The sequence below is a fragment of the Harmonia axyridis genome, chromosome 1 (assembly GCF_914767665.1).
Source record: "Harmonia axyridis chromosome 1, icHarAxyr1.1, whole genome shotgun sequence".
Classification (NCBI taxonomy): domain Eukaryota; kingdom Metazoa; phylum Arthropoda; class Insecta; order Coleoptera; family Coccinellidae; genus Harmonia; species Harmonia axyridis.
In genome coordinates, this window is record NC_059501.1 from 70,633,084 (window position 1) to 70,770,413 (window position 137,330).

The 137,330-nt window shown below is 34.4% G+C and overlaps 5 protein-coding genes and 1 long non-coding RNA gene across 9 annotated transcripts; 3 read left to right on the plus strand and 3 right to left on the minus strand.

The window, feature by feature from the left end:
* Positions 1 to 9,856: 9,856 nt before the first annotated feature.
* LOC123671128 (phosphatidylinositol 4-kinase beta) lies at positions 9,857 to 73,125 on the minus strand. 2 transcript variants are annotated; one of them, XM_045604819.1, is made up of 12 exons: positions 72,879 to 73,125; positions 27,767 to 28,004; positions 24,657 to 24,882; positions 20,935 to 21,419; positions 18,347 to 18,752; positions 18,031 to 18,261; positions 14,879 to 15,094; positions 13,627 to 13,830; positions 13,144 to 13,325; positions 12,866 to 13,084; positions 12,554 to 12,807; positions 9,857 to 10,742 (listed from the first exon to the last, which is right to left on the minus strand). In XM_045604819.1, the coding sequence occupies exons 2-12, from the start codon at positions 27,940 to 27,942 to the stop codon at positions 10,558 to 10,560; spliced, it is 2,784 nt and encodes a 927-aa protein (XP_045460775.1). In that variant the 5' UTR covers positions 27,943 to 28,004; positions 72,879 to 73,125; the 3' UTR covers positions 9,857 to 10,557. The 2 variants fall into 2 exon arrangements, with proteins under 2 accessions (XP_045460775.1, XP_045460776.1); XM_045604820.1 differs by lacking the exon at positions 72,879 to 73,125 and adding an exon at positions 62,613 to 62,805.
* Positions 73,126 to 78,935: 5,810 nt separating this feature from the next.
* On the plus strand, positions 78,936 to 82,990 carry LOC123671130 (arrestin domain-containing protein 3-like). Its single transcript, XM_045604821.1, has 6 exons — positions 78,936 to 79,157; positions 79,211 to 79,318; positions 79,637 to 79,851; positions 80,775 to 80,960; positions 82,424 to 82,618; positions 82,672 to 82,990. Exons 1-6 carry the CDS (start codon positions 79,055 to 79,057, stop codon positions 82,837 to 82,839), a joined length of 975 nt encoding a protein of 324 aa, XP_045460777.1. The 5' UTR covers positions 78,936 to 79,054; the 3' UTR covers positions 82,840 to 82,990.
* LOC123671132 lies at positions 80,593 to 83,335 on the minus strand. The gene is made up of 3 exons (XR_006746061.1): positions 83,037 to 83,335; positions 82,410 to 82,747; positions 80,593 to 81,247 (listed from the first exon to the last, which is right to left on the minus strand). It is a non-coding gene; the product is annotated as an uncharacterized LOC123671132 (long non-coding RNA).
* Positions 83,336 to 84,041: 706 nt separating this feature from the next.
* LOC123671131 (autophagy protein 5) lies at positions 84,042 to 85,532 on the plus strand. The gene is made up of 4 exons (XM_045604822.1): positions 84,042 to 84,628; positions 84,737 to 84,861; positions 84,914 to 85,111; positions 85,296 to 85,532. Exons 1-4 carry the CDS (start codon positions 84,252 to 84,254, stop codon positions 85,403 to 85,405), a joined length of 810 nt encoding a protein of 269 aa, XP_045460778.1. The 5' UTR covers positions 84,042 to 84,251; the 3' UTR covers positions 85,406 to 85,532.
* A 10,216-nt stretch (positions 85,533 to 95,748) lies between these two features.
* On the plus strand, positions 95,749 to 109,814 carry LOC123671133 (high-affinity choline transporter 1). Of its 3 annotated transcripts, none has more exons than XM_045604825.1 (5): positions 95,749 to 95,956; positions 98,504 to 98,678; positions 100,066 to 100,758; positions 105,512 to 105,833; positions 107,723 to 109,814. In XM_045604825.1, exons 2-5 carry the CDS (start codon positions 98,513 to 98,515, stop codon positions 108,315 to 108,317), a joined length of 1,776 nt encoding a protein of 591 aa, XP_045460781.1. In that variant the 5' UTR covers positions 95,749 to 95,956; positions 98,504 to 98,512; the 3' UTR covers positions 108,318 to 109,814. The 3 variants fall into 3 exon arrangements, with proteins under 3 accessions (XP_045460781.1, XP_045460780.1, XP_045460782.1); XM_045604824.1 differs by lacking the exon at positions 95,749 to 95,956 and adding an exon at positions 96,548 to 96,831; XM_045604826.1 differs by lacking the exons at positions 95,749 to 95,956; positions 98,504 to 98,678 and adding an exon at positions 99,279 to 99,430.
* A 616-nt stretch (positions 109,815 to 110,430) lies between these two features.
* LOC123671134 (loricrin) lies at positions 110,431 to 116,567 on the minus strand. Its single transcript, XM_045604827.1, has 3 exons — positions 116,467 to 116,567; positions 114,295 to 114,358; positions 110,431 to 112,197 (listed from the first exon to the last, which is right to left on the minus strand). The coding sequence occupies exons 1-3, from the start codon at positions 116,485 to 116,487 to the stop codon at positions 110,552 to 110,554; spliced, it is 1,731 nt and encodes a 576-aa protein (XP_045460783.1). The 5' UTR covers positions 116,488 to 116,567; the 3' UTR covers positions 110,431 to 110,551.
* Between the last annotated feature and the right edge of the window lie 20,763 nt (positions 116,568 to 137,330).

Here is a 137,330-nt window from a genome sequence, read left to right on the forward strand (position 1 = left end):
TCCTGTAAAACAAACAAGTGCATAGGACAAGTCAGTGAAAAACATAATTAACCAGTTTCAAATGAGTCACAAAGATAATCATTTACACAATAATAACATTTTTTCAACATCAATGCTTTAACAATTTTCTTAAATTTATTTACATTTAGAGATTTTATATAATCTGGCACATGGTTATTCAATTTTATACATTGATGTAATGGAGATTTTTCAAATTTACTAGTTTTATGCTTAGGTATAAATAATGTTCCCTCATTTCTTGTTCTTTGATTTGAGAAAGTAATATTAAGGTGTTGTGCTGAAAAATAAGGGAATCAAAATCTAAGGGCCCCCCCTGGCCCTCCCCTGTGGGCGCCCTTGACACACTAATCGGCAGAAAGTGCATTGAAATCCCCATAAAGGAGATTTCAATGCACTTTCTGCAGACGCAAAGGTCACGGAAAATGTTAATAAAATCCGAAGAATCATTTTCACACGAGGAAAAAATTCTTTATCACACTGAGTGTAAAAAAATCGAACTGAATCTTCTACGGCATTGTCATTATTTTCGGAGTTCTTGTGACACAATTCAATTTGGAATCTATGCTAAACTCGCAAAGAATGTCAGATAAATTTTTAACAAAGTGATTACCTCATTTATGCATAACTTTGAGAATCCTGGGGGTAATTGATGCAATATTGAAATTTAGAATATTCATAAAATAGTTATCAAATGTAACGAGCTTTCATTTAAATTCATGGTAAAGAGTGCTGTGAACAAATTTTAGTTGATTTTCTGTGACAACGAGTAGCGCTCAGCTTGTGCCATATCTTTAATAGCGTATTCAACTGGCGGCACCAGTGCGAATTAATTCGAGCTAATTATGTCATTTAGCTCTACAAAAATTCGAATTAATTTGCATTATATTCTAAATACTCTATGAAAAAATCTAATAGAGAAATGTAAGTTGTAACATAGTATAAGGAAAGGACATGGGCGCCCGCAGGGGGGGGCCAGGGGGGGCCATGGCCCCCCCTGAGATTTTGGATGCCTCATTTTTCAGCACAACACCCTCAATATTACTTTCTCAATCCAAAGGGCAAGGAAAAAAGGAAAGTAATAGATTCACAACTATTTTCCGGTTTTCAATGGAATTACATACTATACATATAATCCATAATCGGCAGAGGTATTTTTTGAATTAAAAACTTTTTTAGGCGCGTTGAGCACTTCTTGGGTGAAGAAAAATCATGGAACCGAAAGCACTCCATGGGTGTCAATTTGTTTATAAATTCATCTTATACACTGCGTCCGTAACCGTTAAGTATGGAACAAAATTCATTTTCAGCTAAACAGACCATTTTAAGAAATAATCCTGAAACATGTCGATTCTTTATTTCAATTTACCGTATTTTAAAATAATAATCTAATATACAGGGTGAATTACTTTCGAGTAATGACGTCAGCGTCATTTTTTTTTAATGGAATACCCCCATTTTGACTCAATTTTCCGATTACTCTGGCTGAGCAGATTCCAAAAATGTATCACATGTTGATTCCAATTGGTACAGGGTGGACAAAAATACAATAGTTTTGTGTGTGCTCATAAAGTGACGCGTAACATTCTTTATTAGTTAAATTAACAATATTATCAAAAATACGGCAATTGGTCTGAATATAACACCCTGTAGTTTGTTACATTTTTAGATTGATAAAAATGTATAAAAATAAGAAATAATTTCTTTCATATTCTGTCTGCTAGACCAAAAGTACCAAACATGTTTGGAAACAGCTCATTTTTATTAATCTAAAAATGTAACAAACTACAGGGTGTTACATTCAAACCAATTAGCGCTAGACAATAAGTATTTTTGATAATATTGTTAATTTAACTAATAAAGAATATTATGCGTTATTTTATGAGCACACACGAAACTATTGTATTTTTGTCCACCCTGTACCACTTTTAGTGATCTTTTGAAATTCAGAGTAGACGCTGGTGATAAATATAAATACAGAAATAGAAAGAAACGGAATACTGATGTCGCCTACGACAATCATGGATGCCTTATTGTTTTTCAATTATTTTCATTTTGCCCCCCCTGAGAAAAATTTCTGCGGGCGCCCATGGGAAAGGATAGTAAGCCAGTGTAGTGCTTTTTTCGATTTTGTTGATGTTGAGCGCCATCTAGTTGTACTCATGTTTAACTCGAATTTTACTGTCAAAAATTGTCCGTAAAGTGAAGCCATCTGAAAGAATTGGTGTTATTTTGAAGAACTAAAATATTTGAAATAGTGTGGTCAGAAGATTTCTATATTTTGATATTTTTTCTGCTTTGTAATAAGCATTTACGCCAGTGGCGTGTATTTGTGATAAACAAGTACAATGCTACAAGTTATCATGAAACATGAAATCACTAATAAGGTCCAGTCGTGAAATTATATCTCTAGGTTTTTTTTTTATAGCTCATGATTCAGCGCCATCTATCATCGAGTTACTTCTCCACTTTGGGTAGTCACGAAATCCAACTACAAAAGCGACCCCTGGTGACTATTTCCTTGCCGTTGGCTTACTATCCTTTCCTTATACTATGGTTGTAATTTGGTAATAGTCTTCCAGATTCTATGTTCAAACATAAATAAATTCAATTGTCCAAAAAATAAATGAATAAATAAATAAACATTTAATAGACGATGTATTTCTCTCCCTACTATACGACGGGATTTTTAGATAAAGGTCTCCTGTCAAATTTACTGAATTTTTGATATGTTATAATCCAAGTCATTTCAACTGAAAAGTGCAAAAGGCAAAAGTTTTTGTATAGGCTAGTTTTGTTGCTAGAAGCCCCTGAAAACTCTCATTTGTTCTCCATTTTTGAACAATACAATACATTAGCCTGGATAATTTTCACTAATCACTATTCTGAGTAATCAAGATGTGAAAAGGCAATTTTAAAGCATAGAATAGGAGTTTATTGACCATAAACTACAGTATTAACCACAGTCAATGACTGTATGTGATTCATCTTTAATTTACAGGGTCGTAAATTATAGAACCAAAATTTTTTTTCGGACCCATCAAAGCAAAACTCAAAATAGAACAAGTGTCACAATCGGTAGTAATTGTCGTAATCGATTTAAGTTATTAAGTCCAAATTAGTATGAATGTCATATTCAATTTAAGGCTAGAATTAATGAAGTCACTATTTAAAATTTCAAGAATAGACACAAACCAATTTTCGAGATACATACTAAATGGTCTGTTAGTCAACATTTATAATTTTACGAATTTTTTCTCCATCAGTTTCGCTCGCAATCTGTACTGCATATAACTTCTTTCATTCATCATTTCCTTAGAAACAACATCAAGTAATCTTATGAGTTACTATTAAAAGCATTGTTCTTTGGTGTTGTTAAATTCTGTCTCTTTACAATTTTTAAATTTCAATTATTCGAAAATGGTTGCAAATAGCCTAATCGTTCTACAATAAAAAAAATCACATTCGAAAAAATATACGGAGTGTTCCTTACAAAAGAAAGCGAAAGTTATATTCGAAATGTACCGTACTGAACAATCCATCCATTTGCAGATAGATACCGTAAAAATGAGCACGTTTTATAGACATGTTTGTAATATTTCTAATTATTTTTCCTTGAAATTATGATGATGGTCGAAAAATATTTTCGAATATAACTTTCGTTTTATTTTGAAAGGAACACTCTCTATATTTTTTCGAATGTGATGTAGACTAATATTCATAAACATTTGTAGATTGTTGATCGTGATTTGTGATTTGCGACCATTTTCGGATAATTGAACTTTAAAGATTGTAAGCACTGTATAATTGACCAAATGTAACAATACCAAAGAACAATGCTTTTAATAGTAGGTATCTCATGTTAATGACTCTTCACATCTTTATTACTCAGAATAGTGAAAATTATTCAGGATAATGTTTTGTGTTGTTTAACAATGGAGAACAAATAAGAGTTTGTAGCATCAAAGCTAGCCTATAAATAAACTTTTGCATAATGAACTTTTTATTTGGAATGACTTGAAATTATAATAATATATCAAAAAGTCAGCAAATTTGACAGGAGGCCACTTTCCGTGATAAAGTGTGCGTTGTCCTTTATTATATCAAGTTTTTCATGCAACAAAGCAGCCCTCTGTTTATGATTTTAGTAGTTTTGGTTTCCATATTTTTAGTTGTTGCCTCATCCACATTAATGCTTCGCAAAAGCTTGCTTAAATTTGCTTTATAAGAACGAATTTCTGAAAGGCAGAAAATTGTAATAATGAATTTGTCCTTTAATAGAAAATCTCGAAGTGTATATGCTTTAGAGGAAGAATCATCAGTGTCTCACTGTCTTGCCAGTTTAACATATTATCCAGCGCTAATACCATGGACTCAAAACAGCTACGAAACCGAAATATAGATTCATGACGCTCTACCCACCTTATCTCACTTTAACAAGTTTAACAAGATTTAAATCAAAAATTTTCTTGAAAACATTTTGAAAATTTTGTGTTTTTTTTTAAGCTCCTGTATTGTACCTTTTTGTTCTCCCAACATAACATTTCACCCATCCATGCCAATATCTATACAGTTTACGAAATCAAAGGAATAGTCATTCAAGGTTTTTATTATAGTATTTTTTAAAACCTTTCCTGACAAAATGGGCTCTATAATCATATCACAATATCTTCGTCTGTTTTCATTCATTTATTCATGCACATGTAAAAAAATATAAAAAAGAGTCATGGTGAATTTTATAACTTTCATTAGGTACTGGGGGTAATTACCCCCCCAAGATTTCCAATTTTCGTCACAAAATTTAATTACTGCAGTTATCAAAGGACCGAACTGAATTATACGCATCTAAAATTTGTCTGTGATGTCTATAACAATTTAATGTGTTTCATTCAAATTGCAATTTATTGTAAAGACATCAGTTTTGAATTGACTTTACAGAGTGTTCCTAAATTGGAGGTACAAACGAAAAGAAAATTCTATAACATGACCCACAAACGATTTGTTTTCGTGTACAGATGTTTAAGTTCAAATATTTTCTCATAGCACCTTCCCTTCACACGATATTTAACTCAAATTTGGCATAGCTATTCCAATTTAGAGTTTCCATCATGTGATAATATGCTAATTTTGAATGCAAATCTACAGAGTGATATTTTTTCTGGAAGAGTCCCCACTTCTTTCCACCATAACTTTTTTTTTTTTGATGAACCACTGGGAGTTTGAAAAAATGTAAATATAAACTCTGATGGTCCAGTACTACACTAATCGAAAAAAAATTTTGACGACATTGTTTACCCATATATATAATGTAAGAAAAAGAGGTTTGATAACGAAGTTAGAATCAAATTACTCGAAATACCAAATCTATTGTTCTTATCTTATAGGTACTGAGTGTTCCTAAATTGGAGTTACGAAGGAAAATGAGATATTCCTTGGATAATTTTAAAAATAAAATGGCCCAGAAACATGAGTCCGCCAACGCTTTGTTTTCGAGATACAGGCAGTTTCTTGTATTCCTCTTTTTTTGTGATGCTAAAGCAGTTTATCGAATCTGAAAAAAAAAATAATTCTGCAGGAAAGAAGGCGGCACCCTTCCAGAAAAATTCACAATGTAGATTTGCATTCAAAATTAGGATAATAATAATAATAATAATAACTTCTTTATTTCCCAAATTATCACATCAACATGACAAAATTAAATTGGAATTGCCAATTCAAGTTAAATATCTTGTGAAGGGAAGCTGCTATGAGATAAGAGAAAATTGAACTTAACACCTGTATCTCAAAAATAAAGCGTTTGCGGACTCATGTTTTATAGGACTTTTTTTCTTTAAATGATCCGAAAAATTTGTCATTTTCATTTGTACCTCCAATTTAGGAATACCCTATAGATACAGTCAATTCAAAACTCATGTCTTCACGAATAAATTGCAATTTGAATGAAACACAATGAATTGTACGACACAGGCTGAAGGACCTTAGGTCGATGGCCATTTGTTTGTTTATGAACAATAAGGGACTGTTACTATTACTACTACTTGTACGACACAGCCTAGACAATTTTTCGATGCGAATTACTCAGTTCAGTTCCTTGATAACTACATATTGAAATTTTGTGACGAGAATGTTACAAAAAACCGAAAACAACAGATAAGTATATACCGATGACGAATGCAAAAATCACAGATGGCAAATAATGGGCGATGCAGAAAAAGCAGATAGATAAAGGAAAATAATGAACCTCGGACAAAGACGAGATCGTAGTGCAATAAAAGTACTCATCTTGAAAGCGATAATAAACTCATAAACCGTAAAGGGGTCTGATTTTGACTGATGTGTCGATTTAAAAGGAAAGTTAAATGATTATTATTGGTTCATTTTATGGAAAAATTTTCGTTCTTTGTCTTTGCTAGATTTGGGGGCAAAAAAATGTAATTATCGAGTTGATACAGTTACAGGCAATAAAATGATAACTTAATATTGGGTGTTAAAAATTAATTAGGCGAAGAGCAATCCGAGCAGTCCTAGGTGAAAACCGAACGTGTCTATTGTCGTAAAAATATACAGTTTTTTTCAGGTTTTTGATACTCATAATACCCCAGTAACAACCCCCTTTACCCCAATGCGCTCTTGATCTACACACAATGTGTTGGCAGTATTGCCAGTAGCATTAAATAACGAATATATAGGTACTTCAAATTATTGTAAATACGGACCTGTTTATCTCTGAATAATGCATCGAACACTTGAAATGAAAATGTTAGGATTGCCGCTGTTTCTTCTGGTAAAGGTGATTTTTTCAACACTATAATTTTAAAAATATAATGTATAGGGTGTTTTACTAGATGTAACATCAAAAATATAATTTTCTCAATACGGGCCTGTGCTACTGAATATCATCTAGAAGTGAATATATTTGTCATTGTCCTGGACATTATTAATCCTTGAAATTTTCATGAAAATAATCTATGAAAGCATTCATGAGCTATACCAATATATTCTCTAAATTGCCCTATTGTAGATTCACACTGAAAACATGAAACACCCTGTATTCACAGATATATAATCGATTATCTATCTGTATTGATTTTAATTAAGTAATATATTGTTATATTCCTTCCCTTGGGGTTGGATTCTCCTTTCGAGATCTTACCAAGCGGTTAGTTACTTTTGATTTTTTTATATTTTTGATGTTGATTTGTGCTTTTATTTTTCTCAACATTTCCTTTACTGAAGATGAACCTTTCAAGGTTCCAGTGGCAACCCAGAGGGGGGACTTATTCCAACACCCCCAGGAGGAATATCCGTCATAGGTCACAACATTATATATAACAAATAACAGGAAAATTGATGCAGGCGAAGTTTTTTGCGTTTCGACAGGTGAAAATCAATCCCAAGAGGTATCTGTAAATTCAAAGGACATCGAAAACGAATAACCAATTTTTTTTCTTTAAACACCCCCCCCCCCCCCCAAGGCTTATGTCTGGGTACAGTGGCGTACCCAAGGGGGGATGGGGATAAGGGGGGTATATCTCCCCCAGGAGGAATATCCATTATATGTAACAACCTTATATATGACAATTTTATTATAAGTAAGAAAATTTTTTCAGAAGAAGGAAAATTTGAATTTTTTTTTCTTTATGCCCCCCCAAGGCTTATGTCTGGGTACGCCACTGCAGGGTTCGAAACATGTCTAAGATTTTTTTCAATAAAATATTTCATCATTTGAGGAGAAGACTTAGAAACCTTGGTCCCCCCTTTTTGAGTTTGTTAAGTTTATTTGATTTCAAGAAGTAGAATCATATGTCTCCAAATCAAGGCATACTCACACAATACGAAAAAAAATTAATGCAATAGAATTATTACAAAACACGCTATAGATCCCTGACGATTTGAAATGGAAAAAAGGTAGGTATGTATTTGGAAAAAAGATTTAGAATGACATCTTTCGAATGAGAAAATAAAAAAGTATGTTCATGGGAAAAAAAATTGACAGCGCCGCGACGACTAGCGTCTTCTTGACTTCTGCAAAACCCTGCAATCACCCTGTACTATAGGAATCAACTAAACTACTCACGAGTTACCAAGTAACCTGAATACACCCAAAGTTGAATAACACATTATGAACATACTTTCACGACAATAGGTTAATGTTTTTCTTCAAATCATATTTATAGAGTATCACAATGATTTGAAAAAGAACAAAAATATTAATTTGGATATTATTTCAGTATTTCACAGGGTTCACTGAGAAGATGCTCATTTATGTTCAGTACACAACACAAAAAAATGATCTACCACAGCTTGAGGTACCTCATTAATTGTTGGGGAAATGCATCAAATACATTATTAACAAGGCTACAAGTGTTCCAAAATAGAACTATAAAAATATTTTTCAACTATAGTATGTTAACTCCTACATCAATATTATATAAGGACACTAAGTAAGTACTCAGAAACATCCTACGAGATAAAAAGAGAAATGAAGACATCCGCAACGAGTGTGAAGTTCCAGATAAAGTTCGATGGGGCCGCAATAGAAGAAGATTTTGGAATGCCCATGTGGAAAGGATGGATGAAGAAAGAATTGCCAGAATAGTAAAGGGTGGAAATCCAGGAACACGTCGACCGCTGGGAAGACCGCTTAAAAGGTGGAAGGACTCGTGGACGTCAATCTCCCAAGAAGCATAGATAATTGGGAAATACAAGCCACCGGCTTAAAATATGAAGAAGAAGAAGAAGACACTAAACTTTTGGACATTCATAACCTAAAGAAATTGGAACAAGTTAAACTGATACATGGCATGACGAACAATTATATTAAGTCAAATTATAGATTTACACTAGTACAGGATGTACATACTAATAACACCCGAGAGAGAGGTACCATCAGAAGTGAACTCAGGTTTACAAGGAAAGCACAGGAATCCCCAATTTACCGAGAAATAGAAGCATTTAACCTTTAACCAGATACCAGAAGGAATAAAGTATATAAGAACTAAAAAAAACTTTAATATTAAGTTAAGTTGTACCTGAAAGTTTTATTTTGTTTAGTTTAACTTTGTTGTTGTTTTGAATATTTTATAGTATTTTATAATTATTTTTTTGTATATTGGTGAATAGGCCTTGTCACCAGTACTTGTACTGTATTAGAGGTCAAGAATAAAGAAGTAAATAAATAAATAAAAGTATATTCTAAAACAAGTTGCAGAATGGGCTCCTATTCCAACACGAATGCGAAATTCGAAAACGAGCGACGAAGGAGCGAGTTTTGGAACGCATGAGTGTTGGAATTGCCTTCTGCAACGAGTATTAGACGATATTTTCTCTATTTCAGTCAAGTTTTGCAAAATATTATCTAAATTCAATGAAAACTTCAGATTATACATCCTAGTGACATTTGTTTTGTATCTTGGCAGTTGGTGTGACTGTTACGAAAATTGACAGATTACGCAATTTGAATATGAATCTTATGTTTCGAATTTAGACATAATTTACAATTAGGCATTAATTTCGTGAATTATGTCTGACGAAATCGATTTAACACTACCAGAATTAAGAGAATTTACGAATAATGTAGCAAATCATTTCACTATATCCTCTAATTAAATTATATTGACAATTATTGACGTTTGCTGGAATTTGATTTGATTGGAAGTCAGCATAGACAACCACAAAACGAAAAATATATCTGAAAACGATGCTGTAATGAGTTCATTACAGCACTGTTTTTAGAACTGTAATGAACTCATTACGATACTGAAATAGAGAAATAAATTTACCTGGCAGCGCCACCTCGGATGCGCCTCTGGACATGGGTGGAATAAAAAGCCAGAAATATGGGATAAATGATTTACTTAAACATTTAATGGCAATGATACAGTTAAAATGTTAAGACAACTGATTTTTTTACATAATGAAACTGTGTAACTGGTGTTGAAAACTTTGAGCATTTAACAACATTCATAGAAAATTTTGACCTTAGTAACATACAGGCGAGTATTTTAATTAATCCTTAATTTAATAACCTCCAAAGATATATTCCATTTTTATATTAAACGAACCAGTAACAACTAATTCAGTAAAAATTATGATAAAAATAAGTCGGAACTTACTTAATTTTTATATTGATTATTTTTAAAAAGATGTTACGCCCCTGATTATAATCTCACCTTGGAATTTCAAAATTCTACTAACTATCTTACAATTTTTTGGTAATAATTTGATAAAAATTTCTTCATTAGTACCATATCTTAGATTTAAAATTGTTCTCCTAAGTACCCCTGCTAAAAACAGAGAATCACAGTCGATATTTTCTTCAATATTCCTAAATTCCTTTAAAATCCACATCATCGAAAAGTAGGAGACAGCAACATCTTCCCAAAAACCATTTCACTTAAAGAATGATTACATGGAATACTTCTTTGATTGAAAAATTCACTATAATTATAATTTATAGTCTTTGCATAGTTTATATATTAAATATTAATAATATTACATACTTTCAAATATTAATATACAGTAAAAAATTATCACACTTTATAGTATTCCGTTAGTAAAGTATTGAAAACCGTCGTAAAGTTTTGTTGATAAGGAGTGAATACTGCCCTCCACCATTTTGTTCACTTCTAATTGAAGCTGTTCTTCAGTCATGTTCATGTGGAAACGATTCTTCAGATTCTGAACAGTGGCTGCTCCAGACTTGAAGCAGGGCAACTGGGATCCTGCAACAACAAAATTTGTTGAATTATATGAAAAAGAATCATGAACAATAAGAAAAATTTTTTGAAGTAATCTGTTGTTTCTTAAGATGACAACTCAGTGGTCTAAGCATGGGACAAGCGTTACAAAAAAAATAAAAGTCCTGATGTGGAATCAGGAGTTTCGAACTCTCGTTCTTTCATGCGATCATTCACCCTTAAAGTTTAAACGTTAGATTTAAATGGCTATTATCGAATAAACTAATTTTTCTGCTACTCAAATATATTCCCGAACAAGAAATCAACATTTAAAGAGTATTCGAATTAAAACCGTTTATTCAATCGTAGTAATCTAAATGCATTATTTTAACTCCGGAGAAGATAATGTGAATATAGCTATAGAAATTATGGCATTTATGTATAGGGAAAATTACAAGAAAACTATTCAATATTTCCTCAGAGTAAAAAACATAGATAGAGGGAGCTTATGTCATTTTCAGTAAGCAAATTTTGTCCCCAACATGAAATATCACATTTGACATGAAGCGCGCGGAAATGAAAACATATCAGTGATACGATATTTCACTCAATTCGCGAGTTTTTCCACAAAAAACGCAGTTCTGTCCTATAGTGAATCAACATTTCATATCAACTCAAAATATATTGAGATGAATACCTAAATATATCAGAAATTCTGAAAACAAACTTCAAGAGCGCCAAACGACGTGAAACAACAGATGACACTAGGAGAGCAATAGTTGCCAAACCTTGGATTTTAGCAGGTAGATACAGAAAATAATAAATATTTTGCATACTATAAATTCGACAATTAGGAAAAATATCGGATTCCAAATATTCAAATTTGCATATTAAATTGAGAATCACTCAAATGAATATATTTAATTCAATATAATATACATTCATAATGATATAGTAAAATTATAGATTTGAAAATATATCATAATCCGACAACGTAATCTAACCATGTTGGGGTCATGTAAAAATCTGTGTTTATTACTCTATGAGTATTTCTAAAGAATTTCAAAAGATAAAATATATACAGGGTTATCCATTTGAAATAACAAGGTTCATTAGTATTCTGGAGAAGAGAAAGATCTGACAACAATGTAATACCACTATAATATCAGCGATATCATATGACAAGATTGTACACCAAAATCTATAAAAATCATGCTATCCTGAGATAATTTAGGCGTTCCATATTTGAAACTCGCTCTGTATAGGCGATTTTTTATGAAATGGTTTATATTGATGAATATATCAACGTGAATTTCATAGCGGTTATTAGCGGTTTTCAATATTTCAGGTAACCTGCTCCGTATATAGAGACCGCTTGACACTTGTCATTGGTCAACAAAATTTTCAGACAGATCTTTGGAGGTTATAAATAGTTAATCTCTTGTAATTTGAAAACAACTAAAATTTCTTAATTGCTCTGAAGGTTATTTGTTTCATAATTAAAACAATAAACTCTTTGAGTGTCAGATGTCATGGAAACCGTTCATAAACAATAATCTGAAAATTAAAATGACAAATGACAAGACGAGTGGGAGTGGTTACCTAACCTCACCAGATTAAAAGTACGGCTGCTCTGGTGACAAATAATTCACTGAAGTTGAGGAAAAAGTCGACGCTTTTTGAAAAATTTTATATATACAGACCGACAACTTACTAACAAAAGTAACCAAGGAGATATACGGACCATACCTAAAGTGGAATACTTTGACATAATAAAATCGATCAATCACAACAAGCAACAAAATAAAATAATTTATATAAGCTAAAAAGTCAATAATATTTTCTTTAATGTGTACCTGATCTCATAATTTCGACTAAGGGAATAATCATGTCTTGATGCTTCCTGGCAGCAATCAAACCCTGCAAAATCAGTATCCTGAAGTACTCAAACATATCGGAATCTTCACCACCCATAATCTCCACGAATTCAGGAGTAAGTTTGAAGGGAGACGTCTCAAAACCGAGATTTTTAGGGGAAGTTGATAGGATGAAGCCGAAATCGATGTGGATCAGGTGACCGTCACTCTTCAACAGAATGTTACCGTTATGCCTGTAAACAAAGTTCCAATTAATTCGTGCTTCATACCAACCAACGAGAGACAACTCACCGATCTTTCACTTGGATCAAATAGCAAATAAGGCAGTAGGCAGCACAGCTCTGGACAAAATTCTTTTGTGCGCTCAGGAAGGCTTCCGATGTCAGAGGACCGTACTCTCTGATGAAATATTCCAACAAAGACAGCTGCCCATGTTTTTTAACTTGATGGAGTGAAATGGTATTCAAGATCGGCTCAATCAGACCACTGTCGTTCGAAAGACATAAAATTCTGAAAACAACCACGACATTAGAGTTGAATTCTTTGATATTGCTTTTCATTGAACCTACTTATAAGGGTGGACCCAAAGAGGAACATGCTCCATTTCCCATATTTTCTGGAACATTTGGAGCAATTGAGATGCCATCAATTCCTGTCTTAAATCGTCTCCACATTTTACTATAACTGACAACAACCTCCACGTTGGAAGATGACCATAAGGTGAACTTTCTCGAACTCTCTGTTCTTTTTCCTGAAAAAGATTTATTTTTTAAAATACAGATAATTTCATTACAAATCCTACATTGCCAATGAATCATTAATGCATACAGGGTGCTCCTTAATTGGAGTTACAAAGGAAAATGAGATAATCTTAAGAAAAAAATGTTCATAAACATAGACTCGCATACTCCTTGTTTTCGAAATACAGGGTGTTTCTTGTAGTCCTACTTTTTTGGGTAAGTAAGTACCAAAACTTATAATAAATTCATTCATCGCAGCTTACTAACTGGATCTTTATAATAATTCGGATTTGTAAGTATTGAAATACTTACCAGCCAAGGCTCTTTCAGAACAGCTGCAGACGGATCTTCTGGATCGTGTGTGAATTGTTTATTTTGATTTTCAAAGAAAGACTCGCTCAACCTTTTTCTGATGTCGATGGCTGCTATCCACATTGGTGGTTCTCTAGAATCGCTCGAGTCTTGACTCATTTGAGAGATGGTGTCTCGATCTATCGGTTTTTTCATCTGAGTATACTGGAAAACGGAAAAGGATTAATGCATCAACTTACATTGAAAATACTTATATTTCTAGCAAATAGAAAAGTTTTTGTTGAGAAAGGTAGTAGTTTCTTTCAGTCATTTCCTGAGAGTTGAAATATCTGTGAAAGAAATGATCCTAGAATTCCTTTTGATTTATCCAAATAGCTTTGATTGTCAAATAGCTAAAAATTTAAAGAAATGTGTTGTGAATTTTGTTTGATACATTTTTACTTAAATTTTGAGGAGTGTTTGAAAATGTACATATGCTTTTAATACTAGAGGTTTGGGCAAAGTTTTCTCAAAACATAAATTAACACATACAAAAAATGTTATTTTCACAGCTTCATCACATTTCTTCAATCTTCTCCAAAGGAATAGTGTTTTTGATAATTTACCACATCGCCAGCCCAATTCAATCTATTGCCGAATCTATAACTCCCAAGGTTCTCGATTCTTTCTGCCTTCAAACTCTAAATTGACTGTTTTACCTGAATTTATTATGACATCTCAGTCTTATCCAAATTCATAGATAATTTATTTTATTTATTGCTATTGTATAAGAAGTTTTGATAGAATCGAATTGGCCAAATAGATCCACAGTACATTATTTTCACCAGCGAAAAAGGAGAGAAGAAGAACCCTAAGTCTCAATAATCATACAAGTGAACAATGTGAAGAGGTATTCAAGATGAAAATACTACATAAAGGAATGAATGTTGAAGAAATCTTACTATTGTAATTTTTGAGAGAAGGTTGTTTAATAGAGCCGATGAAATTGTGTTGACTTGTCCTATACATTGTTATATGTCTCACAGGATTAATAAATATTACTATTACTATTACTACTAACTTCTATTGTATAATCTTAATTTTTTTGGTTTTCCATTTCAATTTTGTATCACTTCCCAGATATATATCCTTTTGAGCTGATAAATATTTTTCCCTGTCGTATTTCTCTTTTTGATAGTTAGTTTCAGTTTTATTTATAGGTTGAATAATTATTTGCGCTTCAAGTTGAAAGAAAAGTATGAATAATTTTTACCTGTCGTGATATTTCATCGTCCTCCTTACTCCAATCAGGGTCATTATCATCGCAGAGCATCCCACACATGCTGAAGGCGGAAGCAGAATTGTTGTCATAGCCGCCAAGATTCTCTTCAGATTTTGTATGCCTCAAGGTTGGCATTATTTTAGGAGTTATTGGAGAACTGTATAAATCGTCTACTTCTACGACTTCCATATAAATAATATAAGGTGCCTGTAACAGTACAATTACATGAGAAAAAAGGCCATTTAGTCCTGTAAACTTAAGGGTAGAAAGGGGTTTCAGCTTGCGAATCCAATCGTTCTGAATTGTTTAAAAGTTGTTAAGGACCTAAACCAGAAATGAGAAATTGAATAAAAGTGATGTTTATTCATAGAATATACAATTTTGTACAACGACATAGGCTAGGCTTTTGGTGTTGGACAAGATTCTAGTTGTAACGACCATAAAAATATCTAATTTGCTAATATTTATACTCCAACATCGAATTAAAAGTAAACAAACAAGTAACACATGGCTTACAATAAATACTTGAAAAATACGAGTCAAAGGAACCCTTTCGACATGTTCAATACCTAAAACTGATCGAAGATGATCAAATACTTGGATGAACTTCATAATTTTACAACGTTGATTTCCGCTCTCAGCTTAACCCTACACTGCCTATTGTATCAAATCAGATACAACCAAATAAACTTCATTTAAAGTTATCTTATTTAGCAATTTCTTACATATAACGCACCGTATCATATTTGATACATCCTTATTTCAAGATTCAATACGTTTCATAATACATTTCCGCGCGCTAATACCATCTGTGGCATGTTTATGTTTCAAAATGGTAGCTGGTTGATATCATATCCAGTGTGAGGTGATTGAGATTTGTTTATCCTTCGAATTTTCGTAAAGTTGCATTATAAAAAATGTTTTTACTTGGATAAAGGTGAGATATATCAAATATAACATAATTTCATTCATTTATACCATGTGATATTATTATATTCGACATAATTTCAGTTGTATCAAATTTGATACATAGCACATATTTGAATTGAAAAAGAGTTGATGAAAGAACCTAGAGACTCTTCGCATGAATATATCTGCAATATCGATGGAGTTGACATAACATCTGTAGTATGGCTAGATAATGAGCCAGTTATTTTTCTTTCAACATTCAAAGGGAAAATGCCTCCAAAAGAAGTGAAAAGGTGGGACAGAAAATCAAAAAAGTATGTGAATATTGAGTGTCCAAACCTAGTCCCGGAATACAATGCTCATATGGGAGGCGTTGATGCCATGGACAGTTATATTGGCAGAAATAAAATTAAAATCAGATCTAAGAAATGGTATATTGGTCTTTTTTACCATTTAGTCGACATGACCTTAGTAAATACATGGTTGCTCCACAAGAGGTTTGGTAAGCAAGAGCTCAAACAGGTTGATGTTCGGCTAGAAATAGCAGAATGACTCTGTAAGTCACAAAATGGAAACAAGAAACGAGGTAGACCATCCAAGGATTCCGTCGAAAATATGCTTGTTGCGAAAAAGAAAAAGTCCACAGTGTTTTCGCATGTTCCTCCGAAGGACGTCAGGACCGATTCTATTGGCCACTGGCCTACCTATGATGATGTGGAGACAAAGATTTAAATTTCCTTCTTGCAAATCATTCTCTCATTTGAAATGTTCAAAATCTGGTGTTCATTTGTGTCTCAACAAGAATAATAATTGTTTTGTTAATTTACACAATTCTTGAAAATGTATTCTCATATGCATTATGTATCAAATTTGATAAAACTAATGTTTTTCAAAAATAAAACTTAATAAAAACTCTAGAATTTTTTTATTATTTTTTTTATACTTCCTCTCAATACTATGAATCGAAATTATATTTTTTTCAACAAAAAACAAAATTCGAGAAGTGTAGGGTAAAGAATCGCCAATGGTGATTCCAAAATAGTTTACCCTTTCACAAGCTGAATTTGAATTAGCAGGATCTTTCACACCGAGTGAATCCTCAACTGCATATTGACCAGACGTTCAAAATCTTTTTGCACAATTAGATTTTCCGATGTTTAGAGTTATCTTTGATAATGAGATTCTAAGAGAATTCAGCCTGAGTGAAAAATTTGAGATATATTTTATATTCTACTACGACAACAGCATCGTCTGCAAACAGATAGACTTTAGCTGGTGGGGCATCTGGTTTATTTCAACAAGGAAGAGCATCGGTCCTAGTGTGGAACCCTGGATAACACCATAATTGATTAGTCAACATGTACTCATTTAACACTATAATGCGACTACTTGCTTACTAAAAGCAAAGAAGCTAGTATCCTGCTCCAACTTTGTTAAGATCACTGTCTATTAAATCAGATGCTTTTACTATGCCAAAGAATGTTATAATTGCATTTGTCCCTATTTTCCTGATTCTATGAATATCCAATGTAAGCTTATATATCATCTTCACTAATCTGAATCCAAACTGGAGCTTGAAAGCAGTACATTCTTCTCCAGAAACAAAGCAAACATCACCCCATCCACTGCAAAATCTTGTAAAAAATTGATAGCATCAAAATTAGAAGAAAGTTACAAGATATTTGAAATTTTTTCAGTGCTCAATATCACAGATACAGAAGGATTTTTCTGATGTGGTCCCCTATATTATATAAAGTAGAATTGGAGGTGGATTGATATCAGGGAAATAATAACCCTTAATCAGGTGCAGAAGATGTGGTAAATAAAATTAGCATTCATCACTGTTTTTGAATAGGTCCCTTTATCATTTCCTCAAACTTGATGATACTCTCTTTTTGGGTGCCTTCTTTAAGAGCTGCAAATACATTTTTTCATATGAAAGACCCATCTTATGTTCAACAAAAAATCATTGTTCAAATTTTTCGAAAGTATTTATTTAAATTCTGTATATTCGGAAGGACTATTTTGAAAAATTCATAGCTCTGAAAATATTGGAGCTAGGACTTCGCCATAAAAAAAGAATTGCAATTCAGAACGATTGGACGTTTTGCTAGAAAGGATGTCCATCTTTACTAGACCAATAATAGAATTTCAGCTATTAAGAGTCACTCTTCAAACTATCAAATGATATGTAAAAGTTCTTATAAAATGTAATTATTAATAATAATAATAACCTTATCTTTGGAGTTCAGTACAGCCGCCACTTGGGGCGGTATCCTAACTATATGATGGGGCGTGGTGCTGTCTAAAGGTAGCCATACACGTGCCGGCAAATTAAGGTTAAGAGTAGTCAGTTCGGCTACCAGTCTTGTGGTCTTCGCCTCCTTCGTTGGTATGGAACTAAGCAGTTTGCCGATTAAGATGAGGGCTTGGAGGAATTCCAACTGGGGCGCTAACCTCGGCGCCTAAAAACAATAGATTAATTCAAGATCTTTGGCATTCATTAAAATATCAATATGGACACGTTTGCTGATTCAACAAAAAACTCACCGAACAGGTACATTCAGTCTTACGTCCTTTAAGATCATTCACTAGTCCCATGCAACTGTCGAAACATATGCAACCATTGTCGAAAGCCCTGCCTGAGCTCAAGTCTCCCAGGCATAACTTCGTCGTGGGGCCGATTCCACTTCTGGAAGAGAGTGCGGAAGCATCGCTTTGTGACCTCTGGTGAGACTTTTTTGAAGGCAGGGTTGTCGATGGAGAAGTGATTGACTTTTCCAGAGCTCCGGTCAGGGAGACGGCCATCTTGTTCTTCGGCCTCAATTCTTCCGACAGGATGAGATTCTTCAGTTTGACGCTATAAGGTTTCTTTTTCGTTGGAGGCGTCGCGTCTGAGCCATAGGCGTCTAAGAGCCACGCGCACTTGAGGGAGAAGTCTATCGATTGTCGACATCTGAAAAGGATATCATGATATGTAATCAGTAATATTAGAAGTATTTTTCAACTAGATTGTTTGGTATTGTGGAAGTCGAGAATGAAGTGATAAATATTGAAGGAGTATATCTTTGACGGTCCCTCAGCTGAGTAGACTCCTGTATCACTAATAGCTGTCATACTGCGTCAAGCAAGGATTGATAATGTTAATATCTCATATTATATCATCATGTTATTATTATAGCTTATAGCAATAATCTACAATTCAGATATCAATACTTATTCAGTATAACTATCAGAAATGTGATAAAACGATAAATTCTGACAGTCAGGCTGCAATCAAAGCATTGAGCTCACATGTCATTTATTTAAAGATTGATGGTATTGGAGTGCTGAAAGAAACTCAATGAAATTGAAAAGAATGAGAGGGTCTGTTTAGTTCCCGATCACTTGGGAATTGATGGAAATGAAGAGGCCAACACACTTTCCAGAAAATGAGCACAAACTCCTTTCATTGGCCCAGAACCTTTTTTTGTTATGGGTAAATGTGCCTTCAAGAAAGAGGAGAATGACCAAATCGAAAGAGAAACACTCTGACGGAATCTTCCTGGGTTCTGAAAACTATATGGATCTCAGCAAGAATATGTTACACCTCCTCACTAGATTCCTTACAGGGCATGAGTATGAATATAGCAGAAAACAACGAGTGCACATTCTGGGGGGAAGGAGAAATATTCTCTAGATCACCTGGTGACGGAATCCCACGCCATCGTAGCCAACGTAAAAAAATGTTTCAGACATGAGACTTTTAGAAGTGAGGAAGTCACCTCCTTGAAGCCATCCCAGATACTGGAGTCCATTAGAACTTTGAAACTAGATGGCTAGCTGTAGACTACAACAGCTAATAGCGAGAACAACTCTGATGGGAAGCACAATAGAGCATAAGGTTGGGGAGCAATAAAACCTCCTTGAATCTAGATCTAAAAGAATCTACTGAAACCATCCCTGATACTGAAGTCCATCAGAACTGTGGAACTGGAAGGCGAGCTGTAGTTGATGCAGAGGTAGAAACAGCTATGATGAGGGCACAACAAACCTTCATTCACTATTATCTTTAAAAAAACTCCTCAAAATTAACATCAAGAACAATAAAACATTTTAAATTCGGACGAATTCAAACTGTCATTTACAGAAAGCTTCCTTATATTCGTCAACCGTCAAGTATCCTAGGGTTGGCTAATCTGAGAACAAGAGATATCGCTAGAAAAAGTGGTATAATATTCTGTGTATAAAGTGAAATTGAACGAAAGTAATTGACACAGCAGACCCTGGACAAGGTCTATAGATTATACAGCTTAACTCGTAACTTTCAACTTAAATGAGGATACCGAGTGATGTCACGAATGGTTGACGCTGATTGGTTGAAAGTTAATAGGCAATCTGTCAAATCTGTAGACCTTGGCCAATGGCGATAAGGATACCGGATGACGCGTTGCCCCCACTCTTTAACCTAAGTTAAGAGACAACCTGTGTAATCCAACAAGTTGAATGAGATAAATATGGCTAAGAACAACATGAAGAACAGATGAGTTTGTACAAAGAATTTTTGTAGAGGAGAGAAGAAGCCCATTTTAGTATTTTTCCAATTTCATGCCATCGTTTTGTTTTTCTGCGAAAAACAAATCAGCTGGGTCCCACTTCAACAGAGAAGCCGTGAAGAACAGGTTACGATCTAAATGAGAAGGGAGAAGAAGAAGAGAGTCTCTCCTCACGAACGCATTCGATCAATCAGAACAAAAGGGGCCCCTAAAAAACGAAAGAGACAATAATGCAACTGGTGCAACCACTGAAAACAACTTGACCGACTAACTGTGTCATGTTCACACCCACACGACAGTCAGATACAGTCAAGATCAAGGTAGGGTTCTGATTGCCCGTGGAGCGACCAGAAGGGCATGACTATGACTGTACCGTGCCAATGAGTGGGAATAAAGTCTTTGGAACACCACGGAAGCAATCTGGCCTGTACTGTCCCTGAGCGTGATCTGATCATACCGAGGCTGTTGGTAAGAATCTACCTTTATGGAACAGGCCTTAACCTGCGCACTCAGTTAATCTAAAGTTGGTTTCAGACGGTCCAAAAAAACCAAAATCAAACAAAGCTAGTAATTCCTAGGGCAAAGCCAAAATTTCCAACTTACCGATGGACAAGGTAAGGATGGATGACTTCGGCGACATCGTGCATCTGTATGTACATGCAGACAAGCTGCGGAAGGTAGAAATCGACTCGGTCGTCCGGGAAACTGAACAGCTTATTAGCTATGTAACTCTGCACGCCCGGTTCTTTGCTCTTGAACAGGTAATGGATGGCCATCGCGACGTCGAACACCTTGCTCTCGAGCAACCGCAACAAACCGAAACTCTTGGACACTTCCGGCCTGTCGGACTGTTCCGTTTCCGACGCGCAACAACCACTAGTCCTTCCAAGCGTACCGACGTCGTTCTTCTCGTCGTCCGCGGACGAGACGGCGCTCTCCGCGTCGTCGTTGTTAGCGTCGCACTTTTTCGCGTCGTTGCTCTGCAGGCTCTCGCGACTCAGCTGGATGCTGGACTCCCTGGTGGCGGCGTCGCTGGCGCCGCTGTCCGAACCGCACAGTATGCCGGAATCGTCGGAGCCTAGACTCACCTGGAAAAAAAAATTAGTGGATTAACATTTTGGAAATTGACAAGCCACTCAATAAGTCCTGGGCCTTGGGCGCAGATGGCACCGCCACTGCCATACCTTTTTTTTTTCGTTAGTGTCAAGCTTCGAAATATGTGTGTCCAAATTTCGGAGTTAAGTCTGGATCGAGATATTGAAGGTTATGTAAAATTACATTTGTTTTTCCAGAAAATCTATAGTAGCGTCCTTTCGAACTAATTTAAAACTTCAAAGTATTCTGAGATTACTTCAACTCATCTAATTTAACTCAACTACCTTGCAAGCTGGGTTAGTTTGTAACAGAAAGATGAGTTGTGAAAATGAAAGTGGGGGAATTAATCTCAAAATACTGAACGAAAGGGCTGAGACATATAAGTTCAGCTTATTTAGATGACTTTGTTCCGATATATGGGGAATGTTGCAAGAAAAGAATTATCGACTTAGTAACAAGATCAAAGGAATAATGTATTAGGTATAAAGTCACTCAAAGATCTTTATTAATTAAGATCTCTTTATTAAATTAGCTTTCGGTCATTTACATGGCCATCTTCAGGGCAAATTAATCTGAACCTAACAATGAAAAGTTAGGCAGAACCATAATAATGAGAGTCACCTTTTAATAAAACTTCCTGGTCATACAATTAAAATCTAAAAAATAGGTAAAATCCACAATTCAATCATCTTAAAAGTACTTTAAAAAAAAAGTATAATCCACAATTCAATTATCTTAAAATTACTTTTAAGATGATTGAATTGTGGATTTTACCTATTTTTTAGATTTTAATTGTATGACCAGGAAGTTTTATTAAAAGGTGACTCCCATTGTTATAGTTCTGCCTAACTTTTCATTGGTAGGTTCAGATTAATTTGCCCTGAAGATGGCCATGTAAATGACCGAAATCTAGGCCAAATTTAATAAAAAGCTTAATAAGATCTTTGAGTGACTTTATACCTAATACGTTATCCCTTTGATGAGGGGAATGTGTAACACATAGAACATTCTTAGATGGTCGAGTCAGCGACGGAGAGAATGGAAGATACAAGACTCCAGAAAATAGCTAGGGACAAGAAACCCAACACTAGAAGAACCTTGGGTAGACCACCAAAGGGATGGTCAGAAAGCTGAACTTCTGTTTCTCAAGAAGCCATAGACTGAGGCCTAAGGGATTATAAACAGATTTTAAACTTAATAAAAGAGGAAGAAGAAGAAGAATGGTTTGAAAGATACTACTAATGCCTTATAATTCAAAATTTGCTTCATTGGTTAAAAGATGCCTCAGGCGAAGGAATTTAGCTCTAATGAAAAGAGATTCACGGCTTAGCTTGATATTCAAGCTACTTGGCTCAACAAGGAACTTGAGCTTGACTTGAAATCTTGTCAAGTAGTAGTTTTTCAAGTACTTGATCTCGAGCCAAGTAGCGTGAATATCAAGTCAAGCTGTGAATCCATACTGATGAAGAAGTGAGGCCTAGATTGAAGCCTATTTCCAAAGCAAAGACGAATTTTTCTACAAAAAAGGTATTAAACGTTAGAGGAGCGTTGGTGTACATGACATCACTCTTGTAGGTGACTATGTTGACGAATAAAGTCGAATTTTTAAGAAAAATCTGTTTTATTGGTTATGCTTGGCCGGTCCGGAAATATAGAGTTAATTTGCTACACCCAGGTTGGCCCACAAAAAGTGTGAGTTTTTCCGGGAAGCATCGAAACAGATTAATTTTTATTTGGAGGTTGAGTTCTTTTGATTTTTGAATCCCTCCAATAGGGGCGACATCCCCTTCAAGCATCATCAATGGCAATAAGGTTCGAGTGGCACATTCCTTCAAAGATTTTGCATTAATTGATGAATATGCTCTGTGGCATTTTGAAAAACACTTATTGCAGTTGATAAGTTTGCAATTATTGTTGATCCTTTGATGACGAATGTGTGCTACACAAAATGTTGATAAAATAGACCGACTTATAGAATGATGACTTGGAGCATTTTTTAATAATGATATTCCCACTTTTATTATTCACTCAAAGTCTGCATCAGTCGAAAATTATCTAGTTTCTAAAATTTCTGGATTATAAATTTCAGCATCTCACCACTAAGGATGAGTTTAGAAGCTCGTTCATTATTTCTGATGAACTTTTACATAGAATCGAACGTCAGACAGAAATGTTTCAGCATATTCATAAATAAAAATGAGAAACCTTCAAAATTATATGTCACGCGACCACCTCTGCCATTTAATATTCTCTAGGGGCTTGCCAACCCACTTAATGGGATGATCATACGCCTACAAAATTGCAATCGCAAGATTTTCATAAAAAGTGACCTCTATCGTCGTTTTCCGAAAAAAAACCTTACGGAACTGTGTTACGTTGGTCGCGCTATGTAATAATTAACAATTAAACATGGAAACACAAAAATGTAGTGGGTGTTCCAATTTCGTTGCCTAGTGAGGGGATCTCAGAATCCCTTTGACCTAGAAAAAAATGAATAGCACATTTTCGTGTAAGATTTTTGAGAGAATTGATTCGGTGGAGTCCGCAACTTCATAAGTTAAATTCCTTTCAAACTATGAGAGATAATTGGAAAATGGCGTGAAATGAAAAGTTCTGATAACTTCTTCATTACTGGTGCTATAAACATGAAACGAAGACATTCCACAGGTACTTTTTCAGTAGAATCCATTGGTGTTATCATTTGTTTTTTATTGAATGCAATTTTATGTTGTTTGAATGTAAACAAATAAAATCGCTTTCTTTTTCCCTTTTAAAAAATATATAACATTATATATAAATTTCTTATTATACTAAAAGAATTATCAAAAGTTCCAGTTTCACACGGCAAATCAAACAGTGCCTATGATAATCTATGAACCTCAGGTAATTAAAATATTCGTTTGTCATCAAGGACCTCGGATTCAACACAATTATATTTTTTTCTTTCGATCCCATTTAAGGAACAACATTTATTAATTTGAAAATGTTTAAAAAATCCAACGGTGTTGAATCCGGAGACCTTTGTGGCCACGGAATAATTAATTATCTGAAATTCTCCCCGACAGCCGAAACAAATGAAATCCACTTATTAATCAATATTGAATGACTGGTATTATATTAATTTTTATCCATTAGATAATTTAAAAAGTTTAAAAACTAACGACTTGTTGGTGTCGCGACTGCCATTTAGTGAGAATAGGGTTTTAACTCCATAGTGGCAGAATACTTACAACTTCATCTCGTTGTCTAGTGTTAGCTACGTTGCAGGAATGAACTTTGGAGGCGGCTAGAATACTATTGGACCCTTTTTCGCACTCGGGACTTGGGGTGACATCCACTTCTGGGATCCTCTGTAGGGCGGAATCTAAACTACGGTTCCGATGGTGCAGCGTCAAGTTGGTCACTGCAGGAGCCGCTGTCACCTGGGTGACGGGCGGAAGGAGGATGCCCATAGATCTAGAAACGAAGAAAAAATTGAGATGAGTACTAACTAAGCGTTATGTATTTTTTGGAGACCGCAGAAAAATATAGGGCCAATATATTTCCTCTCTTCAAATAGAACAATCTTGCTCCTTATGAAAAAAACGCTGCAACATGGTTGTCTCCATGGCCTTTCTTTTTTCAGGGGTAGATCCATAATTAATGTTTGATTTGCCGAATTTATCACTGATTTCATATCATTCAACTCAGAATATTTTAAAAATGGATTTAGAAAAATCGATGAAAAATAATTCAATAATTATCTGAAAGGATCGAATATTGTACCGTAACAATTACGGGGTTACATTGCACAGAGACCTTAAGGTCTATTCTGCCCCCTCATCAGATCTGTTCTTATCACTGCACCCTTCACAGTTTGACTAGTTAAAACAAATATGTAAATATTCTTGTGAATGCAGCTAGCGTAAATAGATCCAACTGACAATGACCTGTGTTAGTACAACCAGAGTTGGGGCTACCAGATCATGTAGTCGAAGGCCGCTTTAGGTGACAGTAAAGTAGCACGTTAGCATTAGTCGCAATCCGAGGATTCTTAACGGTGCGAAATTCAGTCATGAATATCGTTAGTGCAATATTTTGCATCTACACACCATCCATATAATAATTCCACAAACTGATTCAATACATCAATAGAAAGCTGAATATTTCAGAAATTCGTAATTCCGATAGGTACAAATGAACCTTTTTTTCAATAGTTTAATATGTTAGGTACTGGCGACGATGCAACGGTGTCAGATTGACTTGATGTTACGTCTCAGAGTAACAAACATAGATAGAGGGAGCATATGTCGTTTTCAGTAAGCAAATTTTGTCCCCAACATGAACTATTGAATTTGACATGAAGCGCGCGGAAATGAAAACATCAGTGATACGATATTTCACTCAATTCGCGAGTTTCTACACAAAGAACGCACTTCTTATGTCCCATAGTGAATGAATTTTTATATTAACTCAAAATATATTGAAATAAAATCCTAAATATATCAGAAATTCATAAAACATACTTCAAGCGCGCGAAACGACGTGAAACAACCGATGACACTAGGAGAGCAAAAGTTGCCAAACCTTGGATTTAGGCAGGTAAAGTCAGAAAAAAATAAATATTCTGCATGTTATACATCGAGAATTAGAAAAAATATCGGATTCCAAATATTAAAATTGGCATATTTAATCGGGAATCACTCAAATAAATATATTAAATTCGATATAATATACTGTTATAACGATATAGTAAAATTGTGGATTTGAAATGTTATCACAATCCGACAACGTAATCTAACCATGTTGGGGACATGTAAAAATTGCTATACTCCCTCTTTTTATGTTTATTACTCTATGGGTTGCGTATACAAATAACTCGCATACTAGGTACTCCACATATGGCGTCATACCAATGAAAAAATAAATAATCACCAATATCTATAAAATGGTTAATTATTTTTTAATCGGTACAAAAGCACTTATCGGCACTAATTAAGCACTAATCGATGGTAAAAGAATTTTTGGGTAATTTGAAAATGTTGGTATTTGTTTCAATTATCCATTTCTCAAAAATTACAATAGTGCTTAAAAAAAATTACAATTCGCTAATAGGCACTAACTATCTGAAATAGTCTCAGTGCTTCCAACATTCCAATTACTTCACGCACCTCAGAAATCTAGACAAAAAAGACCTAATTATTCTAGCTCAATAAATTACTTTTTCTTCGGCTCTTCCATGCCAACTTTAAATCAATGGTATGTGAGTTTGGTTCTTCAACAGCAGCTTGACTATCAGAATTGAATGCTTTGTTACATTTCTGAGTTCTTCTGAATGTCTTTTGAGTTCGTTTACATGAATATCTCGATTGTAAGTATTTTCGCTCGAAAAACATTTTTGATAGCTAGATTTTATCTCTAATTGCATTCTTTATGCTAATTTCGTACAGTTTCAGCGATTGGCGAGGTTTCTTGGAAACCACACGAACTTCAGAAAGGGTTAATTTTTTTGCCTCGAACGATACCGAAAATACTGTGTTGTCCAATAAGAGATTCTATTATGAATAACCCGCTATCTTGGCAGCTGTCTCTTTCGAAGCTGTCATATTTTGACATTCGACAATTAAAAACCACGTCATTTCTACGGATGGAAGGATACATGCGTCAACAACGTTTTGAAATTGTTGAAATTCACTACAAAAATGAGGAAAACTTTGCAGTCACCGTTCACAAAACTAAAGCTCTTTTAGGTTGTCGTGAAGCACCTTCTCGGCCGGCAGTAGTGACACTAGTGGAAAAATTTGAGCTGTTGGGGCAAGTTAGTGATGTGAAGAATCGAAACCTTATGCGTCGCTCAAAAATAACTGAAAATATAGCTGCTGTAGCCCGTAGTGCTGAAGAAAACCCATATTTGTCGAAAACTCGTCGATCTTGAGAATTAGGCTATGACTAATGATTTTTTATGGACGGAATTGGATGATATTGACGTAAAGGACGTTAGTTTTCAACGAGACGGCGCTACATGCGAGACGGCTCTACATGCCATACATGCAACGAAACTATCGCGATTCTGCAAGAAAAGCTCCCTGGCCGTGTTATTTCTCGAAGAGGTGATCACAATTGGCCACCGAGATCTTGTGATTTAACACCATTAGAGTTTTTTCTTTGGGGGTCACGTGAAAGATAAGGTCTATGCCAATGATCCACAATCTATTCAAGACCTTAAAGATGGGATTTGAAAAGTTATCGAGAACATACAGCCGCAAATGTGTGAATGTGTTAAAAGATTCTTTTTAAATATACATATATATTTTTTTCATATCAAAATGAAACTTTTTATAACAAAATAGTAGGTACATACCTAAAATCCAGACTGAGGTTCCTTTGATGAGTGCTGAGCCTGGTTTTTCCATTTGTTGAAACTGCTGGTTTTCCATGTACTGAAGGGACGGCATCTTTGAAGATTGTCAATCTATGACGTTTTGTATGAGCCAGGCTAATTGGCGCTGGCTCCCTGAATGGTAAATGGTCGTTCATGGTTAAAGATCTGCTTTGCAGGAAATACTATGCTTCATTTTGATGAGGTTATGTACGGTATCCTGAAATAAATAAATATTTTTTCAATTTACTGATCGTTCGAGTGGAACTTTCTATTTTTTTTCTGTAAATTAGGGAATTACGTTTACCGTGTTGATATTACAAATTGACGATGAGCAAACACTTAAAATAGAGAATGATGAGTATTTGTTTATGTTTTTACGACGTCTTTCTTATTATTAATACTGAATCATATCAGCTAATATTTGAGATTGATGTGATCGATTATGATAATAGTTGTATAGTACATTTGAATATTTTATCGCGATAATTTTTACTTTCACGGGTCATTTGATTGAAAAGCTCTGACCCGTGTCAGAAGCTTTAGTGCACTCCTTCATTGATAGTTGAATCAATTCCACTAATTGAGATGGAGAATAAAATAATCACATGAATTTTGAGGATTCCAGAATACGTGCTTACTCTATGTTTCAATTGAGAGATACCCAACTTTATTCACATGAAAACGCACACAAAACCAGACAATTTCTTAAACTTATGTTGACAACCCTTTGTCTTATCCTATATGTGCCTTATCATATTAATTTCAATCGTAATAAAAAATTTTAATCAACAAATAATTTTTTTATGAATCTTCCATTATTGACGAATTAAACTGCTTCCGTAATTCTCTTAAGAAGCTCAGCTACATTTTCAATTGGCTTCAAATAAACTGTTTCTTTCACTACTCCCCAGTAAAAAAAAAACTGAGGGATTTAAATATGGTGGACGAGTTTGCCACGAAATTGCACCAGACCACCCTTTCCATCTGCCTGGATATTCTTCATTTAGATGGCCGAGAGAACATAGTGCGCTGGGCTGCTGTCTTATTGAAACCACATTTCTATGAAAATCCTTCGTCTTCAAGTAAAATTTTTGTTATAATTTTCAGATGAATATTATGAGTTAGAGTATTACCCGATTTTCCAGCCCGACTTCCGACTTTTGGTACACCCTGTATACATATTTCATTCGTAATAAAGAATTACCGGGCAATGTCTAAAGTTTGTGTTGACCACCTTTTGCTATGTTGCCGATGTACTTATTTTCATTGTGCGTATTCATTTCATTCGTAATGAAAATTGGTTTCGGTTGTTATCGATTGAATTGAAATGTGCAATAATTATGTTTAACAGCATTTATATGTATAAAATAATGATTTCATAAGAATTTGAATGCATCATGATTCATGTCTCGTATAAAATGAAACGTTGGGAATAGAATCTCAAAATTAGTTTTTTCAGAAAGTAAAAGGACTGTTTTTATAGTCTGGCAACGGCATTTTCCTTCGAACGCTGATGCCATAGAAGAAAAGCTCTCGAAGATTAGTCGGTTATTGGATTCTGCCTCAGAGTAACAATCTTAGATAGAGCATACGTCATTTTCGGTAAGCGGATTTTGTCTCCAACATGAACATAAAGAGGGAAATGAAAACACACATCAGTGATAAGATATTTCTCTCAATTCGGGGTTTCACCAAAACGAACAAAATTTATATTTTTCATAGTGAATCAAATTTTCATATTAACTCTAAATATATTGAAGTAAATACCTAAAAATATCAGGAAACTTTCAAACTACGTGAAACATCCAATAACAGAAGGATCAGAATAATAATGCTCAGATGCCAAAACTTGGATTTCAGCAGGTAGATACAGACTTACTTCCTACTATAAATTCGACGATTAGGGATAATTCCAAATAATAAAATTTTCATACTTAATCGGATTCACTCAAATAAATATATTTCATTCAATACAGGGTGTATCAGTTTTAATCGTTGAAAATTAAATGGGATATTCTCCTCGTTGTCCTGATTCGGAAAAATGTATATTATATACCTCTATCTCGATCCCTAAGAGAGATACAGGGTGTTGAAGTTTACAAGAAAAATCATTTTTATGCAATAGCTTCCATAAAAAGCTTGAATTCAAACGAAATTTTGCAAGCCTACCCTACTTCCTAAGGGCTATTTTATAAAGATTTTCGATTTTCGGGGAACACCAGTTGCGTGAAATTCGGTCACATCTCAGGTATTTCGAAGAAAAAAGTGTACCGCTGTTTTTTTGAAGGAATTATTGAAGCAATATCGAACTGCTTGTTCAATTTGGAGTATAATATGCTTTTACAGAACAAAATTTGAAATTTCAGATCCAGAGATGATTAGTTTTTTTGAAAGACGTACTAACTCGAAATTGGCTACAAATTCATAATTAAGTCAGCCACGAATTGAATTCGGTAATATCTCGGAGAGATATTATTCTTGAAACAAAAGATTTGATTGTTTGTTTGACAGATACGTTCACTTAATTCAAAAGACATCCGAGATATTACCGAATTCAATTCGTGGCTGACTAAATTATGAATTTGTAGCCAATTTCGAAAAAGCTGATCATCTCTGAATCTGGAATTTCAAATTTTGTTCAGCAAAAGCAAATTATACTCCAAATTGAACAGGCAGTTCGATATTGCTGAATTCATTCCTTCAAAGAAACAGCAGTATACTATTTTCTTAGAGATGTGACCGAATTGCACGCCACTGGTGTTCCCCAAAATACGAAAATATCTTCATAAAATAGCCCTCAGGGAGTAGGGTAGGCATGCAAAATTTCGTTTGAATTCAAGCTTTTTCATGGAAGATATTGCATAAAAATGATTTTTTCTTGTAAACTTCAACACTCTGTATCTCTCTTAGGAATCGAGATAGAGGTTTATAATATACATTTTTCCGAATCAGGACAACGAGGAGAATATCCCATTAAATTTATAAAGATTAAACTGATACACCCTGTATTATATACATTCATAATAATAAAGTAAAACTATGTGAATTTGAAAATATATCACAATCCGACGTCGTCTTAGCATGTTGGCGACACGTAAAAATTGCGTATTATTCCTCTATGTTTATTAATCTATGTCTATGGATTCTGCGCATTTCAAAACGTAAACTGAAAATTTCAAAGGGGTTAAATTTTTTCTCCTTGAACGATTCCTAAGGTTTCATTATTCGAAATAATAAACCAGAAGCGAAGACCCAACAACCGAAAAAAAACTCCAACGAAACGATAGATCACTTACAATTTCAAACCGATCAGGGACGAAAACAATGATGGAAAATTTGATACAGGGCCAGTATCTGTCGCGGGTTTCGTATTACATTGTAAAAACACTGGCAATGCGGCGGATAAAACAAGCAAGAAATACAATCCAACTCGAATTTCGCCAGCTCGGCAACGTGAGAAATATCCAGCCCATAAGCGAATTTGAAAACGAACTATGGTTGCGACAATAACGTCGCCTTATCTAGGTATGCACGAATTCTATCGTTATCGCACGTCCTAGGAAGGAAATAAAAGCGAAAAATCGTATAATCAAGGTGTGAATCACGGTGCCCTGATGAACAACGAGTTAGGAAATCTGAAACATGCAACCAGGTTGCTGCACTTCCGAATGATTCACGATGATCGTAGCAGAGGTCGTATTAGATAATAATGGGGCTTCCGATAGAGATGATACAATTTAAAAATAAACAACAATAAACATAAATTATTCAGCGAGACACAATTTTTTTTATTTGAAAGATAACACAGGGCAAGAAAAAAAATGTTGTCCTGGGATTTTAGACCTGATTTTAACTATACTTGGGACGCTAAATCTGTACATGCAATCCATTTTTCTCTTTCAGCTCAACTTTTTTAGATACATCAACTTATCTACCAATGTGGGTTTCATTCAGTATATTATTCATTTATGAGAGTTATAAAATTATTATATATTCATTAATGTAGGAACAATGGTTTTATTGTCAGTCTGTAATTGAGTAAATTCCAGGTGAATCTAAAAATAGTGGAACCATTGCCTATCAGGTACCTGGACTAACCCTTTCAATCCCCTTATACTCGGGTAAGTAAGAGAAAAAGATCATACTTCCTCTGTTACATATAAAGTTGGGCTTAATGAAGCAATTTGCAAAGGCTCTTGATGAGACTGGATCATGTTTTGCATGCATATATAGGGGTAAAGTTGAGCACAGAAAAACTCAAAGCAGGAAAATTTGACGGCCCACAAATTAGACAATTAATTAAGGATCCTGCTTTCAAAAATTCAATGAATTAACATGAACGAGAAGCTTGGACATCATTTGTTGCAGTTGTAGAAAATTTTCTAGGCAAACATAAAGCTCAAAACCATGTTGAAATGGTTAACAAGATGCTGAATAGTTTCAAATCCTTAGGGTGCAATATGAGTTTTAAAATAAACTATTTACACAGCCACTTAGACCGTTTTCCAGAAAAGTTAGGAGACATGAGTGAGGAACAAGGTGAAAGATTTCACCAAGATATTAAAGTTATGGAGGACCGCTACCAAGGAAGATGGGACATGCACATGATGGCAGATTACTGCTGTAGTTTGAAAAGGGACTGTTTAAAAATACATTCAAGAATGTTGCGGAAAAGAAGCTTTCGAAGTGTTGAGTTGTTTACTACACTTACGGATTTCAGTTGAAATAATGTAACATATATTTTTTTAAATTTGTATATCTTGAAAATATGAGCTCCTAAGTAAAAATGAATATTTCATTTGAATTCAGACATCAAATTGATATAGAATCAGCTCGAAAAACCTCGACACCAAAACAGCTGTTCCCCTGTGTTATACTATTATATTATATTTTAATTTTCTCTCAGTATTGAGAAATGAGCACTGATTTTGATAAAAAAAATAACAATTCCAATTTCTTTCCATGATTAAATGACATAACCTACTGAACATAATAATGTTAAAGAAATAATACACAGTGTTGCCATTGAACCGTTTCAAATTGAATCATTCCTATTAGAAAATCCCACATAAGAGCAATTGCATGAAGTTCGATTTCACAAATTCCAAAGATCAAACTGGAAAAAATCATTAAAACTCTACAAAACCAAAAAAAAAAATTTTTGCCTTAAAGGTTTCAAAGTTATATGAATTTTTGAGATAACTCTGTAGCGCAATATGTTCATAATATGAAATGTTTTCAATTGAATTAAGATTATTGTGACTACAGGAGCACTCAATACATCCTAGCGTCCACTTTAATTTGCTCTTATTCTTCATTAACAACGCCTCATGCAACATTTTTTCCTTCCTCCAACACGACTCGAACTTTTCGGTACAAGGATACGTTCAATTTTTTTTTCCAGGCCATTATTCAGTATTCAATTACAGAATCCGGTTATTTCAACTAGCAGAATTGAAACTTAATGATATTACTTTGTTTTAATTGTTATCATGCCTCTGTTCTTGATGATGATAAAGTACAATATGTGATTGTACGAAATGAGCTGCAATTTTCTCAAGCATTCCTATGTGGCTTGGAAATAAAGCTATTATTGGAAGTAATTAGGCCAATCATGGAAACTGAGAAGTTTCTTCTAAAATGCAATAACACTAACGCTGTTGACAATGATCGATAAAAACGAGGAAAGCTCGAACGCAAAACCGAGAAGGGTCTTTAGAACGGACGTTCAATAATGCGCCAATTGCGCCCTTAGAGACCTCAAAACTAAAATCTCAACTTCGTCTGTTCTGTAGTCACGAAAATACAGATTTTTTTTCATATTAATTGTTCTATGGTTCTGGCAATTCGATTGAAATAAATTTTGCTCGAAGCTTGAAATTGTCATTTCACAATTTTGTATTCGAATGTAAATTCTCATCCTGATTGAATCTGCAGTTGGTGAATTATTAGTAGAACAAAATTTCGAACGGCCATATTTATGGAACAACTCGTAGAGTTTCGTCTACCCTGAAAATTTCAAATATCCAGGTCTTTCCGTTTGAGACACATCGTGTTAACGGACGACCGGCCGGATATAATAGAATTTGAGTACGGATTTGTCATCAATGAGTCATACCTTATCGTTTGAAACTATTTCGGCTCAAAATAAATTACTGACATTGTGATACAATTCTTGAGCAAATAGGTGGACGAGCGGTCAAGAACATCTTGGTTTATAGAACGCAGTTTCTTTGAGAACATTCATTAATGCAGAAGTTGATCAAGAAAGATATCTCTGATGGTCAGATGCTTATTTCACAAAGAGCCAACTGTCTTCTAATATAAATAATTGCATCATGCTAAATGGACTGTCAATTTCAAAACTCCGATCTACAATCTGATCTTACAATCCTTTACACCTATTTCGAATGAAACTTTCGCAATTCTGTGGAAGTCGAGATATGATCAGTTGTATTTAATGATCAACTATATTTTCATACGCTGTGATTAAGAAGAACTACCTGTTAAGACATCGTCCGAGAGATAAAATATTCGAAATGAATACAAATGGTCACCGAGTTGTGAATTGTTTAGTTTTATGATGAACTGTTTCCCAATTTATTAAAAAAAAATCATTATGACTTCATTTATCTTGAATTCGCGATTTTTGATCACGTTTTTATGTTTTGAAACGTCAAAATTAAATGTCAGATGTAAACAAATACACATAATGAAATTGAGGTTATATTCAGAAATCGTGTTCTCGAAATAGAAGTTTCAACCCATACAATAATTTTTCTATTTAAATTACTTGGAATTAGCTGTTATGATGTTCAAGAAAAGCTCTGAATGATGAACAGAAGAATTTTTTCATTCAAATTTCACAATCCAAAACTTTGAAAATTTCATAAATCTTAAAATAATTTTTGTCTGATTCCAAATGATGATTTGACTGATTCCAAAGGTTCATCATTGGAAATAATAAATCAATGTTCGTTGTAACCTTGATCTGTTATCTAAATATTGTGAATTTTAGTTCTCCATTTCGACCAAAATTGCTCGACGTCGACTTGAAATTGTTCAATATATCTGTATAGAAATCTGCACTCTCACCATGTCTCACTGAATGAAAATCTAATAACTCACGCGAAACATTCGCTTTTTTTTTATTACAGCTATAAACTTCCTCAGATTTTTTTTTCTGGCAAAGACGTGAATTTTGGAGAGTCATAAAAACAGGACCTTGCCAAATTATTGAAGTTTCATCGAAGGTTAACGACTGTTCTCTACAATTTTATCGACTTGTGGCCACCCGTGGCCTACAAAGTATCCCAGATATATAGGACAAAACGCAATTGTACATTTCATTCAAAAAAGTCCTCCCGAACATAAAGCGACTGGGAAATGGCTTTTTTGGGTTTCACAGATATAGGGATTAATTATTTCAAGTTTAATTTCCGCTGTTTTTTTATTTCACCTTCATCGTTTCGTCAGACCATGATTTCTTTAGAGGACTATGAATGGATACTGATTATACCATCCTGGAACTTTTATATTACACTCTGCATAAAAAGAAATGAGCGAGCGGGGGTGGTCAAATCTTTGAAAATTTCTGTAGTATTCTTTTAGGAAGTTTTTTCTAGGTTTTTATTCAAATATTCTCAAGTTAAAAACTGAAAGACTAAAATTTCCAACTCGGTTGAAGTGTAAGATGTTTGATGTGTGACAATTGTTTTGTTTGAAACTAACACTGCAAATTTCACACTTAGATTTATTATCTTCTCTTTTATTATAAAATAGGAAAAATTCACGTGCTGAACATTAATTAAATAAAAAGAGAATACGTATCGAACAAAATTTTTCCGAATTTTTAATTCCAAATATTTAGGTTTCTCTTTCATAGTATTCTAGAAATAAATGGTAAAAATTTGTACGACTTATATAGGTACATAGTAGATGACTATTACTGTCATAAAAATAATGGAAATTTATCATTTCAAGAGCCCTTTTTTGTCGCTATGTTTGAAGAATTGTCCTCTCTACTCAGGCGGATTTTGGACGTCATCTATCATTTGATTTGTTCAAGAATTCAATTTTCTCTATTTCAGTATCGTAATGAGTTCATTACAGTTCTAAAAGCAGTGCTGTAATGAACTCATTACAGCATTGTTTTCAGTTATATTTTTAGTTCTGTGGTTGTCAACACTCAACACATACTTCCAATCCTATTAAAATTGTCACACACACACGTCAAATTGTCAATATAATATAATTTGGATAAAGTGAAATGATTTGCAACTTTTTTCGAAATTTCTCTTGATTCTGGAGGTGTTAAATCGATTTCGTCAGACATATTTCTCGAATTTAATGCGTAATTATAAATTATTTCAAAATTCGAAACGTACTATTCAAATTGAAATTCCATAATCTGTCAATTTTCGTAACAGTCACACCAACTGCCAAAACACAATACAAATGTCACTAGAATGTATAATCTGAATTTTTCATTGAATTTCGACAATATTTCACAAAACTTGACTGAAATAGAGAAAATATCGTCTAATACTCGCTGCAGAAGGCAATTCCAATACTCATGCGTTCCAAAACTCGCTCCTTCGTCGCTCGTTTTCGAATTTCGCATTCGTGTTGGAATAGGAGCCCATTCTGCAACTTGTTTTAGAATATACTATTGTCACTTTATATCAGGTGTGTTTTTACGATCTTTACAATCAATGAAAATATCAAACGAATAATAATTTTTAAATGATGCACTGTAAATGAAATTTCAGGTGTCTCATCACTACTATTCTCCGAAAACAAATAGAATGTTCAAAGAAAATTCATCGAGTATTCAATGATTGGGGTTATAATGGCAACACTATTATTATTGTTTAGTACCGTAAGTACGTTTGAAGAATGTTTTGACAAAGGGGCATTCAGATCAATAAAGAAGATATTCTGTGAGGAAATCAAACCATTATGCGAAATTAAATTTTTTTCCAGCAGGTGAATGATAATAGACGCGATAATAATGATGAGATTAATGGAAGAACATGGAAAATAAATTAGGAAAAATAATACGTTCAAATTAGGCAATTAAAATTAGTAATTTTCGACAATGCAATAAGTGAAAATTCATAATTGAAAAATCATTATATACGTATATCCTTTTCCTGATATGAAGCTTGTTTCACAGGAAAAAAAAAAAAGGTAAATTTATTGCTCAAGGTTAGGTTAGACTCAAAACACGAAGAAATGTTTTCCCCATAACTTCTTTGAAGAATCATTATTTACTGCCAGAATAAGAGGGAAAAAAGGTTAAGAGAAAGGAACAAAAAATCTTTCATCTCGAATCGAAGGTAGAGGTACATTCAATCTCCTGACTTCATATATTATTTTGATATCTACCAACATGTACTAAAAGTACATTCGATCTCAAAAATTCATTTTCCCTATCACAAAAGTCCTTGGATAATTAAAAATACCGATGATACGATTCAATATCTTGATCATTTTATGTTATTGTTTGGAAAAATTTTAATCGCACAATATCTATGCAAATCTTTATTTTGACAATTGGGAACAAATGTTATTGAATAGGATCGGAACATCTAGCTAGACGAATCGATAGAAAATTTATAGACAAGTTTATGTAATGGTTTTTACGAACTTATATCTCATGGCCAGTATCTGTGGTTGATTGGTTTGTAGTTAATTTATTCCACATAAATAATAGAACAATAACAGAATTCTGTTCCCCTGTTTTCTTCTATATTTCTCTTGGAGGGGAGAACATATGGCTGGGTTGGGTTGACAAAAATAAAATCTGCACCTACGGCTGGTTTCTGAAAGGCCAATCAAAGTAAAATCTAAACTAACAGCTGTCAATTTTATGGTCGAGCGTCATTTGGGTTGCTGAAGGTAAGATTAACCTTTTATTTGAACATTCTGCCAGTTAACACAGTGGACAAATAATATTACACATGAATTGTACGTCGAGCGTCATTTTGGGTTTCTGAAATGCAGTTTGATTTTTCTTTTCAAGTTAAAAGCTCCAGATAACATAGATAAGTTAATTTCACACAGTACAACATTTCAGAAACCCAAATGGATTTGACAACGCTGTTAAGTTTTATGTTGTATTAGTTGAACAAAGATTTGATCAGTTTTTCAGAAACAATAAATGTATTTCGTATATTCAGCCTTCGTTTGTGAATCTCATATGGACCGATAATATACAGGGTATTTGGTTTGAAATGGGGATCTGCATATTTTCATTTACAAAAATTGCTGGCCCATTATGCCCGCCACTCACGAAGCGTTTCTTCCAGCGTTTGGTAGCAAGCGTCGAAGAGATTCCAGTCGGGCAGTCAAGGTCATACTCTGATTTACAGTCGTACGGCCGTGTCCCGAGCTGTCTGACTGGAATCTCTTCGACGCTTGCTACCAAACGCTGGAAGAAACGCTTCGTGAGTGGCGGGCATTACAGATATACCATTCCGCAGAGTAACTCATGAATAATATGTATATAAACAAATAAAGTCCAATAGGACTCACCATAATTTTCGGATGTTAAGTATTGCAAGTGAATATTAAAAAAAAAAGTCAAACTAGATATCTCTAAAAACATCAATATTTTAGAAGTGGAAGATTGGTATGATTTTTTTTTATGTAGAAACCGAAAAGTTATTTTCCATTGAAAATACAAAGTTAGAACCACGAAAAACTTAATAACCTGTGTCACCGAAAATATTTCTACCAAGTTGTGCTCAAGCAATAAGTTAAGTCTATGAAAAGTTCTATTTCTAAATATTCCCCAACTAGATATATGAACCACCGCGCCACTGTTGCAGGACCCTGTACAAAGACATATGAGACATCGAACCTTTCAAGAATGCATTATATTATTTTTCTCAATTTCATGAATAAGAATTTTACAAGCAAGAAGAGTTTTCATTTATTATTTAAACGATTGTGGCAATATCAAATCCACTACATTATATAACATATGAAGAAATGGAATGAAAAGTATTCATTTGAACTTCTTATGAATTCGTCTGCGAATTTCTGAGATTCCTAGGAAAAAAGATAAGAACATAATTGAAACTTATCGAAGATTCATTTGAAAATAGGTCACCGTAAATGTTTTAACCTCCAAACATATTGATAACTTCGCTGTGTTCAGGCAGATACCAACAAATTTGCACATTTACACTCTAGATAACTCTTAACTAACATAAGTTTGCGAAACGAGTTTGAAGCTTGAAAAAACGAAATGAAACTCTTATTGTTGGAGTGATTCGGTCTTCACTTGATGTAAATTGATTATAATAAAAATTAAATGACAGTTATGCTATTTCCATTTTCAACTATTTAATATGAAAATTGTTTCGCTACACCGTAGCTTCTTCAGATATTTTACGAAGTTATTCAAAAATGTATCTGAAAAAGCTATTGTGTAGGAAACTAATGTTATATTAAATAATTGAATGAGGTAATAGAATAACTGTCATTCAAAAGCTAATATTGTTTTTTTTAATAAATTTATCAGAAATCAAAATACATATATAGTATTCCTCAAGCTAATTAGTAGTTAACAAAGGTCTTCAATACACCCTATTTAGCATGACGTCTCTTCCAATAAAGAAAACTTCTGTATTCTCATCTGAGGTCAATTTACCAGGATCTTTCGAGTCTTCTATTAGATTGCTCCAGGAGTGGTTGGATAAGAAGATCTGTGTGAGATTTCCAGATGTCATAGAGTTTATCACATTAGTTAACACGCCTTAGACGTAAAGTAAATTCGGATCGTAGGGAATTTATTTTTATAACGAAAATTGCAGAAATGAAAATAGAAACCTTGGCGTTTTTTTTTAAACAATATTCATGGGGATGAGGAAGCATTCTATAAGGTACATTCCTCAGATCTAAAGATCATTTAATTTAAAATATTCACCGAGGGGAACAACTCCGAATCAACAAAGAACAAGCTCTGATCTCATTCTACCAAATTTTTCTACCCACATATCCTATGAATAACACCCATTCTCGTCGCTCAAAATCCTAATCCTTCATAACAATGAGAAGGGCATGATTCGAATAGATGTAGGTATAGAGAAACGCTGACGTGTGTGCACCGGAAATGGAGAGGGATCTTCAGAGGGGCTAGAAGTGTGACCTTCTCGTTTGAAAATCAACATATGGCACGAGTTCTATTCTTCTTTGTTCGATGCCCCTCGTATCATGTAACGTACAATTCGTTACCGACAGAACAAAGATTGTCGTCGTACTTTGGTCTACTCACTTATTGAAAAAAAATATTTTGTAGATTTAACAGTGGAGACATCACTATTTCCAACAAAAATGATATACAGGGGTGTATCTGAATAATTCCGAGAAAATGTAAGGGGTGATTCTGTGATGAAAATTAAGAAGGGTATTTGGTATAAAAATTTTTGAAAAACGTATCCCTGAAAAAATTACACCCCTCCGAAGATTAACAAAAAAATTGTTTTTCTTTATTATTTTCCGTGTTCATTGAGCTGAAGACACTAAACTTGGTAAATATTATTTGTCAATAACACTACACATTTCGGATTTTTTTAAACCCAGTTGTTTGGAAGGGGTTGAAACAGTCAACCCCTACAATTTTTTTTTACTTTTTTATGGATAAAAATTTTCCTTTAAAAAAATAGCTGAAAAGCCCAATTAATTTACTTACATTTTTATCGCTACAAGTTTTTTCGAAAACTTGAGCTTTTACGAGAAAAACATAAATGTATGGCAAACTCACGTTAAATAGCATTTTATTGAACAAGAGCCAACCAAATTATGTTTCTACTAGGCTAAAACTTTTTCAACTATGTAAATGTGAACAAACAATGAACTGTCGAATATTGACAATTCAATTATAATATTTTTGAAAATTTTTTGTAAATCGGAGGGGTTTAATTGCTCAAACTTTATACTTTTTTCAGTTTTCTTACTCGTATCTCATAGAATATCCGAAATAAATTGAAAAAGTTGATCATTCAAGAAGTTTTGAGCGCTCAAAAGCTCCCGACTTTATGTCAGTGCTCTCCTCATTTTTTCGGTCTTCTGCTTGAATTTTCTACGGTTGCCGCTCACAAATTTCGTATGAAGCTAGGAATTCTTATTCCATATATATATTTAAGCAGTCTGAACCCCCATCTTCTAAAACAATGCAGCTTTTATGATCTCTCATAAAAAATAAATATAACTGTGTTACTTTTTTTTTCTTGTATTGCAAAAGTACACCTGTAACTAGAAGGCATTTTAGATGAGAAATTTCATAAATAACTAGCTCTCAATACGGATTTATCTTCATTTCAGCAAGACATTCTGACAATTATTATTAGATTTTCAATAAATTGATTTGTTTTTAAAAATGAGGGTTTCCTTACAAAAGACAAATTTCAACTCAGATAGATCTGTTTTCACTGAAATATTATTAGGTGTACAACTTTACTTCCACCGATTTGCAATAGATGGCTGTAGCGGTAAGTGGTAGTCGAAATAAATAAATCTTAGATGTCATACACATTTGTAAACATAACGCCATCGAAATATTAGTCGATTTGTGTATGCATCATAAAGTTGTTATGGATTAAACATGTCAGGTTACGAGCCAAATTCTCGCCATTAGCGGGAGATTTGAATTTTCCGCTTTAATATGAAGAAATATGCGGATGAGGCTCATCGAATGCTCTCAAATACATATGGTGAGGCCGCTATCAGTGAAAGAACGTACCGAGAGTGGTTTCAAGAACGGTAGTTTTGACGTCGAAGATCAGCATGGTGGTAGAAGAAAGAAGGTTTTCGAAGATGCAGAATTGGGGGCATTATACTCGATCAAGACTCGTGTCAAACGCAACAAGAATTGGCAGGATCTGTGTAAGTGACGCAACAAGCCATTTCAAAACGCCTGAAAGTCATGGAAATGATTCAGGAACAAGGAAATTGGGTGCCGTACGAGTTGAAGCGGAGCGATGTTGAACGGCGTTTGTTTGCTTGTGAACAGCTGCTTGCGAGGCAAAGACGGAAGGGATTTCTGCATCGCATTTTGACTGGAGACAAAAAATGGGTTCATTACTATAATCCCAAGGCAGAAATCATGGGGATATCCAGGCCACGCTTCCATGTCGACGGCCAAACCAAATATTCACGGTTCCAAGGTCATGCCCAGTATTCCGTAGGCTCGACTCAGCGTATTGTATAATGAGTTGTTAGAACCGACTGAAACAATAACAGCGATAGATCAAAGGTATAGTAGAAAGATCCTCTCGAATTTTATCAACAAAGCAAAATGAAAAATAACATCTGAACGTATGTTATTTTCATTCGAATATTTTCACTGTTCACTCTTCGACGAGCAAACAATGAGAAGTAACATTCTGAGCCCTATATTTCGGGTAATGTACATACGTCCTAAATGTCAGAAGCTACACCCCTCCTCATTCGTCCATTATTTTAATTGACGCCGCAGCTTTTAGTAAATAGACGAGCTGGCCTTTAAATGGGGAAGAACCGGCAGTATATTCGATTGATAGAGCACGAGGGCTGCTTATCAATGCCGGTTATGCTAGACAGAGAAAAATAGAGGAAACTTTGCAGTTAGAAAAGCCGCAATTCCAGTTCGAGCTGGGAATTTGGTACAGCAATCACAGCGATAATAGAAATATTGCAATTAACATAACATTGTACAGTTTCACTGATAACTCCGAACATGAGTTGCAATACAACCGACAAAACGTTCATGCAAAATTTCGTGAGAATTGTATAATAGGATCATATATTTTTTTTTGTGAGTTTAAGAAATCTTAGAATCAATCCTTTAGATATGACTAAAATTTTGCGTCGATAGAGTGAGTTATCCAAGAATTTGAGGAATGCAGCAAGTTTGTGGCAATAAGTTGCAGCTTTTATTCTAAATTCGTAAATTTCAATGAGAAAATATTTGAATGCAGAATGTTCTTTCATGATTTGGTGACCATGTACAGAACCTTGGGAAAGAGATTCAAATCTCACTTTTTACAGAAAAAAAATATCAGCCAAATGGCCGATACGGCTACGGTTTGCAGCACCATTTCCTTTTCATGAAACTTTTTATGATCAATTCGCACATTTGCGGCTGTATGTCCTCGACATAGAGTATTAAACATTTATTTGCGTGATGCCCGATTATAAATGCGAATTCGAATATTTGGAATCCGATATTTTTCCCAATTATCGAATTTATAATAAGCAGAATATTTATTATTTTCTGTATCTACCTGCTGAAATCCAAGGTTTAGCAAGTTTTGCTCTCCTAGTGTCATCGATTGTTTCACCTCGTTTGGGGCGCTTGAAGTTTGTTTTCAGGATTTTTGATATATTTAAGTATTTATTTCAGTCTATTTTGAGTTATTATAGAACGTTGATTCCCTATGGGACATAAGAAGTGCGTTCTTTATGGAGAAACTCGCGAATTGATTGAAATATCGTATCACTGATATGTTTTCATTTCCGCGCACCTTATGTCAAATTTGATAGTTCATGTTGGGGACAAAATTTGCTTAATGAAAATGACATATGCTCCCTCTATCTTTGTTTATTATTCTGAAGATCTCGATTACTTCACAAATTCCACGTTTAAAGCTGCAAATCGATTGTAAAGCATTGGCATAGACCTTATATTTGACGTGGCACGAAAGAAAAGAGTCTAAAGGTGTTACATCACAAGATCTCGGTGGCCGGGAAACTCATCTTGCATACGGTTTTGATTCTTCACATCTCTAACTTGTCCAACAGTTTAAATTTTTCCACCCGTTTCACTTTTGCCGGCAGAGAAGGTGCTCCACAACTACCCAAAAGAGCATTAGTAATGCGAAATGCGACTACCAAATTTTCACCAATTTCGTAATGAATTTTAACAATTTTAATACATTGTTGAAATATGTATTTCCATTTTAGTAATGGCGTAGTTTTTACTTGTCAAATGTCGAAAGGAGATAGCTTCAAAGGTCACAGCTGTCCAGATATTCAAAATTCAATCTTTTATTGGAAAACCCTATAATTTTCCTCGAATAAACATTTTTCGTAAAAACAGCTCTTTCATGAAGAACGCATTTGACCTTGACTTATTGTCATTACTTTTACCATTTTTATTTATATCTCGGTATTTTACCACTCCAAACTTACTCTTTGAAATTTTCAGGAAGTTATAACCCTTCTCTGGTGTCACCACCACTTCGAATAATAAATCAAATCTATCTAAAAATAATGAACCCTTCCGTGAAATTCCCAAACTGACACATAAACCTTTTTGAGCAACAGTCGTTCATCTTGCAAGCGGATCTAATCTACAATTACATCAACAATAGAAGGAATGGTCCCTTCGACTTGGATTGGATTATTTTCGAAAGGGAAGCCCCTAGTTAATATTTCATGACTGTACACGCACAACATAGAGATAAGCTCGTCGGGTGTAGATTCGAAGATATAAATATGCCGAGCTTAACATTCGAAGGAAGAAGTTCTAGAGGAACTTATTACTTATTTAATAAACAAGAGTTGAACGAACTTCTAACAGATTTACATGTTTCGTATGTTGACTGCTAAGTTGTGATAATTTCAATGGTAAGTACGTGAATAAACTTCGCAACCCTCAGAATGATACATGCTTAATAACACAGTTGAAACTTCCACCAGAACTATAATTGAAGACAAGTTATGATGTAATAAGAAACCATAGCTACAATTCTACAGTTTTTAGAGTAGGTTTTTGGTTTATTACGAAAATTTTCAATCTTCTAGTTTTTTGAGTTGAGTTAAAAATTATATTTATTATTATATTTGTACCTACAAGTGTAAACAACCAATTTTAACACTACCCATGAGCAATATCCTGAAACTCGCTTTGCTCGCCCCGTCAATATGCCGGTAGATCCCTCACTGGGTAACCGTCAAGAAAAAAAAAATTTTTTTCGAACACCCAGGATCGTGAGCTGATTTTAGACGATCCACCCGCTATACTCGTTTGATTCTAGGAGGGGTACTCCATATGATTTCTTTTCCTAGGACCTACCGTTTGGCACATGCCCATATGAAAATATTTGATACAAATAATTTTTCATCAAGACAAAAATGGTTGAAAGAAAGAGTATCAACATTTCTATCACTAAAGAAAACATCAAACCTCAATCGAGATAATAAATTATCAAATATGAGATTGTGACCCTCAGTAGATTTTTTGTCGAGGAACTTTCGAATTGCCCACAGAAGAATGAGACTGAATGTCAAAATAATCCGCAACACCTCGTATTCGCGAAAACCGCGAGAAAAATCGAATGTTTGGATGCTTTCCTGGTGCTTCGAGACGATTTCGAGGGGGTTTTATTCTTATCATTTTGCTCTAGATGGTCCCGTTTAGGCTGTGACTTTGTATACCGACATACCTGGATTCTTAGCGGAAGGGCTATATCTATATAAGACATGATTTTTTATCCTAAAACATGATTTTTTAATATTATATTATTGCGCCTGAGTAGTGATCTGAAATCCCGTTTCATACAGATGTAAATGAACCTATAGATATCATTCAATAATTCTTGGGCCTGGCTCACAGGTGGCAACGCCTATGTCATATCACTTTTTTCTCTCGTTAGTAGCAAGCTTCAAAAGATGGGTGTCAAAATTTCGGAATATAGAGTCAAGTCTAAGTCTAGATCTAGATATTGAGGGTTGAGTGACGCTACATTTGTTTTTATTTGAAGAATGAATAAAACGGGTTTCGTGTATTGATAAAACACTGTTTTTTCATAGGAAAAATACCGTGAAGCCAAGCAATGGCGTGATAAATGGTACTCAGACTCAGATTCATCGAGTACAACAGTTGTTGACTTCAAACGTGGTCAAAAAACCACCGTCGATGCTAGACATTCTGGTATCCCGATTTATGCCGTTGTTCCATAAAACATAAAGAAAGTCCCAGAAAAGACATTGAACGATCATAAGTTGAAATTGCGTAAAATAGCGATGGATTTGAAGATATCAGAAGGCATTGTGTTCACTATTTTGCTTGAATATGTGAATTCGTGTTAGGAGGATCAATGCGACATAACAACTTTTTTGTATAGCTCTTAAACAACGTTGACTCGCGAAATGATTTCGCGAGGAAATTAAGACTAGTGTGAACGCCTCTTTGCCTTTGAGTAATTGCTTTGTGGGGGAGACTTTGCTGCAGACCCGACCTCAGTTTGTTTTTGTCCACGAATCAAAGAATTTCGCTCATCGAGCGAAATTCCCTCGCGAAATAATTTCGCGAGGAGTGAAAACGCCTCCTCACCCCTGAGTAATTACTTTGTCGGATACTTCGCTGCGGACCGGACCTCAGTCTGTTTTTGTCCACGAATCACAGAATTTCGCTCATCAAGATTCGATTAATGCAAACGTAGCCTCCATATTTGCGCGAGGGATGGACAAAGAAAAGTTCTTGCAGCTCATCGAGAATTCTTGTGGAACACAAAAAAAACAAAAATTATCTTGATTGGAATTCGTTGAAAAGAGAACAAAAAACAAGTTTGTGAGCTCGCCTGACTCGCGCAATTTTTCGCATTGAATGTCGCTGTTTTGGGAAGTGCGAAATTCTCCTGACTTCACGTCAGTACTTCACCAATTATTTCGTTCCACTCTGTAACAACTTCAATTGAAGTTTAAAACGCGTCCAGAAATGATGTTACCCCTCCAGGGTTCTATCGATCAAAACCGCACCTACCCTCACAGAATGATTAGCCGAAAAAATAAGGGTGCGACCTCATAACGGGCTATTCACCACTATAGTTTCCATCAACCAAACACACGAAATTGCGTGAACGCTTCTTTTTTTTTCGAAGAGGTTTTCGAGTCGATATCGGCGGGTTCAACTTGAGGTCACCCCGTCGAAAAGGGAGAGGGGAGAGGTATCGGGTGCAACGACATGTCAATTTATCACAATAATTAAATGAAAGTTTATTTCGGGATTGTCGAGAAATACCATCACTAAAAACAAATGGAGTGTTGTGGGGTTGTTTTCTACAAGATTTATTGAGTGGGGGGGAAATCGCCTAGCTTGGTTTGGTTTGTTTTCGATGGATCTAAATGAATGGAACAACACCTACGAGGCGATTTATGGTTGTCGGCAAAAAAACAGTGGAATCTATAAATTCGACAGGAAGTTCCACGATTTTAGCGATGACTATTTTTTTTGGAGTGTTTTTTACTGGCAATCGCAACAACAAAATTTAAATTTGAATTTTCGGATTTTGAGCATGATGTCATAGCTAACTTTGAAACAATTGCTAAGTATTTCAAAGTTTAATTGAATTATCTTTCAGATTATTCCAAAAGTTTGGTTTCAGAATTGAATTTCACATTTAAATAATCAATGAACTTTGGGAAGAATTTGTGATTTGAAAAAGAATTTGTTCTATCAATTATGGTTTTTCGTCTATTATGGATGAAGATTTATAATTTTTTCCTAGAAGGATACCTAATTTATTCATATATAATTTTAAAAAATGGACCAAAAGAAAAGAAATTTAAAGAATTAATATTCGTCGTATTGTAGACTAATTTGAAAGTGAACCTTATTTACACGATACAAAAGTACTAGTGCTTGGTGAAAATTTAAAATTTGTCTTCAATACGACGAAAAGTGAGTCAATTAACTAAATTATGTTGTCCATGAATTAAATCTTCTCAATTTTATCTCATTAATCAGAAAGGAACACTGATTTTGATGAGACAATTTAACAATTTCTAAACGTGTTTGCAGCGATGATAAAATTTCATAACCTACTGAACACAAATGACATTAGAAATGTCAAAAAATGATACACAATATCGCTATTATATTAGATCTAATGAAATTTTTTAATTTTAAATTGCATCATTCCTATTAAAAAATCCTTCCCAATAAAGAATGTTTCTTCAACGATAAAGCGACGGTATAGAAAAAAAAAGCTACTCTGATTTTCTTATTGCTACTTCAAATTTACACGCAAAAATTTTCGCTACTTCTTGTGTGGCAATTAACATAAAATTTCAAGCAGGGAATTAGTATATTAGATCTATGTACAGGGTGGGCAAATAAGCGAGGTAAGCGGCTATATCTCAGGATCCACTCATCGTAGAGACTTGCGGTAAAAAATTTTACGACTAAAGTAAACAAAAAAAAACACTGGAAATTGTTTTGAAGTTCATACCTCCACCGCTAGGGGGCGTAATAGCTATCGTCAAGTAGAAAAATGCATTTTACTCGAAAATTTTTCATATTAAGTTGGAAAAAAAATATCATCACTGTAAACCTTGGAAAATTCTCTATCTGTTTGGATTGTCACTTTCGATTTTGCGACATAAAATAAGGGTGGGGGAAAGATAGAAATCTGACTGATTGAAATGTCTGGAACTTCAGTTTGGCTCAACATTTTTGAGCAAATTAGATCTTATTTGAGAGACAACATCTTGTTGATTAAGGAAAAAATATACTCATGATGAATTTGATTCAGCTGCTTCCGATAGGGAGCGCTGAGTCAGAAGTTCATTGTTTTGTTCATTTTTCTCTGAAATTTCAAATGTAATGATAGAATTTTCTTAACAGAAACAGAAGTTCCATCAAATTTGTATGAAAACGCCTGAAGGTCGCAAAGCGATAATTTCATGCGTTCTGAAGTTATGGCCGAAAGAAGATATTCTTCAACTGATGCACTGCGAAAAACCAAATTGAGTCTTCAAGTTCTAACAGAAACAGAAATCCCATCAAATTTGTATGAAAAAACCAAAAGGTCGCAAAGCGATAGCTTCAGGGGTTCTCTAGTTATGGACGAAAAAAGATATTCTTCAACTGATGCACTGAAAAACTAAATTGTGTCTTCTTTCGGCCATAACTCCAGAACGCCTGAAGCTATCGCTTTGCGACCTTTTGGTTTTTTCATACAAATTTGATGGGATTTCTGTTTCTGTCAGAACTTAAAACACAATTTGATTTTTCGCAGTGCATCAGTTGAAGAATATCTTCTTTCGGCCATAACTTCAGAACGCCTGAAATTATCGCTTTGCGACCTTTAGGTTTTTTCATGCAAATTCGATGAAATTTTTGTTTCTGTTAAGAAAATCCTATCATTACATTTGAAATATCAGAGAAAAGTGAACAAAACAATGAACTTTTGACTTAGCGCTCCCTATCGGAAGCAGCTGAATCAAATTCATCATGAGTATATTTTTTCCTTAATCAACAAGATGTTGTCTCTCAAATAAGATCTAATTTGCTCAAAAATGTTGAGCCAAACTGAAGTTACAGACATTTCAATCAGTCAGATTTCTATCTTTCCCCCACCCTTATTTGATGTCGCAAAATCGAAAGTGACAATCCAAACAGATAGAGAATTTTCCAAGGTTTACAGTGATGATATTTTTTTTCCAACTTAATATGAAAATTTTTCGAGTAAAATGCATTTTTCTACTCGACGATAGCTATTACGCCCCCTAGCGGTGGAGGTATGAACTTTAAAACAATTTCCAGTGTTTTTTTTTGTTTACTTTAGTGGTAAAATTTTTCACCGCAAGTCTCTACGATGAGTGGTTCCTGAGATATAGCCGCTTACCTCGCTTATTTGCCCACCCTGTACATGCAAAATCTCAACCCAATCTGATCTATTGTAACGGAAATATAGGACAATTATTTTCTTGTATTCTTTTTGAATATTCTATGGTTCTGAAGATTTGAGCAGCTCGAAATTTTTGTTAAATTTTTCTCGATATTCTTTTTGAAATTTTCCTGGTTATGGTGATGCCATAAACATGATATTCTGCATGAGCTCTAAATTGTTAGTTCACATTTAGTTAGTGCAACATTTCATTTCGATCTAAGTGGTTATAAATAAATTATCAGTAGTTATATCCAAAGGACATTGATAATAGACGAGATAATTGTATGACAAGCTCGTTACTTGACGAGCTTGAGAAATGTGTCATAATATTATGAGGCATTTGTCAATGCCCGAGAGATATTCGGCGGAAAATTTTTTGACAAAAAAATGTATGCCTTTATTAAAATTTAACTAAACATTAGATTCGTTGCTGTTCTCTTCTATAGTTGATCTATTACCATTGCATTGTGGGTATCTCAGGATGATTCAAATACTACATATATTGTTGAATATTATTGATCATAATGTTATAGTCATTATAGTACTTTTTTGCAAGAATTTGCATAAAAATTTTTATATTCGGTCCCGTCTTTTTTTCTCATATTGACCGTCCAATATTTTGGTATCAACGTCAATTCTTCTAAGCTCTTATTTTCATTCAAATAATTTTGTCGTTCTCAGCAAAAATTCATAAATATTCCCCAAATATATTTGTGGCTGTATATTGTATTTCTGGGAATTTTTCTTTGGTTAGCGCATTTATACTTTGTTATACTTTGCACGAATGCATTGCCAAAACGTGACTTTTTGAAATTTATTAGGAATGTAGTTGTCAAACTCAATCGTGTTCATAATGATTGATAATTGCACTGAATGCAATTATCGTTAGTAATTGCACAAGTGCATCAAAATTATCCATAATTTTACATAACATCGTGTGAAAAACTGCATGAGTTCATTTGTGAAGGTGGAGGGCCCTTTCTCCAAAAATGAAAATGACCGAATGCAGTTTTTCAAAGAAAACACACTGGAATGCGAAATTATCCGGTCATTTTGATGCACGAGTATAATTCAGGGGAATATTTCCCGAATAAACTGTTACATTACTTGTCAAACTGATGTAGAATGGAATTGCCATAGATTCGAACTGTGTAAGATGCATAGAAACTATGCATCTATGAACAGTGCAATTATCGCAGGGCTATTTCGCTTCCTTCAATGCAATTATCGCTGTAATTTTCGATAATTGTTCTTCATTTACATAGAATTTTTGACAAGAGGGAAATAATCGCTGTAATTTTCGATAGTTGCACTCCATTTACATACAATTTTTGACAGGAGGGAAATATTCAGTGTAATGTTGACATGATTGGGTAAAATTAAAATTAAATAATTAAAATATGACACAAAATAACAAAATTTCATTGGTTGTTAGAACTGTCACAAATTTTTCAGAAAAACAAATTTTTGAAAATACATATTTATCGACTTTTGGCAATTCACCAACTTATCCTAACCTTAAAATTCAAAATTGCTAGGCGGTTTCATTCGAGTGTTTAGGTTTTTACGTCCGGACCGGCAACACATAATACACACTGTCAAAATGATAAAGCGAGCGATATGTTCGGGGAACACCCGCCCAAAAATGAACTTCCAAGGTTAATTCGATTTTGAGACAGCTTGGTTACCCCACTAATAACGACAACACTTCCAGAGCTCCATTATTGGAAAGTAGACCCCGCTGCCGCAGCCAGGGTTACTAGCTTCTTTTCTTCTATGGTAATCAACAGGAAGTGACCTTAAAAGGCTTCCGTCTATTTCCGGCATCGTCTCTGGTGATGGATGTTTTTTTCCGAGGCGATATCATGTCGATTACCCCAAAGGTTGGTAGTTTTGAAACGTCGCTTCATTTCGTAATCAGCCCACGATTTCGCCGAAGGTCAACAGTTAAAACGGTTCTTCACAATTAAAGGAAGCGAGGTTCATCATATTCGAAGTCCTCTGACCTATCCTATCTGCATATCCAATTTCATTGTTTTGTTGTTGACGGTTCTGTATTGGCAAATTTCTTAATTGAGCAGAATTGCAATTTGCAATCATATCGAATTGTTGATTGGGTGGAATTGAAGAATAATACCCATAATTATCGAAAAGGGTCACGAGAAAATATGTTGAAATGTTTACAACTTCTAGCTATAGATTTATAAATAATATACAGATGAATCTGGAAAAATCCTCAATTTTGTTGAAGAAAACATCAAATGTGTTAAACCTATAAGGGATGATTTTTCAGTTCGATGCTGACAATGTTGAGGTAATCAAATTATTCTGGACGATCATCACAAGGGATTTTTCCAATTTCAACTCAATGTTCTATTTTCGAAACTATTCGCTCTTTCTTATTCAGCTAAAATTCTCATTTAGAGGGTAATCAAAAGTGTTATCGAAGACTTCGATAGTTCACGAGGCTATGTCCTTTTGTTAGCTCAAGGCAACTTCTCGGAATAAGTGAAAGTAAGAAACAATAATATGTCTGATTGGCACTCATTTAGATACACATCTAAAAGTATAGAGAACTCGAAACTCATGGTTTCACATTGACTGATTCTCATCATTCAATGAATGATTTTCGCTTATTGAACGCTTCGATGAAGGTTTTTCCGTCTAAACTAAAAGCAAAGTTTGAACACATTTTTAACAATAACCTTGGTTTCGAACGTTCATGAAAAATAAATAGTTTAATTAATGAAACGAGTGATCTTTTGTCAGAAAACATTAGTGCTAGTACTGCTAATGTTGCACCCAAATTTAAATACTTCCTAGTTACCTGCGTGGATGGAGAACACTTATGAAAATATTCTTAATGAAATATTTCAAGAAAAGAACAATCTTGTGTACTAACAATTGAAACAATATATGATTATTTCCATTTAAAAAAAGTAAAAGAGTTTGCATAAAACGTTCCACATTGTCTTCACCGTTGCTTTTCATATTGACCGCCCAATCTTTTAGTATCAACGTCAATTCTTCTAAGTTCCTATGTTCATTCAATTCATATTCTCGTTCGCAGCAAAAATTCATGAATATTCCCCAAATATATTTGTGACTGTATGTTGTATTTCTGGAAATATTTCTTTGATTAACGCATTTATACACGCTTTGCCAAAACGTGACGTTTTGAAATTTATTCGGAATGAAGTTGTCAAACTCAATCGTGTTGTCATAGTGATTGATAATTGCACTGAATGTAATTATCGTAAGTAATTGCACAAGTGCATCAAAATTACCGATAATTTTGCATGACAGCGTGTTGTCATAAAAACTGCATGAGTTCATTTTCATTTTTGGAGAAAGGGCCCGACACCGAAGGTGAAAATGGCCATTTTGCGGATATCGTCATTGAATAAATTATCTAACCGAAAATTGAAGCGGTCTGAAAATATTTTAGGTTGAAGGATCATTGTCTTGAACATCAACATGCAAATTTTCAGCACAAATGATGATCATTTCTCCATGAACGTCAGATAGGCCAGCGTTTCTCAAATTACATCTACATCATTGAGGGGGCGCACAAGAAATTGTAAATAAAAGGATAAAGATAAAATGTTAGAGAGAGATTTAAAAAATAACTATTCATAAAAGAATGAGAAATTAAATTGTGTTGCCAATGTATCGTGAAGGGTCTTCGAGAAATGAATTATCCAAAGATCTAAACAATTATAAATGCAGAATCATTTAACTGAGAGAGCTTAATCGAGAAATTAAAATTAAAAACCTAACTAAAATATGCCTGATCTCAAGAAAAAATTGAGAATTATGATTTTAAACATAAAACTAAAAGTATAGGTGTATATGCACAATTTTTTCGCATGTAGAGGGAGCAAAATTTTTCGAATTACAACAGGGGGGCGCGAAATGCAAAGGTTTGAGAATCGCGAAAAAATGCTTTTGCATTCTTGCATACATATTGCAAGCTTTTCATGTTGCATATAATCCAACATCTAATAAAAACCAATACATCCATTCCAACCTCGCGATATCTCTATTCACCAGATATTCAGTTTCAGAGAAAGCGGAAGAACAATCCGCACCAGTCTTGAACAAATGCGTGGAGATCTCCATTCATTCAAGTGGACGGAATTTCGCGCGCGATCAAATCGGTTCGAAACTCAGGAGAAATCTCTTCGCGCGTCTGGTGGCGAGATTTCCCGCGGAACAACCATCGGAGAACGAATGTCGTAGAAAGTTATCCTTAATGGGAGACTTAATTAGTCAGCTCTTCATTTGGATGTTAATTCGCGTAGGAATGACGCCTAACAGAGTCAACATGGAGATCTCGTTAGACTTTTCTCACGATATCGAGTGTCCCGGCCTTCGTTCTCTATCCAGACCGACCTTCTCGGCTCGTCGAGGTGATCTTGTGTATGACTGCATTTATTGTACATACTGTCATGAAAGTAGCCAGTTATTTAAAACACTGCAAACTACAAACCGTTTTATGTAGGGTGTTCATAAATTGGAGGAGTTGGATAATTTTAAGAAAAAAGTCTTATAAACTAGGGGCCGCAAACGCTTTGTTTTCGAGAGACAGAGTGTTTCTTGTTGTCTCACCTTTTACTGATGATAACATCAAGCCAAGTAGCCTGAAATTTCAACCAACTACTTGACTTGAAAGTATTCTGCAAGCTCGTGCGCGCTTTCGCGCTTAGACAAAATGAGGGGATTCCCCGAGATTCGAGATGACTAAAGCGATGGCCAGTGTATCTCTTTTGTGGTTTTTTCGCATTCCTATGAAATTTTCAGTATGAGGAAATCTGTTGGTAGATTTTAGAAATATAACATTTTGAGTATCAGCTCCAGCGACGGAGAAACTGAGGTACAGAGACGATTGAGAATTGGGATGCCTAGACGGTTCCCATGAATCAATTTATTGTTCACTGAGGTTCTGTTCTATGTGATTCTAGAAGATTGTACGCAAACATAATAAAATCATAAGACTTCTTTGGTGGCTGTCGACTGGGAATAACTACAAAGGGTTAAGGAAACTACGAAGGGCACCTCATTTAAAACAGATGGTGTAAATTTCAGTTGGAAATATACCATCATCGGGTATTCTATTACATGAAAGAAAAATGTAACTGGAATTTCATTGATAAAATTGAATTGGCCGAATATTTCATATTTATAGATATTCATTTTATAACAGAAAAAAGAGAATTTTATCTTTGCATTCCCAATCAATTCAATTATTTAGGCTCATATGATTTTACAATATGAGACTATGGGAACATAGGTTCAATTGTTTAATTTCTATCGAAGAAATAATCACAAAAGATCAAAAAATAACCATCAATAATATTGATTAATCATGAATCGAATTGATTGATTCTAATTCTGAAAATTAAAAAATATTTGACAAATTTCCGAAAAACTTATTCATAAGATACGTATTTTTTAATTAGTAGTAAAGTATTTCGTATCAAGTCCTTCGAACACTCATGTTTCATGAAATTTTGTATTTGATTATATTATCTGGTACACCTTGGCCAGCGATACCACACTTTTGGGAATATTCTAAGTTATTAGAGGAAAGAACTTTACCATATTAAAGCTAGCAGAAACAGTTTGGAATTTTAGATTTTTTTTTGGCATAATTTCAGGCCAAATTTATTACTTGACATTGACAAACCACTAATTGACATGAACTTGACTTGAATTCAAGTCAAGCCAAATCGATTAGCTTGGATATCAAGTCAGGCAGTAAATCTCTAATTATACTAGTTTATCGAATCTTTATTAATATTCGCTACAGATTCGCTAAATAAGTACCAAAACTTATAATTAATTCATTCATCACATCTAACTAACTGGATCTTTATAATAATTTGGATTTTTCTGAGGATTACTAGAGAATTATTTGAATTTTTTCTCAAAATCAGTAGCAGATACGACAAAACTACAAACCAAAAAGTGTAGTACTGTACCAAAGATTCTTTTTACATTTTTCTTAAATATCACTGGTACACCAGCAAAAAATTCAAGAGAAAAGAAGCGGCACTATTCCAGAAAAAAATGACAGAAGATTTTATTCAAAATTACCATAGCACAAGAAGAAAACTTTGAATTGGAATACATATACCAAATTCAAACAAAAACTACAAATTTTACACAAAAGTTGATTTCCTCTTCCTAACTCCTCAAATAACTAAAATCATGAAAAATAAGGCTTACAAAATCAATTGCGGCAATTGCCTTCCTAGTCCTCTGCTCTTGGAAAATCATCCCTCCACACCTAATTTATGAATGCGACCCTGAATCTAACTTGAATACCCATATCAAATTTCCTCAGAACCGTATAATTTCACTAAGAATAAAAAATCGAATGAGAAATGTTTCCCGGTATTTTGCGTTGCAAATTGAAATTCGTGTGGCGAAGAACAGAAACTGTTATATAATTCGTCGAAGATCAAATTTTTTTAGAGAAAGCTCATGCATCTTGCATCACGATAACTCACGATTTCAAGCGAACTGTGTTTTATTCGTACAATATGGAATCCAATTGTCAGCTTTTATTGAGACACTAATCTGCTTTTATATTCTCTTCGTCCCAATATCAATAAGAATTTATTGAAGGCGACCCCATCAAACCTTCAGAGCATAATATTGGTGCCGTCGATAGTGTGAAAACGTATTCTTCTCGATAGCTGCGAGTTCAAATAAGGTTATCGACCTTAAGGGAAAAAGGGACTGCTGACATTAAGGGGAATATCTCTATAACAGAGAGTATTCAAGTGGTCTTGGCAATGAACATAAAAAAATTGTAAAAAACGAGGAAAGGGCTGACATCAAATCAGGAGCTTTTAAGTACTCGTCATTTATGAGCCAAGTGCAAATTATGATCAACTAACTCAAACGAATCTGCAGGGAAGCAAAGCGATAAAGAAAACGATATTTAAAAAACTCATAACGACTAAAATACCATGAGATACCAATCCAAAACGAAACGCCAAGACTGCGTCTCTAATCTTGAGATCTGCCTGATCTCAAAATATTGCCGGTCTAACTTACAGTGGATATGGGGAGGATTTCTAAATTTAGTAGAATTAATTATTTCTCTAATTCTGTGGTTATTCCGTTCATTCTTCCACATCTTGTAGAACAAAATCTTGCGAGAATATATCAGAAACGCACAGTTTTCATGGTTATATTTTATTATTCTATGTTGGCACTCCGAACTTTCCGCTACGGCTTTATCTGTCAATTCATCAAATTGCCTTAAAGAAATCAGTTCTGCCAACCAACATTTTTCAATGCAAAAATCACTAAATGATATTCATGGAAATATTTCATTAATTTCAATGAAAATGCAATGAATTAGAGAAAATAATGTATAATACTCGTACAGAAGGCTCATTCTACCACTCGTTCATTCCAAAACTCGCCACTTCGTAGCTCGTTTTTGAATTTTGAACTCGTGGAAGAATATCAATGCCTTCTGCACTTGTATTATAAATAACTATTATGCTACCTCGAATACCCTGCTAGGAGACAAAAAATTCTTTAATTTCGAGCTTCGAAAGGTACTAAATTACATCAGAATTCCATACTAATAGTTATCTATAGTAGGTATATTAGAGTAAAATGAATCAACTGATAATGATGCGAAGTATGAATAAATGAGAAAAATAAATCCTAAGTAACAGCGGAAATTGGACGGACATTTCAACAATGAGTGGCTCGTCGCTTGAGTTCAGGCTTTAGAACGATTGCAATGCGCAGATAGCACAAAAACCGCCAGTCTCAACTTAATGAATATGATGGAATATGATATTTCATTGATATAATATCGATAAATGATATCGAACTGTTATACTAATACCGAGAGGTAACGTACAGAAGGATTGTGGACAATCCTGAGCCTTACAATCATGTTGGGCGTGTAAAACAGAATTATCCAGTCAGCCAGCACACACACAGGATCGCAAAGAAACGAAAGTGGCAACAAAACTAGCGAAATTCCAGTAGGGCATTCAAGCATCGAATTCGTTCGTTTTTCTACCGCCAACTGCGAATCTCCTAACCGGCTAAGCGAATTTCCTTCGCGGTATCCCAACGGGCTGAAATACTATAGTGGCGCCCCCTCCAGCTAGGATGTACCGTCATCCGTATCAATGAACACGGCCACGGCCTACTCGACACTCGTTTATTGTTCTACTCGATACCGGCGAACAAAGCCAGGCATTCATTGAGAGGCCTCGATTTTCAAGCCCAAATCAGACGCAATAAACAAGCTCTGGAATGCGGGGAATTCACGATGTGGTAATGTGCATGTAATCCGTTGATGATTACATTACGTTAGTTACACATCCACGAACGGAGGACCATGCTCTGAGCACTTGAAAACTTGTTGGTGCGTTGTAGAAGGATTTGAAAACAATGATAATTAAACGTCGATTAAACTCGACGGATTTTGGGACAGGCTTGCAATTTTGTGAAGTTACACTTTCTCGATTATTCTCCGCATTATTATTTTCAATGGGAAACGTAAATTTTATAACTTTTTTGTCCCGTGTCGGGATCTTTTGCTTTGAAAAAGGAAAGAATAAACCATAGTATAAAATATGCTGTGTTTTCATTTTTCATTCATATTAATGAACAGTCTTCAAAACATAACATTTTATGAGATATCTTGACAGGTTTTTGTTCGAATAGGGTGACGAAAAATTCAATAAATTGCCGATAGAGGAATTTTCAAGAAGAATTTTGAAAAATTTTACCCCATATTTCTGTGAGCGCAAAACCGACGGATTTGAGATTTCGAATTAAAAATTTTGAGCAACCTACAAAATTTCGAGCTGATCGCATCATCATAACCATAGAAAACAAGCATATTGTTGAGAAAAAAATCTGATGTTTCTCTTGACACAGAGTAAAGATTACGCCAGTGAATATAAAATAACAATTTCAAGCTTTCAAATTCAAACATGATATAGAAAAAAAATATGCGTATTGAATTGACGTCACTTGCTTTTGAGAGCTTATTCCTTCATACGCTTCATTAATGTGACCTCATACACCGCCATTTTTGGTTCTCCTGTCAGTGTTCGGAATCCAAACAAATAAATTGTCATTCAAATTAGTACGGTGTCATTGAAGGAGTTGGCTTATTTTCATAAATAAGAGTATTTGAGGAAATATTTCAATATTAATTGATAGACAGAAGGAACGAGGTTAGTACCAGTAAGTTTGAATCCTGTATCATTCCCAAGATTTTGTATAAAGCCGTGTTTATTAGTTGAACTTCAAATTCGAACTTACTGGCATTAATGTCGTGCTTTCTGTCTATCAATTAATAGTAAAATCGTTCTTCAAATAATCTTATTTATCAAAATAAACCAATTTCTTCAACGACAACGTACTAATTTGAATGACAATTTGTTTGTTTGGATTCCGAACACTGACAGGAGAACTAAAATGGCGGTGTTTGATGTCATCACTAATAGAGCGTAAAATACACCCCTAAAATCTTAAGAGACGCGATATTCGAGTGATGCTTTCACATAACAACTCTTCAAATTTGCGTACCTAGACTCGATATTTTTGTAGAGTGTAATACATTGTTGAATTCGAAATTTTTTTTCTTTATCGCCCCATAAAGAGAATCAATATGGCGTCCATAAGAAAAAAAAACGACTATCGCGTCTCTGAAACAACGGAAAACAGGAAAAAGACCCTTAGACTCTATATTGGATAATGGCTATAAACAAAATTTTGTGAAATTATCTCCAAAAACAAATGAGTTATACAGAAAAAAGAAAATCTCGATTTCAGCGTTTTCGAGATATCTCGGGAACCATTGGAGATATTTTGGATCTGTTCACACCACCAACTCATTCATAAATAACGCAACTTTTTTGTAATTTAAGTTACCTTGTCTTTCTAACGGTTTTCGATATCCCTGTAGTGCCCCTCTAAATAGTAACGTAATACAAAAGATTATAAACATGGTTTCGATATTCGATACATCATAAAGGTTGATTAAAAATAATTTGCGAACATTTCACTCGAATAACCAGTTTGTTTAAACAGATTTTGGAATCGGTCAAGGAATTCGTGAAACCGAAAGCGATGTAATAGTATGATCACGATCGATAAAACAGTTGTTTCTAAAATTGCGAAACAGAATGTTAGGTCGACAGAAATACTGTTAATACTAAAAGCAATTTGAATTCGTTTTTTAGAGATCACTCTGCTCTTATCGTCGGATGTATTTTCGATGTATTCCGTATTTATCTGACCCTGAACTTCACTTCTCTTATCGGAACAAAGAGATTATGTTTCAACTGCGTTCTCTGTTCGAAACTATTGGTACTATACCTGGAATGGCACTAAAATCACCTATTTGCCCACATTCCAACTGAATAGGTTCTTTAAACGTGCAAATATTTTCAGATAAGAGCTCATACAATCAGTTTCAACGACGCGTCAAATTACTTGAACGTTTGAAAGGCAAATAAATAATATCGCATTCGTGTTTTTTAAACCGTTTTCAAACAAACGATAGATGATCACGTTGAAATAGAAATATTTCAATTTTAACACAGTGGGTTATTATTTCCCTTTAAATCGAAGAATGCTGCGATGTAAAGAAGAAAAACATAATAAATATCACCTAGTTGGAGTTAGTACACGAGGTTCAAAAATCTCCGAAACTATCATGTGATATTTTGAAGTACAAATATCCCCAGTATTTCCATAACTTCTTAAAACTTAAGCTTGCTCATGCGCAAACATGAAATAACCGGGATTCCAATATTTTGCGTAGTCTCGTCCAATTTTGATAGAGTTTGGTATGGGTATTCGGGTTGGGACATTGAAATTTACATAGGAATTTTCCCTTTTTTAAACATAGGGTGTGCGTTGCGCATGCATAACTTAGATATTTTCGGAAGTAACTTACTGTGGAGCGCTGATTTTTAAGAAACAAAGGACGAGGAGGCATAACGCCAAAATCATGGGTACAGTTTTTTTTGGTTATTACAAATACTTCGTTCATGATGGGTCAAAAGAAGTGTAGAAACCCATGAAATATTGTATCAAAGGTTGACCCTGAGCAATTCGGCTGATGACATTTTTTTCTAAATCACTACCAATCGTGAAATTGTCAAAGATCAACGAACTTTAATATCACAATTAACAAATTTTAGCTGTTTGAATTTTATCTCGAGTGGTATTCGACGTAACTATTCAACTAGAAAATTAGCCAAAAAGTAATATGATTATGTTTGACAAATCTTAAAAATCAACAACTCTAGGAAAAATTTTAAAAATTAATTGAAGAAAAGAATTTGTCAATAAATTTCCAAAGTAAAAAGTACAATTGTTGTAATTAGTCATTTGGGAATTATTACTCTCAATTACAGAGGACGAAATCCGATCTGATGATGTATGATCTGATCCTGAATTTATTTTGATTGGCTGCAGATATATGATTATCTTCTCAACGATTTTGAACAAGTTTTAGGTGATGTTCTGCATCTAGTTGCAGATATGGTTTTGAGGACACTTGAATGTTTTAATGAACTCTGGTTCATTACTGCTTTTTTGGGCAATGCTGAAATGACAGAAGGTGCTTCATTTTGAAAAAAAATCACATTTTCAGTTGCCACCAGTGATGTACAAAAAGGGCATCATGGTCTCACTACCCCCCATTTTTAACGCCATCGGTGTAATCATAAAAATTATGCAATTTTCGCATTCACAATTCAATTTTGAGTAAGAAATGTATAGTTTATTGAATACAGAAAAACTAACCTTTTCAAAAAAAATGTCGCTTTTATGAATACAAGCATATTAGTATTGAAAAATTTGTTCGGCAGAAATTAATTTTACAATACCAATTACTGGTTCAATATCAACTGTATATTCAACAACAAAAAAATGACACTTCCACATCAAACTGATGTTGTTTTTCGAAATAGATTGATTACCTATTGAAGTGTTTCAACACCCCTGCAAGAAACTAGCTTTGGTGAAAAAATGCATGTGAAAGTGTCATTTTTTTGGTTGAATTATTCGAGAAATGGGCATTGTCATTTAAACAGTGTGGTATCGTGTTACACTTCTTTCGGACCAGTCTGTAGAGTAACTGTCGATTCCTTCAGAATTTGAACAATTCTCCAAGCCCAAAATTACCAAGAGTTATCGACTGATCGAGAACTATTGACTCACTCTGAATAATAGGTTAAAAAAGTAGAGTTATAGCTTAAGCGGCAAATTTTAATCTGGTAGTAGTAAATTTAATGTGCGGGTGCAACAGCATTGAAAGATTTAACTGAGTACTGTCGATTCCTTCAGAATTTGAATCATTCTTCAAACCCTAAATCACCAAGAGTTATCGACTGATCGAGAACTATTGACTCACTCTCTATAATAGGTTAAAAAGGTAAAGTTATAGCTTAAGCGGCAAATCCTAATCTGGTAGTAGTAAATTTAATGTGCGGGTGCACCAGTATTGAAAGATTTAACTGAGTACTGTCGACTCCTTCAGAATTTGAATCATTCTTCAAACTCTAAATCACCAGAGATATCGACTGGTCGAGAACTATTGACTCACTCTGTATAATAGGTTAAAAAAAATAGAGTTATAGCTTAAGCGGCAAATTTTAATCTGGTAGTAGTAAATTCAATGTGCGAGTGCAACAGCATTGAAAGATTTAACTTAGTACTGTCGATTCCTTCAGAATTTAATTCATTCTCCTAGCCCAAAATTACCAAGAGTTATCGACTGATTGAGAACTATTGACTCACTCTGATTGAAAAAGTAGAGTTATAGCTTAAGCGGCAAATCTTAAACTGGTAGTAGTAAATTTAATGTGCGGGTGCAACAGCATTGAAATATTCAACTCGAGTTAAAAAATTATTTTGGATTACACGGTGCACATTTTGCACTTTCAGTTTCCGAGGTAAACAACATCGTTGTCGAAACTTTCGTACAGTTTCTATGGAATAGTATGTTTACTAAAGTCCACCGCGAACTCGAAAAACTCCATTTCCCTCCGTCTACGTTTACTACACCCAGTTGCCAACAAACTGGCCGTCGACCAAGCACCGAGAGAGACTCTCTCTCTTATAATTAGCAACAATGTCCCACTAACCTTCGCCAATACCACCCACAAGAGCCGTCATCCTCGTCTGGGCCGTCTGCAGCTAGCGCGGTAACGCACGCACGTACTCAGAGGGGTCCGGTTCGCGAATCTCCGCACGAATTCACGCGCGCGACAGCGCTATTCAAAACGTTTGAAACGGACCGTGGCTGGTACCTCCAAAATCGACGACGAAGACGCCAGGACTGAGCGGGCTGCGCCTCCGATGCCGGCGACATGGCGTTGCGGCGACGTTTCATCGTCGCGATCGTTTTGCGGCGGCCGCGGTCGTAAAGGCCGGTTCGCACTAGGGAGCGTCCGACTTTGTTTTCGAAAATAGAATCTTGTTCATCCTGTTAAGATTTGACAAGCCAGTCGAAATCTATATACATATTGGTCATTTGAACCAATACATTTTGGTCCGTCGAACACGGATAACCAGGTTATACACATCCGTTGATTTGAAATATGGAGAGTTATTCATAACTCGATAATTCAATATTTCAACCACCATTCTACTGTATAATACCCTAGTCAGACCTCAGTGGTTTGGATGCCAATGACAATCACTAATATTGATAAAATTATTACGCACATGGTTTCAATTCTTTACATCACTTATTTTCCCAACAGCTCAAATTTCACTTCAGCTGCTTCACGACGACCAAAGAATGCTTTAGTTTTGCGGACTGTGATTGAATTTTAAAAATTCCTATGCCGACATAGTTTCAACTTTTTATTAAATATAAAAAGAGGACAGCTTCAAAAGTGATAGTTGCCCAGATAGCGGGCTAATAAAAATGAAAACCCTTTTTGGAAAACCCTGTATAAGGCAGAATCATCAAATTTCGAGGTTTGGAATCTACACTTCAGAGATTGGATATTCTACATGAATCACCCTGTATATTATAAAACGCTGCTAATTAAAGAAAGAGGTTCAAATTCAATGTTAGGATTTCTGGAACTACAACAGAGGAAAATGGAAGAACATTTTCGAACTCGAACCCTGAACAGATCGCTCAGTAATTTTCGAATTTTGAACCGAAAATGTCCGTAAGTTATTCGTTTTTGAAATAATGAGTGACAGACTATTTTGTCGCCAAGAACATACTCCTAAACTTGCTACACATATATAAGAAACATACTATGTACATACAGTTCTGTGGTCTCCATGGGAGGCGCAGCTATTGCACCTTTGGAAACCTCATATAAACTTTATTATGTTAAGTGAACTTCAAGGACGTTATTGGCCTCAAAAAGAAAGAACGCTCAAAAGGTGCTGACTTCACTTCCATCCTAATTTCTCTAATTTGCTCAAAAATGTTGAGCCAAACTGAAGTTACAGGCATTTCAATCAGTCAGATTTCTCCCTCTCCCCTACCCTTATTTGATGTCGTAAAATCGAAAGTGACAATTCAGAAAGATAGAGAATTTTCCAAGGATTACAGTGATGATTTTTTTTCTTCAACTTTATATGAAACAATTTCGAGTAAAATTCATTTTTCTACTCGACGATATCTATTTCTCCCCCTAGCGGTAGGGGTATGAACTTCAAAACAATTTCCAGTGTATTTTCTTGTACACTTTAGTGGTAAAATTTTTTACCGCAAGTCTCTACGATGAGTGGATCCTGAGATATAGCCGCTTACCTCGCTTATTTGCCCACCCCGTACAGTGCATCCCATTTTGGGTGAGACAGCCAGGTTTCTCGTTTGTTATTTAAGATAGGGTCTTGCGGTTTTCACGTTCCTGTCCTACTTTTTCGTGAAACTCAAGTTGACCTAATCAGATTTTGCATAATTGTTTCCGTTCAAAAGATACAGGGTGATTTTGGAAATTGATACTTTTGGGACCCCTCCTTTATCTCCGAAGTTATTGGAAATAATACTGAGGTGAAAACTACGTCTGAATCAGAATTTTGCGTAGAATCCAGTGGCGTACTCAATTTTTTTTTTCGGGGTATGGTTTTGAAGATTCAACACAAACCTATATTTTTTTCAATAGAACACCCTATATATCATTACTTCGTTGAATTCGTTATTTTTTTCCCTTCAAAATGATGTATGATACTATATAGGTAGAATGGTCAGAAATGTTGAAAAAACACTAAAACATCAAATAATGATGATTTTTTGTTAATGAGCAATGGATTTCCCATATGAAAAAAAGGTTCAATTGGATAATTTTAATTTGTGATTTTTATAAATAGTAGAGTAAGCAAACAAAGATAATACACTCATCACTTACATGAAAAACAAAACGTAGGTACCTACCTAATAGCAACAAATAAATAATACAAAAATTCATAAACATTGCATGATATATCACAGCTTAAACTGTTCAAATTACTGTCCATTTTCCTCTAATACATAATTGACAAATATTTTCAATACGCCTGAGTGCATTTAATATTATAAAAGGGTGGTTTTGTAAATCCTGGAAAACTGCCTCTGTTGATGCACGAAGTTCTTCGAGACTGTTATGTCTTTTACTGTAGTATATTATATGTATTAGGGAAAATGGACAGCAATTTGAACAGTTTAATCTGTAAGATATTATGAAATGTTTATGAATTTTTGTATTATTTATTTGTTGCTATTAGGTAGCTACCTACGTTTTGTTTTTCATGTTAGTGATGAGTGTATTATCTTTGTTTGCTTACTCTACTATGAATAAAAATCACAAATTAAAATTATCCAATTGATTCTTTTTTATATTGGAAATCCATTGCCCGTTAACAAAAAAAAAAATCATCATTATTTGATGTTTAAGTGTTTTTATAACATTTCTGATCATCCTACCTATATAGTATCATACATCATTTTGAAGGGAAAAAAATAACTAATTCAACGAAGTGATGATATATAGGGTGTTCCATTAAAAAAAATATAGGTTTGTGTTGAATCTTCAAAACCATACCCCGAAAAAAAATTTGAGTACGCCACTGGACTCTACGCAGAATTCTGATTCAGACGTAGTTTTCAGCTCAGCATTATTTCTAATAATTCCGGAGATAAAGAAGATACATTCAATCTGACAGTGCCCTACTCAAAATTGAATGAAATATACATTCAACCTGTCAACACTTTTAAAATATGGCCAATGAAACACTTTAAACACATTCATTAACCCCAAACAGGACTCTCTAACCAGTCTGTAACGACTATCGAACATTGAAAAAACGCTGAACATAAATTTTGGAATTTTCATGGTTTTCAACGCGAAAGGGTGATTATACAACGATGCAAATTTAAAACATGAAGATCCGTCGTCGTTTGTATTTTTCAAGAAATTAACGATCCATCCCAAGTGGAAACGGCTGGATTGTGTCTCTTTTACCTGCTGCATGCAAATACAAATTGCGGAGTTAACCCTTTTTTTCCATCCAATTTTAGTTCGCGTTTAACACCTGTTCGAATGAATATTTCCCTCATATACATAGAACTTCTCATGGCAGGAAAAAATATAGCGTTAATTGCTCTACAGAGCGAAAATTGCATCGCGGCAACATCCTGTCGTCAAGGACACCACAAAAAATACTGAAATATATCAGATGAACTTCAAAAAGTCAAAAAGATGCCGATTTTTGGCGAGGGGTCTCTCACTGGGGAAATTTAGTGTACACTTCTCCTCTGATGACCAAACTTTGTACGGTGTACGAAGTTGTACCACATTCACTTCTTCTTCCTGTTTTTTTCGAAGCAAATGAGTAGAGGGCAGCACTCTTATAATACCATTTTCCTTAAAAAACCACACAAGGTGGAGGAAAACCATTAGTTTCATTCATAGAGTAATAAACATTGATAGAGGGAGTATACGCAATTTTTACATGTCCCCAACATGGTTAGATTACGTTGTCGGATTGTGATTTTCAAATCCACAATTTTACTATATCGTTATGAATGTATATTATATTGAATGAAATATATTTATTTGAGTGATTCCCGATTAAAAATGCAAATTTGAATATTTGGAATCCGAAATTTTTCCTAATTGTCGAATTTATAATAAACATAATATTTATTAATTTCTGTATCTACCTGCTGAAATCCAAGGTTTGGCAACTTTTACTATCCTAGTGTCATCGGTTGTTTCACGTCGTATGCCACTATTGAAGTTTGTTTTCTGAATTTCTGATATATTTAGGTATTTATTCAAATATATTTTGAGTTGATATAAAACGTTGATTAGCTATGGGACATAAGAAGTGCGTTCTTTGTGAAGAAACTCGCGAATGGAGTGAAATAAAATATCACTGATATGTTTTCATTTCCGCGCACTTCATGTTGAATTTGATAGTTCATATTGTGTACAAAATTTGCTACCTGAAAATCGTATAAAAATATTCCTGTAAGACGGAATACAATCAGCTCCTGGACAAGCCCAACAAGCAGCAAAAACCCTCCTGAATACAGAGAACGTGAAAATAACTAATCATTTGATAAGGTCTGCAGAAGTCTCAAATCTAGCCGAAAAAAAAAAATATCTTTGAAGAGATCGCCATGAAGAAATGATTGAAAAAATGTGTGGAAGTGAACTAAAAGAAGTAGCACCACAAGTCGAATCAGTTGCAGCTGTCAATGCGCCTGCATTGTGTCTAGCACAATTTTATTCATACTATAATATTTCTCACTAAAAATCAATATTTCTTAGTTCGTGAAATATTCCAATGAACGAAACATGAATTGAAACATTCTGTACAAGAAATATTCTTCTGCCGGATTTGAACCCAGGATTTTTTGTTCTGACTTCAAATAACTTTAAAAACATTGTAATTATTACGCTATGGTTTATTATTTCCCCGAAAAATATTTCAAGGACTGTTAATAAAATTAATACAAAAGCTCATATTCATGAGCTAGGGGGATCAATGCGGTATGGAATTGATTTTTGTAGCAAATTTCATGCAAACCAATCCCATAGTTCGCTCTGGGCAGCAGACGGGTTTTTTTAAATCAATTTTTGGATTTTACAAATTCCAAAACGCACTACACAATGAAAATTTCAGTAGGGAGGTTAATTTTTTTCCTCGGACGTTTATTTAATTATAAAAAATAATAAATCAATATTCATGTATATTGGCTAAAGGCCCATTTTCACGTTGATAGTAACTATCACGATAGCACTATCGTGATTATAAGTGCAACAGCACTCTCAAATAGTTTATATGGTGATAGTTCCTTTGATAGTCACTATCACTATAGCACTATAGTGAGTGTACTATCACCGTAAAAATGAGCGTTAAGACTCTGTTGTGAAAAGTATATAACGGGTGATTTTTTTCGAGGTATATAACTTCAAGTTGGCATTACTGTTTGGCAATTCATCATGAATAGACTCACGCCTGAACAACGCTTGCAAATAGTGCAATTTTATTTCGAAAATAATGGTTCTGTGCGGGATACGTATCGCGCACTACGTCCATGTTATTTTGTTTAGCGATGAAGCGCACTTCTGATTGAATGGCTACGTCAACAAACAAAACTGCTTCATTTGGAGTGAAGCTAATCCTCAAGTGTATGTCGAAACACCGTAACATCCAGAAAAACTGACTGATTGGTGCGCTTTATGGGCTGGTGGAATCATTGGTCTGTACTTCTTCAAAAACGATGATGGCCAGAACGTTACAGTCAATGGTGATCGGTATAGAGCCATGATTACTAACTTTTTCATTCCTGAATTGAACAACCATGATGTCCAGGAGCTGTGGTTACAACAAGACGGCGCAACATGTCACACAGCTCGTGCCACAATCGATTTATTGAAAGACAAGTTTGGTGACCGCCTAATTTCACGTTTTGGACCTGTGAATTGGCCTCCAAGATCTTGTGATTTAACACCGCTAGACTACTTTCTGTGGGGCTATGTAAAGTCATTGGTCTATGCGGATAAGCCACAAACCTTAACCATTTGGAAGACAACATTCGCCGTGTTATTGCCGATATACGGCCACAAATCTTGGAAAAAGTCATCGAAAATTGGACGTCCAGATTGGACTACATCCGAGCCAGCCGTGGCGGTCATATGCCAGAAATCATATTTAAAATGTAATGCCACAAGATTATCTTGCGGATAAATCAAATTCATGTCAATCGAATAATCCATCGTTGTTTTATTGCAATTTAAAGTTCTATAGCTCTAAAAAAACACCCTTTATTTTTCAATATCATAAAAACCGTCAAATCTCTAAGAAATATGTTATTCATTTGTTATTTCTATATTTTATTTATTCAACCATAAACGAACTTGCCATTTTTAGCCAATACTTGCCGCAAATTCCATCAATTCTTACTTATCCTCACGGACGAAAGATGGGAGTATACGTTTATTTTTTTTTACAATTTTACTCATTCCAAAACACAAACCAAGTAACTTTCGATGCAGGAAAAAAATTGTAGATATTAGATGATTTGAAATGATAAATGATATCATTCTAAACAATAAAATTATTCCACAGAGAATCACGAAATTCCATAAAAAAATGTTCACGATATAATTCAATCGAAAAACGTTTATTGCTTTCTAATATCTTTATAGTGTAGATGCGCCATTACTTCGAAACTGGCAACACGAAACGTCCTTGAATGTTAAGCTTGCATTATTTGCGAATGATCTAGCATTGTTTGGAGATGATCTGCCAGGCGTGGAAGAAATCTCCCGTCTCCTTTGAAAATCGTTCTTTTCTGAATCAATCACTGCACACTTTTTCTCAGAATTCTTCATGTCAAGGCCAAATATTATGTTCAACTTACGTTATCTAACCTTCGAATGACTTGTCGGCCTCAAAATTGAGGCGGGCGCTTCAAAAATACTACGAAAATAAATGAAGAATGGCACTGACGTTGGGTCAGAAGTTTTTGCATGCTTTTTCATCTACACAAAATTTTCTAGCGAATTTGGAATAATTCTCCCGAAATGAGAAATGCTTGTTGAAAAAGGTTGGATCTCTTCCCTTTCGAACTGTACCTGCAGGTATACAGGATGTCTACTATAAAACATGTTTCGGGTGGTAATAACCAAAAAAAATTCTAAAATTGTCGAGAAATATAAGCCTCATTCCTCAATTCAACATTCCTTGAAATGGAGCCTTATTTTACTCTTTTTATTGAAACAAAAATATTGTAGTCTAGCTTCCAGATTCATCAAATTGGAGGGTGGATATCAATCATGCGTGAAATAAAAAAAATTCAATTTGGTGAATAAATTATCGAATATGTAAATTCGAATAAATGTTGACTATATTTATGAGAACTAGATTGGATTGCATCGGCAGGTTTCTGATTACATAGTTACTGGAAAAACCGAATATGAAGAACCTATACCTATATATCTCTGAATATCATAAGAATATCGGAAAATATCTCAGAATTTCTTTAAAGTAACATTTATCGTAGGAAGGTACTGATTTCAGACTGGATTTTAACAAAAATTATTGTTAGATACGGGGATTGCATGTTTCATTCAAGATGTTTTTCTATGAGAAATGTTACTTTAAAAAAATCCATTTTCCAATTTCGACATCCTGTATCTCGAACACTAGTCATAAGATTGAGTTTGACCCATTGACTTTTTTGTTCAGGAGGTTATATTCTACAACATACGAAAAATTCAGAAAAATTAACCGTGACAATTTTTTCATTAGGCTGCTGCCTGGTCCTTTGGTCTAACTGACAGCGCCCTGGCTACAAGTTCGAAAAAACGTAATATGTATTTGATTTGGGGTGAACGTTTTAGGCAAGTTGAACAGTCCCCGGTCTGATGCTCAGATGGGGTTCTAGTATTAAATCCATATGAATTTTATTTAGTAAGTACCAACCCTCAAACGATACGTGTCAAAATTTGACAGCAGTCCTACCATTAGTTTGTGAGTGTAGCTACTGTTGTTATTTGAAAAAAGATGAATTTCGTGTAGTGATAAAATATAGCTTTTTGAAGGGAAAAATACAGTTGAAGTAAAATCTTGGCTTGATGAAGAGTTTCCGGGGTCTGTACTAGGAAAATCAACCATCATTGATTGGTATGCTAAGTTTAAACATGAAATGAGCGCCGAAGACGGCGAACGCAGTGGGCGCCCGAAAGAGACTGCAAAAAGAATGACGGTAAAGTGAAGTTGATCGAGATAGCAGACATTGTGAAGATATCATCTGAACGTGTACATCATATCATTCACGAATATTTGTACATGAAAAAGCTGTGTGCAAAATGGGTGCCGCGCGAGCTCACAATCAATCAAAAGCAACAACGTGCTAATGATTCTGAGCAGTTTTTGAAGCTGTTTAAGTGCAATAAAACTGAATTGCGTCGATATGTGACAATGGATGAAACATGGCTCCATCATTTCACTCCGAAGTCCAATCGACACTCAGCTGAGTGGACTGCACGATGAGCCGAATCCAAAGCAAGGAAAAACCGAGGGAAAAACACAACAGTCAGCTGGCAAGGTTATGGCATCAGTATTCAGGGATGCGAAAGGTATAATATTAATTGATTCCCCCAAAAGGGCCAGACCATCAACAGCGATTATTATATAGCGTTATTGGATCGTTTAAAGGATGAAATCGTTGAAAAACGGCCTCATTTGAAGAAAAAAAAGGTGCTGTTTCATCAAGATCTGGCCCCCCGACGACTTTTTTCTGTTCTCAGACATCAAAAGAATGCTCGCTGGAAAGAAATTTAGCGCCAATGAAGAAGTAATCGCCGAAACTGAGGCCTATTTTGAAGCGAAAGACAAATCGTACTCACTACAAAAATGATATCAAAAAGTTGGAAGATCGCTATAATCGCTGTATCGCCCTCGAAGGCAATATTGTTATAAAATCGAATTTTCCAAAAAAAATGTGTTTTACTATGGTAAACCGGGGACTTTTCAATTGGCCTGTTAACAAAAATTTTCAACCGAAACTTACGCCATTCATCCTCCTACAAGAAGCCCCACTGTAAACTACAAACAGTGGCCAATTAGTTATATCAATTTGCTTTGAACAACCTCTATCAACAGACACAGCAAATATCAACAATCCTTATCGAATTTCGCGAAAACTAATAACATTCCGTGGCAATTTAATAGCATTCGTTCCAGAGTAGGAAATAATATCCGCTCAAGTTGAATCATACGAGTCGTGATCATTCCTTTGAATTCAATCATAAACAGAAATAAGAACGATTCAGAACTGGTTTTTCTATTTATGCATCTCGATATCACTCGTATCACTCGAGCGGGTCTAATTTTAATTACACATCAATAATGAGGAATGCTAGAGGCTGTGCGATTTCAGCAACGTTCGTTGTTGTAATTAAAAAAATAAATTTTGAATTAATAAAAACTGTTTCGCGAATCTTGCAACTAGAGGAAACAGTCACGTTACATAAACACTAATCGATATTTCACACGAATAATTAATGCAAATTGATATATTTGGTTTGCTGAATTGTTGCTATTAGACCAATTTTCTCCAATCAACACTCACGATTACAAAATTCGAATCTATTAATTCGTTTTTTCATAAAAAAACTGATTGTTTCGTAATAACATTAACATCTCAAATCATTCGTGTCCTTATTTTGAAAGTATTCGAATTAATTTGGAAATTAGTGATTTTACAACTCGAATTCATAATTATATTCCTAAGTACTAATAAATGGGACAAAATCCATCAATACGGCCGAAAATTTGAAAAGAAATTTTAAATAAATTTCGAACAAATCTGAATCGAAACTTCGTGTCAATGAATCTGATATAAATGAAAATTGTTGCACTACATGATTAAAAACATTGTTTTCCGCAAAAATATGTTTTGTCTGTTATTTCAAAAACATTTTCCACACATCAAATTCCTCATTATATACAGACAAACTTGTCTGTAATTATTTATGACTAAATCGCTGTCAATATTATTCAATTACTAGTATTGTAATTATTATAGGATACATTCAGTCAATAGGTAAGTGCAAATTCTCATAAATCTGAACTCTAGAACACTATATACATAATGGGATATTTTTTGAAATGGGGAAACCATTCAACCTCAATTTTCAGAAGTAAATTCGCTGTAAACAACCCCCTTATTGCGAATCAACAAACATATGCACTTATGGAGATGTGAAAGATTGCCCACATAAAAATATTAACGATAGCTTTCAATGCAAATTGGGTGTGACTTTTGAGGAAACCACTTGCATTGTAACTTCACCAGAGAATGTTTAAATTATATATGACACCTTGATAAACTCGGACATATTCAAGGGTTCAATTTCAAATGAACTGAATGGATAAATTACCTTATTCAACACTGAATATTGCACTTTCTATTTGAAGGAGGCTGGAATTGTCGACCAGATACCATATCTTTTCGAAATATGAATGAAACTCTTCTTGAAACCACAATACACATCAAAGAACTCCACACATAATCTGCTTCAAAACGGCACGAATTGTTCGAAACTTAATCTAAACATTCAAATTTAAAGAACAACCAAAACACTACTTACAAACGACGCCATATTTTGATTTGACTAAGTTTGACAAACCGTGACATTCGAACTGACAACTGATACGATAAGCATAGAACTAGAGAACTTTCTGCTGAATCTGTAACAGAATAAATGCAAAACTAATTGGATTTTCATATACAGTCCATTCAGGAATTATTGACATCGAAGTAGGCCATGAACGTCTAGTCGCGGCTTTATTTCTGGTTACAAAAATATCACTAAAAATTGCTATGGTTCATCATAGAAATAACCAGTTTAAATTATTTTCATCATTTTTGTATCCGAAAGATCCTGAATTTTCGAAATTACGAAGGGACGCATACAGTCATGATTTTATAAATTGAAATTCAGATTATATAACGTAAAAATATAGAGAAATGCTATCTCATCAAGGAAATCCAACGAAGAGATATCTATTCATTTAAGAGTCGCCCATGAAAGATCTCATTGAAGATCATTAAGATATGCATATTCCTTTTCACCAAAGGCTTTTCAAAAATTGTTGCAAAATTTTGATCAAATAACTCTTATGGATCATTTTAACTGTGGTGTCTAAACTGGTGAAGAAAACAGAAAAAACTGGTTGATAAATTTAAATAGTGTAGCTTAGTGAATGGAAGAGCCATATCATAATAAGACAGAAATAAAATTCAAAGAATCCATTTAGTATATGAAAAATTTTGACATCACAGTTGTACTGTAACTTACAAAATTGGAACCAATTTATCAGCCGATGTGTAAATTACTTTCTAAAGTCACTATTTATTGAAACTGTTCATGACATGAATGATTGATTAAACTTGTATGAAAAATATAGGTACTATTTGTACTCGAGTTTTTTATTGAAATGCTTTTACACTAGTTTCTATTAAATTACATGAATTATTTTGCCCATAACAGCTTTAACTCACTCACTGAAAGCATTTTTGCATGAAATTATTTTTAATTTGTGAATTTTAAAATTTTATTGCATTCTATTATTATCTTCAAGTGGGTAAGATGTGAAGAAATTCTTGAAGTTACTCTTCTGAATATATTTTTCGATTAAATACTCAGTAAAAATTCTATAAAGCAATTGGAATTTATTAGATTTTTGGATTACTCATTGAAGAACAAAAAATAGATATAATAATACTTAATTTCAATATAGAATATAAATAAACTATAGATGCAATCCCAAGACTTTGTTGAGCAATCCAATTATAAAATAATTCTCTCTTCATAGATTTATATAATCCTCATGATCACCACTGTCAAAACAAAACATCCAGGTAAAAATCCAAATATCCAGCATTCAAAATAGTGCTCCTTCTACTTTTACCCTTGAATATACTTGAAAAACATTTTGTTTTCTTTCTAGAGTCCACTGTTGAATAATGCTGGCATTTTCAAATAACCAAGTTTCCTCCAGATAAATGAATTTCACATTTTGTAGCAAATATTCTCAGTATTCACCATAAAATCGTACTCAACTTATTATATTTTTCTGTTTATCAAGAAGAATTTTCCTTTTATTAACTGTTTTGAACTTGTAACCAATTAAGTTTATGTAATGTTGTCTTTGATTGATTAAAATCCAGATGCTTTTTGGTCAAATTTCATCCAGGCTGATATATTGGTTGCTTTTGGCTCGGCTTCTGGTAACAATCAAATCATTCAATGATTCTTTGAAGGTGAAATCGTATTGCACAGGTGTTCTTCCACTAATAATCCAGGTTGTAATGACTTGCCTTCTTCTTTTTCCAAACAATACTGTGAGAAATACTCAAATAAACTAATCAATGTGTGTTTGAAATTGATTAATTGATACAACATTTAAGTTCCAAAATTTCTTCGATCAAAACCAATAACACAAACAAACTGAAATCTAACCTCCTGTCAATGACATTTCCAATGCCAACCCGAAATCTGCAATTCAAAATGTTACTGAATGAGCCAGTACCAACTTAATTTCGATTTTCCAAAGCCACCCGGGATGTCAATAATTCCTGAATGGACTGTAATTCCTTCTATTTTGTCGAAATATTTTTAATTCAATTTATTATCTCCAGAAAATTGTCAGTTTATGGTTTTAACATAGTTCAAACAATGGTTTTAATATAACTGAGATGTCTACTCGGTCAAACCATGGGCGTAACAAGGAGTATGGAAAAGGGCAAATCAAATATGCTATTCTCAAAATCAAATTACGAAAAATCAAGGCAGAGAAACATTTGAACAGTGATGATGATATAATATAGCAGGTAAAAAATATAACGGACTATAGAAAGACCTTGAAGGATACTTCCGTAGAGTAATAAACATGTTTATCACTCTGAGGATACTTCTAACCAATGAAGTATATTTGTCAAAGCAATAATCAAATAATTTTTTCAGTTTGAAAATTGAAAAAAAATTATGGATTCATCTTATCTCTGCTGCTCTGAATATTATAAGCAGTTCGATTGATATCGAACTATTTATACAGTTGTTTTTGTTGTGAGTTTATCTCAATTAAATAAACGTTTATACTACAAAGATGTATTTCCAATTCAGTACCAAAATATATTATGTCAATCTCACTTTTCTCAACGAACCATCTCCCCGGTTACATCTCTACTGAATAATAACATTACATCTTCCCCTTTTCAAATAAACAAAATTAAAACACATTTGAACATTTACATTTACAACATCGGAACTGAAACTAAATATAATCCTGAAGGTAGCAAGGTTTTCTTGTAATACGACCAAAACGAGTTCTATATATACTACCCCCTTCTTCAGCATTTGGTGTTTCACCTAATGGTGTTTCACCTATTGGTGTTTCACTTATTGGTGTTCCACCTGGTTCATTTTCATTTTCCAAAATATCATTATTCACATTAACTTCTTCATTCTCAATATTTTGATTTTCGTTATCATAATAAGCACGCGACAAAGTATCGGCAAAATACATTAATGCTCCTGGTTTATATCTAACATTCAAATCATAATTTTGTAAGGTAATTCTGAGTCTTTGTAAACGCATAGGACATTTATTCAGTGGTTTTTTGAATATAGCTTCGAGTGGCTTGTGATCTGTTTCTACTAAAAATGACTTACCATAAAGAAATTGGTGGAATCTTTGACAACCAAAAACAATTCCCAACATTTCTTTTTCAATCTGTGCATAATTTTGCTGTGTATCTGTTAAACTTTTCGAAGCATATGCAACAGGCATTCCATTTTGAAGTATTACTGCCCCTAGCCCATCTTTTGAACTATCAACTGATAAAACTATCGGTTTATTTTCATCATAATATTGTAGAATAGGTCTTGTCATCAATAGGTTTTTTAAATTCTCAAAATTTTTTTTATGAATATCATTCCACTCCCATACAACATCTTTTTTTAGCAATGCCCTCAAGTTTGATGTGAGTTTGGATAAATTTGGAATGAATTTCGCAACATATGTAACCATTCCTAAAAACCTGCTCAATTCTTTAGTATTTTTTGGAATATCTATTCGTTTAATTGCTTCAATTTTATCATTATCAATTTTTATACCTTCATCTGTCAGAATATGTCCCACATACTTAACTTCTTTTACTCTAAACCTACATTTATTTTTATTGAATTTAACGCCCATTCTTGTTGCTCTAAAAAAAACTTTTTCCAGAATTTCATCATGTTCTTTTAAGGTTTTTGCGTAAATTATAATATCGTCAATATATACTTTAACTCCCTTAATGTCTCCAAAAATTTCTGTGAATGTTCTGTGAAAAATTTCCGGAGCATTACATACACCATATGGTAAACGTAAAAACATATACCTACCAAAAGGTGTTGCAAATGTTGTTAGCTCAGAAGCTTCCTCTGTTAACACAATTTGCCAAAACCCTTTGCTGGCATCAAGAGTTGAAAATATTTTTGCACCACACATATCTCGTGTAATTTCATCAAAAGTAGGAATTTCATAATGTTCTCTTAACAATGCATCATTTAAATTTTGGGGGTCCAGACAAATACGAATACTATTGTCTGGTTTCTTAACAATTACTATTGGATTTACAAATTCTGTGGGTTTTTTTACTGTTGTGATTATATTATCAGATATCATTCTATCCAATTCGGCTTTGAGTTTATCCATGAGATGAAATGGTACTCTACGACACGGTACAACTTTTGGCTGGTAATCACGTTTCAATTGAAAATTCACCGGACTACTCAAAATTTTACCAATACCTTCGAACAATGCTGGATTTTCAGTGAGAATATTATTATTTTGGATTTGAAATATATTTCGCTGAACAAGATTCAGCTCTTGTAAACTTCGAATTCCCAATACAGGCGGTGAATTTCCATTGGTCTTCAGAATAATAAAATCAAGAAAGTAATTCTTACCATTGAAAACAACTCGCAAGTTATAGGAACCAACAACATCCAATGTTTGACCACCATAATTCGTAATATTCAGTTTAATTTTTTTTAGTGAACCTATTTTCAAAATTCTCCACATATTTTCTGGTATGACATTTACATGAGCCCCCGTGTCTAGCTTGAATTTTAGGTACTTGCCACAATCTGGAATATAAAGTGTTTCAAACCAATCTTGTTCCGAGTTTTTCAACATAAAAATTTGAATTGATCCTAATACATAATCGTTATCATTATAATGTTCATCATCAGCTATAACATTCACACCAGATTGAAAATTATTTGTACAAAAATGAGCAAAGTGATTAAACTTAAAACATCTTCTACATTGTTTGCCAAAAGCTGGACATTTACGATTACGGTGCATTAATCCACATCTGCCACATTTTGACTGATGAGAATTTTCACTATGCGTTCCTCTATCACTTGTTCTGCCTCTTTTAGTGAATACGTTCTGTTCCCGTCTATTTTCATGACTGGAACTGTTCATATTGAGCTGTCTTCTATATTGGTTTCCTTCTTGTCTTCTAGCATACATGCTATTTTCATTCACATAAGTCATTCTGTTCTTTCCATGTTTAATTTCACTAACTTCAAGGTTTTCTGTTTTATCTATCATTTCCTTAATATGTTGTTCAGTTTGTTCAGCAACACGACAAATTTCAATTGTCTTTGTCAAATCTAAATTTGTTTCACGCAGCAAGCGCTCCTTCACTTTCCGATCTCTGATCCCACTTACTATTCTGTCTTTTATAAGCCTGTCTCTGAATGTGCCAAACTCACAATCTCTAGCAATTTTTTTTAATTCTGCCAAAAAGTGTTCAAATGATTCACCGTAAAGTTGATTTCTTGAATTGAATTTGTGAGTTTCCACACTAGAATTGCATTTAGGTAGGAAATAAACATCTAATTTTTTTACTATCGTATCTGGATCAGTTTTTTCATCAGCTGTCAAATCCAATGTCTCCAAAACTTCATTAACCTCTTCTCCTAGACAATGTAATAGAACCGCCGCCTGGACCTCTTTCGGTTTTTCTTTACACCCTGTTGCAACTAAGTAAAGGGTGAAACTGTTCTTGAACTTCCGCCAGTTTGATCCCAAGTCCCCACTCATACTCATTGACGCTGGTTGCTTCAAAAATTCCATTTCTTCTTCCTTTGATTATAATAACGTAGCTTCGTTTCACGACTGCGCCATGTTGTGAGTTTATCTCAATTAAATAAACGTTTATACTACAAAGATGTATTTCCAATTCAGTACCAAAATATATTATGTCAATCTCACTTTTCTCAACGAACCATCTCCCCGGTTACATCTCTACTGAATAATAACATTACAGTTTTATGCTATTCGTACAGTAGTTTTATCCCAAACAAACACACCTTAATCATTAAAATTCACGGGAAAAGAGTACGGTCGTTATGTTTTACTTTATAGCATATTTTAATGAATGGGCGCATAGAAAAAAATACATTTATTATCGACTTTTCCTCTAAAATTCAACAACTATAAATTGAAGGTTTTTATTTGACATGATTTTTTGACAAAATACTCGATATCTCAAATGAGTTGTTCCTTCGAGATCACAAGTGATTTGCCTGTTGTAGTTGGAGAACAAATAATCGGCTCGGTTGTCTGCCATTTTTTCAAACCTGTGAAAGTCAAAGGTAGGCCACAAACTTTGATTTCAGACAATAGTTTCATGTTTTCTCACTTCAAGCAATTCAAGTACAATTTCATGGGGACGAAAAGACAGAAACCATTGGAGATACGAGAGAATTAAATACCGGTTCAAATACCCTCGTCGATGTTATGAATATGATCATAGGTGTGAGTTGAAGATTTAAGATATCTGTATATAGGTACGTCCACAAAGATGTGGCCATTGTTCTCATGAGTATGGAAATCTATCACTGGTAATATTACAATATTAAATATAATTTAACCTTCATCTTCTGAAACAGTGGCCATATTTGAATGTCTAGTATAGTCAACCCGTATATACCGAGAATCTAAATGGAAACTAACTAAACTTTGTAGTGCTATATACCAACGTAGTACTGAAACAATTTCCATACAACAAAAACCTAACGTTCATGCTGTACTTTATTTAGTTATATGGTAACATTATCTATATGATCTTCAGAGTCAGAAACAGAGGTCCCTTCTGGTATTACCAAGCATGGCTTTTCCTTTAAGGTGCCTTTTAAATTGCCATCCAGTTTCAAGCATTACAATGGTGAAATAAAATATTGGTTGAAAGCATCAGTCAAAAGAAATTTAAGAGTGGATTTAACTGTCACCAAAGTGATTGATGTCGTAGCATACGTAGATTTGAACACTTATCTTCCTGCTCTCCAGGTGAGATTCATTATTTTGGCATTATTTTCTTGTAGTTTCCCAGCTATCAGTCGATTACAAAATAGTAAACATGTATTCTGTTGACTGGTCAGTGGACAAGTTATTCCTCTTCTATTTGAAGAGCTTGAACAAAAAGGTTCTCTCACTCAGTAAACCAAAACTGAGGAGTCATCATCTGTGGAACATGCGAAAAGTTCCAGATCATACCTACAGACAACCCATAGTGTTGTAGCTTTTCCTATAGATAGCTTCACAATTGCAGAGCAAGAGATCAGCTTGTCTCAATGGCTTCTTGACAGAAGTCACAAGCATCAACTAGGAAAAGGACAACACCTTGCCTTGTTGTTTTTAAAACCAGAACAAATAATGGATACAGCAACAGCTTATAGGAAGGCAGTGAAGTTCAAAGAAACTTTTCTGGCTGACTGATAAACAGCATAGGGTAGAACAGTAGATCTTTAAACCTAAATGTCTGAGAAGTTGACATGGCCCTAGCCATGTTAATCTAGCCTCCTATAATCCAATCTGAGTCTGCTTTACTTCCCAAAGAGAAAATCTTCATTTTATCAATATTCCTTATTTGTGTGAAAAACTTCAGCAAAATGAAATGCAAATATAATAGTTATGTCGGGTCATAACTATTATACAACTAAATATATATATATGGTTTCAATCAAATTGAGATGAGATTTTGCCAATTTAAAAAAATTCATATGTCTATATATACGAAGTTATTTGAAATTTTTTTCTTATTATTATTATATTTATTTAATACTTAATTCTACAAATCATCAATATTATTATTTTAACCAGAGGATTTAGACCTCAAACCAACCCTGAAACTTTTCTTTTGCAAGTTGTTTAAAACTGGTTGGTCAAAAGGCTTGACCAGCAAAATATCTTGTTTAATATGTTTTTTTCAGATATGGGCAGAGTACAGCATAGATAGAGTTGTCAGCAATTGTTGTGGTTTGTCAAGAGGTAGGATTATGTTGAACGCTGTAATAGATAAAAGATTATTCTTGAAAGGAGAAACTATAAAATTAGATCTTCAAATTATAAACTTGTCTGGAGTTAAAGTGACCAAGGTGTTCAGCAGAATTATGAAAGTATGTATGTACGATGTATTTTCCTGTTTCTGGGAAACAATTTTATGGATGAAAATCCTCTCCTACCAGAGCAAGTCTCCCCATTGCTAGAAGAATTATAGTGTTTTCATTTGCTGACTCAACCTCCCTTTTGTAGATGTTACCCTTTCTGATTTTTCATTCATTTTCACTTCTTCCATTACTTTGATGTCAATTTTCCAGCTGTGCAATGGTTACTTTATAGTTATGATGACTTCAGATTATATGGAAGGTCAATGAGGAGTATATAAGTTACTTATTGGCTCTCTCTGATAATGCAAATGCCTTTTCTTGTAATGATAATAAAGAAACCTTAAGCACTATAAGATAAGAGATTTCAAAGGTAGAGATGCAATCACTTAATATTATACATAATTTACATCGAAGCCAGAAGGTTCTTGAGGCTTTTAAGCCTTTTTTTATATAAATCATTAAGTTAACTATCACCTAGTATTTCAACTCATCAAAGGTACTAGTGAATATGATTTCTAGCCTTTGAAATTTCTCAATGCTCATATTTTCTCAGTAAAGTATAAATATATAATGCTGTGCTTTGACCATAGATTAAGAGAAATCCGATTTCAGTCCAAAAGTCTTTCAAAAATGTCACAGTATACTAGTATACATAGTATGATTCTCACTTTGTATGCGCCCAAGAGTGTTTCAAAATGAACCTCAAGGGGGCGCATATCTACATCACCAAGGACAGCCAAACCACGCTGAGATCCCTGGAATTGTGTTGTCAGGAGTCTCTGCTGACTTGGGAGTGCCGTAACACCATAAAGCAACTGGTCAGAGGAAATAAGGTGACTCTACTATGGTTACCAGGGTACTGTGGGGTTGAAGGAAATGAAAGAGAAAAGGGCATCAAGGTTAACACCTGCTGGACCTGAGCCTTTCTGTGGGATAGGAAAAGACCAATATAAAGCTGCGGTCCAGCTATGGGAGTTGAACAGCAGGACAATCCACTGGACTAACACTCCTAGACTTGTTCAGGCAAAAAAATTCGTGAAGATTTCGCCTACCTACGCCAAAAAGCTCCTGAAGCTGTCGCGAGTCGAGCTTCGGGTGATGTTGGGACTGCTGACGGGGCACTGTCGGTACAAACATCATTTGTACTGTAAGGAAAAGTCAGCAGACGAGATTTGCAGGCTCTGTGGATCGGAAGCAGAAACAGCCGAACACTTGATATGCAAGTGTCCGGAGCTGGCTGGCCTAAGAACCATTCACATGGATAAGCCGGTCCTGGATACCAGAGAGGTAACAGCCAAGGCCCCTAAGGAGGTTGTCAATTTTATTAACGTTGTTGACGACCTCCCTGGGTTTCTATGAATGAGTAGGGTAGAGAACAAAAGATCTGCATGGTAGCAGTTCCTGGAAGGCTTACGGAACCAAAACGACCCCAGTTCAAATTATAATTATAATGCTCACTTAAATTTTTTCAGACCGTTTCAATTTTTTTCACATATCCATATCCAAAGGAAGAAATATTCAGGAATTTCCTTACAAAAAGTCATAATTTTCCTGGCGTTAAAGGTTACGATGAAACATCTTATCCTCTTCTCATCGACGTACCAAGGGACATTCTAATTCCAAACTTTAGATACAGCAAACTTTTCAAGATAACTCATCAATTACAGGTGATACAATTCAATTGTTGGCTTGGAACCGCCATTTAAGCTCTGTTTCTTAGGTGATAGCGAAAATATCTGGTTGTAATACAGCTATGGTTATGCAGTTCAAGATATATCTTGGTGATATCCCATTTTCTACAACAAATGCTCCAACAAATTCTAGAATTAAGAAAGGTCCTTACATACGAGAACCTAGCACATCCTCTACTTTTTCAGTGCAACAATAAAAATGAAAAGTGATCTGTAAAATGAACGATTCTTATGTTATCATCCAATTTTGACAACAATGAAGATTTTTCCAGCGATGATGTGGATGAAAACATGGTGACTGATTAGAATGTTTTGGATTTTGTTAAGAATAAATTCAAATTAATACTGTTTTTTCTATTACCCTAAGGAGAGCATCGTATATATATATAATTACCTCCTCTATTTTTCATGTCCTAAATCAATTATGATTTCTACAAATATTGTTGTGACTGGAATTTAGTAAAATATTTATTCTCGACTTGTCAATATTATTGACAAGTCGAGAATTTCAATATGTCAAATGTCAGAAAGTAAACTGAAGGAAGGGAGAAAGAGGAAAGAAAAAAGTTTAAAATTAGAAAATTAATGCGTAATTGTACACGAGATAAGAGACGATCTGTATGTTGGCTGATTTAAAGTTTCAAAATTTGTAGTAGGAATCTCAAATTCTGTAAGTTTGTGTGTTTCTTTTTATTTGCATATATATGTGACTGATGGAATAAAATATTCCGAAAGCTTGGCAAGAGAAACAAGAGTTTTCTTTATTGAACCTGGTCGAGACCCTTAGGAAAGCAACAGCAAATATAAACAACCGTGATACAAATACACTATATATATATATATATATATAGGTCTATGATCCACGATGACAATTGAACTATCGCTGCGATTGGTCTAAAGAATCAATCTAGCTTTCTGATTGGCTCACCCCAAGCTCAATCATTAATACGAGTAGAGCGAATTCAAGGTCAACAAAACGCCGGTAACAATTTCCTTTGCCAAGAGAAAATAAGAATGCAGCGCCAAGGTGGGCAAACGTAGAACTATAAATATTGACATTGTCCGAATTGATCATTTCACGTTACCCTTCAATTATTAGTATTACAATCCCAACAAAGTATTACAATTGCTAATGTATTGAATATTTTCAGGAATACTACAGGAAGTCACATGTCCATTGTTTATTTATTAAGAGATAACTTAATTTACATAAGATGTTTCTAAAAATAAATTCATATAACTATGCTACTTAAAACTAATCATATTGAAACCTATTTATCCAATTATATTATGGCTGGAATAATGAAAATTCAATTGCTTATGTTGATTTGTATTACCATGGCGCCATCTTCATGGAGAATTAAGAAATTCTACAGAAATATAAAAAACTTTCTATCGTAACGTAATTAACATCAATTCTGATTTTGAATTTTTTGGTACTAGTTCTTAACTGAATCTCTGAGAATTTTACCTATTACTCGATAAATGAAAAACATTCAAATCGGTACTTAATTTTCTGTGAAATTATTCTATGACTATATTGTAAAATCGAAGAAATAGGTTGTGAAAAATAAACAATTCCAATAAACCCAGGAAAAATGAAAATTGTATGATTTTCATTTGCACCATGGCTAATGATAGAGAAGTCCTCAGGGAGATTTGGGAGGGAAAGCTTCCTGTTTGTTTCATATTAGATCCGGACGAAGTAGTCGAACTGCAGCAGCCAGATCCCTTTTACTTGATGGTCCCTAGAGTTAGTTATTTTCCTTTGGTTATTGATAAAGTGCGTAAACATTTTCTTAGTTATGTTATTAGTGATAAAATGGATCAGGTTATGTGGTTGGAATTTAATGGTCAACCTTTAAAATGGCATTATCCTATTGGTGTTTTATTCGATATGCTTGCAAAGACTGAAGATCTACCATGGACTCTAACAGCACATTTTGAAAAATTTCCAGAAGAACAAATTTATAGTTTCACAAATAAGTAGGTAGTCAGTTCTTTCATATGACTAATTATTATTGTGGTTCATTTGAGTTATAAACAGTGGATTAACGGGATATAAATATAACATTTTTGAATTTTTAATTGTAGAGAGTCCGTTGAGTCATATTTCATGTCATGTCTTAAAGAGGCAGATGTATTGAAATTTAAAGGGCAAATAGTCAGTAGTATGCAGATTAAAGATCATAACCAAATATGGATGGGACTTTTAAATGGTAAATATTCCATCACGACCTAAATCAATTTCTTTAAGACTGTTTTTGACAGATAAGTTTGATCAGTTTTGGGCTGTGAACAGAAAACTCATGGAAGTCACATCAGAGTGTGAACATTTTAGACACATTCCTTTTAGATGTTATATAGATGATGGATATAGACAAATGCTAGTGAAACCAATTTCTGAAGATGGACAACGTAAAACACTTAAAGATCTGCTGCAGGAGGTGTTTCCGGGCAAAGAAACAAGTAAGGAAATTCCTTCAAGAAATATCCAGTAATATTATTCACTAAGATGTTTTCAATTCAAGAGAGATTTGACAACTGAACTTTTTGAACTATTCAAGGTCTATCCTCACTAATTGCATTTTCATATGTTATTGAGATTTTCCATGAAAATTATCCTGTACGGAATTTATTTACTTTTTTTCAGAAGTGAAAACCCATGGTATTTGTCCTCCACTAGATACCCCATTACAATGGATGTCAGAACACCTGAGTTATCCAGACAACTTTCTCCATTTAAGTGTCGAAGCTTCGTGAATACTCAATAGTTTTGTATTTATTTTCTTATAAATTACATATGAATTTATTTTGTTAAAAATTGTGATTTGCTTTATTGTCATTGATGTACCCATGTATTGATGGAAATAAAATGTATAAAATTTAAGTTTATCACTATGGAAGTTTTCATTGGTGTAGAGGAAATTCAGGATAGCCCTAAATATTTGAATGCAGGATGTTCAAATATCCTAAAACACTAGAAAATTGTATTTAACCCATTGAATGAGTTAATTGTACATAGGACAAAGCCTTGGCCATCTATTAATCAATAAAAAAAAATTATTTATAGATGACTTTTCCAACTTGCAACAACATTGCGTCCTAGAAATGTTTTTCGTTCTTATGATAATAGATGGCACCTCTTGTACAATATATAGGAGTGGAACATAGACCTATAATAATGTTATTGTAGGTCTATGGAGTGAAACTACAGATCATATTTTCTGATGCTACAACCTTCTAGATAACATGCGTTCCTGATGCAATATTCGTTCCTACCACACTTCGGCGTTCTCTAGAATTAAGCGCTCGTTTGGCCGCTTATTTCGTTACAATTCGTTTATTGTTCGATTTTTGAACTGAGAATGTTTCAAACGGGTCTATCACAAACACATCCGTGGCCAAATTAAATCAGAACAATCTGAATTCCGAAGGAAAAATACCCTTGAAACATAAGGAACACCACCACGTGTCTGCTCAGATCAAAACCAAATAGAAATGTTCCTTCTTCTTTAGGGGGTTCAAGGCCGTAGATCTTTATTTTCTTGGGAAGGTAATCGAAAAAAATTTTTTGACGACATTGTTTAATCATATCTATAATGTGAGAAAAAGAGGTTTGATTACCAAGTTTGAACCAAATTACCCGAAACAATTTTTTTTTATTACCATTTCGATTGTTCTTAATATATTGGATGTTGCTGAATTGGAGTTACGAAGGAGATTCTTTGGATAATTTTAAAAATAAATATATTTCTTGTAGTCCTACTTTTTTGTGATGCTTCACCAATTTATCGAATCTTTATTAATCGGCGTCGCTACATAGTAGATAAATAAGTACCAAAACTTATAATTAATTTATTTATCACAGCTACCTAACTGGATCTTTATAATAATTTGGATTTTCCTGAGAATTACTATAGAGAGCTGTTTTTTCTCGAAATCGATTGCAGATACGACAAAACTACAACAAACCAAAAAGTATAGGTAGTACTGAACCAGAGTTTCTTTTTAAATTTTTCTAAACCACCAGTGGTTCACACAAAAATAACTCTGGAGGAAAGAAGCGGGCACCCTTCCAGAAAAAATTCAACTTGTAGATTTGCATTTAAAATATGGATATCACATGATGCGGACTCAAGTTATAGCAGTTTTTTTCTTGAAATGATCCGAGAAATCTGCCATTTTTATTTTTTTTGTACCTCCAATTCAGGAACACCCTGTAAATTTAGTTGATTCAAAACTGATGTTTTCACAAATAAATTGCAATTTGAATGAAACACAATAAATTGTACAACACAGTCCAGACAATTTTTCGATACGAATTACCTACTCAGTTCAGTTCTTTGATAACTACATATTGAAAAAAAAAACAACGGGTAAGTGTATATCGATGAAGAATGCAAAAATCACAGATGGCAAATAAGGGGCTGGGGCAATGTCGAGAAAGCGGATCGGTAAAGGAAAATAATAAACCTTGGACAAAGACGCGCTTGTAGAGCCATAAAAGTACTCATCTTGAAAGCGATAATAAACTCATAAACCGTAAAAGGGTCCGATTTTTTATTGACTTCTCGATTCGAAGGAAAGTAAAATGATTATTATTAGTTCATTTTATGGAGAAATTTTCGTTCTTCGTCTTTGCGAGATTTTTAAAATTTTATATCTTGAAAATCTTGGCGGGGGTAATTACCCCTAGTACCCCCCCCCATTTCTACGCCCTTGAGGGGGTTTTCTTGAACAATAATTTTCATGGAAGAAAATAAATTGAATTGAAAATATTTTCAATTCGCGAATGAAAAAAAATTAAAAGGTAACTTTTCGTTTTTCGCGAACAAATTGATATCTATGTGCTTTGTACAAAGCACCGATATATTTTTCAGAAATATCAAGAGCAGTGGCGACGCTAGGGGGGACCAGAGAGGCCCGGGCCCCCCTAAAATTCTGCTGGCCCCCCTAAAATTTAACATACTAAGGTTAAAGGATTGGGAGAACTCTAATTTCGCTTTATTTTGTCCCACCCAAAAAAAATCCGGCCCCCTTTTGGCCACCCCTGTTTTCGAAAGCTGGCGTCGCCACTGATCAAGAGATTGGAAAAATATTCCCGTAACAACAATGATGTTGATCGGCTCACCAGAACCAGGTGAATATAGGTATACCCCGAAATCTTCGATAATTCGAATTACTTTCAATCCCCTTGAAAAAACCTTTTCTGTCGAAAAAAATGTCAGCTATCTCGATCAACTTCACTTTACGGTCATTCAAAATTTTTTGTGCACTTTTTTTATTTTTTCGTCTGTAACAGCCTCTTTTTGGCGTTCACTTCGTTCGCCGTCTTCGGTGCTCATTTCACCACGTTTAAACTTTGTAACGTTACAATTGCCCATGAGACTCTAATTACTGATTTCTAGAGGTGGTTTGGCAGGTTTGGCTTATTTGGAAACAAAACTCCTAACCAGGTTTTTAAAAATTTTATAAAATTAAAATATACAAAGATCGATCTTTTTCACTCTAAACAAATAATATTGAAATGAAAACTTAACTTAAATTGGTTTTTAATGAAATACTGTGCTATTAGGATGGAACCTCTTCTCTAAATTATTTCAGCCTTCTGAACACCAGATCTTATCAGGAAGCTATATTTCTCCAATTCCCATTCAGCGAAGTTGATGTAATAACGCCTGGTATTACGCAGGTATTCACTCAGTTTCAGGAATTAAGTGCTTTTATTTCATACTGATACATTACAAAGGAATAAATGCTTAGTTACCGTAACTATAAACATTGTCAATTGTCATAACTCCCTTGGGAGTTAAACAGGGCAGTTATAGGTCTTTAACTCCCTCTAAAGTGTTCACAAAAACAAACCGACAGTTGTCGAATTTACCACTAAAGTTGTTACCCGAATTGCAAGGATTTTCTATTAAACGGTTGTCACTGTTGATGACTGTATTCAAACATGAAGTTGTTTCCCTTCTTTCATCTGACATGTCAGCTAACATTCTTGCAGTTTTGTTTTTCAATTCCATGCTGTCGGCCAAATACCCTTCTGCCACCGTTGAACTTCGCCATCCACCATGTCTCTTCAATGTTGTCATATTTGACAATATCTTCCCGACTAAACACTTGAGACTTTTTTGGCTCATAGCCTTTACTTTTGCGTTTGAGAAACGCTTCCAATTCGTGAAATTTACTTTCATCTATGTCATCATGTATTCTCATCATCAATTTTAGCATTCACCACTTTGTCCACAGCGAATCAGGACTATACAATTCAGACTGTAAGAAAAATAAACCAATTCACATATTAGACTAAAAGAATGAATAGATACCATCTCTTGAAAATACGCCAACATTACAGTTTCACTCGTGTTTTTACTATCCATACGGTTAACTTCCATCCCCTGCAGAAATTTGTCATATTCCTTTTTGTACTTAAGTTCCGACTTTGTCGGTAGTAGTACGGAACGAGCTTTTTCAGCCTTTTCCAACAAATTTCTTGAAATCTCAATTCTCTCTGAGTTTGCATTCATTTTCACAAATTTGAATATGATAAGAAACACGATATGACAAATATCTAAAATGTTGTCAGTGACATTTCCATGGCAACCATGCCTACTTAATTCTCAATGAAGATAATTCGTTTTGTTCTGAAAACCAAAACAATTTGGTTTTTATATTTCATGCAGTATGAAATAAAATTAATTATCTATCTTGTGAGTTATTGGATTTTAACCACCTCGGGCAACGCAACAATCCCTCGGGACTTACGTCCCTCGGGATTGAAATCTGTTGCCCTCTGTGGTTAAAACCCTCATAACTCCCTTGATACATAAATAACTATAACGTACGTGCTATTCCAAATTCTGTATCTCAAGAATGTACTTCTTGATATTTTTCAATCCCAAGATAGGTTTCTGTTGTTCCAATCTCACGGGAGGTGCTTTGGGAAAATGAACAACGATATAAGAATATGTTAACCTGAATTTACAACTCCTTCTCGGATTTTTCACCAAGAAATTATAAAGAAATCATTACATTTATCATAAAATAAACCTGAGAAGGAGTTTTGCTGAAATTACTTGTCATAAAAAGAATTCTACCAAACCTGATATATGTTTCTACAAGATGGGTGACTCTAAAAAAAACTACTGTTTCAAAATTGATCAATTCATTCTGGTGAGATTATTACTTGTTGAATGCAAATCTTCATGTCAACACTTACCGAGAAGCCCGACACAATTCTTGCCGATAAATCAAATTCTAAAACTTAAATTGAACTACGTATCTTTCCTGAAGTCTCGATCATTGTTGAAAACTTTCAGAAAATTATCTCTGTTTCTTTATCTAGATACGCGCATCCGTTGGCGCTTCACCGGCGACCAATATCATACGATCAATTGACAAATTAGCGCGTCTTTGAAAATTCCAGTAGCGTAACATGAATTGAAGCGTTACAACTTAATATACCAATCGATGATGGTTGATTTTCCTGGTGCAGACCCCGGAAACTTTTCATCAAGCCAAGATTTTGCTTCAACTGTATTTTTTCCCTTCATATAAATCAATATTTTATCAGCACACGAAATTTTTTTTTCATCGTTTTTCAAAAAACCAAAGTTGCTACACTCACAATACAATATCTCACAAACTAATGGTCGCACGGCTGTCAAATTTTGACACGTAACGTTTGAAGGTTGGTACTAACTGAAAATTATATGAATTTAATACTAGCACCACCATCTAGGCATCAGACCGGGGACTTTTCAATTGGCCTAATATATAACTCATGTTTTGATGAACCAATAGAATACGTCTCGTGAATCGGTGTATACTCGAATATTGTCTATGCTTTATCAGACGCCATATAATACAACTGCTTATTAAACGTAAATATAAGTGAGGTTTTTTTATGAATTTTTTTAGTCCTTAGATGCGCTACATATTGCTTTAAATTTTCATGAAAAACTATGAAACACCCTGTATTTCACAAACGAATATATTTTGGACAATTTTCAACATTGATTTGGCCTATTAAATTATTCCTGCATTCGCACTGAAAGTAAAATATAGGTACAGTTATTCATATAGTCAAAAAGTTATATGTATTTCAGTTAGGCCCGGTGCACATCACCTGCGATATTTTTCAATCAGATAGTCTGAAATACGTTGGCGGGTACCCGATAGCTATCTACGTTCCATGTGCCTGGTCCCATTGGCCATTAATCTCAATAAATTTATGAATTTCTGAAAATTATTGCAGCGTTCCGATAACTTTGCAATTCATGTGCACCGTGTGAATACCAATTTCATTGAATAGTGATAGTGAATAGGTACGATTAACTTCAGGGGGTCTAATAGTCTAAGAGCGTTATAGTTTTTATAATCAATTTTCTGAAAAATCGAAAAACCGCTGTAGGCTAGGAACCATAAAAAATAATAAAAGTATACAGGGTGTAACATAAGTGGTTGCCCATAGTCTAGTGGTGAATGCAGGTCATTCACGTCCCAGGCCTTTCAGAAGTACATACCTAGCTTGTTTATCCTGAGACTGTTAGTTTCGAAGATAAAGGGTGATTCATGAATATTGGCCTAAATTTCTGATGCCCATAATTTGAAAATCAGAAGTCACCGCATACAACCTTTCAAAATGTTCCATGTTATTTCAATATTTTCAGGGCAGGACTCAGATTGTTGAGTTTTTTCCATTTGACTACGAAACCTATATTTTTTACATATTTTAGAGGAATTTTGTTATTGCCATGAAAAAATAACATATGTAATTCAGTCTAGTGAATTCAATTTTCACTTTGAATGGCACACTTTTTTCGAAAGAGTAGAAAACGAAAGAATTCATGTTCTGAGTAACCTTTTCAAAATACGATGGTGCTGTTTTTATTTCTGAAAATGATTCGGAAAAGACTTGATTGTTTGAAAACTATAAGACTGTGAAAATTCAATGGATCTTTCCTTGAAATCTAAAAAAGAAGGTTCACTTCTGAAAAGAGAATGGTGGTTGAAAAATCATAAAATCTCAAAAATAAAAGGGGGTCAGTGACCTCAATCTTTTTTTTTGGAATATCTTTGAATGAGTTGTGCATTACTCGAAAAAACTAGAGTAAACTAGTGTAGAAATCACGTTAATTTATGTTTTGTTTCATTAGCCATATAAAAAAGTAGAAATGTCGTCACTCTTCCAGAGACGATTAGCCACGATGAAAGTCTGTGTTCTGTTTCGGCAACCGCCAATATGAAAATGAATTACAAAGTGATGTTGAAATAATTATGGATTCAATATTTTGGATAATTCATTGTTAAAATTCACTTCAAACCACTTTCAGATATCCAAGTTCTCAAAAACTTCACTTTCACGTTGAAAATTTGTGCAGTAAAAATGTCTGCGCGAAAATTTGGAGTACACGTCTGAGTAAAGTTTTCAGTAGTGTTTAGAATATTAAAACAGATTTTCAAAATTCCGATGTACAGGATGTTGTTTCGAGGATTCAAACGATTCATAATTTTTTGTTAAACCGGACCTGGATTTCAAAGGTGGTTATTGCATGATACGTTTGGGCTCTCAATTGGGAGCATTTTGGACAAATATGAAGAAAATATACCGGGTAATTCGTTTGATATGGCCTCAGAAAGAAACTCGGCTACGGAGACAGTAAGACCCAATAAATGGTGTATCTCCAGAACCGCCTTGGTGCCACCTATTCACCTGTGAAGTATTTCCGTTTCCCAATGAAACACCCTGTATACAATTATACAATTTATACAATTTTCTGTTTGACATTGCAATGAGTTCGCAACTTTTTCAGGTAATGACCTTAGTTGTCGATGCTGTATTGCTAAATAAACTAAACTAAACTAATTTATATTCAGCAAAATGTAGAAATCACATGGGGTTATAGGTTTGGAAATCTGGCGGGACATGGATTTGGTTCTCCACGAGTTATCCAAGGCTGTGGATACTTTTTGTCCAGCCACTGTTGCACGGGTCTGTAATAATGGGTTGGATAGGTAAATATCGTGCTGGGAAATCATTTGTAAAGGGTGTTTTTTTTAGAGCTATAGAACTTTAAATTGGACGATGGATTATTCGATTAACATGAATTTTATTTATCCGCAAGATAATCTTGTGGCATTACATTTTAAATATGATTTCTGGCATATGACCGCCACGGCTGGCTCGGATGTAGCCCAATCTGGACGTCCAATTTTCGATGACTTTTTCCAACATTTGTGGCCGTATATCGGCAATAACACGGGGAATGTTGTCTTCCAAATGGACAAGGGTTTGTGGCTTATCCGCATCGACCAATGACTTTACATAGCCCCACAGAAAGTAGTCTAGCGGTGTTAAATCACAAGATCTTGGAGGCCAATTCACAGGTCCAAAACGTGAAATTACGCGGTCACCAAACGTGTCTTTCAATAAATCGATTGTGGCACGAGCTGTGTGACATGTTGCGCCGTCTTGTTGGAACCACAGCTCCTGGACATCATGGTTGTTCAATTCAGGAATGAAAAAGTTAGTAATCATGGCTCTATACCGATCACCATTGACTGTAACGTTCTGGCCATCATCGTTTTTGAAGAAGTACGGACCAATGATTACGCCAGCCCATAAAGCGCACCAAACAGTCAGTTTTTTTGAATGTAACGGTGTTTCGACATACACTTGAGGATTAGCTTCACTCCAAATGCGGCAGTTTTGTTTGTTGACGTAGCCATTCAACCAGAAGTGCGCTTCATCGCTAAACAAAATAAAATGGACGTAGTGCGCGATACGTATTCCACACAGAACCATTATTTTCGAAATAAAATTGCACTATTTGCAAGCGTTGTTCAGGCGTGAGTCTATTTATGATAAATTGTCAAACCAAACTGAGAATAAATCACTTGACAGCTGTTAAATCGGTCGCCATCTTGAACAGTAATGCCAACTTAAAGTTATATACCTCAAAAAAAACACCCGTTATTTTCGTAGCCAGTGATACGTCCTTCAATAGCGCTAGAAGTTCAATTTGTTTTATTTTTATTGCAATAAGAGGTTTTTATTATTTATTTCCTATATCGAATTCGAAATCATAATAAATATTCAGCAGAGTGAGTACAGTCAACCTCTCATTTCCCAAGGTGATTTTCAAATACGTTATCAGTCTCTTGAAGGAAGAATGAGTTTTTTCCGGTGTGGCCTTTGATATTGATAACTCAAAAAAAAGTTATTGGATCATATTTAGAAAAGCACCTCTATAATTCCTTCTTCCACATCTTGAATTCACATTCATTGGCTGTTTCTAAATCCATTTCATATGATTTTATTAATTTTTTGAAATCAGTCGTTGAATCCTTAGTCCGACCAATCAAACAAGTGAATGGTGATAATACAAATTGATGTTTGAGAAAACTGTTACTATTGCTTTGGAATCTTTTCTACCTTCCAACCTTATATGCAATATACAGGGTGTTTCAAATTAAGTCGGCATCATTGCTAACTCCGTTATTATTGATGCCACGATGTCGGTTAAATGGACAAACTAGTAGCATTTTAAGTGATCTTCTCGATGCCGAAAACAAAACAAAAATTGACAGTCGCGTTGTCATAATATTTCATAAATGATATTTTTTTCAATGGAACACCCTATATTTTTTCATGCATTTCGATTCATTATAACATTCTCAACAACAAAGCTCATATCACCTTTCTTCCTAAAGTGGAAAATGAGCGACTTATTTTGAAATATTCACTTCTTTTACTATTACAAAAAATTTATTTTTTTTGGCGAATAAACCTCATGATTGTCCATACAACCATTTTTTGTACTTATACGAATGACAATATTTCGTTACTAATAGCAAAATAAGACAGTTAAAAGAAAAAAGTGAGCTGGGATGTGAACTCGTGAAACCTGTGATCATCATGTCGCACCTCTCAATCGACACCACTAAACTACATATTTGATATTAATAGACAAAACGATAATTTCCATCTTAAAGCCATTCCGCTAGCCGCATTCATTTTGTGAATCAATAGTGTCAATAGAAGGGCCCAAATATGTGTTCAACAAAAAGGCGGTGTTTTTGACCATTTACTCGATATTTTATGTAGAGCTTTATCAAATCAGTTTGTTATAAATGTTTCCTATTAATACAACTGTCTTATTTTCACCTTTACGAAAAAAAGTCAATTGAGCTTTGTTGTTGATAATGTTATTACGAATCGAAATGCATGAAAAAATATAGGGTGTTCCATTGAAAAAAATATCATTTTATGAAATATCATGACAACGCGACTATCAATTTTTTGTTTGTTTTCGCCATCGAGAAGACCACTAAAAATGCTACTAGTTTATCCATTTAACCGACATCGTAGCATCAATAATAACGGAGTTAGCAATGGTGCCGAACTAATTTGAAACACCCTGTATATTATGACCGAGCAGTCCCAGCATCCGTCGACAACCTCGTCGGTTTTAGGAAGTTTTTTGTAGGACGTGTTTAACCTATCATGATTCAAATGAATAATAATATTTCTTTGTATCATATAATTACTGAACTACCTGGTGTCAATAAAATTCGATTTTTATGGTTATCTTTGAGGATCAATCCCCAAAAAATTATTTCTATATTGGTTCCGATCGAAGCAATAAATGATGCTGGGTTATAAATAATAAACGAAAATCTATTAGAGACATGTTTTTCAATTGACAAATTTTCTCTGAATTGTTGGTAGCTGCGCTAGTGTATTTGAAGGTCCTCAAATAAAACCACTTGTTAAAGATCCTAATTGACCAAACCAATAACTGATGTTGTTCATTGCTCAAGATATACAAAATGTTCTTGGGAATCATAGAGTAGATAATTAAAAATAAAAATGAGTGCAAAATATGCACTCAAATTTTAAAATTTCCAGTTGTAACATGAGCATAAAAGTTCATTACCTCCAAAGCCACCTAGATCAATTTCCAGAACACTTGGGTGTTTTTGGTGACGAACATGTTCTTGGGAATCATAGAGTAGATAATTAAAAATAAAAATGAGTGCAAAATATGCACTCAAATTTTAAAATTTCCAGTTGTAACATGAGCATAAAAGTTCATTACCTCCAAAGCCACCTAGATCAATTTCCAGAACACTTGGGTGTTTTTGGTGACGAACATGGAAAAGATTCTATCAGGACATTGAAGATCGATATCAAGGACGATGGAATATCACATGATGGCCGACTACTGTCGAAGCCTTCAGCAAATCTACCCTAATACTAAGCTCTATACCAGAAAGACATAGGTATAAGAGGAAATTTTTGAGGTATGTACATTTTGCAGTAAATACTTGAATCCATTTGTTTCAGTTGATAAATACTTAAATCCATGTATTTTTGTGAAGTGGCAAAAGTAATAGTTATCTACAACGTGAAATATAGGCAAGGAAAAAAATAAAAATGCCAAATGTTGCATATCTCGTGAAATGAATCTAATAGACAAAAACTGAAGACTATTTCGGTTACTGCGCCCAAAAATTAATTAAAAACAGTTGCAAAATCACGGCACCAAAATGCCTGTTGACCGGTTGTAATCATAAACACAAAAAGAAAATGCCGTACAAATTCATAATTACCGTCCCGAAAAAAATGCAAAGAACAACCCCAAATCGTCCATTAAACCATCCAAAAAACAACCTCCGAACGAACAATCGCATCTTTGATGTCAATATGCGGGGGTGGCATAACACCTACACCGAAGGCATCTCCAATGGGTTCCGAAGCTACGCCTTCACATTTCACCACCGAAGGGAATTGCGAGGGGGGAGGGCGTCCGTTCCTCCAATGGAGACCTGGGGCACATTGACGTCACGCCAGGATCAATACTCACGCCGACCTGGAGCAGTTCTTCACCGGGAGTCCTCCCATGCACTCGTTCTCCAGGTATCGTGGTCCGGGTGGCTTGATGACGTTTACGTTTGCTCATGTGTGGCCTGGCTTTTAGGACGAGAAACAGCCCCTCTCAAAAAACCTCCCTACGTTGGGGTGACTGTTGCAAATCTCACCCTTAATTACCATCATAGTTGATTAATTCATAAGTTGCACAATGAAACTGTTGGTGTTTTTAAAGCATATATTTTGTTAGACTTTTTGTAAATTTGCCTCTATATAAGTGCTCCTATAAATAGCTGTTTTAGAGAAGGTAAAGTACTTTGTGTTCCTTATATCTTCACAGCTAAACCTTAAAATGCAATAATATTTTCTACCCAAGTATTGAACCAAGGATTCATTTGAATTCTGAACTTCAAACCTTTCTGGAATATCCATTCAGGATAAAATAATGATGAAATTTAATTTCCACAAAAACTTTCAATGGGAAAAAATGCAATTTTACCACAATTTCATAATTTTTTTTTTAATTTACAACGAATTTGGTACAAGGAAAAACCGATTTGGTCAAATATTCAAGAAGAAGTCAAAATCTCTAGTTCCTCTTTCATTTCCCCTCAAAAATTACTGATAGCTGATGATATTTAACTATATTTCATACATATAAAAGGTGGGTTATTTGAATATGAAAATCCCTGAAAGTTTTATTATCATTCGATTTCTGCGCATGCTTCTTCGAACTTTTATGGGAAGTGAAGTGTTCTTATGTCAATTCAGGAATCAATTGAAATTTCAAAGATCCAAAACTAAATCATTAGTCAATTCTTAGGATACATATATGTATTATGCTTTCCAGCAAAGTATGAAAAAGTCGTTTCATTCAAATTATCATTCGATTGTTAAACTCTCTTGAATATTTTCTAAGAATAAATTATTGATAAACTTTAATTTTCAAAAAAAAATTTATGAAAGAAAACTGTCTTACATTTCTTTCTCATGAATACTATTAATTTACACAAAGTAAAAACAGATGAAATTCAATATTCAAGAAGGTATTGAACACAGGAGTTCTGTAATAGTTAACGTCTAAGGAATTCTCATAACCGTATGATAACATAAAAGGTGAATTACTGAAATTTGAAAATTTCGAAAAATTTATTTCGAATTTTATTCTGATTTTATTTCTGGGCTCGTTTCTGTTCTGATTTCAATTCAGAAACCAATCAAAAATTTAATCATCTAACGCAAAATTAGTGAAATATCATATGCTTAGTCTTTTTATAGATGCTCTAGATAGATATACATAATTGATCATGAATTAAAAAAAATGATTGGCAATATGACTTTTTGCGGTAAAATAACTTTTTCCTATTTACACACAAGTGATTTTTATTGGTATTATCCTTGTACTTCTTGTGGAGATGACTCTCAGGACCTTTTCTAGAACCCACGAGTCATAAAACGCGAAAAAGTTTTTACGCATGCCCCAACAAAAATATTCATTCTATTATGAAACAAAGAGATCATTAAGATCAATTTCAATATGTACCTACCAATGGATAAATCTCCACAATTTGTTGGTTTTGGAAATTATAAGGCAGGATCTTAGGGCTAGCCATAGCCTTAAAATTCGAATTTGAAGTTAAGATTTGATAAAAACTCTTTTATTGAGTTCAACCTAATTCTTAAACAACTATTGAAAGCAAAACACTGAAACTGATCCAAAGTAATGTTAGGCATTTTCCGATGTAAGGTTTGTCTACCGAAATTCTATTTTCAACACAAAATTCTTGAAAAATATTTGAAACCATTGCGAAAATTGAAGAAACTGTGAGATGAAATGAAAAATCTTAGAATTTTTAATAAACTGAATGGCAGATGACTCAAACTCTGCGCTAGTAACCTGGACAGGTGTGCCAATTTGTCAGAAAAAAAATCTGCAATCCCTTTAAAAATGGTGTTTGAAAGTAGTACTTCATTTTCAGATAAGGAAGATGATTAACGTTGCAGGAGTTGTTTCAATTGTATTATTTTACATTTTGATCCTTGGTGTTGGGATATGGGCCGGAAGAAAAAAAGAAGCAGGAAATGACTCAGAAGAAGAGGTTATGCTGGCAGGAAGGAACATCGGTCTCTTCGTTGGCATATTCACAATGACTGGTAAGATTTAAAGTTTCTGTTCTTGAAACTCTCATATACAAGAAGAGTCTTAAGGTCTGCATTAAATTAAACCATTTTTTTCATTTACAATTTCCTGATTCGGCTCTGGCAAAATGTTCACAGCAGGCTAATAACCTAAAATCATCAACGAATATGAACATCGAAGTTTTATGAATTATATTACATGTTTGGATGAATCATGCTAGATACACGAATATTAAGAATGAATTTGCAAAATATTTCATTTTGCATGTTATAATCACGTGATATTACAGCGCCCCAGCTTATATTTTATCGATTGCCCCAAAATGAAATAATGATGAATACATTTATTTCATTGGAGAACAGTGGGAGAAGCTATTCGAAAATGAAAACGACGTTTCTAATAAATGTATACCTCAAAAATTGATTCGGATCACATAGGTATATCTAGTATTTTATTCCCTATGTTAGTTGAAATATTTCAGAAAAATAATTCATTATCACTAAGAATACATACAAAACAAAGTGTTATTAGTCTATATCAAGTGAAACAAAGCTAATATTTTGCGATCAAACTCCAATTTAAATCATTAATTCTGGAGCAGCCAGCGAAAAAAAAAAGATTTTGTCCCTCATCAACAAAACGCGGCAACATGGCCGTTGCTGTGTCCAAAGCATTTCCTTGCTCAGAGGTGGATCTATAATCAGAGTGTAATTTTATTAATGTGTTATTGATTAAAAATAGTTCAACCTTGAATAGCTTCAAAAAGGTGAGTTTTCTGACAAACGATTAAGAATAATTTTATTCTTCAAAATGATTCAGTATTCTATTACTGCTACTTAGTTTCGTAGAATTTATTAGATCGTCTTGAAGTTATTACTGACCCTAAAATTCCTTTAGTTCAGAATGATCATGTGAATGACCTAAAGAAAAACGATATTTATTTTGACACTTCAGTATAGCCTTTACAGGGTGTGCTAAATTAGGGATATCTTAACTTTTTTTGAGAAACTTATAATCCGTTAAATGCATTCCTCTATCTTCTTTTATTCGAGTTATAGACCATAATTGCAATTTGTGCGATTTCAACTTCTCTGTTTCTCTCTTTTGATAGCAAACCAGTGGCTCTAACCTTTCAAAAGAGTTTCCTTACTGAGCTATAACATAAAGTTGTGTCTTTTAATGGAAACCAGAGTTTATCATTATAAATTTGTATAAGTTTATATGTGAATTTTGAAATATGGAATATTAAGTAGACTGAATTACAAAATAATATATCTCTGGTATAATTAGGTGGTTCTAATTCTAATTTTGCCCATACTGTATCTTTTCGCCTGAACCGAATCTGGAAAAACCTAACAACTTGAAGAGTCACCCTGCATATTGACCTTTCTCTTCTTCCAGCTACGTGGGTAGGAGGTGGTTACATTAACGGAACTGCTGAGGCCATCTACACCCAAGGACTCGTATGGTGCCAAGCCCCCTTCGGATACTCCCTCAGCCTTGTATTTGGAGGGATCTTCTTCGCCAATCCAATGCGAAAACAGGGTTACATCACTATGCTTGATCCTCTCCAAGACACGTTTGGAGAACGTATGGGAGGGCTTCTCTTCCTCCCAGCTCTATGCGGTGAGGTGTTTTGGGCAGCTGGCATATTAGCAGCCCTTGGAGCAACCTTAAGCGTGATCATAGATATGGACCACAGAACCAGCGTTATATTCAGTGCTTGCATAGCAGTGTTCTATACACTGTTTGGCGGGTTGTACTCAGTGGCTTACACTGATGTCATCCAGCTATTCTGCATTTTCATTGGGTTGTGGATGTGCATACCTTTCTCCTGGACCAATGAACACGTTCAATCGTTGTCTTCTCTGGAGCATGATTGGATTGGATCGGTCAGTAAAGATGAGTTTTGGTTGTATATTGATAATGGGTTGTTGCTGATATTTGGTGGGATACCTTGGCAGGTCTACTTCCAGAGAGTGCTGTCCAGTAAGTCTGCAGGAAGAGCTCAAGTTTTGAGTTATGTGGCTGCTTTTGGGTGTATCTTGATGGCTATACCTCCGGTACTCATTGGTGCTATTGCGAAGGGTACAGGTGTGTATTTCGTCAATTCATCACGTATTATTTTTCCACTTGTAATAAAAGCTGTAGTTGTAGTACTCACTCTAATCTGCATAATTTTATAACCAACAACAATGTTGACATATTTAGAAACTAAAAGTAGTGGTAGATAGTGAAAGTAGCTTTTAGTTTCTGAAGATGACGACATCGATATTGATACTGTTCATTAAACCCTTATAAATATTATCTGGGTTACTACCACTTTAGTATAATAGTATATCCACTATGAACTTGTTTCAATATTCTGTCAATTTGAAATATTTTTTTGCGTATGCCTCCAAGCTGAATGTGCGTGTCGAATTTTAGGAATATCGTACCATTAGGATGAAAAATCGACAACAATGACGTTGTGATAAATGACATTTCATAAAATCCTGTTTGAAGTTCTGTGGTCTACAATGGTGCAGTTAATGAACGAGTGCTTAAAATCTCCATACTTCACGTCAGTGCTGTCCTCATTTTTCAAATAATATTTTCATTATTTGAAATATTCAACGAGAAAATAATAAGCCATAGTGTGAAATTTGCTGTGTCTGGGGTAAATGTTTCAGTCAGGATAATTTTTAACGTTTTCTGTTAGTATTAATTTAATTTGATAGCTTTTGAAGATATTCAATTAGGACATCAGTAAATATAGTTATGAATTTTTGGTTATTCTATCTTATAATTGCTTATGCTTGCCCGAGATGAAAATTTATTTCCATGTCAGATAACAACTTAAAGCTTCATACCTGAAAATTCAATAAGAATATAGAAACTGATACGACCAAGTCCAGATTGCAATTGTAGAGATAAACTAACTATGTAATAGGTGTACAACTTTGTTTCCGCCGTTTTGCAATAGAAGGTTGTAACAGTAAGTGGTTGTCGAAATAAATACGTCGTAAATGTCATACAATAAGCTTAGGTATTTGTAAACATAAAGCCATCGAAATATAAGTCGATTTATGTCTGCATCATAAAGTTATTCCCTATTAAACATGTCAGCTGATTTATGTCTGCATCATAAAGTTATTCCCGATTAAACATGTCAGCTCACGAGCCAAATTCTGGTCATTTGCCGGAAGGTCTTAATTTTCTGCTTTAATATGAAAAAATCGGCGGCTGAGGATCTTCGAATGCTCTCATATGTCTATGAGGAGGCTGCTATTAGTGAAAGAACATGCCGAGAGCAGTTTCAACTCTCAAATGGTGATTTTGACGTCAAAGACCAGGAGAGAAGGTTTTCGAAGATGCAGAATTGGAGGCATTACTTGATCAAGACTCGTGTCAAACGCAACAAGAATTAGCAGGATCATTGGAAATGACGTTACAAGCCATTTCAAATTACCTGAAAGTCATGGGAAGATTCAGAAACAAGGAAATTGGGTGTCGTACGAATATAAGCCGAGAAATGTTGAACGGCGTTTGTTTGCTTGTGAACAGCTGCTTGTAAGGCAAAGACGGAAGCGATTTCTGCATCGCATTGTAACTGGAGATTGGTGACGGTTCATTGGAAAAATCCCAAGCGCAGAAAATCATAGGGATAACCCGGCTATGCTTCCACATCGACGGCCAAACCGAATATTCAGGGTTACAAGGTTATGCTCACTATTCCGTGGGACCAACTCGGCGTAGTGTATTATAATTTGTTAAAACTCACTGAAACAATTACAGGCGATCGTTTTCGAACGCAATGGATGCGTTCGAGCCGAGCATTGAAAGACAATCGGCCGCAATACAACGAGAGACATGATAAAGTGATTTTACAGCATAACCCCATGTTGCGAAAGTTGTCAAGACATACGTGGAAATGTTAAAATGGGAAGTCCTACCCCACCCGCCGTATTCTCCAGACGTTGCTTCCTCAGATTTCACTTGTTTCGATTTGTGGTACACGCCCTGGCTGACCAGCACTTCCGATCTTATGAAGAAGTAAAAATTGGATCGATTCGTGGATCGCTTCAAAAGATGACCAATTCTTTCAAAGCGGGATTCGTACGCTGCCCGAAATATGAGAGACAGCAGTGTCCATCGATGGACAATACTTTGAATCATGAATGTATACCCTGCTTTTTACAATATAGCCGGCAGAAGCAAAGTTGTACGTCTATGTATTTCAAGATCAGTGCGAAATTCTGGGTGAATCGTATTTTCAGAATTACAGAAAATTCGAGCGAAATTTCTGAAAATAAAACCTAATATTTCAGTGATTACAGATACCAGCAAGTTACGAATTTGTTAGAATATTTATATTACAACATTGAAGTTTAATATGTAATTCCATTTGATAATGTTACCAGAACCATATAATATTCAAGCAGAAATAAAAAAAGATTTAATATTCCTATAAGCATAGATTCAATACTTTATATTCGATATCGGGCGAAGAATAGACTAAACATAAAGGTATGTGAACTTGAATGTTCAAAAGATAATTGCATTATCAATATTTCATGGGAAGCGTCATTTAGAGATTGTTTTATTTTCTTTCTTACTGTAATGAAAATGTCACTCAAATCGTCCCTTGTTTGTAAAGTCGATATCAATCGAGGGAAACAGAGGAAATTAAATATCGATCATTCGTACTTTACAGAAATAGCTCCATTCACGCATATTTTCGGAAGTGAGGTCAGGTCGTTGAGGAACCGATGAAATAATTTATTGACCCTTAGCGTGCATAGAACACATTACTCGATTCGAATGTCAGTTCTTTTTCTACTGACCTTTATAGGGGAACGAAATACCCAGATGAATCTCCTGAAAATATCGAAACTGAATCGAGGAAACTTATTGTAGGTAAAATGATGAAAGTACTGACATGAACTCCGGAACGCGATTGTTTGAATTGGTTTGAATGTAATTTTTTCACCATCCTTAGCATGTATATTTTTGTTCCAAGAATTTCATTCAATCTATTGAACACAAATTAAAAGTCAAAACTTCTTCATTTCAATCGAATGGCTATTTGTTGAATATTTAGGAAAAAAATTTCAAAAACAAAAAAAAAATTGTTGTAAACAAAAATTTATTTATGAAAACCGATTGAAAGAAATATTTGTTTGATGCAAAAATATTTTTATAAATTTGGAAAATGTACTCTTTGGGAATTCATTTTTTGAAAATAATGTCGTACAAATGTCTTCACTCGCATTCACGACACTCATTCAATCTAACACTCTAACAATCTGGCAGTTGTGTTCCACTATATATTCAATTTGGTCAGGAAAGTTGGTTTACGTACGTAAACTTTGGATTTAAGAGGGATTACCACCACGTGGTTTTTCGCATCTCAGTGCTTTTTTGGCGCTCCTGCGATGACCAAATTTTGTACGCTAACTATATGAAGTTGTACGTTCACTTCATCTCCTTTTTTTTTTTTTGAAGCAAATAAGTAGAGGACAGTACTGTACGATGACTTTCACGAAATTATGGTTTGTGCTGACTTCTGGTAGGTTTTTTCACGAATTTTTCTTCAAAAATATATCAGTGCTTTGTACGAAGTACATATCATCAATTTTTTGCGAACAACGAAAAGTTACCAAAATTGTTTTTTTTTTAATTCGCAAATTAAAAATATTTAATTTTTTCCATGTAGATTGTTCAAGGAAATCATGTGAAAATCCCATAAAAATTGCTGATTTGTGAAGAGAAATATCTCTAATTTCGTTTTGAACTGAGCAGCCACGTAGAGGTATTCCCTCTTAAGAAAACCCACAGGTTCATAGGCTTCAGGAATTAATGTCACCTTTCCTAAAGATGAATTTGTCTGGAAATTGCCCGAATCCCATCGTGGTGTTTCAATTCTTGCACCAATTGAATTTTATAGGGGTGCAACTTTAGATCTTCTTACAGAAAGCGGTGTAGCGATGATCTTTGCACATTCGAACGTCAAAGCAATTGGATCATTACGAACAGACCGATCAAACCGTTTCACATCCTTTTCTATTCAGTTTTGAGAAGAAGCCAGGTTATTAAAAGCACCGCAAATTTTACACTATGGTTTTTTATTTTATAGGATATTATCTCGAACCATTGTCACGTCCGACCATCATGTAACCACTGTTTTGATTGCCCAAGAGCTATAGTTGCACCTAAAACCGTTTGAAACAATTTGCATAAGGCTGGCCTTAGGCAGCGGTTGGTGACTGGTGATAAAAAGTGGATCACTTACGACAACGTCAAGCGGAAACGGTCGTGGTCGAAAAGCGGTGAGATGGCGGAAACGGTTTGTGAAAATTTTTGTCTCAAATTTTTACCAATAGGGATGAGGGCTTCTATGACAGAGACATAATGATATTACTTTCAAAAGTAATCGAAAAAAACCACGCTTATTTGACATAAATCGGATCATTCTAACTATGTTGACTGAAGCCTTGTTTTTCATGCAAAAATGATGGATTACTTTTTACTACATCTTATATAAATTCTTAACGAAAATTCAGTTTTATACTTGAATTTATATTGAAACTGAAATTAACTTCTATTAAATGGGGCCACTAATTTCAAACTCTTTTATTATTTTGAGAAAATTCGCAATTTATTGTAAAATTTTGTTTCTTGAATGAAATCTTGAGGAACCCCTAAACAAACCATCTAAAAATAAATTAAAAATTCGTGATATTTGTAATTTTCAGATCTATCGTAGAGAATTTGATGGTTAGATCCACTTATCGTGTTTTAGAATTCCCGCATTACTCCACGAATGGTCCATACTTACTTACTCAGCACAATTCTTTTTTTTCAGCATGGAACGAGACAGATTACAAAGGTCCTTATCCACTCAGCCAAGATGAAACTAGTATGATTCTTCCCATGGTGCTACAGTATTTAACTCCAGATTTCGTTTCTTTCTTCGGTTTGGGAGCTGTTTCGGCAGCTGTTATGTCAAGTGCAGATTCTAGTGTGCTATCTGCATCTTCAATGTTTGCTAGGAACGTCTACAAATTGATATTCAGGCAGAAAGCTAGTGAGATGGAGATCATTTGGGTGATGAGAGTGTCCATATTGATAGTTGGTTTTTTGGCAACAGTTATGGCGTTGACCATTCCTTCTATTTACGGATTATGGTGAGTGTATACACATGACTACCACTGAATGCACTGTACCATTCATACATACATCTTGACCCTTGAGTAACATTTTCCTCCCAAAACTCAATTCGCAATGTCAACATTAAGATAGATTCTTTTCTCGAGATTCCTATTTTTAAACCGCAGCTCTTCAGAACTAGGTACTACCAGTTTCTTTTTTTTTCTTCAACATCCCACTCAACAACGCTATATTAGAATCTGTCAACGTCTATGGGAGCATTGGGTATCACTTGGTAGTCATTTGGAAGTGTGCTTCTTAGGCCTTGAAGTTTTGGTCATTTACACAGTATGTTTATCTGTTTCCATGTTCAATTTACAATAATCAAATTTAATCTGATGACAGCCTATGAGGTATTTATACTGAAAGTGCTTTTTCATCATTTCCACAATAATTCGAAGCTGGTATCCTCCTTTTCTTGTGGAGCCCAAGTGGACACCAGAAGGATTTCTTCCATTGCTGACTTTCTGCCTTGTATTATTTTTTTCCAAACTCAGAAAATAGTTTGAGCCTATCGGGTGGTACAATTGATTCCTTTTTTGCAGGTTTATTGAATTGTTTATTGCCTTTAAAAGTCTAGACAATTATATCTTGGCATACATAGTTCACCTTTTTGTCTCTATCCCGAGGTTTTAAGGAATAACGATACTCCTAGGCAGCAAAGAACATATTTTATGTTATTTCAACTTTCTTAGCTTGGCCTTTGTATCCGCTTCATTCTATGTGTATGACCTTTTGAAATTTCATTTAATACTCCTAATATCACATAGAGTATTCTAGTCTATCTGCTTGTAAGAGAGATGGTTCCTGGTTCAGGGGAATAGATAGCCTCAATTTGGGCCTTCTTTTTCTGGTTTTTTTATGTTTTATAACCCAAGCCATCATCTAATAATATTATGTAGAGAGAACGAGTCAACACCAATAGTGAGATCCATGATGTTCACATCTCCTGAAAATTTTGATTGGTTCCAGTATTGATATAATCAATACTATTTCATTGAATTTCAAACGTGTGTACCCTTTCCTTCATGGTCACGTGATAGGATAACCAACCTTTTTCTATTCAATATTGCAGTCAATGATCTTCACTGGGTAAACACCAAAGGGTGCTTTAAGTATCATTGATCCCGAATCTAGTATCCTCTGTGAGAACCAGCTTCATTAGTGTTTTACATCGCGACTTCAGACACAGCACTGTTAATGGTTTGAAATTGGTTGAAATTCTCACCACTTCGAAGGTCAAAAATAATAATGTGAAGGTTGTTTCGAAATTAGCTCCATTGATAAGATATTCACAAAATTTTGCATAAGCCTTAATATTACTCCAATTTATCGTATGAGTGTTTTTCGACTTATTGTGAAAAAATGCATCCATATGATGGCTCTATTATTTGGAACAAGCGGTCAATAGAAGAATTCTGTTCGATAGTAGGCATCGTCAGCATTGACCTTCCTTGTATTTTCCTTATACTAGAGCTCGACTGAAGGTTAATTTACTACACAATAAATACACGAAACTACAGGTGATTGATGAATCCCAAATCGATACTCCCTTTGGCTGGAGTCCAATTCCCGAATTGAAGTAGAAAATGCAATTAGATACAAGCATCAATTTTCTATCAACTAGGTATCATATTTCTCAAGTCAAGTCATTAATTTGGAAGAGATCTCTTACGTAATTTCTTCAGCTTGTGTCAGATATTCGTATCTATTCTATTGATACTAATTGATCCATATATAACTTTTCCAACTGAACTTCTGCCCACTGAACTTCAACTCTACCAGCTGCTCATTTTTCACTTTTTCAATCATAATTACTGTTCTTTTCATTTAATGAACTTTTTCAACTTCTTGAATTTTTTTGTAGGTCTATGTGTTCAGACCTGGTTTACGTCATATTATTTCCCCAACTGCTCATGGTGGTACATTTCAAAGACTACTGCAACACCTACGGCAGCCTCGCAGCATACATAGTCGCCTTTTTCGTACGTTTATCCGGTGGTGAACCTCTGATGAATCTGGAGCCTATGATCCATTATCCTGGATGGGATGAAAAGGAGCATAGACAGCTCTTCCCCTTCAGAACCATGGCCATGCTGATGTCTTTGGTCACTTTAATCGGCGTATCTTGGTGGACGAAGTGGGTCTTCGAAACTGGAAGATTGGCTCCTGGCTACGACTTCTTCAGATGCGTCGTGAACATACCTGAAGACGTACAGAGAGTGGGGGATCCTTTGGAAGAAGGGGAACAGATGTCTATGATGTCATCTGGAGCGATGGGCAAACTGTATGGCGCAGCAACTCTGGTAGGTAAGGACGAAAGGAATGGAAGGATTAATCCCGCATTAGAAATAGATGACGATATTACACCAAATGATGTAGCTGCTTTAAGGGGTGGTAGTATTAGCAGTGGGGGCAGGAATAAGTCAGCCCCCAAACCAGAGAGCCAAACCGGTTTTTAAGATGGGTTGTGTTTAAATAGGTGCTAAATTAGTTAGATCGTAAAGACAACCGCTGGTCGGTCATTAGTCTTCTGGGTGAAAACCACAGATCAATTAAAAATTATTGATCTGAGGTTGCAACTGAAATGTTCACAGATGATGCATTCATAATTTGATTTGATAAAAAGCAGGTGAGCTGGCGTTTCATTTGACTAATCCTTTTCCTGAAAGATGGTTAGAATTTTGTGATTCCGTTATCGAATTTTATTTTAAAAAAATTTTTCAATTAACCCACACAAGATTACAATTGACATATGTCGGTATATATATTTGTTTCTGTGTAAAAAAATTGTCAACCAATTTTGAAGCTTGCAAGTTTCTCTTGAAAACATAATAAGTTGATGATGATGCAACAGTATATGTCTAATTGACAGATAACAAAGCGTTATTTAAAAAATTTCTAGCTTTGTGGAAATAAAGTAAGTCAAATGAACCGCTAACTTTTAGGTTGAAGTTACTACAACGAAGATATTGGATTTTTCAGTATACTTATATTTCCTCTTAAATTGAAGACTCATTTATAGTATTGATTGAACTGTGATTTTATTGCACCATCTGTGAATGCTTAGCCAATAGACTAATAATAATAATAATAAACGCGGTAGACCCTGGAGAGTTGTTGATTAAGTTCAATAGGTTTATGTATAGTTTCCAATAATATCAGTGTGATATCTGTAAGTCAAAAAAATTACAGAAAAACGTAACGTAAACATATCATTGTTGCTCCTTACAAAATATATTCTAGTGTCCATTTTTGGGTGTATATATGTACTATATCCAGTATTAGTGTCCATTTCATTCTGGTTGTCAAATTTCGAGAAATACGAGGTTTGCTGATTGATAGTTTTTGGAATATTCTGTATCACCTATTAGGTACTTGAATCAGTTTGAGGATGTATTTATTCTTCTTCTCTTAGCAGGGAAATGAACTGAAAAATAACACAAATATTCATGCTGAGGTGAAATTAAAATTGTAGCAATTGATTAAAGCACTAAAAGTTTCAGTTATATATTAGTGCTCCTAAGTAGAAGATTTATTACAATCCAAGAACATTCTTCAAATTTCGTATTTCATTTTTTCTTCTGGTGTTCTTATGTGATGAAGAAAGACGTTGATAACATTGTATTATCATTATAATGTACAAGAGACATAAGACTTGAAATGGCAATGCAGAAACAATAGAAACATATCAAATTTAGGTGAAAAAATCAATTGAAACCTCATTCAATGCTTCATTTAGCACCTGAGTTGTGAACTTTGTGTACAGATCATGAATCATTTATAACTGTTGTTATTGCGAATTGAATATTTATGTTTGATTTGGAGTTTTATAGTCTGTTGAAAATTATACACGATACCAAAAAAAAATCTTGCTGACATATATCATTGTTCAGTGTATTTTTCAGTTTTAGCATAATAGTTGAAGTAATGTTGTAAGAATAAAGCAAACTCGAGAACCATTATCTTTCTTCCCCTTCATTTTCTAATTGATAAGCTCAATTTACCGATAGAATCGGTGACATTGAAAGTGCTAGGTATACTTAAAAATAATAGTTTATATTACTTGATTTTTTGGCAATAGAACAATATTCAAAACAAATAATTGGCAAAATGTACGATGGCCTTAGGAGGATAAAATGCTGCTTTAGAAGGCATGGTATTGATTTTATCAAATGGTATGTTCACAAGACACTTTTTTGAACATATATTTTCCTATATAACCATTTCAAAAGAAGGCGTTCATATTTTGCCATGGTGACTCCGTTCCCCAGATTTGAATCCCATGAAAAATATATGGAGATTACTGAATAACTCCATTCATCAAGGTCCAGATTTGTATCGGAAAATGCTTATCGACTTTGTCTTCGATTAATAGGAAAATAACATTTTCTGCAAAATTTACAATTCCGTCCAACATAACTCAATTCGAAGGAATTATTTCTGCTGGCTGTAATGCATCTAATATCAATATGCTTTGTCAAAAATTTACTGTCTCATGTTTGTTTTTTGTTTGGTAAGGTGAGTAGGAACTGCCCTTTCTTTATTTCCAGAGATATTTCCATGGAAACAATATTTGGATTTGATATAAAAGTTTTATTCGATAAAAAAGTATACAAAAATTTTATAATACTGCAATCAGATTCGTCAATAAATAATTACGCCTATCTATATACATTTTTCTATTTTCGAAATCTTAGTACGAATATCCTCCATTGCTAGCATAGCTTTGACCGCCTCCGTTAGAAGGACCTGAAGGAGGAGCACCGTAGCTAGAGCTAGGGGGAGATGCTGGAGGCGCTCCATAGCTACCAGAAGGTGATCCACCACCAAAGCCTCCTCCGTTGCCTCCTGATGAACTGTACCCGTTTCCACCTCCATTACCGTTTGGTGCACCATAACTGGAAGATGGAGCTGGTGCAGGTGCGCTGTATCCTCCTGAGCCACCGAAGGAGCTTGAACCTCCAAAACTGGATGAACCTCCGAAACTGGATGAGCCTCCAAAGCTAGATGAACCTCCGAAACTGCTTCCTCCTCCATTTGGAGCTCCATAGCTGGATGATGGTGGGGAAGCTGGTGGAGCACCGTAACTTGAAGATGGTGGAGCTGCTGGTGGAGCACCATAGCTTGAAGATGGCCTTGAAGGAGGAGCTCCATAGCTAGAGGATGGGGGAGCTGCAGGTGGAGCACCATAGCTCGAGGAAGGTCTGGAAGGAGCTGGTCTGGATGGGGGAGCGCCATAGCTTGATGATGGCCTTGATGGAGGAGCTCCATAGCTAGAAGATGGAGGTGATGCTGGAGGGGCACCATAGCCTGAAGAAGGAGCTGGTCTAGATGGAGGAGTACCGTAACTAGATGATGGAGGAGCTGCTGGTGGGGCACCGTAGCTTGAGGATGGTCTGGAAGGAGCAGGTCTAGATGGAGGGGCACCGTAGCTGGATGATGGTCTTGAAGGAGGAGCTCCGTAACTGGAGGATGGAGGAGAGGATGGTGGGGCACCATAACTAGAGGATGGTCTGGAAGGAGCTGGCCTAGATGGGGGAGCACCGTAACTGGATGAAGGTGGAGATGCTGGTGGGGCTCCATAACCTCCAGATGGCTGAGAAGGTGGGGCTCCATAGCCTGAAGATGGTTTCGAGGCAGGTCTGGAAGGAGCTATTGGGGTACCGTAGCTGGTTGCGGGTGGGGAACTTGGTGGCGCGCCATAACCGCTGGAAGGTGCAGGTGCTGAAGAATATCCACCACTTCCACCGAATGAAGATGAGCCACCGAAAGATGATCCAAAAGAGGAAGAACCACCGTTGATGAATGAACCTCCGAAGGTACCACCTCCAGTAGGTGCGCCATAAGAAGAAGATGGAGGAGGAGCTGGACCACTTGGGGGAGCACCATAACTGCTAGAAGGTGGGCTTTGAGGAGCTCCATAGCCAGATGAAGGGGCGGCTGGAGAAGGATATCCTCCTCCGAATCCACCGCCGTTACCTCCGCCTCCTGAATAACCACCTCCGTTACCTCCGCCTCCTGAATAACCGCCTCCATTACCTCCTGAAGATCCACCAGAGTAACCACCTCCATTACCACCTGAAGAACCACCAGAGTAACCACCTCCATTACCACCTGAAGAACCACCAGAGTAACCACCTCCATTACCACCTGAAGAACCACCAGAGTAACCACCTCCATTACCACCAGATGATCCACCAGAGTAACCACCTCCATTTCCACCTGAAGATCCTCCAGAATAACCTCCATTTCCTCCAAAAGATCCACCACCTGTAGAGGGAGGCAAGTAACCGTTGGAAGGACCACCAGAAGAATATCCTCCATTACCAGGTAGTGGAGCTGAAAGAAAGTTTTCCTTCAATCCTTGTAGATGCATAAAGACTCAGTTTTGGAGAACTGTGTTATGAATTCTTGAAACCACTTGATTCATACAGGGTACTCAAGTTAATTCTGGCTAAATTTCACGAGAAGATTCTGCAGGTAATTTGCAACAAAAAAGGTCGCTAAGGAGTTTGGTTCAATTATCGTTATGAAATTATTGAAGATTCTAATATTTTGTATCGTTTCATAATTTTTTCACGGCAAACATTATATACAGGGTGGCCATTTGAAAACGAAACAGACGAGATTACAGACGAAATAAAGGTTTTCGATAGAAATGCTCGGACAGGTCGATTTCTGTTTCGAGGGGGACAACTTAAGATGTAGGTTACGGACGCATAGCGCTTCAACCCTTGCTGCTACAACCCCCACCCCCAATTTTTGAATAGGGAAGATGGGGTGAGTGATACCTCAATTTAAAGGTATTTTTATACTGATTTCAGCACAGTAATTGTTTTTTCATTTTATGCATTAGTTCTCGAAATATTCATGCGTTAGTTAGTTAGGAAGGAAGCCACAGTCATGGTTGTTTTGAAGCTCAAAATGTCGATTTTTCACAAAACACTACAAGTGCCATGAAAACACCACTTCATTTTCAAATACTTAGTTAAGAATATTTCGAGAACTAATGCATAAAATGAAAAAACAATTACTGTGCTGAAATCAGTATAAAAATACCTTTCAAATGAGGTATCACTCACCCCATCTTCCCTATTCAAAATTTGGGGGTGAGGGTTGTAGTAGCAAGGGTTGAAGCGCTATGCGTCCGTAACCTACATCTTAAGTTGTCCCCTCGAAACAGAAATCGACCTGTCCGAGCATTTCTATCGAAAAACTTTATTTCGTCTGTAATCTCGTCTGTTTCGTTTTCAAATGGCCACCCTGTATAAAGCAGTTTCTGCCCATAATTTCCATAGGTGTCTAATGGGCTACATTAACAAGTCAACTTTGGCGAAGGATTTAGGCTGAAGAAAATTTTAAAATAAGTTTTTCCTTATTTCTCTTATAACAAGTGAGTATTTTATGGAAAATCTTCATGCAACTACAGTAGTCTAAGAAGAATTTTCCGTTATTTTCAAGTTGTGAAATTTTACAAAATATTAGAAAATTGAATAACTTTGCTATAGAATGTGTTTTTGTTGCAAATTGTCTAAATCAACTGAATAGTCAGAATCATTGTATATTCTACTTCCTGTTTGTACAAAGAAGAGTTTTCCAGTTATGATGTAACTTGGGTATCAATTTCAAATTAGTCTTAATAAGGAAATGAGGTGATTTTCTGATACATTAAGAAGTTTTTTCAACTCAATTAATTTTTTCATAACCTCAAATGTATCATTTGTAAAACTAACATATGTATTTACTCTTCAAAAAAATATAAGTGTATCTAATTCGATTTGAGTAACTAGTTTTTCAAGGGTATTCAAAATATGGAACGGTTGAAAATTACAGTTAACTAAAGTTGAATCTATTTGAGGAACATTCAATTGGCGGATTCTGAATTAGGTATTTGACAAACATTCGAAGAGCCATCGAGTTTATTACGATTCTGCTAGCTGACAGAATTATCGTTTTATTGTTCATGGTTCTTAATGAGTATGTAGCTTGTTTAACTCGATTTCGATATTAGAAACTACAGGAGAACAATCTTATCAAATGTGGGGAAATATTTAATTATTTTAGCGTATACGGTTGCATAATGATTTTTATGAAAGCAATAAATTTTGCATCGATTCATCTAACACGCATATATCGTACAAGTTTTCGCCAATTTTTTCAGGCTAATTGAAAAATCTATTATTAATTATTTCGGAACGGATTTTCTCCAGGATGTCCCTTATTTAATGTTTCGATGTAAAATGTATAACGATAAGTATCAGACTAACGACTAAAGAATGAGTCACCGATTTTCTTAGGATTAATTTTATGTTAATAAAAAGTGTTGATGTCAGTTTCTCCATGCGTATTCATTTCAATTTATTCTTGAAAATATTTCCACAGTACTGATTCTGCTTATTTGTATGGTTTATTTGAAGTAATGAGAAATTGCCTTACCTTCACGTTTAGCAAGCTGTCCTGCTTGTGATGGTGTTAAAGAACATAGTGCAAGTGCACAGCTCTGAAACAAAAAATTGGAACTTATAGGCCCTTTCTAAATAATGGAAAATAATCAGTGCACTCATTTTCATCATTTATTGATTATTATTTTCTAATGAATTAAAATTTCGGTAGATGTAAAAAATTAATTCATTCAGAATTTGAATCGGACAATAATAATTAAAAAATTGGTTACATTCTCTTAGATATTAATCCAATAAATGATATCTCGAGATAATGTTTAAGGATTATTCGGATAGAAATGGTAGATAGATCAATTCTGAATTAAGTCAATTTGATAGGAATGTTTATTTCAGTGCACAAAAAAATAAACTTATAGGCCCTTTCGAAATAATGGTAAACAAACAGTGCTATATCTGCTTATCTCTGACTGATTTACCTAATAAATCAAAATTTCGATAGGTATAAAAAATTTATTCAATCGGGATTGAAATCGGAAAATAACAATATCATGATAAAATTTCATTAGATATTTATCTAATAAATGATATCTTAAGATAAAGCTTAGTGAATGATTCAGTTGAAAATGATGAAATGAAATTTTGGTAGGTCAATTCAAGTTTATGTATTTTGATTGGGACATTTATTTTAGTGCAATGAAAAGTAGTTATGTGATATATTGTTCCGATAATGAAACTGATGCAAATTTATCGAAGAAAATTTAATTCTTCTGAATTAAATTGTTCACAATACAATTATTGAATATATTTTTTTCTATATTCTGCTGAAATATTCACTGAGTATCGTGTTTACGGACAGGCAGAATTTAATTTGACAATGAATTCGCCCTAATCGAATCGAGTTGAGTCCAGTTTTTCCTGCTTTGTTTTTTCAATAGGAAGTCTTTTTTTTACTTTTCTGGTTTTCACATTTAAATAAAAAATACTTCATATCAATCCTCACTTCAGAAATATTGATGTTTTTTTGAGGCAAGACATGTTTTCTTCAATATCATAGTCAGTCGGAATATTTTATATTACAGTTTTGATAAGTCCTATAGATATTTATTTCTGCTTGAATATTAGGAAGTAATTTCAGAAAAAATGATCCGTCTGAAGTTTCAATTTGAGATTCATTGTATGTTCAATGATATAGGAATTTTTCACCATTTCGCTCATTTGTTGATAAAAAAGAAACATTAGTCGTTTTCAGTTGAAATAAAACTATCCTGCACATAATATCAACTTTCTATTTTATTATTAAACTCTAATGATATTTTCATCAATACTCAAGGTAATGGTCTTTATTCAATGTCATTTCTCTGCATGAAGAATGTATAATTTACTGCAATCAAGTATTTTGTCGACGGATACGAATTTACCCAGATTAAATAAGACATGACGACTCATGAAGAAAAGAAGAAAGCTTCACATTAATATTTGATTGTTTTCAACAATTGACATGGCTCAGTGAAATTTAAGATATTGAATTTATATTGTTCCGTTTTTTAATTAGATTTCAATCTAGTACTTTCAGAATTTTTGAAATTTTTTCGAAGAATGAGTACAATAATCTAATAAAAATATCATACTATCTAATGAAATATAAATTGACTGTAATTTATACGTTTTAAAGGAAGAGATTCTGATATTTTGTGCCACCGAATTTTCAATTGAAATTTGCTCGGTAATTACTTTGGTTGTTAGATTTTTTTCAGAACAAAAATGAAAAATTCGACAGATTATCTTAGACATTTTAGACGAAAAATTTTCCATTTTTGTGATTTAGGATATAATTGTTCGAATTAGCACAATTAACCAGTTTTCAGAATTAATCATAAAGACATTTTCATTCGATTTCAATGGAAAAGATTATGTATGCGAAAAATTCACGAGAATCAAATTTTTTGGAAAAAGAATTTTCAAAGTTTCTCTGATGATATGAGAATTTGAAATGAATCTTAATATTCCGAGTTTTTTGATTGAATCATCTGAATATATATCCTGATTTATCCTGAGAATTCTTGAGAAAATTTCCACGAAAATTTCCATATTTGTGAAAATCTTCAGAATTCATAAATCCAACTTTTTTCTGATCAAAATCACTTTTCCATTTTAATTCCTTGTGCTCTTCGAAAATCACTGTTAATCCACTAGTCACAAAACTTACCACTATCAAAAATCTACGCATTTTGTTCGATGCACTCGCACTCACTAGAAAAAAGTTGTCTTCACTGTTTGTGAAACGGTGAAGATGTGATGCTAGAGGAACCCTACTAGACATATATTTATAGTAGCGAAGATGGGTAAGCTGGTGAAAGTGAATTTGGTGGATTTTGCCAAGTGTGGGAGAGTTGGGACATTGTACTGAAGATGCTGTGGAACCTTGACAGGGGTGATCTATCCTAGCGACCTTGTGTGATTATTTGCTCTTAGATTTATCCTTCATCTTGTGCGTTTCTCTCAAGTTCCTTCAAAAAAAACTTTCATGTAAGTCCGGTTAGATCATAATTTTTTCGTCGAATTCTGGTAGCAATTGATTTTTTTTCTGATGGGTACTAGCAGAGACCTTCTTACCTAATCATTTTTCCATTAATTGTAATTGGAAACCGGATTCGAATATATACAATTCTTCCATAACACAAAATCTCAAAACATATTGAAAATCTTAAAAACCTATTCAGTTGGTTTTGAACCCATGATTATTCGATCTGGAATTTAAAAAAAACCCTTTGAAAATGAATAAACTGTAATAGCTAGAGAATTTCGATGAAAAATGATCAATGTTATCATCGTAATATTCATTCTTGATTTCATTTTTATAGATCCTCCTCATAGGTTTTTGGATATTGTTTGTTCAAAATTTGATTTCATTATTCTAAGCCTCTAAAACTCATGGAATTCTCTAGAGCTAGGAGAACCAATGCAGTAAGTATACAGGTACATTGAAAAATAAGTTTAGTTTGATGAATAAACATATGGCGCAAAATGCATTTTAACGGAGATATGTCTTTACAAAGTTGATAAAATTGAAAAAATTCCCCCTCAAAACATCTAAACGGTGAATGCCACCAGTTTAAAATTTCGTGCATAAATGTATGTTGTTAAAATACATTTTTTTATGACACTTCTGCATTTTTGATATTGTTATAAAGAGCGTATTTAGAGGGTGAGTCATGATTTTTTTCACAACTTCTTTCGTTGTGTTCGTTTGAGTGAAAAAATAGAAGCATTCCATGGAACAAAGAAAATTACATGAAAAAGGTTCTCTAATCAAAAACAAAAAAAGCGGAACAGTTTTCGAGATATTTGAGTTTTTGTAGTCACATGATGCATCACGAGATTCATCGATAACTATAGAAGTTGTTCCGAAAAAATCATGACTCACCCTCTGAAAACACCCTTTATAACAATATCAGAAATGTATATTAAAGTGTAATAAACAACTGTATTTTAACAACATACATATATACAAGAAATTTCAATTTGGTGGCATTCACCGTTTACAAGTTATGCGGAGAAATTTTTTTAATTTAATCAACTTTGGAAGGATATATTTCCCTCAATATGCGTTTTGGGCCATAAGTTTATTCATCAAACTATACTTATATTTCAAAGTACTATCACAAACAGAAAGCTCGGTACACATTTTTGTTCCACCCTGTATATAAACTGATTTTTGTATCAAAATCCAGAAAATAGCTCCTATGGTTTTCGAGTGAAGCTTTTGAAGGAATAAGGAAGCGGAAGTATTTTATCATTCTGAAGGATTTTCCAATGAGAGGTTTAATTTTGATATAGAAAAATATCGAATATATTTCAAGAGAAATCAATGGATGTTTATTTCATAGAGAAGAGGAAGAAACCAGTCAAATGACCGCCACGACTACAATTGCAGCACCATGTCCTTTTCATAGAATTTTCCATGACCAATTCTCACATTTGCGGATGTATGTCCTCGATAACATCGTATTCCATCTTAAAGGCTTGAACCTATTGTGGGGCATTGTCATAGATCTAGGAATCTAGAAAAATTTTCTTCCAAAATTGCGATTTTTTCGTTAGCGCCGTCTTGTTAAAATCAACGTTATCAATATCTTCCTTTACGGCCATGAAAAATCATTAAATATAACGAAATTACCAAGATCGGTGAGAAATCGACAAAACCTGAGATTTTTTAACAATACGGTCTACAGCAGCAATATTCTGTTTTTCTTCTTTCGATTCTTCATATCATTAACTTGTCCTAACAGATCAAATTTTTTCACCAGTTTCAATATATTCAATTTTTTTTATCGATTTTCAATTATTCAACTTAACTGACGTTTTTTATCTCTGAACGTTACTTTCGAATAGAACGATATTTCAAAATGTCAACCATGTCATACTGATGTTCATTGACATTTCCTTATAATCGATAACGGTTAACATTTCTTTACATATTATTCATTTGAAGAAAATTACCAGACTACTTAAAGAGCAATTATCCAAATTCAGTACTGAATTTTCTATCATTTGAATATAATTGATAATAATTGGGATGAACTTCGACAAAAATTCAAAACAATTTTGAAATTTTTGAAATCATATGAAAAACAAAATATTGGTCGGCTTATTTTGCTCATTAATTAACAAACTTAGTAAGCAAAACCTCATCCTTTTAGACCACTTCCGATTCGAAATAAGGAAAATAGAGACATCGTGATGTTCGCGCTCTGTTTGGGTACCTTACATACTTTTCGTAACTTTTTCAAATTATCGATAATCGATAATATTAGCTTCTTTTTTCACAAGTAGCAAGTAAATCTTTTGGTAGTTGTCTTGGATATATTTCGGCATCTTTAATACTGTTCAGTATTTTTGAGTATTGGGATAAACTTCTTTTAAAAAATTAACAGAGATATCTTTCACATTTTGCCAAGTAAAAAAAACTGAGGTACACCAAGTTAGATATTTAACAGTAACTAAGTTACTATAAGACAATTATTATACTTTCTTTTGAGTGCATCGTCCTAATTCTTTGATGAATTGTGAATTGTTAACTCGAGGAAATCTCAATTAGAATGTAAGTATTGTGGTTCTTCATCTCCATGAGAATAGCTTTATTGATAATTTTGATCTCTTCAAATTCATGTGAGGTTACGTAGAAGCCAAGATGATATAATGGGCATTCAGCTATGGTTGAAGAACACCTATAACAGACGATTAACTTATAATTATTTTCCGTAGAAAGCATGAAAAGCGAAACAATAAAGGCTAAACGACTAGACTCTTCATACGTTAACATGCTCTAGATACCTATATTATTTGATCTCAGCTGACGTATGGAAGTTACAACACAGCAGGATGGTCGCCTTTGATAATGGTTTGTCAGGAAAAATTGCTACTTCCCTAATTTTCTTGAATTGATTATTATTATCTCTGAGTACAGGGTGGGCAAATTTCGATGTTTTAGCACTACAACTTTCAAACCAGAGGAGATAGGCAGAATCTGATACCCCACTCTTGTTCTCTTTTTCTGATAAACTAACAAGAGCGGTATTCATTTTTTGCCACTTTCTTTTGTTTTCGAGTTAGAAGCGAAAATTGGAAAAATGGTGATATCGAAAAACATTTATATCTCCGCTAATATTGATGATAGATCTCTTGAATTAAAACATTATACAAGCACTTTTTTACGTAGAATCCAGTCCAGTGGCGTACTCGTATTTTCAAAAGGGTTTTTAATTACGAAGCTATGACCCAAAGTTATGTTTTTTCAAATGGTAACACTAGATTTCTGTGCCATTCTTTAAAAGTTTAATTTTTCCTGATTTCAAAAATATATGACATCGTATGGTTTGTATCAATATAAATTAATTTGAAATGGTCAACAACCTCTTTTCACCTAAGAGTATCAATATTTCTATGATTTCGACTGTTGATGAGCACAGAAAAATTGAGCATTCTATAACAAGAGCAGTCCTTCCGTCAATCTGATTATTTCAATGCTTTTCACTAATTTCTATAATTTCCTTTTCCTGAACCGGCAGCGTTGCTCGGAGATCAGTGCCTGGTCGACCCAGAGTAACCTCTGCCAGGGATGGCCATTACATGGCAAATCGAACGGTATCTGTAACAGCCCTTCGAAGTCAGTTTTTGAGGACCTATACGGGCAGTCTCAACGAGTACCATAAGGAAACGGTTGCATTCCTCAAATTTAAGGCAAAAAGACCTTTTTAAGTCTACATTGGCTTTCATTTGGACATAGAGCTACCCGTCGGCAATGGGAGAACACCACCAAGACTGGCTTTTACCACAATGGCGAAACGTACTTTTTTCGGTTCAAAAAGTGATAGTCGGCGAGAAAGGATTTGGAGAGGTCCAGGCAGACTTAAGCGACTCAATTTCACCTAGGAAGTAGTGCCCTTTCAAGGAAGATCAATAATGTTCTGGGGGTATAATGTTCGGTCGCCGTACCTCTCTTATCATCGTTGAACGAACAATGACTGGTGCCATCTGAGTAGAAAACATCATTGAACCAATCATTGCTCCTGTGCGCAACTAATTTGGTGATAATTTCATTTACCAGGATGATAACGCCATACCACACCGCACATGAAAGGTTCAAAACATTCTTCAAGAGAATCCAGAGAATGAACTGGCCAGCAAACTCACCAGAGATGAATCCAATTGAGCACGTGTGGGATTACTCAGGAAGAGCAATATCCAATCGCCAAAAGACCCAACTATTCGGGAAGAATGGAACGATATGCCTGATAATTTCATTAATGACTTGATTCGTGGGATCCCTTGGCGTATTGGCCAGTTGATTGAAAGGAGAGGTGGTAATACGGACTACGTACTGAATTTGGATTCAGCTTTGGAATAACTATGATTAATCAAAAATAAATAATTAATCGATGAATTTAGATTTTTTGTAATTTTTCTTATTTTGTCTCATCCTGCATAAAGCAAAGATTAACGAACAAAGATTTATTATCAAATATATTACAGTTTGAAAAGAGGAAAATGTTCATCTTATTTCCAGAACATAAATTGTTATTTCTTGAGAAACCTAGAAAGACCAAGACTTCTGATGACACGTGTATATATACGTACTTATTACCTATAGGGGAAATACGGATAAAATGACATACTGTTTTGTTTCAATCATATATTTTTAGTTATTGCAATAATACTCCCATTTTGGTGCTAAATACTAACGTTGGTTGATTGTTTTTAAGTATTATAAGCTGAAAATTGAATTAAACTACAAAAATAATAGATATAAGAAATTATTTTGACTTCTAACAAAATCCATTTCGTCCGTATACTAAGGACAAAATGACACACTAGTAATGGAGATAATGACATACATAATTTTTAAATGCAAAGTTTGCAAATAAACGGTTTGGTTCTTTTCGAGACAGTAGCAAACGATGTATGAGCCAAGTGAAAACATTGAATGCAACGTAGCCACTGTTCACCAGGTTTGGAACGAAAAAAGCGTCACTGCAATTAATGCAGGGACAGTCATCGTCCTCCTCATTCTTTTCTCAATTTTAAACGGTTTAGTGTCGGATTCTTCGTGGTCATGGACTCTCTTATTTTTCAACGCTTTTGTTTTCTTTACCAATGGATTTTTTATCATTGAATAATATTTTAGTAACTTCTTGTTTCCTCTTCTTGGGTGGATTTCCCGCAGCAGATTTAGCCTTGATTTTGTCAAAATAAGGTCTTGTCCCTGAAGAAGTGGTGAAACAATTTCATTACGAAAGGATAATGATCCTTTGGAATGAAATGATAATGATCCTTTGGAAGTTCCTGGTCTATTGTAATCATCAGGAATCGATAGATAATTTACCTATTTTTTAAAAGATAGGTACATACCAGAAATTTCAAGTTCTATCACGTATAGTGCATGCAAACTATGTACAAAATAACATACAAATGAGCTCATTAGTTTCACGTGAAAATCAATTTATAAAATTATAAATAATTTCTAAAAATATATTTTCTTAACATGTATTAGACAAAATCACATACTATATCTTTCTGTCCATCAGGATAGTATGTCATTTTGTCCGATACACACTTTTTATTATATTGAAGCACAATTTCAAAACAAAACCAATATTCATCTCAATACTTATACATATTATTACGCCATAACCGTAATAACAAGAATACATTCAATATGAATCATGAATTTATTTGAATACTGGCTACTGCATTATATTTTGTTTATTTAGAAGTCACGTACAGGCTCACGCCTCTGTGACTAAATGTTTATACCCTGTAGCTTACAGAATAAACCATTTTATTATTATTTATTATTATTAATATACAACGAATATTTTCATGACACTCTCCAGAATCAATTTAGAAACCAAGTGAACAAAAAAAATTCAACCGGCCTAAAATACATTTGTGGCTATTGCACCAGTGAAACAGACAGTAAGATGTCAATTTCTTCGCAGGATTGTCACATAATAAGCGGGACCTGAATCACTGTAAAATCCCGAGCTATACGGGGCCAATTTTGAAAAAATTTAAAAGTTCATTTTGTCCGCATATGTTGTTTTGTCCGCATTTCCCCTAATTCAAAGTAACCAAGGATTCCAAGGAGTTATATGGACCATACAATACCCAATGTTACTTCAAGTAGGTACCAAATCCTTCTCAATGCGCCTCTGCCAGAAATTAGCGCATTTCCCAAAAAAAAATTCGTGAAAACGTTACAACAAAACAATAAAGATCTCATAAATATTCGTGCAGTGTTCATGAATGAACGAAACAACAATTTAATTCAATTTAGTTCTCCGATAATTGCGACACATCTCTTTAGGTAATTGCCAGTTCGTTGTGAAGCTCATGTTCGATTGTGCAAACCCGTCGGGCATACATTCGCATCTAAATCGTACCATTAAGGATGTGTAATGAGTGATTAGGATTTGTTTCATTAGCATGCGAACTTACAGTCGTGAAAATAGCCAGCTAATTGAATCTGAACTTGACAACAATGGTTTTGCGTTGGAATTTTCGCGTTGATGCAAGCTGCCATAATCGATAGAATGGTACCAAGTATCGTGGTACTCATCGTTTGTACGTATTCGTAGTAATTCGTGAATTACCATAACAGGAGTGGATTTCGGTGTTCTGCTTTTTGGTCCTTCGACTCTTGAGTTTTTTGTTGTCATTATCTATTTGAAATTCTTTGTTGATATTAATTTGGTATTTCAAGATTAATAGTATATTCTAAAACAAGTTGCAGAATGGGCTCCTATTCCAACACGAATGCGAAATTCGAAAACGAGCGACGAAGGAGCGAGTTTTGGAACGCATGAGTGTTGGAATTGCCTTCTGCAACGAGTATTAGACGATATTTTCTCTATTTCAGTCAAGTTTCGTGAAATATTGTCGAAATTCAATGAAAAATTCAGATTATATATCCTAGTGACTTTTTTATTGTATCTTGGCAGATGGTGTGACTGTTACGAAATTTGACAGATTACGGAATTTCAATATATGTATCGTATGTTTCGAATTTAGAGATAATTTACAATTACCCATCAAATTCGTGAATTATGTCTGACGAAATCGATTTAACACTACCAGAATTAAGAGAATTTGCAAATAATGTAGTAAATTATTTCACTATATCCCCAAATTATATTATATTGACAATTATTGACGTTTGTCGAAATTTGATAGGATTGGAAGTCAGCATAGGCAACCACACGAAAAATATATGTGAAAACGATGCTGTAATGAGTTCATTACAGCACTGTTTTTAGAACTGTAATGGACTCATTACGATACTGAAATAGAGAAAATATAATTATTCTAGTTCCACTTTTTATTATATTCATGAATGACAATTGTTTCGATAAAAAGTAGCTTTTCTAGGTATAACATTTTGAATAACTAAAATATTTAGATATATGAGACAATATCTTATGTAGGAAGGGATAGGCAAATAATCCAGGGAATTCCAGCAATAAAAGGTATATAGAAATATCTTTAAAAGCTGTGTGTTGTTATCTTATACTTGGTATTGCAGTGATATTCCAATTTTATTGTATAATATATACAAAGTTACTTGGAGGACACCAAAATATTTTGATTATACAACGATTGTCCAACTCTAGGGGTAGGCAAAGAAACCAGGGAATTCTAGCAATAAAAGGTATATAAAAATATCTTCAAAAGCTGTGTTGTTATCTTACCCTTGGTATTTAGTTATAATTTTATTGTATAGTATATTCATCTGTCTCAGGTCTGGATAGTCTCAATATTATTCAAATTACCTCTTTTTCAACTGGGAGAGAGCTTGAAGGAATCAGGAAAGATACAACTTCTGGAACAATAAGCAGTGAATGATCAGCCAATGAAGCTTTATAATATTCTTGATATGTTTAAAAACGGTAGCTCTGTACATTTTTGGTCCAAACCGAAAACAGTCTTAAAATAGTACATATTCGCAGAATCTAAAATGAAAAGGTGTTTTTCGAAAAAACCTTTTCTGCATAAATATCCGAAAAAATGTGAGACCTCATCGCCACAATTTTTTCATAAGAATCCCATCCCAACTAATGAAGTGTTGAGATTTTACCCAAGGTATGGCATATTGCTGAAATTGTCATAAAAAACCTATCTAATGATGTAATAATATACTGGGTGTGCCATTCGAAATAAGGAAGTAGTAGTCTGTTTCCGGTTTAACCGGAAGTTGTAGAGTTCTTGAGAAATTTTACAGAGAAATATCATTGCCTCAAACCCCAACATGCAAATTTTCAGCACAAAATTACAATTTGTTTTCCATAAAAGTCTAATAGGACATCGTGGTGAATCAATCTGTATTGAAGAATTTCCTTCAGTGTGAGTACGTTATATCCACAGCATAGTTTCACGTATCCTTACGCTTCTCTACGTATCCTCTCTATCCAATGAAAATTAAGCTGCACACTACATCAAACTAGTCTCAAATAATGAATTATTTTGAACATGTGTACCCCTTTCCCTTAATGCCTTGTTGGAAAGAAGAATTGTTCAAATGACTATCTTTATTTAACTGAAGGGTTTTCATCTCTATTCCTTTCATTGGATATCCACAATTTCAAGACATATACTGCCGAAAATTTATTGAGGACACCTGACTAAGGTTTAGATAGTTTATTTCATCTTACAATAAGACCCTTACACTGATGAAATTCCACCAGACACATTAAAGACTAGAAGGATACTGGAAACGGCAGAGATAAGGGTACTAAGAAGAATTGCTGAAAAAACATTGTTGGACATAGAAGGAAGCGAAACTATCAGGGAAACATGCAAGGTAATAGTTTATTGTGAAACAAGTGGGGAAAGTCCAACTTTTCTCGCGAGTGTGGAAGTTTGTTGCACCAGCCTGGAAGACCGAGTGCCGCGAACACACGAGCGAGAAAAGGACTTTCTCCACATGTTGCAGACTATACTTTTTCTACAACTGCACAAATTTCAATAATTCAAGTAATGAACTTGATTCAAATCAAAATGGCCTTTGTTGAGAGTATGTTCTAATTTATTGCGTTTCCATAGAAACGACTCAAAAGCTCCATTTCATTGGTCTACCAAGTGCTGTGAGAAATAATATTTCCTTTTCATAGCAGTTGTAGGAAAATATATTAACAGCTAGATACTGGATAGGTAGGTCGAATGGAATCAACCTATTCACCGAATGGACGACACACAAATTGTTGAAATTCCTCGCGACAAATCACCTTTGGGTCGAAGAAGTGTTGAACGACCGAGGAAGCGAAGTAGTTGAGATCAGACTAGGCATGGTGACGAAGAAGGAACAGACAGTTATGCCTAATTCAAAGTATGAAGAAGAAGAATACTTAATCTTTGTATTGAATATTTTCGTATTGACTGAACATAGCTAGAAAGGGATTGTTTCATCTAATCCTGAATATTTCATCCTTATGAATACAACAATTTTACCTTTCCAATTTGCTTTGCTGTCAAAATTACCATTACATCTCGAAGTCATTAGTCAGTTTTTTCGGACGAGTGTCCCATTAAAGACAAGGGTCTTGGAATATGCATGAGCTCGGAGATCTGGAGGAGTGTCTTCTATATTCCGCCGAGGACGGTGACGAATTATCGAAAACGTGCCGGCAATTCAAGTGGCCTGTAATTTGTCATGGGGCTCCCGTCATAAAAGGAAGCCGAGCACCTTGTCAATTGAAGTAGATCGGTTCACTTGTGTAATTTTCTTCGACAATGAACTCATTAGGAAATGGAGGAATCTCTTCCATATCGGTATATTTTGAAGTTTCAGTAGAAATATCATATGGTATGTTGTACTTTAGATGAAAAAATTTTCACACTCTTTCTATTCTTGTAGTGGACAAGCAATTTTTCCTATTTATTCATATTTAATTTTGAGTTCCCCATTTAGGTGTAGATCGACGCCGACGCAACAAGTTGCTATTTGGTTGAATTTGAAGTCTCATAGTTTTGTTATTTTTAGCTCAATTTAGCGAAGTTTTTTCAGCAAACTGTAGATAAAATTATTAATTTCGACTTACACACTAGGTCTTTTGAAAAATGCTGGCTTATTGATCGTTATACAGAATTAATCAGAAATTTATTTTAATTTCAATACAGCCTGTAGAATACTTTCGTGGTAAAATTCTTTGGAATTGAAAATTTTTTATCAATAATAATTCCTTACCAACATTTTTCTTTTTGGTTCATCTCTTTAAGTGAACCAGTTCATTTTTAAGGGGAAAATGAACTCGAAGAATAGTTTGCCCATTTTGAAGAAATGTTAGTTTTAGATATTTTAGACGATGTGGTTTTGCCCATTATGCCATAATGTAAGATCGCCAGCTCAGTTCATGAGCCTAGCAATGGGAAGGCAACAATAAAATGTTCATTTGGAATAACAAACAATTATAGCAAAATCTATTCATTCAAACTTATTGCATTGAATTGAACATTCAGGTTACGAATAGTATCTTCAGGAAAATTTCATTTCTCAAAGTGAACCGTTGATGATAAGTGCATTTCTCTCCCAAAAATGAACTGATGCACTTAAAACCATGAACCAAAAATAAAATAATAAACAGAAATGGTTCTTAATAAAAATTGAAAATTCCGAAGAATTTTGCCACTATATTATTCCAAAGGGTCTTTTAAAATTTGGGTTTCACAACAAACTTCAAATTAATCCCATATAATTCTTGATTGTTTCGGTCTCTACTTGAAGGTAATTCATCTTAAATGATGAAAAAGTAAAACAATTTATTTCCGCTTATATTTATTGATTTCACAACAATTGTTTGGTCAAATTACATTTTGACTTCTTCAGGTGAGACAAAATGTAATTTGACTAGTTTTCTAATATGGCAGATTTTTGCTTCAAGATATTCTTCTATTCAGTCTTTCAAATAAAGGGTGTTTTTTTTCGAGGTATATAACTTTAAGTTGGCATTACTGTTCAAGATGGCGACCGATTTAACAGCTGTCAAGTGATTTATTCTCAGTTTGGTTTGGCAATTTATCATGAATAGATTCACGCCTGAACAACGCTTGCAAATAGTGCAATTTCATTACGAAAATAATGGTTCTGTGCGGAATACATATCGCGCACTACGTCCATTTTATTTTCGACAAAATCGTCCATCAGAGCAGTTAATTCGATTAACCATGGAACGTTTTCGCACCACGTTTACTCTTATTGATAACTCGCATCCCCAGAGACGCCGTACGGTGCGTACAGAAGAAGCTATTGCTGCTGTAGAGCGTAGCATTGAGGAAGACCCGAATGAGTCTATCCGCCATCGAGAACAGGAATTGGATCTGTGTCCTTCCACTTTATGGAAGATTTTGCGGAAGGATCTTGGTCTGCGTGCTTACAAAATCCAACTCGTGCAAGAATTGAAGCCAAACGATCATCAAGTAAGGCGTAGATTTGTCGATTTTCATAAGCGAATTTTGTTTAGCGATGAAGCGCACTTCTGGTTGAATGGTACGTCAGCAAACAAAACTGCCGCATTTGGAGTGAAGTTAATCCTCAAGTGTATGTCGAAACACCGTTATATCCAGAAAAACTGACTGTTTGGTGCGCTTTATGGGCTGGTGGAATCATTGGTCCGTACTTCTTCAAAAACGATGATGGCCAGAACGTTACAGTCAATGGTGATCGGTATAGAGCCATGATAACTAACTTTTTCATTCCTGAATTGAACAACCATGATGCCCAAGAGCTATGGTTCCAACAAGACGGCGCAACATGTCACACAGCTCGTGCCACAATCGATTTATTGAAAGACACGTTTGGTGACCTCCTAATTTCACGATTTGGACCTGTGAATTGGCCTCCAAGATCTTGTGATTTAACACCGCTAGACTACTTTCTGTGGGGCTATGTAAAGTCATTGGTCTATGCGGATAAGCCACAAACCCTTGACCATTTGGAAGACAACATTCGCCGTGTTATTGCCGATATACGGCCACAAATGTTGGAAAAAGTCATCCAAAATTGGACATCCAGATTGGACTACATCCGAGCCAGCCGTGGTGGTCATATGCCAGAAATCATATTTAAAATGTAATGCCACAAGATTATCCTGCGGATAAATAAAATTAATGTCAATCGAATAATCCGTCGTTGTTTTATTGCAATTTAAAATTCTATAGCTCTAAAAAAACACCCTTTACAAATTGGAAGTCTGTAGTTTCTGGTCTCTTATTTTCTTGATTTATGCCCCTGAAATCCAATCATTATAGATTAATCTGTAGAACGACATGCCATGAAAAAATAGAATATGAGTACCTACTTCCATTACAATGTAATTTATCATTTGTTTGGAAACATTTTGTTGAGAAAACGAAAAATCTTATAAAAAGGGTCAGTAACTTCCAGAAAGAATCATCTCTCCAATTATCATGAATCAGAAATATGTATCAAGAGGTCAAAAACATAGGAAATTCTAACAGAATATTCCAAATAATGAGAAAAACAGTCACTCAAAATCAGGAACAACGCAAGAATGAGAAAAAAGCGTCAGTACTTCCCCATTTTTTTGAATACTTGATTAGTTCTAACTACATCTATATATTTTCTTGAAAAAAGTGGAAGGATATCAATCAATTATAAGCTAATCTCAAAAATGCTATTTTGCAACAAATTTGATCAACGGAACAATTACTATAATAAGTGAATAAGAATTGAGTTCTTCAGTTTACAAATTTCCAATAAGCTTATCGAAGAAAATAACATCCTCATGTTGGCGTTGAGTTTGGAATAAATAATGAGATACTTGAATGTAAAGTGAATTTCTTCATTAGATTTCCTAAATATCGAGGTAGTTGAAAGCAAATCTCAACTCCTACCCAGTCATCCGTTAGTTTCTAAGATGATTGAATAGCTTCACGCTTCTCGATCAACTACGAAGAAAAGATTTATTCCCAGAATTTTTATATCTATCTCTAATACTATAAATTAAGTTGAACTATTTTGGGTTGTAAATCACTCTCAATGGGTTTCATTTCGCGTTGAGGGGCTTTCCTTTCTAATGAAACAATTAAGAGAGCCATCCTCGCCTTATTTCTGTTTATGAATAATTGTAATGAACTTTCACGTGCTGTTCACTTACCATGAGATTGTCCTATGAAATTATTCGTTTTGTAGTGGTATTAATTTGAGGTAGCTGTTATCGTTTGGTGCCCAATTTAGCACAATTGCGAATTACTTCTTTCTCTTATAAGTCTCATATCTTATAGAGCATTTGAATTAATAGGAAAAACTTTTATAATAAGTATAATGCAGTGAACTTGAACTTTGGTTTGGGGAAAAATGTAATAACCCTTGACATTTTCACACTTTACTTGCCAAACACTCGAATATTCTCCCGACTGCACGAAATGCAGAAGGAAAAATATTCGATAATTTTGCAAGCACGAAGGGGATATGAAAGACGGAAGGATTTCCCGAAAAAAATTTCACACAATTTTGATTGTAATACATGGTTCGTTGCCAAGTTATTCGTATCCCATGCGTTGAAATTTTTTGAAGGAAACAGTCAGTGAAATTTAACGTTGAAAGAGGAAATGACAGTCCATAGTGTCTATTATTTTCTCTTTACTGATTGTACTGTGTCAACTCCTTTCCTCACAAGAATAACATATGACACCATTGATTGTACCAATGGAAAATAGGAAATAGAGTATTTCTGACGCACAGAGAGCACCACAAGTGCAAGTTTTTTCTCGTAAGTAGGTACCGAGCTACAAAAGATGCGTGTCAAAATTTGATATATTTAAGTCTGGATCGAATATTGATGGCTTAGTGATGCTACATTTATTGTTGTTTGAAGATCGTGTAACGACAAAAAACTTTTTTGATGGTTGAAATACTGTGTAAGCAAAGCAATGCTTTATTAGTGTTATTCAGACTCAGCTTCATCGAAAACAACAGGGATATGCTGATTTTGAGTATAAAACAAATGAAGGGTTGATTGCTAAGGTTGAAGCCAATTTCGAAAGCAAGACGAATCTTCCTATCTGAAAATTATTGAAAAATAAGAGGTGCGTTGGAGTACATATGTCATTCTTGTTAACGAATGAAGTTGATTTTTAAAGTGATGTGTTTTTCTTGGGTTAGGTTAGGTGTTAGGTTGAGTTAGGTTCTCTCCCGAGGTCAGCACCTTGCCGCAGTGAGAGGGCTTGTATAACTGCCTGCTGTAAATCAGACAGTGAAACTAAGACTGACTAAAATATGTGGTGTGGCTTATCCCAGCCTTCTACATTCCCCATACTACAAAAATCTTATGTTCCCCTAAAGACTACATTCTTGTGAATCCTTATCCACACCTAAAAACATCCTTTAATCTTAGCCCTTCCAAGTGACAGATTTTAGCAGAACGAACAACAAGAAGAGAGAAGCAGAGCAGCCAGCCAATAGACTGCCAGACAAAGGCCATAAAGGTAGGTGTAAACTATTGACAGGTCTCGAATAACGAGACACAAGAGGCCGAGGTCGCAAGACCCTTGGGTCAAAAGGAATCTCTTTGTGAAAGATTAAGTTCGAAAGGAGGAGACCTGACCACCAAGTCCTCGTGGGGAACTACTTCAGACTTAAGTTCCGTAATCAGAGCTATGGGGGAAACCACGGAACGTGGGAGCTCATGGTTGTCTCACGCTTTTTAGGCTACCTACCGGATGGCTTTACCGCCAAAAAAGAATTGCTTCTGTCCTATCCTAAAGTCCTAAGGTAGGACAGCGCCCCACAAAGATGGATATTGTTAGATAACGAATAAAGTCGATTTTTTAAGAAATAATGTGTTTTTATTGAGTTAGGTTAGTCGCTTTTCAAAGAAAAAATTTGTTTTTGTTGGTTTTGCCTAGATCTTATTGAATGGAGTGCCAAATTAGATGTAATCGATAATGACGTCATTGGTATCCATTAGTTTCTCGGAATGAGTGATTCTGACCATACGATCCTACTGAAATTCAGCATGGATATTCGAATGATCATTTTACATAAAAAACTTAGTTTCATCCTAGTCAGATAGATCTATTTCTACGGAAATATTCAGTAATTTTTTCGATGTCAATTCAAATGAAATTTTTCATCAAGATTGAAATACTAATATTATTGTTTAGACCTCTATGTGAAATTGAATTCGTGGTTTTGAGTTTATCAGGAACACAACCGGTATTTGAGATTCAAACCTAACCTGAAGAAATTTCCATATTATTTCATAATACCTAAAGTTATTGTGTTTGGTGACAGCATATTGTATGATACCGTTTCCGGCTCAATTTTAAAAACTACAGGCATCGTGATGATATTGCTCAAAAAGAAGCATTATGTAAAATTTGAATCATTTACTTTCCACAAATTTTTCTTCCTTTCATCTCAACACAATTCCTATCCGCTTATCCAATAATTTACAAGTAAATGCCAATTTGTCGAATAGATTTTTTGCCTGAAGGCATCCCGTTCAAGCGGTAGCTGAAAGCTTCTGTTTAGACTTCCGTGTTTCAGGAATAAATTGTTCGCTAATGATCGATGTTCCAACGCTAGTTGGAGCATTGTAAATAATGCATTGTTTCAAATCTCACAGAATAATAGAGATTGATGATTTAACAGCGAGTTTGCTAAAGAATTATGTCAATACTTTTTGAACGATCGTTCAAAAAGTGTCAGAATGCCTGTATTATCGAGGTTATGGTCTCTAATGATGGGGTTGGACTCAGCGATGATAAATCTGTGCTCATATTCAATTATGTCCGGCCACCCGGACGTATACAAAATAAATTAAAAAAAAATACGTCTGAGCGTATATAAAATAATTTTCAATCGGAAGGACCAGAATAATTGAAAATTTCAGGGTAGTTTCAAATCTAGAATGCCGAAGTTATGTTCGTTAATGGGCAAAATTTGACTAAAGGTTTCGAAATACGACTGTTAGAAACTTTGTTTTACTGTTAATGTCAAAACTGAATATGGGATCGAATATTCCAGATGAAATTTTGCAATTGGATATAGAATGGCAATGTCAATCCTCATAAGAAATTCAAGCAGGAATAAAAATTACACCATATTTCCGTGACAACAAAACCAATGGATTTGAGATTCTGGTTGCTCATACGATATGACAATTTTAGGCTCCGTGTGAAATTTCAAGCTAATCATATCATTAAAATCATTCAAAATTCATGAAAAATATTAAAAAATGAACAAGCAGTATTTCTGTTATTATTCTAACTGCAACTCCCAGAAGGAGCTGTTTAAATTTAATTTTTTTTTTGGTAAAACATAGATTATAGCAAGCAGTAAATGATTGAATTTGGAGAAAAAACGAAGGGTTCATTCTCAGAGCAACCAAAGTGAGGATTGGGATACATTTCCAAGCCTTCTACCCATGATGTCCCATACATGCTCTATGGGCGAAAGATCGGGGGATCTGGGCGGCCATGGCAAAATATTCACATAGGTCGCATCGAAGAAGTTCAAACTATCTCTGGCAACATGAGGTCGGGCATTATCTTTCCGAAAATGTAACGAACTACAGGGTGTTACATTCAAACCAATTGCCGTTAGACAATAAGTATTTTTGATAATATTGTTAATTTAACTAATAAAGAATGTTAAGCGTTACTTTATGAGCACACACAAAACTATTGTATTTTTGTCCACCCTGTCCCTATTAGAATCATTATGTGATACATTTTTGGAATCAGCTCAGAGTAATCGGAAAATTGAGACAGAATGTGGATGACATTAAAAAAAATGACGTCGACGTCATTACTCGAAAGTACCTAATTCACCCTGAATATTAGATTATTAATTTAAAATACAGTAAATTAAAATAAAAAGATCGACCTGTTTCAGGATTATTTCATAAAATGTTCTGTTCAGCTAAAATGAATTTGTTCCATACTTTACGGACATAGTGTAAAATAATTTCAGGACTCTCATAAAAGAATATACTGAATGAAACCCACATTGGTAGATAAGTTGATGTATCTAAAAAAGTAGAGCTGATAGAAAAAAATGGATTGCATGTAGATACAGATTAAGCGTCCCAAATATAATTAAACTGAGCTCTAAAATCCCCGGCTACAAAAAAAAATTTTTTTTTGTTGCCCTGTGTTATTTGAGTCTAAGACATATTCTCACTGGAATTTATGTACATCATGAATGAATTCATGAAATTTTAAAATGAACGTTTGAATATAAGATGACCTGAATTCTTTGCAGAAACTCAATAAGTTTAGATATTTTTTTCTATTCTCTCTCGATTGAAGAATTAATTTCTGAAATAAACTAATGTTTGAATTTAGCCATGACAATTCTTCAATTAGATAACTTTTTCAGTAGAAATAACCAATAAATATCGATTCCCATTAATTTTGAGCCGTGATATTGATCATTAAGTTAGTTACCTCACGTTTACTTCGATGTTTCCCAACCATAGTACCTGAACGAAATAATACCTATAATTACTAGGAATTACGAACAAATTGTATTTATTTCAGATGAATGTTGCTGCAACTCACACATAGTCTATAATTGTATCTTGCCAGCAGAAAGTTGTTGAAAATACGAAATATATACTACAAAATATTGTTTCTAAAACGGATATGGTTTCTCCTATATGGATTGACGTAAAAAAGTTATATCATTTCAAATTGTTAAGTTCGGCATAAATAAATATTCCAATAGTGAGTCAAGTTTTGATTTGAGGCAACAAGGAACATTCAACATGGATATGAATAGGTACCTACTCTGTAAAAATAAATCATGAGAGAAACAGACATATGTAAACAATCATTCAAAAGTGATTTGGTTTTCAATGTAGATAATGAAATAACAATTTGAATAATATGGAAAAAAAGCCTAATATTTCTGTTATTACCAAATGATGGAGTAGATATACATGAACAATCTCTAATATCGTTCAAACTTTCATGTTCATTACTTCATCAAAACCATAGAAAATTCAAATAGAATATTGGAGGAGAAACACTCAATATTTCCATGATGGATTTGAACGAGTTGGGATATACCAAGTCCTTACACTTAGAAAGAAAATTCAAGGATAATATAGAAAAAATACCCAATTTTCCGTGGAAATTCATCGGATGGGTTTGATATTTTGCGTTTATTTATATTGAATAACAAGTTTTGTGCAAAATTTCGTGTTGAAAGCTTTATAGGACCATGAAAAATTCAAATATCGCAAAAATAGAATATTTCAGTTACAATAAATCTGATCGAGCGTGCGTATAACAATTTCAAGCTGACAACCTGCCTGTGGTCTCCAATCGTACCATTGGTGCATAAATGAACGGGCGATAAAAAGTCAGAAAATAATATTTAACAATAAAATATATGAATATATGTGCTCTTTGATTATAGTTAATTCATTCGAATACTATAATCAAATCAGATATCATCAAACCGTTAGTTTAAAATTTATAGTCCTATTCCTGACATTTATCATATGAATGAATATTATAATCAAATCAAAATTAAATATCATCAAACCGTTAGTTTCAAATTTCGAAAAAGGAACAGAGAGAAATATATAGTTCTATTCCTGACATTTATCTTTTCTTCTTTTTTTCAATATAATGAGCGAAGAAAACCATAATGAAATGATATTTAACTATTATACCCATAATAATCACTCCATTTTTATGCCGAATTTCAGGAGGATCATATCAATAGAACCCTCGTTTTATAACAATGACGTTTTGGTCTCATATTAGGTGTAAAAAAGTGAAATCCATCATTGTCTCAATAGATGGCTTCAGTTATTTATATCTCGCGTTGTATTAAGCCGATCGGGTTCTAATAGATGGCGTTAGAAAGATCAAATTTCGTACTACAAAAACTTTTCTGACAGTTTTGTGATAAGTTGACTCAGTTCAGATTGAGCATGCGTCGAAGATAGACACTAGCAAAGAGAAAATACAGATTCAAAAGTTTTTCTTCGATAAAGGGGAAACTTCTGCCTAGGCGGCTGAAAATTAAATAGTTCTTATGGTCCTGATACTGTAATAGCCATCATGCGCAATTTTAGTTTCATCGATTCCTTTCCGGTTATTTCGATATCAAATTAGCACCATACGCTGAAAGGCCAATTGTCGAAAATGTCGATAAAATCATGGACATTGTCGAGTCCCACCGTCATGTTAACAATGTTTCGATTGCCCAAGAGCTAAAGATTGCACAAAAAGCCGTTTGGAACCATTTGAATAAGACTAGTCTCAAGAAGAAGCTCGATGTATGAGTACCATACGAATTAACGCAAAAAACCTCATGGACCGAATTTCCATCTGTGAATCGCAGCCAAATCGACCCATTTTTGAAGCATTTCATGACTGGTGATGGAATGTGGATCACTTACGATAACGTCAAGCTAAAACGGCCATGGTCAAAACGCGGCGAGCTAAGATTAACGGCCAGGAAAGTTTTGCTGTGTGTTTGCTGGGATTGATAGAGAATTATCTACTATGAGCTGCTCCCTTACGGCACTATCAAACAATGGCAACAAGTTATCGAATTTGACCTAAATCGGATCATTATAACTATGGTAATTAAAGTTTTGTTCTTCATGCAAAAATAATGGATTTATTTTCACTGCCCTTATTATATATTCAAGTAGGTACTTATTCAGCTCTTTGGTCACCAATGGAGCAATATGCATAAATGACGGGCGTTCGACGCCATGTCAGTGCTTCAAAGTCTGTTCAATGGAATAATCAATCTTGTTGAAAAAGTTGATTATAACCATTCAACAACATCTAATGAGTAGGTATATTTTTTTCCATAATAAAGATAACGAGGCCAATATTGCAACAATAAGAAAGATCATTTAGCGTCTAGGTAGAAGGTTGTTTATTCAAATGGTCCAGTTCAACCCTAAAAATGATTTCAATACTTATGTCTCATCAACCTCATATATCAACTGCTATTCATCCCATTCAAGGATCTTTATCTATACATTACAAGACACCACAGTTCCAATTTCATCATATTATATTCGTTTGCATTATGAATTTGAAGTCGTGCATAAACTCAAGCGTTTTAAGATGGAGGAGGATGAAATAAATTGACTATGATGAAATAATAATAATGAATGTTAAAATGCAGAACATAACTTCTGAAAATTCTGATATTCATTAGTGGATGAAATAATTGTATCTTTGATTAAATTGCACGATGTTAGTCTAGAACTAATTTCCTCTATTCTATTCATTAAAAGAACCTGAATATAAATACTTCGCCTGGAGCTTCGAATCCAGGATTATTCATTTCGAAATTGAATCTCACATTTAATATATCCGAAACTAAAAAGGATAAGACTTTGGAAAATTTCAAAAAATTAGTTAAACTAAATCTTCCTCAAGGCTAAAGTATTAGTACAAATTGTATCGAATTGGATGGTTTAGCTCTTTTGAGTAATAATTTAGAGATTTGAAATTTTCAGATGAATACTAAGAATGGAAGAGCAGACAAACAGAGCACCAGAATTCACTTCT

Excerpts from the sequence above, each read along its gene's own strand:
- LOC123671128 (XM_045604819.1), bottom strand. The coding sequence starts at position 27,942 with ATGAACGACCATTTACCATTCAGGGAGCCAGCGCCAATTAGCCTGGCT. Across the intron at positions 13,326-13,626 it reads TTCTGAAAGAGCCTTGGCTG|GAAAAAGAACAGAGAGTTCG; the intron begins GTAAGTATTTCA and ends AATCTTTTTCAG. Across the intron at positions 13,085-13,143 it reads CTTTGGGTCCACCCTTATAA|AATTTTATGTCTTTCGAACG; the intron begins GTAGGTTCAATG and ends GGTTGTTTTCAG.
- LOC123671131 (XM_045604822.1), top strand. The coding sequence starts at position 84,252 with ATGATTTTCATTTGCACCATGGCTAATGATAGAGAAGTCCTCAGGGAG. Across the intron at positions 84,629-84,736 it reads ATTTATAGTTTCACAAATAA|AGAGTCCGTTGAGTCATATT; the intron begins GTAGGTAGTCAG and ends TTTTAATTGTAG. Across the intron at positions 85,112-85,295 it reads GTTTCCGGGCAAAGAAACAA|AAGTGAAAACCCATGGTATT; the intron begins GTAAGGAAATTC and ends ACTTTTTTTCAG.
- LOC123671134 (XM_045604827.1), bottom strand. The coding sequence starts at position 116,487 with ATGCGTAGATTTTTGATAGTG. Across the intron at positions 114,359-116,466 it reads TGCGTAGATTTTTGATAGTG|AGCTGTGCACTTGCACTATG; the intron begins GTAAGTTTTGTG and ends TTTTTGTTTCAG. Across the intron at positions 112,198-114,294 it reads ACAGCTTGCTAAACGTGAAG|CTCCACTACCTGGTAATGGA; the intron begins GTAAGGCAATTT and ends ACTTTCTTTCAG.
- LOC123671133 (XM_045604825.1), top strand. The coding sequence starts at position 98,513 with ATGATTAACGTTGCAGGAGTTGTTTCAATTGTATTATTTTACATTTTG. Across the intron at positions 100,759-105,511 it reads TGCTATTGCGAAGGGTACAG|CATGGAACGAGACAGATTAC; the intron begins GTGTGTATTTCG and ends CTTTTTTTTCAG. Across the intron at positions 105,834-107,722 it reads CCTTCTATTTACGGATTATG|GTCTATGTGTTCAGACCTGG; the intron begins GTGAGTGTATAC and ends ATTTTTTTGTAG.
- LOC123671130 (XM_045604821.1), top strand. The coding sequence starts at position 79,055 with ATGAGTTGTTCCTTCGAGATCACAAGTGATTTGCCTGTTGTAGTTGGA. Across the intron at positions 80,961-82,423 it reads TGTTCAGCAGAATTATGAAA|ACCGTTTCAATTTTTTTCAC; the intron begins GTATGTATGTAC and ends AAATTTTTTCAG. Across the intron at positions 82,619-82,671 it reads AGATAACTCATCAATTACAG|GTGATAGCGAAAATATCTGG; the intron begins GTGATACAATTC and ends TCTGTTTCTTAG.